Source organism: Indicator indicator, chromosome 1 (assembly GCF_027791375.1).
Source record: "Indicator indicator isolate 239-I01 chromosome 1, UM_Iind_1.1, whole genome shotgun sequence".
Lineage (NCBI taxonomy): Eukaryota > Metazoa > Chordata > Aves > Piciformes > Indicatoridae > Indicator > Indicator indicator.
In genome coordinates this window covers 18,727,310-18,871,488 of record NC_072010.1, presented here as the reverse complement: position 1 = coordinate 18,871,488, position 144,179 = coordinate 18,727,310, and the positions used below count along the sequence as shown (strand labels likewise).

Genomic DNA, 144,179 nt, shown 5'->3' with positions numbered 1-144,179 from the left:
TCAATAGCTGGGATCAACAATTTCATCAGAGGGACTGAAGTTGAAGTGAGCAAATGTAACTGTAGCTGATTTCCCTTCTCAGGAAGGACATGCCTTTGAAGGTTGTTGTAGGTGAAGAAACAGTTTAAATTTTGAATGCTAACAGGCAGCAGATCATTTGGTATGTGTGGGTGGGTGCCTGACTGTCCAAAATTGAACTTTAGAGCACTGAGGCAGAAAGCTGGTACTTACTAGATGTGACTGGGATGATCTGTGGGCACATTTTGGTAATACATGAGCTAAAGAAAAGCAGTGAACCTAAATACTCCAGATAATAAAGAGTCATGACACAAAGCCACCGGGTAGGAGGCTGATCAGATGCTGGACCATTTAGGTTTGAAAAACCTGGTATTTGGTGTTCTGGAGAGAAGAGTTGGTCCGAAAAAATTAAGAAACCCTGTGAAGAAGTGATCTCAGAAAGGAGAATATTGGAGGGAAGATCCTGAGAGTGGGGAAAGGACCCAGGGATCAAAGAGATATGGGGTGCCTGGGGGCCTTGGCTGCTGACACCCCAGGGCAGCAGTGGGAAGAAGCAGCACAGCAGGACCTGATCCAGCTTTCTGCCCAGGCTTTCCAGGGCAGCCATGACCTGCCAGTGGGTGGGATGTGGAGGCCTAGGGGAAGCAGAAAAATGAATGCAGGAGATAATGAGAGAGGGCAAGAGCTTGAATCATGCCCACTGTTAAATAAACCCTGGTGCCCAGATCCACTATATGTTGTTATTTACTGCATCTCACTCCTGACAAAGCTGTAATTAAATCTTTAGCAGAGCGGAGAGGGCTCCACAGATGGGTAATGCAAGGAGGTTTTATTTAAACAAGCATCTGTGGAGCAGAAAGGGGAGAATGTCTGACTGGACATTTTCTTTTACAAATAAATTTTGGGGTGTTTTGAAATAGTTGTCCCAACAGCTGGCACTTATTTGACTGCATAAGATTTGCAAAGTGGGATGAGCATATTTGGAATACATTTTTTCTGCATTATTAAAAATATGTTGGCAGGGCAAGAGACACTTAAAACTATTTTTTCAAAGTGTACAGATTTTGTTTTCTAGATCTAAAAACATTCTTATCCCAAAAGAGTTCTGTCTGAATCTGAAGCAAGTGGTATGGCAAGCAAATAAAGAAAATGCAAAGAATGATAATTCTGTGTCAGAGAAAATGTAGGTGTGTGAAGTACAGTTTTCTTCTGACAGGTCAGAGAAAACAAGCTGCTCCAACAAAGAAAAGCACTCCTCTTTTTTTCTGACTAGCTTTACAGTCAAAGTGTATCTAGAGTTTGGAAAGTATTATTGCTCATTATTTTTGCATTGAGAAAACTTAAGAATACCATATAAAAGATACATAAACCACTTAAGAAGATACTCCATGCCTCAGAAAACTCACAGAAGTGGAGAAGGAGGCAACAGCAAAAAGGATGGATGCTGGCAGTGACATGAATGTGACTGCCATGATCAGTGGCACTTGCATCTCCTGACTAAGCACATTTCTTAAATAAGTGCTCCAGAACATCATTCCCAAGGTGGATTGATAGTGCCTAAAACTGTAAATAAACTATGAAAATGAAGAGGCCAGGGAAAAGGGCTGAGCAATAGTCTGTATTTAGTGTGCACCCTGGCATGGTACTAATCTATGACACTAGAGCACCTGGAACATGCTTATCCTGAGCTCCACATCTCAGCTACAAGCTGTGAGGTTGAGGAGATGGTGGATTGTGCAAATGTAAACCTCAAGCAACACAAAGTGGAAGCCCAGCAAGCCACCCATCACACACCAGCACTGCTGCCTGGAGCTGGCTGCAGACACAGGGAAAGTTTTCACTGCAGTTTATAATAAATAAACATAAAGAGGTTCTCTGATTTTGTGCCAATATTTGCCTGGTGCTGGATTACAGCATCTGTTTGCATGCACTCCTGACACCTTAGCAGCAGTGAGCACAGCATTACTAAGTTTTGAAGGGTGTCTGCAGAGGGATACACTTGTGCACTGCTGTGCCATGCAACCTACACTGTTTGTCCTTGAGGGGTACTGAGGCGTCTCAGAGGGAGTCTTTGGGACAAGTGTGGAGGCAGGTTTGTACAGCCTGGGTCAGAGTGTGAGTAATGCACAGCTCCTGTTTATGGCATCTGGTTCAAGCCCTCCTTTTGGTGTAGTTGAGAAGACAGTAGAATAGTTGCTTTAAAGTTATTATCACTCTGTTTAACCATCTGCTTGTTGTTGTTGAGGGGTTTTTGTTTGTTTTTTTCTATTCTTGTACGTGAAGCAAACTAGATCTAAGCACTGGAAATCTCTGTTAAACTTAGCCAGGTTTTGAGTTGGCTCAAGCATGTTTCATTAGTGACCCCAGAAATCCACAGATTTCCCTTTTTACTGTTGATCAGAGGGAGCTGTACGTGTAACTTAGTCTTGTCGTTCTTGGTTTTCAGAAGGTGAAGCTCATCCACTCTCCACATGCTGGAAGCCCAAAGACACCTCAGCAGTGATGAGCTTAGGAATTTTTCCATTTTGGTCAATAATCTTTCCTTTCTCCTCTTCTGTCACTTGCTGTGGTAAGGCTTACGCCAGACACAAACAGCACTGCTTCTCAAATAACTCAACTTCATAGAAGGAAGTGGGCTGTCATTTATTTTTTATCCTGCTCAAATAACTCATAATCTGAATGACTAATTTACCCTGCGCTTGGATAAGGACAGGAAATATCAGAGGAATGCAAATAAGCAGATTTTGCAAAGCTAACCTTCAGGCAGGCTAGTTCTCTCCATTTAAATTAATTCCTTATCCTCACTTCTCTCATTCCCACCATCCAATGTACCCAGAATTTCTTTCCAGCCTCACAATGCTTTTGCACATCTGTATGCCAGAACAAGCCTTGTACACTATGCCTCTCCTTAAAATGTTTAAATGCTGCCAAAATGGTGCACAGGCTTTATGCTGGCCCTCTGGTTTCCCTTGCCCTAGTGCAGGGGAGCCCTGGAGAGTCTGCCAAGTGTGTGCTCTCAGGGCCTTGGGAAATGCACACTGCTAACACCCAGGCAACCTGTAAATCTGCTGCTACTCACAGATGCTTTAATAAGGTGGATGAATGACTGATTAAAGTCTTGCCCAGTCCTGTTGGAAGCTGTTTGCTACTCATTCTGGTAGCATCTTGGCTGAGGGAAAGTGCCTCCTGCAGCTCCATGGGAAGCTCCAAGGTGATCTGCCCTACAAAGGTGTCATGTCCTGAAATGTCAGCAGGGAAATAAGCAATGATTTTTCTGGCACCTCAAAGATGGTTCTACATGTACGGCTTCATATCACAGCAAGACTGGGCAGATGATAGGCAGGACTGGTGATAAAAGCTATTTTCTCTTGGATCTCACAAGTCCAGAGAAAGCTCATGTCACTCCAGCAAGTCAGCTTTGTACCAGCTCCTCAGATAAAGATCACCTCCTTGACTGTGGGCTTTAAATAGCCCTTAAAAGGCATCACAACATCTAAGAAGATTAAGGTGTTTCATAGCTTTCACTTGCCTGGAAAGCTCTTGGAGCAGGGAATTTTCTCTCTCCCATAAATTGTCCAGTATCCACAGTGGTTTAACACCTTCCCAGCAAGCAAATCCACGGAGTATCTCAGAATCATTCCTTCTAGCAAACCTCACTGCATGCCTTCACAGACAGATTCAGCACCAGTATCTGCCGTGAAGGCAGGATCTTGTTCTCCTTCATACTTTGAACTAAAAATTAACTCCTTGCTCCTAACTCCTGGTAAGCAATACTGGCTTTTTCTTTATGAAGATTGACAGTAGAGCAACTTAGTGATTCAACCTGAATTTAGTTCCACTTTAGTGAGACAAAAGCTGCCCCTTCATTTTTGAAAATGCAGCATCTGCTTCTTGGTTTGCCACTGCATGTGGTAACTAATATTACCAGCCATTTCCCCCTCCATACAACTGTCTGTAGGTGTGCACAGATACATATCCATAGCTAGGTGAGATGCATTTAGCCCCGTTCTTTTACTCACATACTCGTGTGTTAGTAAAGCCCTCTCAACAAACTCCCCTCCTCACTGCTCTACCTCAGCATGTGGGGAAGATAATTTCCCAGACCCTTTGGCCATGCCACAGGGTAATCATAGAGTCAAAGAATGTTTTGAAGTGGAAGAGACCTATGAAAGTCTTCTAGTCCACTCTCATCTACAATGAGGAGGGACAACTAGAACAGGTTGCTCAGAGTGCTATCCAATCTGACCTTGAATGTTTCTGGGGATGGGATTTCTACCACCTCTCTGGGCAACCTATTCCAGTGTTCTACCATCTTCACTGTGAAAAGTTCATTCCTTATATCTGATCTAAATCTACCCTCTTTTAGTTTAAAACCATTACCTGTTGTCCTACCACCACACATTCTGCTAAAAAGTTTGTCCCATTCTTCCTTATAAGCCCCCTTTAAGTACTGAAAGGATGCAAAAAGGTCTCCCTGGAGCCTTTTCTTTCCCAGGCTAAACAATCCCAGCTGTTTCAGCCTTTCTTCATTGGACAGGTGTTCCAGCCCTCTAATCTTTTTTGTGGCCTTCCTCTGGACCAACTTGAGTAAGTCCATGTCTTTTCTGCATTGTGGACTCCAGAGCTGGATGCAGTACTCCAGGTGGGGTCTTACCAGAGCAGAGTAGAGAGGTGGAATCACCTCCCTTGACCTGCTGGCCACACTTTTTTGATGCAGCCCAATATATGACTGGCTTTCTGGGCTGCAAGTGCACATTGCCCATCTTATGTCCAGCTTTTCACCCACTAGTACTCCCAAGTCCTTCTCCACAGGGCATCTCACAATCCCTTCATCCCCTAGCGTGTATTGATATCAGGGGTTGCCCTGATTGTTGAAACTCAGGAGGCCTGCTTCTCAAGCTTGTCCAGTGAGTCTGGAAGGGCTTACCAAGCTGGTGGGTGATTGCAGCACATGGCTATTAGGAGATGCTGAGGGAGCTGGGCTTGTTCAGCCATGACAAGAGAAGTCTGTGGATGACCTAACTGCATTGTTAGCTACATAAGGAGGGCTACAGAGAAGATGGAGCTGGACTTTTCTTGAAAGTAAAAGGAGAAAAACAAGAGGCGGGGGAGACAAGTTGCAACACAGGTAATTTCTCCTGCAAAAGGATAAAATCTTCTGAGAAGGATGAAGATGAGAACAGGGGCTCAGAGAGGCAGTGTCATCTCCATCCTAGGGGTGTTTCAAAACTCACATGGGGAACCTGCTGTAACATTCAAGTGTACCTTGCTTTGAGTGGGTAATGGTGAGCAAAGGTGGGAGGATTTCCAGTAAAGGGGATAAAAAAGTTTCAAAGTTTTACTGGGAAGATACTATAGCAAATATTTCCTGTAGTTCATCAACTGGTGTAATAAGGATTTCACTATCTGTCTTCCATATTCTCAGTAATGCAGAAATTTTTAGGGATTTGTTATGATTCACTTGGCAAATGCTGCCAACAGAAAAGAGTATAACGCTGTCATTATGTTACATGGAGCTTCCTGGTTAGCTGTCAATCCTGCTTTTTGTCAAGGAAAATCTCATTTCTTGAAAAAATGTATTCCTTCATTTACTTTTCCCACCTGAGTTGGGGTGACCCAGGATCCTATGGAATTTTATATGGTATCTGTTGTCACTAATGGACAAAATTAAAATAACATAAGAAGGGTCATTTCTGCTTGATATTTGATCTCTGGTTTCCTCAGCAGTAAGGATAACCAGTGTATGAAGGAGGAATACATGCACCTAGTCTCATGACTTTACACATCTCTGACACAACCAGGTCACTGGATTTGCCCTTGCATTCAGAGAGCAACTAGAAAGCAGAGTTTGAAATATGGATCTAGCTCTGGTACAGCTTGAAAAGTCCCATATTTCAGGGACACCTTGTACTGATGTCAAGCCTGCTCAACATTTGCGTGGGGGGTGTGAATACAACTGTGAAGCTTGTCCTTGTGAGCCAGGGGTACATACCCTGAGAGTGACAAAAAGCTGGGGAGTGAGCCATCCTTCTGCTGCTGCTGCAGCAACATTTTTGCACTGCTGGGCTTGCCACCAGCATGCTCTCACCTGTCATCTCTCTGTCTACTGCCCTCACCTCCAAAATAAAACTGATAAATCACACAAACTAATCACATGCATCCTGACTTGCTTGTATGCAAATAATTAAGCATTTGGATGGAGTGCATTAGCTCTCAGATGTACAGGGGTATCTGTAAGTCCATCTCCTGCAGATGAGAATTTCCTGAGGACCTTTGGACTGAGTGAAGAGGTGCTGGGCTCTTGCCCACAGAACTGAACAGGAGCTTGAGCTGGGCTGGACTCTGTGCCACCAGTTAATTCAATACCTGCTTTTATTTGAGTAACAGCTGAACACTGTCTCCATTTCTTATCACATCCTGGCTAAAGCAGAAGGAATAAGCAGCTTTCAAAAAGGGCCAGCTTCCCAAAGCAGAAAATATTTATGATAAAAACTGACTGTAAAAAAAACTGACCCAGACAAATGTGAGAAATGTTTGGAAGTTAAGGCCATGTGACTATGTGTCTTAAAACTATAATCCCACAAACACATTAGACACTTAGAAAGGTAGGTTAAGAAAGCAATGTGATGTAGGTAAATAACTGCAACGCTTCCCTTGGGAAACCCTTGAATCAGCCTATTTCTCACTGCTGACTTGATGAGCCACTTAGGCATCTTCCCCAGGAAGCTTTTTTTGCCTTCACTGCCAGCTACAGACTACAGTCAGGCTCTTACCACTAGAAAAACAGTAAATAGTTTAAGAGGGAGGTTATAGCAGTGAAAACATAAGCAGCAGGGAGAATGCGGAGAGAATCAAAAGGAACCAGTGAAGAATTGGTGTCCAGAAAGGATAACATGGAGGATGCCCTCCTGAGGTCCCTTCCCACATGAGTGGTCTTGTCATTCTATCATCTTAAAAACACTCTGGGGAGGACCTCAGTGCAGTGCTAGACAACTGGAACACATAATCAGTAACAGCACAGACAGGATGCACATGCCTAACAAATGCTTCTGTGCTTCTTTTAGATGATATTTAGCACCATGTAGTGATAAGGAGTTATTTTTTATCCAGCAGTAACTTGAAAGGGATGTTAAACAGTAACTGCCACCAAATGAAACTCCACTGATCAGTATAGCTTATATCCAAAAGATTGTCTGAAGTGCAGCTGTCACAGGGAGAGCAGATGTTGCCCTTGGACACTAAGGCAGGTTCCAGCGCGTGTTCCAAAGGATGAGGCTATAGCAATATTTAAAAGGGGGAAATAAACAGTTGACGTAAGACAGGTTTGCTGACACCACATAGCCCTTGCACACGATGATGGAATGGCTCCCTCCTCCTTGCAGTCTCCAAGCACTCAGTAAGGAGTACAGAAATACCAGGGAAATTCATGTAGAGAAAATAATTTATGTCCAACATCATTAGCCTTGCCATTCACCCAGGAGCTGTCCCCTTACTTAGAAAAGCAGGAGTTTAAGAAATGATTGCAGTTTTCTTTTGGGGATTTGTAATGGATCCAAGGGAAGTTGTAACTATTTCAGTCCTCTTCTTATAGAATACCACTGTAAGAAAAGGCTATCACACAATATGTCCTTAAAATAATCACGATTTCACTTGTGTTTCTCAATGTGCATTGTATACTGCAACATCAGCTAAAGAGGCTGAAGCTCAGTATTTTGAGGAGTGTTCTTTCCTGGATGTCCCTGGTACTAATTCTTTCCAGACACTCATTGCACTGGTTGATTCTTAACTGCTTTTGTGTACATGTGTGTTTTCCATGTATTTGTATATTTGGATCCTATTTTGTACTTTGCAGCCATTTTTAGAAAGCAAATATACTGTTTAATCCAAACATTTTCCTATTCTCAGCAGAAATATTTTAATAGTGATTTGAACAATTTTCTCAAGAGAAAGAACAGTCTTGAGGCTGGTTTATGTTAAGGCTTTCAAACACAGTTGTTTAACTTCTTTTAAGTGTCAGAAAATTATTCTTTAAATGAAGGAGAGCTACAAAACCCTAATGGGGACTAGACAAGTACTTAAGTGTACTGTTTAAATTTCACCTGTTTCCATTACGTATATGGTAAGGAATCCACACAGCCTCTCCCGTAGCTATGGTTTATGTCTTGTGGTGCCACGTACCAGTATCACACTGGCACAAAGGGTCCAGATAGCAGAGGAGTTACCATGATGTTTTCTAGAGAGAAGGAAGAGAAGGACAACATGGTGTAAATGACAACAGGTACTTAAAGAGTGCAACTGTGCAGTTCAGGTATCCTCAGCAGGAGGCTGATAACAGAAAGAAAAGCAGATAGTGCCTTTAAAGAAAATGCATTTTGGTCTGGCTGGCCTCTGTGGAGCAGCTGTCATTCCCTGCTGTGTGTTCTCTCCCAGGGCTGCAGTAGGATGCTGCAGTCTTCTTACAGGTATGGGTAGCTCCTAAGGGTTGTTCAATGTCCTCCAGTTTGGAATGGGCCCTCAGAGGTTTCTTCATGATCTGAAGCAGGCAAAACCACAACTTAAAATGGGGACAGATTTTTCCAGACCTTGTCCACACACTACATAGCCTCATGGATGTGAGCAATTCATACAATCACTCTATGTAGTGTGCTAAAAGCTATAAGACATGGAAATGCTTTGGGGAGGCAGAGTTACAAGATGGACCTTCCTGAAAACCTGAAAAAGCAGGTGTTCAGGGACCTGCTGGCGCACCATCGGGAATGGTTCCCAATCCTACTGCCCCACCAAGAACAAAGAGGAGTAGGGAGGACAGAGCAAAGCTGAAGTGAATAAATACCTAATTTCAGGTGTCCAAATTAAGTAAGATGACTCTGAGCAAGGATATCCTTATTGCAAAATGCAGGGAGCTATCTATATTTTGTTAGCAGGCAAAAAGTGCATTTTGACAATAAATTCCCATAGGAAACTAATCTTTCCCATACTGCATCTGAGGTCCTTCCTGGTCAGGTCTCCAGACTGAAAAGCTCTTTTGCAAGCCAGATGACTTCCAGCTCATTTTGCATGGCATGTAAACTTAAAAGGAGGTTCTTGTGCTTTTGTTCTTGTGGAGAACATCACCTTTCACATGCAGCCTCATGGAGTTACCTGAAGTAAATTTTTGTTGACACCAGCCTCAGTAGGTATGCTATTTCCCTGTGTGGAAACGGCAATGAAATTAAAGGATGTTTATATCTTCTGGCTCCACAGGCACCCCTCTGAGACATGCATCAGCCTTGGAAGCTCTATGTACCATTTGATTTTGCATTTCCATCTTACTAGCTAGCTTTCTTTGGCTTTTGAAAACAAGATACTGATTCCTGCAACCAACCTGGCATCGCTGAGGCTGTGGGCTGGAGGCACACAGATCCCTGGAGAAAGGGGCTGCTGGCTGCATGTTCACCATAACATCATCTGCTTGATACAAACCAAAACTCAAGTACTGTAGCAAATTACAAATCCATTCTTCCTAGGTCCTGCCCCTTGGGAAGTCAGAAATGGGGTGCAATGAGAGACCCTGATTATTCTGGTGGGTTTGGTTTTGTTTTTTTTTTTTCTTTCAATCTGTCCAGTCTCACCCATGATAGGTTATTTTAAAACGACAGTTCTGGCAAACTAAATTTGCCAGAAAACATATCCCTATGTCATCCTGTAATTAAGCATAAGGTCAAACTGAATTCACTAGAGGGTTTCATTTGGAAAAATATTTTTCTGGTTGGGACTTCTGTAATCAGAGGGCAAGATGCCACCATGCCTCCTGCATCCCAGGGCTTACTGCATTCCTCCAAAATACGTGAAGTCTATACTTAGTGATCCCCTGCTGTCCAAAGGCAGCTGTCTGCAAAGTGGAAGGTAGAGAGCTTTCAAGGGCCACCTGAGGTGATGTGTTCACCTTTGGTGTGGACCATACCTGAATAGTGCTAGAGGTAGAAGACCAAAAGCCCATCAATCTCCTTTGAGCATGCTGCTTTGTCATGGGGGTACACAGGAGCTCCAAGGCTGGAGAGTGGGATGGAGCATTCCACTCACTTGAATATTCTGTGGCCATAAGTCCTTGTGAGGGGTGTAAGCCCTTCAAATCAAGCTGTAGCCTCAGCTCCCAAGAGAGGGGCTGTCATGCTTGGCAAGACATTTGTCTCTCTGAACACATTATTTGCAGAGCCTTACCTTGTCTCATCCAGCTGGCTGCATGGTAGAGGAATTTGAGTTACCTCACTGCAGCCAGAGTGTAACTCTTGAGCATTCATTCACCAGCCAAGCAGGAGAGGCAGAAACTGAAGAAGACACAGCTCTATCCAGGGCAGGAAGGTCTGTAAAAACATAAGCAGAGAGGAGTTGAGGAACCTTTTGTGTGTGACAAGTGATGAACAGGTGAGACCTTGCTACTGGATCTTGGCTTTAAAGAAGTTTTCTTCTACTTACATGTGTTAGGGCTGCTCTGTTTAATTCCTGACAACAGCTCAGGGACAGGCAGCAGCTCTGGCTCAGGGTGGGATCCTGGCAGCTTGTTTGGTACCTCCCATACCCTATTTCTCTGCTCTCTTACCACTGCCAAACACAACTGAGCTGTGTGCAGAAGCTGCACTGGGGGCACAGGGCAGCCTTTGAGCAGCCATGTCATGATGCTCTTTTCACCTGGGATGCATGGGGAAAGTCAGATGAGCCACACTTCACTAGTACCCTTCTCTGGGAAAACCTGCTCTCCATTCAGCCAGCAAGGTCTAACGGTCACAGCGATGGCACCTGCGTGAAAAGGAGTTGCTGGGATTACAGTGAAGTAAGCATGGCTGGCTGCAGGGAGTCACTTCTTACACTTATGTGCTGACTTTAATGGAGAGCTCTGAGTTATAAACCCATGCTGGTGGAACACGAATTAGAGCTAGTATGTCTTTATTTCTTTCCCTTGTTCAGCTTTGTGTGTAATCAGCACTAGCCGCTAAAGTCAGTGCAGCAAAACCTGGGGCTGAGGTGAACCAAAACTCAGCACTGGTGATGACCAGTAATATCAGTTGATAGGACTGTTTCCATGGAAATTGATTTGAACCCCTCAGCTCCCTACCCTGCTCCAGAAATACTCAAGACAAGTAGAATACTCAAGACAAGTAAAATCTAAGGTGGAAAAACCTACAGGTCAAAAAAAGAGAAATGAACACCGGCTTTTCCAAGATCTTTGGCTTACCCACTGCTATCACCACTGAAAGAGAGGGGTTTATACCAAACACCTTCAGCAAAACTCTCACAGAGAAATGGCCTAAACAAGTGGCATAAACCTCTAAGGAACACACCTAAAAGAGTCAAAGCTGCAGCTCTCATAACCACATAAATTTTTCACAAGCAATTTAAAAAATGTTCCCTTTCCTTGTTTTGCAAAGATGATGAGCTATAAAGCTGGCTTCTACAATAATTATTGAAAGGTGGTCTGATATAAAATGACACACAGAAACAGGGTAGAGGTGATGAAGTCACCAACAGCTGCCCACAAACATATCCCATGTTGAACAAAGGGAGACTTGGGGATCCAGCAGCATCCTTTGCCTGGAGTCCACAGGGACTGGTGGTTGTCAAAACACCAGACAGTGTAAGAGCTCATTTCTCCCATGCTATAACATAAACAGGACCACAAGGGGCTCTAGGAGTAGAGAAATTGTCCCAGAACACACATTTTCTGTGTGCTGGATGACCCATAAGCTGCTTCAAATGAAAACAGACATCAAGGTAAATGTATTCTCACCAGAAAACAGCCAAGGAAGCACAGAATAGCAAGGTATGGCCCCATTTTGGTTATGATTTTTAGGTGTATTAAATCAAACAGGGTCCCACTACAGGCTCACTTCATTCCTCCAGCACCCTTGTCGTGTGCATGCCATATAAACTGACCAAGCAGAGATAAAGCCTGATGCCAAGGAGCCCGTTTAGCATGTGTTTCATGTAACCATATCCCTAGAAATGCCTTTCTGTTTAGATCAAAGTCCTGTCTTGACCTGTCTGAGGTGAATAATGAGGGGCAGGGGAGTATTTTTAACTCTGCAGCTGGAACTGTAGGCACATCCCAAAAGGGAGATGTAGGGTACTAGTGGCACCAGTCTATAAAAGGGATGGTCAAACAGCCTAGCCTTGAGCTTGTGGGGCTGGGGGCAGTGACCTGGCTCTACAGGACCTCCCTCAGCCTACTCCCAAGAAAGGGACACCACTGCAGGGAGTGGGAAGAGGATGTTAATTTTTTAATGAGGGGTTGATGCCAAAGTCAGAGGGCATGAGGGAGGTGATACCTTTTGTATCCTGGCAATGGTGTCACAGGGTACCAGCTCCATCACTGGGTGGGAATCAACCACCCTTGAAGCTGGTAGCTAGCAGTGACCAGCTCCTGGCCCAGAAAAAAAAGGGGGGACCTAAAGCCAAACTTCCACTTTCATTTTTAAACATCTGAAAATGTGACCTGGAAAAGCTTCTTTGAAGCAGCCAGCTACTCAGCATCCCAGAAAACCAGATTTAAGTGCTGTTAATACGAATTATGAAATTAGTGTGAATTTAACTAGAATTCTTGCCACTCATATTATAGAAATCTAAATTTTCTGATCTAACCATTGTGGAGAATTCTCAGCCTTTGCAGGTTTCTTTTCCAATGTGTCTACATCTGAGAAATGATATATGTTATATTTTAATTTGTGAGAAGATTAGGGAGGGGGCTAAAGATTACTTGCTATTAATATAGAACTGAAATGCTAGGAGCATTTTAGAAACAGATATTATGGGTAGGAAAAGAGAAAACAGCTAGTGAAAGAGTGGAGACATGGCATCTTTAACAAAGGAAAAATGAAAACAGTGGAGTATATATAGTTTATACTGTACTTATTATTAATTGGACAAGTCAAATGAAAAGCAGACCAGCTGCGTGAATCTAAGAGCACTTACATGCACATGCATTTCTCATCTCCTGACATCCTGGAGATTTGGGGATCATTTGATATACAGTCACTGACTTGAGCTAGTTCTCTTTATGGGCTTTATTTCAGTAATATGGGTAGTACTAAACTCAGTCTGGTCATAAATCCTCAGCTGGTAATTCAGTCATAAGTGATGATGCTTTGTCAGTGCTGTCTGCTCACCCTCCCTCATGGGGCCATGCATGCCTGTACCTCCATCCCTGGCTGCTCTCTCCACCCTTGTTTCTATGTATAAGTAAGGGTCCTGGGGAGGGACCCTGGTCTGCTGGAGCAGGGAAAACATCACTGTGTTCACAAATGAGCTATGTTTTTGAGGAGAAATGTTTAATCACAGTATCATTCCTTCTTAGCACAAGAAATTGCTCCTTTCATGGGAGCAACTGATGGGGAAAGAGGAGCAGGATGACCTTTTTCATTGTGCTCCCCTGTTGCACAGGGCTTAACGAAGGAGCTGTGGTGGGTGAGACAGAGCAGTGACACCACTGCTGGCAACAAGCAGTGCTGGCTGCATGGCTTTTTAGGGGCTGGCATGGAGAGAAACAGCATGCTGCTGGCGTGATACCAAAATCTGCACCTCTGTTTGCTCTCAGGCAGGGCAGTGCCTGGGAATGCCATGACTACTTTGCATGGAATAAGCTTCTCATGCTGAAAGGGTATCCACGTCCACAGGGGAAAGGACAAGAAGTCCTGATGCCTTGAAAGGAATCAGGGGCAGTGTGGGCACAAGGCCAGTTTGTAATGGCACAGGCAGTGAGTAGCGGAGGCACTGGCTTGTCCATTGGTGGAAATTTTTAATTAAACTGGCCAAAGGAGTATACTGGGAGCAGCAGCTGCTTTCCTAGAGGGCAGTGGGATAGACTAGCAGGGAGCAGAACCCACAGATACCCAGAAAATGTATCTCTATAAAATATGCTGTGTGGTTCTTCTCTGCTGTGGCCATTTCAGTTGTGTGTAATAAATATATATACCTCAGTAAATTAGTACATTTGATTTTACTAAAAATTGTAGATTTTGGAGGACAAGGTGAGATGTAAGGGGCCGTAGTGTCTTCAGTTTAAATCTTCCCTTAAACTGCATCCAAACATGTTTATGCTGTTAACATAAAAGAAAAGGCCAAATCACTTATTGCTCTTTGAGTCTTTCTGTCAACAGTGATACGATGTTTCTTTTCCACATTTTGGAGTGATACTCTCTTCTTGCTCTGAAGTTTTACTGGTCACAACTATTTTTCTGTATTGTGCAGGATTCACAGATGTCTATATACAGGTCACATGCATTTCAGTGACTCAAGGCTTGTCTTCCAAGAAATAGCTGATGGAGACTTTTGTTTTAAAGTAACAGAAGGCTGAAATTCTGCAAAATATATTAGGACCTCGAGCAAGTACTGCTATAAATGGATTCTTCCCATCAGTGAGAAAACAAAGCAGGCTGTTTGTTGAAATTTCCAGTCTAAGTTTTTAACAGCAATTTTATCTGCAAAACACCTTTTGCTTGCAGATCATTAACATAAAGGTGCACGCGCTGTGCGTTGGTTGTGTCCTGACCACCCTCTAGTGGACTTGACATATCCATAGTTGGATGCTGGAGGTCTTGCACTTCTCTGTTTTGAGAAATGCTTTCTGACAGGGAAATCTGAAGTTAATGTGTCAGAAATGCATTCCCAGCTCTCTTCTAAGAAACAGTGGCAGAGTGGAGAGTCCAAAGTATTTCTAAGTGATTGCTGCCTGCTGAAATTTATTCAGAGCACTCTGATCTGGAAAAGAGGTTAGTCATGTCATGAGAACAAGTTGTTCCGTTCTTACCAAGCTTTTGGACAGGTCAGTAATAATAAAAAAACTCTGTCAGACTGTATATAACCTTATCTAGACAACCTGCCAAGGCATGTGTGCTGTGCTTATTAGAGTGCTGATACCCTGCTGATACCCTGCTTTGGCTGAGAAAATAATTGTGGTGGCGTCACCAGGAGAGCCTCAAAGTGCAGGGTAGGATGTATTGGAAGAGATAATACCTTTTATTAGACCAATGGACAGAACTCGTGAAAAGAAATGTGGACAGATCACCTTTTTCTGGAAGCTGACAAGAAGCTAAGGTCACCCCATCTCTTCTACTGTTGACATCCTGTGTTCTCCCAGGTACATTTTGTGACCAAAATTAGAGATTAATCTGTCAGACTAAACCCAGAACGGTTGTTCCAGTCCTGCATTTTCTCCTTTTGCCATGTTAGTCCTAAAGAAAGCTCTGGTTTCCTTGAGACTTGTTTTCTCCAACCATATCCATCTGTCTAAAGATGACATTAGCTCTCTCTTCATTAGCCTCAGTGACCTTTCAAACCAAAGGGAAAACCGGGCATAGAGAGGAATGGGATATTAAAATCACAATAAACAGCAATGTTCTACCCAGTGGCTTCACCTGGTACTCTGTGATTTCATCCTCTGCCTCTGCTTGCAGAGCTCTTGACCTTGCAGATAGCAGCAGGCAGCTCTTTACAACCTGGCAGAAGCTAACCACACTGGGGAGTAAATTCCAGGTTTAATGGAGCACTTACAGCCCAGGCTGGGTCTCACTGGGTTCATTAGCTCATGCTGCAGAAGTGGTTCCAGAACATGCATGGGTCTACGGTCAAACCCTACCATGCACCCACATGGTCATGGGTGGGGAGCAGCCCCCTGTGGGCTCTGGGATGTGCCACCTGCCTGGTGACTTCTCAGAGGGATGGGAAGAGCACAGATGTCCTGTTCTTCTTGTTCCTGGGGGAGCTGGCTCCTGTCTGCTGGCAGTGGTGACAGCTGAGTGTCTTCATGAATCATCCCACCAAGCACCCAGACCTGTGGGAGCTTGCACTGGGAGTAATAGATGGGTTTATTTCAGCAACCACGTTGTGCAAATAATTCCTCAAGAATTTATCTTCTTGCCAGTTTTTAGGGTTTTTATTTTTTCCTCAGCATTTCTTTAGACTTCATCTGCACAGTTTTTCTTACTGACTCAGACATGGATGCTAGGACAAGCTATTAGGAGATCAGCAGGAGCTTTGATTTTGGTACAGCTGTATTCATGTAAACACAATAATAAAACACAGCAGTGTAGCACAGCACAGTGTAGTGCAGTTACTCTATCATGCAAAGTAGATGCCATCTAACCCTTCAGCCACAGCTAGTCTCTGTCAGCACAGCTATATAAGAAAGCCTTACCCCAGACTGATGGAGCTGGGATTTTAATGACAATTCATATACAGTCCGCACAGGCAGGGTGATGCTTTCACAAGAAGTTATTTTATCTGGTCAGAACAGATAGCAAGGCAAGAGAGAGTCTAGACCTACCTGCTGTAGGCCCAGCAGTGCACTAGCAGGGCACTTTTTATACTGGCCTGGCAAGAAAGAGATCCCCCTTTGCATGAAGTTGCTTGCAGCGAAATGAAGTTGCAGTCTTTCCATAAATACTGTTCTGAGTTCACACATCCCAGGTGCCATGGTAGAGAAATGTGTGTGGGGCCATGTTTGCATCTATTGCCTAGGGAATGGCTCTCAGCACAGCACAGACACCTCTGTGAGCAGCAGATATTACTGGATGGACAATGATTCCTATGAACATGAAACTTCATACATGTGTGTATCTGATGGCAGTACCTTTATTTGCTGCAGTGGGTATTGTCTGCCTCGCTGGTTCCTGTTATTCTCTTAGACATCTAAGTTTTGTTCATTAGTGTTTTAGGCCAGGAAAATATTTGTTTTCCATTTCTTTATGCAGTTTGTCTCTTTCTTTAAGCATTTGTTTTCCAAATGTACCCCTCTCATTCTGCATTGGCAATTAGATCAAAACTAAGTAGGCTGTATGACAGATAGAGTGCAACCAGGACTCTAATTTCATTTAAAAAGTGAAATAGAGTCTTGAAGATGTGAGCTGCCTCTAATCAAAACAGTGTTTGGAGGAGATACTGCCACATTTTGATGGTGCCCATATCTTGGAGAAGAAAAATGTTTCCAGTGAGGCTGTGCAAATGTACAAGATGGGTTCACTTCTCTCTTGCACAAGGGTTTTGTAACCTTAGGAGGATGCTTTGCCTCAATTTCCCCGTCTTTATATCAGATGTTGCTGGGTGGGTCTTGGCATCACTCATTGCCCAGATACTGCAAGACTTTGTTCATCATTGGTGCCAAAGTACTTGGAGTAGAAAGTGCTCCAGGCAAGCATATTCACATGTTGATGTTGGTGGAGGCAAGGAACGTAACCTGCACCACTCTTACTACAATTCCTAGGGTGCATTGAGTCCTCCTGCTTCCCTTTCCACGTTGTTGCAGCCCAGCATGCCAAGATTCAGTGCAATTCTTTATGGACTGCCAAAGAAACAAATTATTATGCACTACAAAATGAAACTGGCATTTTAAATCTAAAACACATGACATCAGCATTACATGTGGAACCAGATACCATCAAATCACATGTCACCTCATAAATATTCAGGCTGGTGGGTCAAAAGAAATGAGAGGTGGATTTCTGGCCAGTAATGTTCCCCAGGGCCTAATGCTTCGTAAAAGTCTTTTAAGCAGTACGAGGAGTGTACATACAGTCCATTTCAAATAGCCCATGAGAAGCTGACTCCAGTGCTTGCAGATTTGCTTGGGAGGCTGTAAGAGGGAAACTTTTTGCATCAGAGCTCTGAGGTAGGTGTGCATCCAGAACAATGGCCACAGGAGGGCACAAAGGCCAAGAAGCCAGTAGCAGGAGGAAGAGTAATAACAAGAGCAAAGTCAATTGGCTTGACCCTATGAGGAGAGGTGTGCAGCTGGGTCTTGTGCTGACAAAGAAGGTTGGAGGCAGCCTTAGATGCAGTGACCATGAGATAGTGCAGTTCAGGATCATGTGAGGAAGCAGCAGGGTAGTAAGTAGTGTGAGATGTCCCTGCCCATGGCAGGGGTTTGGAACTGGATGATCCCTTCCAACCCTAACAATTCTATGATTCTGTATTCAAGCACCACCTCCTCCACTCCTGGGCACTCTCCACCATCTTTGAAAGGTCCTGTAAAACAGCAGACTTGTGTGAAGACTGAAGGAAAACCAATGTCACTCCAGTCTTCAAAAAGGGCAAAAAGGAAGACCTAAGAAACTGCAGGCCAGTCAGCCTTACCTCTATCTGTGGAAAGGTGATAGAACAGCTCATTCTGGGCTTCATCTCAAAGCATGTGGAAGAAAATATCAGAAGTAGCTGACATGGATCCACCAAGGGGAAGTAATGTCTGACTAATCTGATAGCCTTCTGCAAAGGCATGTCTAGATAGATAGATGAGGAGAGGGCAGTGGGTGTTGTCTACCTTGACTTCAGCAAGGCTTTTGACACAGTCTCCTATAGCATCCTCATAGGCAAGCTTAGGAATCATAGGTTAGATGAATGGACAGTGGAGTGGATTGAAAGCTGGCTGAAAGATAGAGCTCAGAGGGTTGTGGTTGGTGACAGATCTAGTTGGAGGCTGTAACAAGTGGTACCCACAGGGAGTCATTACTTGGTCCAGGCCTGTTCAATATATTCATCAACATCCAAGCACAAATCCAGGCTGGGCAGTGACTGGCTAGAAAGCAGCCCTGAGGAGAGGGACTTGGGGGTGCTGGTGGATGAGAAGCTCAACATGAGCTGTCAGTGTGCACTTGCAGCCCAGAAAGCCAACCAGATCCTGGGCTGCATCAAGAGAAGTGTGGCCAGCAGGTCAAGGGAGGTGATTCTCCCCCTCTACTCAGCTCTGGTGAGACCCCACCTTGAGTACTGCATCCAGTTCTGGAGCCCCTGTTCCAAGAGGGATATGGACATGCTGGAATGTGTCCAGAGAAGGGCCACCAGGATGATCAGAGGGCTGGAGCACCTCTCCTATGAGCACAGACTGAAAGAGTTGGGGCTGTTCAGTCTGGAGAAGAGAAGGCTCCGAGGTGACCTTCTTGTGGCCTTCCAGTATCTGAAGGGAGCCTACAAGAAATCTGGGGAGGGACTTTTTAGGCTATCAGGTAGTGACAGGACTAGGGGGAATGGAATAAAGCTGGAAGTGGGGAGATTCAGACTGGATGTGAGGAAGAAGTTTTCCCCATGAGAGAGGTGAGAGCCTGGAATGGGTTGTCCAGGGAGGTGGTTGAGGCCCCATCCCTGGAGGTGTTTAAGGCCAGGCTGGATGAGGCTCTGGCCAGCCTGATGTAGTGTGAGGTGTCCCTGCCCATGGCAGGGGGGTTGGAACTAGATGATCCTTGTGGTCCCTTCCAACCCTGACTGATTCTATGATTCTATGATTAACCTGGATGAATAGACAGTGTACCCTCAGCATGTTTGCTGATGACACAAAACTGGGAGGGGTGGCTGACACACCTAAAGGCTGTGCTGCCATCCGGCGTGACATAAACAGGCTGAAGATCTGGGCAGAGAATAACCTCATAAAGTTCAACAAGGTCAAGCGCAGGGTACTGCACCTATGGAAAAATAACCTCTTGCATCAGCACAGGGCAGGGACTGACCCAATGGAATGCAGCTCTGTGGAAAAAGACCTGAGAGTCCTGGTGGACAAAAGGATGACCATGAGCCAGCAAAGTGCCCTGTGGCCAAGGAGGCTCACAGCACCCTGGGGTGCATTAAGAGGAGTGTGGTCAGCAGGTTGAGGGAGATTCTCATCACCCTCTACTCTGTCCTGGTGAAGCCCCATCTGGAGTACAGTTCAAGGACAGGGAACTGCTTGAGAGGGTACAGCAAAGGGCTAAAAAGATGGCTAGGGAACTAGAACATCTGTCTTATGAAGAAAGGTTGAGGGACTTGATTTTTTTTAGCCTGGAGAAGGAAAGACTGAGTGGGGATCTTATCAATGCTTATAAATAGTTAAAGGGTGGGTGTCAGGAGGATGAGGGCAGTCTTTTTCCAGTGGCACCCAGCAACAGGACAAGAGGTAATAATCTTGAACACAAGTTCTAAACACAAGGATGAACTTCTTTATTTTGAGGAACACTGGAACAGGTGGCTGCCTAGAGAGGTGGTGGTGTCTGCATCTCTGGAGTCATTCAAAACCCACCCGGATGCTGTTCAGCGCAAGTTGCTCTAGGTGAACCTGCTCTGGCAGGGGGTTTGGACTAGATGATCTCCAGATGTCCTTTCTAATCCCTACGATTCTGTGAAATCCTACAGGAGAATGTTGCTGTTCAGCACTACACTGCTGACCTGCTGGTACATGTGGAAATGTGTAAAAGCACCTGCTTGTTGCCTCTTCCCTAGAGCATTCTGCAGAGCATGGAGGGGCAGCTCAGCTTGTCCCAGAGTGCAACACTTGTGGTACCTTCTGGAGAAGGACTGAGGCTTCACATTTACTTCACCAAGAGCCCAGGAAACTAATGCAGAAGTTGGAAGTTGTGGCTTGATTCCTGCCCCTTGTGCAACCTCTCTCCGAAGCAATTTCCAGATATTTGAAAACTAACACAGCATTTGATTAAAATGATCATCACAAATTTCCCTTTCTTTCTTTCTTTCTTTTTCTCTTTCTTTCTTTCTTTCTTTCTTTCTTTCTTTCTTTCTTTCTTTCTTTCTTTCTTTCTTTCTTTCTTTCTTTCTTTCTTTCTTTCTTTCTTTCTTTCTTTCTTTCTTTCTTTCTTTCTTTCTTTCTTTCTTTCTTTCTTTCTTTCTTTCTTTCTTTCTTTCTTTCTTTCTTTTTCTTTCTTCCTTCCTTCCTTCCTCCCTTCCTCCCTTCCTCCCTTCCTTCCTTCCTTCCTTCCTTCCTTCCTTCCTTCCTTCCTTCCTTCCTTCCTTCCTTCCTTCCTTCCTTCCTTCCTTCCTTCCTTCCTTCCTTCCTTCCTTCCTTCCTTCCTTCCTTCCTTCCTTCCTTCCTTCCTTCCTTCCTTCCTTCCTTCCTTCCTTCCTTCCTTCCTTCCTTTCTTCCTTCCTTCCTTCTTTCCTTCCTTTTTATTTTTTCTTCTTTTGGTGGCATTGGAAAAACAATAATTAATTTTCAAAAACCAGGACTCATCCAGACTCCAAAATACTTTGGTAGATTAGAAACGTGACCCTCCCATTATCTCTCTGCACAAGCTCTGTGAGATACTCTATTTAAATCCCATTTACATAATTCTAAGAATAGTCTTGGTACCCACCCATCCTTCATTTATTACGGGTTCACCAAATATTTGCCCTTTTTTTCTGAACATGAAAAGGATATGAATTCAGACAAGTCTGAATATAACTGGATGTTAAGCTTATGGAAGATTTGGAGAGCACACATTATAATGCAGTTAAGAACTCCTCCAACATTTCTGCAGTAACTATGCCATAGTAATAAATATTTCCTGATTTTTATGCTTTACTTGTGAAGGGCCATTCCCCAAATTCAGGGATGATAAATAGAAATAACAGAGATGCTCAGGAGAGGATGAATTAAGACTCCAGCAAAAGAAGGAAATGACTCCTCTGTGGTGCTCCTAGTCACCACAAAGAGGTACAGACAAGGTGTGTGCACCTACTGGGAGATGGTGGGAGGGGCTGCTGGGGGCACCTCACTGCAGAGATCTGGCAAAGCTGTCACAGCTATGGCACTTCAATGTCAGTTTTGGCTCCAGAGGGGAGTGCAGGAAAACTTTCAGGGAACTCTCTAATGAACTCTGCTGTGTAGCCTCTGCAGCCCAGCATCCCCATGCTGCGTAGATGATGCGTACTTGAATGTTGGATGGTGAGCAGAGATGGGCAAAAGTTTGGTTCGAGCTAAGATTTAATAAAAATAAAATTAAAAAAAAAGATGAAGTTTGATTTCCTGTTGAATGACCTTGCTAGGAGTTTGTAGATGCTTCTGCTCTCTTGTGTGTGTCTGGAGAACAGGGAATACCTGGTTCTGTAGTGGTGGGCAGGAAACACATATATGAAGCTAGGCTCTGCTTGGTTAGGGTCTTTATGTGGGTGTGAGGGGCATGCTTGTCTATAGAGTTATAGAGTGTATGCAGCTGTATTGTGGGACTACAAGGGAAGCCAAGGTGGAGATAATCCTCCTGGCATTGCCTACAAAACAAATTCCCTAGGGGCTAACCACCAGAGACCAGTATAGCATACAGCAGAAGCCTCATCTGGAAACACCGGAAGGACAAACGTGGCTGTGGTGGTCCAGGGAGAACTGCTGCTGGCCCTGGGCTGGGTGTGCCATGTGTTTGCTGTCTCCCGCACAGCTGCAGTCAGAAGGGTGATTTTCATTCCACTTCTTGCAAACTGCACATTTCAAACTGTAATGATTATCTGGAAAACGTGACCCATGAAGGGTCAGACACCAGAAGGTGGGAAACAAGAACCCGTTATTCATAACTTTTATGATATTTAGAGGCAGCCCATGGCTGGGCAGCAGCCCCACAGTGTTTGGACAGCTGGGGCTGGGGGCAGGGCAGCTGCACCTCCAAGGCTGCTCAGCCTGGCCTCAGGAGGCTTCTGCCCCACCACAATAGCTGCCTCTCCCTCTCCCTTTCTAGAAATGAATGCACACTCATTCTTCATTAGTAAAAATAAAGTGATTAAGGTGCACAGCAACAAATGACAGAAGAGCAAGCAACAAGCTCACTATTAGAAATCATAGCAAGGTGAAAAATTAAGCCCTTTTCATTTATATTTTACATTTACATTTAGTTGGCTTACAAGTGTGGGAAGAGTCTCTGTCTTCTTCCCAGCTCCTGATACCATTTCTGCAATAAAAATACTTTTCCCTCTGCTGCAGCCTTACAACGAGCCTCTGAAGAGGGAGAGTGATTGTAAATACAAAGAGGCAATAGAGGGCTGCCAAGAGATAGAGGGCTGTGTGAATGCACAAACTGGGGGGAAAAAAGCAAAAAGCAAAGAATAACAGAGACTTGCTTTTGCCTTGTTTTCATTGGTACTGAGCTATGGTTTTATTTGTAGTGAGGGACAGTAATTTCTAGGTGGTGATGCAGTAGGTTTTAAATTGACAGTGCCCTTGCTTGGTTTTATTTCTAATAAACACATTTAGTACAAATCAAGAGAATTGAGGTGACTCTTTTATAAATATGGCTTTTTGCTGTTCCCACAAACCTCTGGCTTTTATCCTCTTGCCTGCAGAGTGAGGGAGTTTGTGTCATGTTTTCCCCTCTCTGCTGGTAAAACAGACAGAAACTGAAAATGAAATTTTACGTGAAGAAAAATACTAAGTGAAATGGAATAATGAGTAGAAAAATGCCATCACCTTTAACAAGCACAGGGGATTACAGAGCTTAATAAGGACATATTTTAGAGTGCCTGCTTATCATGAACTCCACACACAGTTAGCCAGTGCAACTGTTGATTAATTCAAGTGGCCTGTTATGATTGCCCATGATGAGAAGAAGCAGTTGGAGAATTGTAAGAAACAAGATATGTGCTGTGCCTCAATGGTTCTGTTTACCCTGCTTTTTATTATTCACTCTCACCATCACCTTCCAGTGTTTATTTTTTAGGCCATATCTATAGACAAACTTGCTTAACTGCAGTTTAGACCATGTCTCTCTTCTTTTCTGTGCCTGTGGGCACTTGGAAGATTCTCTGTTCAGGTAGGATGTGAATGTATGATTTCTGGTGGCTTCCCAAGGTGTTGCCTGCTGGTTCTGGTACCAAAGCTGATGAACAACAGCTAGCCAACCCTGGCCAAACCAGTGTTAAATCGCTGCAACCAAACGCTGAGCACATCTCTGCCTAAGGGAATGACCCATACTCCAGAAGTGTTGTTCCTACAAGGGCAGCTTTGAGTGAAGTCTCCTAAAACATCCATACAGTGGCATATAGTTTTCTGGGGAAGGGAAATGTGTGCATGAGTGTGGGTGATATCCATAGTATCATGATGCTGACAAGACCCTTGGCAGCAAGCCAAGACCTGCTTAATCCAGCCCTTGGCTGGTCCAAGAGTGGTGTGAGGAAAGGGATAACAGCCTGGAAAATAATCCCACTTGCCACAAGGGCAGTGAAGCTTGCACAGCACTTGGGAAATATCTCTACATTGTTGATGATGCCAAGTGAGCATACAACTGAAAACTGGTGCCTGCACACTGTCACTGGGGAAGCTGGTAATTCATTATCCTGAGTATAAACACCGTTATGTAAAGGGACACCATCAATTTATCCCTCCACACACATGTACACAGTCTCTGTTCAGGGAGGCTGTTTATTTGTAGTGACTTCTGAATACAGAGAGTCTGTCTGTGAAGCTCTGGTGCAGAGTGAGGCTGTGGCTCATGCTATGGCTGAGTCAGTGCAACCTGGTGATGGGAAGGACAGTGTGCTTTTTTTCCCTGAATGATTGCTTTGCACATTGGTCCTTGGACTGCCTGACCAATCAATAACAGTGGGAAAAGACCACAAGTTTCACTCAGAACCTCCTCACTTTTTTTAAGCTATTGCTAGGTTCTTAATAAAAAAACCCCAAACACTCAAGTTTCTAGAAGTACACCTGATGTTGAATTGTCACTTCTCCAAGGGACCCACCTACTTCTATGGAAGACTTAAATTATTCATACCTCCTTCAAGACTTGTTTTTAATTATAGAATCACAGAATGGTTGGGTTGGAAGGGACCTTTAAAGGTCATCTTGTTCAACCCTGGCAATAAGCGGGGGCCTTTTCAACTAAATCAGGTTGCTCAGAGGCCTGTCCAACCTGACTTCAAATGTTTCCAGTGATGGAGCATCTAAAACCTCTCTGGTCTGATTTTCATGTAAAGCTTTCTTGCAGAGGATGACACAAGCACAAGGTGAGTCCTTCTTTGAACATTCCTGACTGAAGTACAGGGACTTGACTTTTTGTTGTCAGATAGGGATCCTGATAGGCATGGATCCCAGCTCCAGGAACTTGCCTCTCCTGTTCCTGGAGATTAATATACTAAGAGGCACAATTCTTCTAAATTACAGAGAGTTTATTAGTTGATTTTTGCCTGTTTTGTTTTAATAAAAAGCATTTAAAAGTATAAGATATCAGTCTAGTGGTGCATCACCACTAACTCCAGAGCATTTGGAGTTTGGCAACTTCAACAGTTGTTTTACAGGTGGAAAGGCTTTTCAGAAGTGATGATGCCAACTACCCAACTTAGAAGGTTTTCACCCTTTCTTCATCAAATTATGTGGCTGCTTGTCACCTCCATGTCTTAGCATACGAAACACCATCACATTTTTTTCTCAGTACAATTTGGTGTTTCATGTTGGGATGCATACAAGACAAATCTCAAAATGAACTCTAGCAATGCATGATTCATCCCAAAACATCTCATCAGTGAAATGAATGATGAGGAACCTCTGCTATGGAAGAGCTTTCTTAGTGGTGGCAAGTTGCCTAGAAAGACCACAATTTCCAAAACAGTTGTGAACTTTAAAACCCCCTGAGTGCTGATGTTCTTCAGAGATGCTAAATTAAATACAAATATGTTAGTCCTTGCTTCTTCTTTTGATTTAGCTTCAGCACTGACCTTCACTTAAGAACAGGAGACCAGATGTACTAAGGGGTGAACATTTCGATTCAGAACGGACTATTCAGGAAAAAGCCATTTTGAAAGCCCATCACTTGCTTAATATGCAATAAATTATGAACTAATATCCTTTGTTAAAGACCAATTCATCTCCAAGAAAAATGATTCAAAAGGAATTTAAACTTTTATGCTAATTTTCAAATCCCAGTTGGGTTGTGCTGTTCCAAAATCAGCATGTTGCTTAGCTCCAGGGCTGGATGAAGATATTTAAGAAATGGCATGAGCTTTTTGGAGCTGCCTGCTCTGAGTACTTTTAAAACTTGCAGATTCAATTCTCTGTAATTTTGGTAGCCAAGAAGTAGTTGCATTTCAATTTGTGATTATTTGTCTGAGTCTGAAAGCACAAGAATCCTCAGTATAATTGTTACAGGGTGCAATAATACACTGATTCCCCCAAAGCATCACATTTTTTGTCGGAAAAGCCTTAGCAATGAGCATACTTGCTACTGAGCCACAAATCACAGCTCCAGAAATGAGTTCAAAGCATCATTATTTAGCCTTGTTCTGATAAGAGCACTTCAAATTTTTGTAGTGGAACATTGTACCTTGTTAGCCCAATCATCCAGACACTGATGGTGGCTGAAATTGTAGCAATCTGTGACAGAAGAGTTTCCCTCCTTGCAGCTTCAAACTTCCATCTATTCTTTTTTTTTGCATCCCCTCATATTTCTGTCCATTCCATGTCTCATCTTGGCTACCAGAATTTTCCTCAGATTCTGTGCCTTCTGTTTTCTTGAATAGCATTTCAGCACCCACATCAAGGTTCATGATGTCACTCCTCTAGGTTACAGAAGAGGCATGCAAATATGTTCTGTGACTGCTGCAATATTACTAACTACCTATGAAAGGCAGAGATGTGGCCTGACATCCTATGGGGACAAATTAGACTGTTGAGTTCTAGGATTATTTTAACAAGCTACCAAAATGTCAAAGTATGTATTTTATAGATTTGCTGATATGCAAAGCCATTATTTCCTTAGTGAACTAGGCCATCTCCAAAACCCACAATAGAGATGAACCTGTCAAAAAAACTTTTGACCTAAAATACATTGAGGGAGACTGGCATATTTAGTCAATAGGTAGGGATATGTCAGAGCAAAAAGACTGTAGAATCATAGAATGGTTTGGATTAGAATGGACCTTAAAAATCATTCAGTTCCACCCTCCATGCCTTGGGCAGGGACACCTTCCACTAAAACAGGTTGCTCAAGGCCCTGTCTCCAACCTGAACTTGGACACCTCCAGGGATGGGACATCCACAACCTCCCTGGGCAACCTATTCCGGTGACTCACCCTGACTGTAAAGAATTTCTTTCTAATATCCTGTCTAAATCTTACCTCCTCAAGCTTAAATTCATTCCCTCTGATCCCATCACAACAAACCCTTGTAAAAAGTCCCTTCCTGGCTTGCAGACCTGCTTCAGGTACTGGAAGGCCACTATAAGATCTGCCCAGAGTCTTCTTTTCTCCATACTGAACATCCCCAGCTGTCACGGGTGGTTCCCACAGGGGAGGTGCTCCAGCCCTCTGATCATCTTCGTGGCCCTCATCTGGACCCACTCCAGCAATTCCATGTCCTTTTTATGGTGAGGGCCCTGGACGCAGTACTCCAGGTGGGATCTCACGAGAGCAGAGTCAAGGGGGGAATCACCTTTCCCATCATGCTGGTCACACTTCTTTTGATGCAGCCCAGGACATGGTTGGTCTTTTGGGCTGCGAGTGCACATTGCTGGCTCATGCAAGTTTTTCATCAACTGACACCCCCCCAAGTCCTTCTCCTGAAGACTTCTCTCAATCTACTCCTTGTCCAGCCTACATTTATGCTTGGGATTGCTCCAACCCACGAGTAGGACCTTGCACTTGGTTTTGTTGAACCTCATAAGATTGGCATGGGCCTACCTCTGAAGCCAGTCCAAATCCCTCTGGATGGCATCCCTTCCCTCCAGCATGTCAACCAGACTACACAGCTTGGTGTCACCCACATATTTACTGAGTATGGACTCAATTCCACCGCCCATATCATGACAAAGATGTTAAGTAGATCCTGGAACTAGTCAAAATCAGGTAGCTACTCAGTAAATTATAGCCCTTTCCCCCCAAAATGCGTTTGGCTACTATTTTTTAGTAAGTGGCATCGCCCATGGCTGACTAACCTGCACTTTGAGTGGTGTGGGAAAGAGCAGGACCACAAGGCCAGGATGGAACCATTGGAAAAGAGACCAATGTTTCTTTCTTGATCGATTTCGACTCTCTGAAGGAATCCAAAGGCTGCCTTTGCCTTAGGCTAGTACAGCACTGTAGGGCTGCTCAGGGCTGCAGAGCTGTGGTCATACCAGTGCAGGAGTGGTTTTGATATGCCATTCTTATTATGCTTGATTTGGCTGATAAGTATTTGTGTCTGGAATGGAAGAGAAGTGTTAAAATCCATTTTTGCCTGGAGTGGTTTGCAATCTCTTTGCTTATCTCATTGGCTGGCACACTGCAAATCAGTTGACTATTCAGAATTGAGCGGTCTTGGTTCAGGCCAGCGGTTGCTTTACCCATCCATGGTTGGAGGTCAACCAGGTAGGGTAGTTTTCCTTTGATATCTATGACATTCTTATCTCCTATGGAATTTATGACATTTTCTTCTGTCTTGTGTGTGATTCTTACTTCTTTTGCTTCTGCATGGGGCTGCTTAGCCCTCTTGGTCTGTGCTTTCCTCTGAATCACCTGGGTACATGCAAGCTGCCTGGCTATCAGAGAAGGCAGATCGCTGCAAAGTTGATGAACGTGAAATGTGAGTCAGACCAATTGATTTTGTTCAGCCTGCTTATCACAGTGGCTGCTACTTTGGGGTCGACTTTAGATGTGACTCATGTTGTACTAGTACTTGCAAAAAAAAAATGCCTTGAAAATATTTTGATAGGACATCTCAAGTAATTGGCAGCATTTCTGTTAATGCTGTATCCTTTGAGTGCCAGCTAACCTTTGCAAACACAATTTAGAGCAGGTAGACCAGAAAAAGAGAATGTAGATTAATTTTGCTAAAGCTAAAGTACGTGAGAGAAGCTGACACAAAACTGCTATTCTTCCTGACCAGCTCCTTGTTGTGTTTCTCCTTGTGAGGATGCCTTGCACTACAGAAAAATAATCTTTCATGAGGTGGGCATTTCAGCAGTTAACAAATTGCTGATTAACATGAGCTACCTACATAATTTATCATGTGCCTCAAATTAAATGACTGAGGAACTGGTTCAGGTCAGAATAAATTAAGGTTATTGGGGTTATGGGCTCTGATATACAGAGGAAGCTGTTCAGCTCTGCAGGCTGGAAATCAGCTTGATGAGTGAGATCCAAACACAACAATTCTTCAGTCAGAACAGTTTCCAGGAAGACGTAACTGAAACTTCAAAATGTGATGATGAAAGTGATCTGCAAGCAGTTATCACTGGTGTCCAGTGAATTGAGCTGCTGCACTGGTGTTACTGGAGAAATGCTAATGGGGGCTGCATCAAGATCTGACACCTTGACCTTCAGAAATTGTCATCATCCTATTTTACAATCTCAGCTGGTGTTCTGCAGCTTCTTGAACCCAATGAAATAACCGTAAGCTGTGAACGGCTGACTGCCGGTAGGACATCCGAGGGGCACTGTGTTGTGGCGTGGTGCAGGGCATAGCCCGCTGGTCACCCACTCATACTCTCTCAGGGCAGCTTCTTCTTTCACTAGTGTCTGAATTTAGCAAGGGAAAACGGGACAGTAAAATATCTGCTCTGATATCTCTTGGACATCCAGAAAATGACGACAAGTTGAAAGCATTTCAATAAGTGGATCTTACCAGAGTGTGCCTGCATAGCTGCAAAATTATTTCTGTTTTCCCTAATCATTTCCCTCAAGTGTCCCCAGCTTTCCAACATCTCAGCTGTTTATGAATCATAACATGTGAGTTGCTTGGGTAACCAAAGTCTGCCTGACCCCCTGCATCCAGATGCCTGGGAGACTCGATGTCCCATGGCTTGGATCAGTCCTGGAAAGAAACCTTGGCCAGGCATGACCTGGCTTCCCTGTCACAAGCACCAGCAAGGTGCTCACAGTGAGCTGTGAGTCATGTATGCAGAGGGATCTTGACAGGCTGGCTGGGTGGGCAGAGGCCAATGGGATGAAATTTAACAAGGCTAAGTGCAGGATTCTACACTTTGGCCACAACATCCCCATGCAGTGCTACAGGCTGGGGACAGAGTGGCTGGAGAGCAGCCAGGCAGAAAGGGACCTGGGGGTGCTGGTTGATAGCAGGCTGAACATGAGCCAGCAGTGTGCCCAGGTGGCCAGGAGAGCCAATGGCATCCTGGCCTGTATCAGGAATAGTGTAGCCAGCAGGACAAGGGAGGTTATTCTTCCCCTGTACTCAGCACTGGTCAGGCCATACCTTGAGTACTGTGTCCAGTTCTGGGCTCCTCAGTTCGAGAGATGTTGAGGTACTGGAACGTGTCCAGAGAAGGGCAATGAAGCTGGTGAGGGGCCTGGAACACAAGCCCTATGAGGAGAGGCTGAGGGAGCTGGGCTTGTTTAGCCTGGAGAAGAGGAGGCTCAGGGGTGACCTCATTGCTGTCTACAACTACCTGAAGGGAGGTTGTAGCCAGGTGGGGGTTGGTCTCTTCTCCCAGGCAACCAGCAGCAGAACAAGAGGACACAGTCTCAAGTTGTGCCAGGGGAGGTATAGGCTGGATGTTAGGAGGAAGTTCTTCACAGAGAGGGTGACTGCCCATTGGAAAGGGCTGCCCAGGGAGGTGGTGGAGTCGCCATCACTGGAGACGCTCAAGAGAAGACTGGATGAGGCACTTAGTGCCATGGTCTAGTTGATGGATTAGGGCTGGGTGATCGGTTGGACTGGATGATCTTGGAGGTCTCTTCCAACCTGGTTGATTCTATGATTCTATGCAGATCGCTCATGTCACTATGTGAGGAGGAATCTCAAGTTGTGGTTTCTGTCCAGACTCTGTCTGTGGGACAGCAAGATTGAACATTTGCACTGCTGCAGAAGACAAAAAAAGCAAGCTAGCTGTTTCCAAATGTCGCAAACAGCATGAAGGTCTTGTTCTTCTGTCATATTGTCTTTTGTTTAGGTTGATGACTAGGAAGCACATTCTCTGCAGAGAAGAATAAGTGGGACCTGTCTGCCTTTCTGAAAAGACTTCTGGGGAACAGCTGATACGTGTATCCCATCAGCTCAATCCACTGTAATTTCCACAGGGTGCTGGCTTTAGTCAGTTTGTTTTTATGCAGGCTTTTGAATTTGGTCAAGTTTTTGAAGCCACAACTGTAATTTTCAGTCTGGTCTCTGGATGCTATGCTCAGAACTCATGCTCACTGTTGAACTGAACTGTTGCCTCACACATTGATTGGAGGGATTGATACTCCTGTCAAAATTTTGTATCACTTCACTGTTTAAAATTACATAAGTCTCTGCTACAGGCATTAGGAGATGTGTCCTTGGAGATGCTGAACACTAAGTACGGACACTAACAAGCTCTGTGTTACAGAAGTAATCATGCTCTGGAAGAAGAAAGGAGACAAACTAGATTTCCTCCCACAAAAAAATCACTGTGACCTCCCACTGGAAATTTCACTATATCTCAGATGAAGTTGCAAGAAAGGATTATGCTGCTGCCCACCCTATTTGCTTGTGGTGGTCCCAGTGGATGTGGGGATTTGTCAGTCCTCTTTGAGAGCTCTTCTGGACTCAGCCTGGATCTACAGTTCCTTGCTCTGCCTCCATTGTGGATTTTGCTCTCTATAGTGTCCTTCACATATTTACCTTCTTTTGGTGAGGAAGTGTTAGCCTCTTTCTAGAGATGGGAACACAGATCCTGTATCATTTACACAGGACACTGAAAAATCTCTCATGAGTGCAGGGAAACTAAGTGCTGGGAAATCCTAAAGTATGACCTAAGTCATTGGTCACTCAGCTTCTGCTCAGTGCTTGCAAATGTGAATTCTGCAAACTCAGTGGGAAAAGGCATTAGATATTAACTTCACTGAAGGTTCTAGAAGCTATGTTGGAACCATGGACTTACCCAGTAAGATCAGTTATTACCAATATTTCTGCATGTAATGGATCCTAAAGCATAGTTAGATGTATCACCTACAGTCATTGAATAATTTTAATAATTTATGTTGGATTTTTAAAGCACAGCTGGATTTGTGGAAAGAAAATAAATAAATCTGACACAGTCCCTACATAGGACAGTACAATGCCAGGTGGCACTGCTGACCCTGCAGCACATTCAAGAAATGTAGTTAATCTTACGTACATTCCAAGATACATCACACACCATGTCAGACTCATAGTGTTATTATTCTGCCTCTAAGTTGTTGTTGTTTCATTGCTTGTAAGTTGAATGCTCAAATAAAATTTGGCAGACAGTGGGCAGCCTTTTTGCCTAACAGATGCAAAACTAATTGTCCATGTCCTCACCCCATAAAGCATGGGCAGTCTTACAAATACAAAAGCAAGTAGATTAATTTTATTCCAGGAACAATCCTTTTTTAAATTAAAAAAAAAAAAGAGAGAGAAACATAACACAGAAAACATAACAAAACCCAAACCAAACCAAATCAAGCAACAAAAACCCCCAACAAAACAAACATATAAACAACAAAAAAATTACTGCAATCTTTTCCACCATGAACTGCTAAACTACAAGATACAATGAATAGAAAGCTTGATTTTGCGAGCAGAGGGCATAGACTGGACCTTGATGTTTTTAGGACCCCTTTCCTGGTTGTTCTTTTATGCATATTTCAAGTTGTAAGTTCTAATTTTGTGACTGTATGCTGGAAAGTTTCATCCTGTCCCCTGAAGATACTGCACCAAAACCCTTCTCTCTATGATTTTCAGACTTGATGTCATGCTCTTCCCTCCCAATTAATCTGTTCACTTGTACTGTGCTACTGCTTTTGCAGTTATGCATATAACTATTAGAAATGTGATGAGTCATTTGTCTTTTCCTGGAAATGTACTTGAATCTTCTGCAGAATTGTCTCCACTCCATCTTATCCCTTCCTGTCCAAAATTTTGCATATGGCTCTACTGTGCTCCTCAGCTGGAGTGTTACTGAGTTCAGGACTGAGCTGGTTTGAATAACATTTCTCAGAGCTGTTATAACAAGATGTTCTTTTGAAAAATAATTATTTACTCCACTCTCTCCAAAAAAGACATGCAGTGATAACAGGAAAAATGTCCTTTCTCTGGGTGTTTGTCCTGCAGAAGCATTTTAGCAAGGCAGGCTGAGGGCCCACTGTATTAGCAGGTAAAGTATAAGCATGGCACAGATGGTCCTAATCCAAAGCACTTACAAGCTAATTGCCATGTACTCATTAGTACACTTTTCCCAGTCCATGGTGCAGGGCAGTATGCATGCCTGGCCAGCTGATCTGGTACTGGTACAGGTACTGGTACTGGTATTGGTATTGGTACTGGTACCGGTACTGGTACTGGTACCGGTACTTCTCAGCTCTGCTTTCTCATCTCAACCACTAGCATTGCTCTCCTCAAACCACCAACCTCCAGAGCTGGGTTAACAGCTCCTCCACTGCACCAGTGTCTCATCCTGTGCAGGAACCTGTGCAGAGGCTGTGCAGAGCTTCTCCATCCCTGATCTGTGCTGTGATGCTTGCCAGGCAGGTCCTCCTAGGACTGAGGAGCCAAGTGGTCAGGAGGATGGACCCTGCTGCACTTGTTTGACCCTGCTATAAACATCAAGAGACATTTGAGGACTTACCTAATAGTGTGTAGCCTAACCAGGGAAATGTTTTCTTCTATTACTGCCCCTGAAAACGAGCATGTTACTGCAAGCAGTGGTAGAGGAGATAATCGGTGAATATGTGTTTATCTAAAAAGCCAGCTCTTTGCCCATCTGAAGCAAATTGTTTCCAAAGACTCACTTTCCCTCCTTTTGTGTTGTGTTCCTGCTATGAGGGCTGCCCTATTTATCTCTTGGGTTTTTTCATATTTCCAAGTTACTTTCTCTGAAAAATACCTGTGAGTAGTTAAACGGTGCTAATATATATTCACCAAGGGATGTTGTAAAGTTTTTAAATGGTGATTGGGTGTTTGGCAAGCAGAAGGCAAATTGCTCTGTCTTTCCATGATCTCACACATCACATAAGAGCGAACAAGGGATTTTCTAAACTGCAAAGTCCCAGTGCTGCTGTCATTTGGCAAATGCTGAAGCCATACATTGAACAGCCCCTATTTTTATTGGAAATATTTCACTACAGTAAAAAGGGGTTGAAAACCAGAATACCATCCAGTTTCTCAGCCCCAGAAGTGGTGTTCTCCGGGCCATGGTTGAGTGGCTCTGGAGGATGCTACAGTCGGGGAAGTTTGCACTGCTGTGCAGGGGGGCTGAAATTCACCTCTAAATAGAGGCTTTAATTAGGATATGATTAGCACCAAGGTCTTATATTTTCCCTTTTGCTGAGCTGTGTTCCACGCTTCAGGGACAGAAGCTATCATTCTTCAGTGCCTTAATTCTGACACTTAAAGAAAAACAGTCACATTAATAATAGATAGAAATAAATAACTTCGCTGTGTTGCATAAACCAGAAAGACACTGCCACACAGACTTGTGTTCTTGCTGTCACCTGTGCTACCAAGCATCACACACACTGAAGCATCCCCAGGGCTAATAAACAGGAAAATGCATGGCAATCTTTCATATGCTTTCTGGTTTTACCTGCTTCCATGCCCAGCGATTTTCTTTTCAACTTGTACTGAAATATACTAGCAAGGTGTTGGGGCAGAGTGTCTGTATACTCAGTGGTTGTGGCTGGAACAGCTTTTTGTTGATGCTGAGCATATGCTTATGTTAACAATAATGACACATAAGACTCATTCCTACAAAGAATCATATCCAAATGATATGGATTCCAAAGCCAATGGAATTATTCATCATGCATGGGGTTAAACATGCACATATCTGTGCAGAAGCAGGACCTTGGCTGGCAGACTGCAGGGTGTTTTGCATGCTGTATGTTGATTCTGAACCAGTATATCCCATCCTGTCCTTGTGAGGACCTCACCAGAGCTCCTCAGATGTGGTTTTGATGCACAGAAACCAGCCTGCTCCAAGAGCCTCGGCATAGGTTTCACATCAAGCATCATGTGAGTGACAACCCAGCCCAGATGGTCTCCCTCTGGAGAAGGGTGCATCCCAGAAAGTGCAGCTCCTCCACCTCCAAGGCCCAAATAGATCTTTCTGCTGCTTCCAAAAAGCCCTTTCTCGGGAGCACACTCAGTAGCCATTTTGCTACGCCTTTACTATCTTTCTGGAGTTACACCTGCTTTACCAATTTCTGATTTGTGGCTGTACAAGGCAGCATCCTGGGCTGGAGAAGCTTGCTGAAAAAACTTTGCTTGCTGCAATGGGGAAAGGATGAGAAGGGGGAGTGCCAGATCAGATGCTTGTATAAAATGATTTCTCAGAAGAAGGGGGAAAGAATTTGGTTTGTCTTTTTTCCCCCTCCTTCTTTTCTTTTTTTTTTTTTTACCAATGTAATCCGGTACATAATGTTCCAAGTTACCATCATCTCATATTGTGTGTTGCTTCATCCACTCTAAATATCATCTCTTTGTGCAGTCTGGCCTGACATATTCCTCTTTGATTATCTCATGTTGCTGTGTACAAATGTGTCTGTGGCTTTACCCGAAAGTACAAAGGAAGCCAGGGAAATAAGAAATTAAAGTTCTCCCTTAGTATCTCAACATAAATTTCCTCATAAGCACCTTTGGTACTAGAAAGACAGTTTAGTCAAGTTAAATATTAAACATGGGTCACAATTCATCAGAAGACATTCTCAGCTTTCAGTGCACAGCTGCTTCTAAAGATGTGTAGTGCAATATATCAGGTTGTGCCAAAACCCTATTGAAAATACTCAGAATTTGGAGCTAAACGTCTTTTGTGCCCTTGTTACTGGAGCCTGAAATAAAGGAAACACAGATCACAGCTTTAAGCTTTGAAAATTGGTCAATGCATAGACTCTTTTGGCAGGCAGGGTATAGAGAGCCTTGACAGACTGGATGCACAGTTGCAGTGGACAGCAGCTATAGTAGTCCCCACTACAAAATCTGTAATATCACCAGCACATACTGCCAAACTCCACTCTGCAATGTTTCCAAGGAGATATTACATCACTTTAGTGTCTTGTAGGAGTTTGAAACCTGCTGCATCTGACAGGTTATTTGATAATTCCATTAATAGAGCTTTGTGAAACACTAATTTGTGATCTGAATTCTCTCAGGTCAGAGACAAATAACTACCCTTGCACATGGATGGGAGTTTTGGTGTTTGCATGGTAAAGGATGTCAAAAGACCTGCGAGAAAGCAGAAAAAAAGGTTTCAAAATGTTTTGAGGTTAGAGAGGCAACTTGTAGTGAGAATCAAGGTCAGGCTTGATGGGCCTCTGAATAACCTGATCTAGTTAGAGATCTCCCTGTTTACTGAGGGGGACAAACAGATGACCTTTTAAAGTCCCTTCCAACCCAAAGCATATCTGAGCCAAATCCTTGGTTTGTGTGGGGCAGGAATAAGAGCAGAGATGGCCAGAAAAATCAGGGAAAAAAATCTGTTCTCCAAAAACTTGTGTCCATCAAAAATGGAAATATTTGATCAAAGCAGCACTTTGCTCATCATCTGTTCTGAGGGAAAACACTGACTTTTGCTGTGTGAAGTTCACAGTTTTTTCTTTCTCAACAGTGATATCACACTGAATAGCAGTGAGCACAGAATACACGAGGGAGATGCCCAGGGCAGGTTAGAGAAGCACGCTCCTGAGCACATGGGAGAGAGACAAAGGGAGCAGCAGCACTCTGTTTCATGCTCTGACATGCTCATTTATTTTCTCATCTTTCCTCATCCTCCAAAAGACCTGTCTCTGTTTGTAACAGTTTCACTAATAAGGCAGCAATGAAATCCTTACTTTGGCCTGGATTTTGACCCCAAACCCCTATAAAATACCAGTGAACACTCAGAGCTCCACTTATTCCTCTTATCTGTTGTTACATTACTTCCCTGGGGACCAGTTTGGCACACAAGAGGTGATCAACTAAATTTGCAGCCAGAGACGTTTCTAATTATAAGGATAATTAAAGATTTTTTCAAGACAAGGTTAGAGAAATATCCATCAGGGACAATCTAGAAGTCTTGTAGCCTGTCTCAGCTCAGGATTTGGACAGCTTGATTTCCCAAGGCACTTCCCAGCCCTCTGCATTCACACCTTCTGGTCTGGTCAGATGGCTGCAGTCAGCTCAGCTCTGGAGGAGGCACCCTGCTGTGTGAGCCTTTTTTCTGATAAGGAAGATGGGAGGTTCCCCAGGTGTGAGAAGATTAAAAGCAAGTGTAATCTCATATCTTAAATGACAGAAATTAATCTTTTCCCATCCATGCCAGAATGACTTGCATGTCACCCTACTAGTTTTAATTTTACTCTCACATCATGCTGGAGAGCAGGACCATGTCATGGACAATGACTGTAGAATTTGGCTGCTTTTAGTAAAGGTTTTGGGCTGCAGACTTCTGCCTTCCATCCTTGTGAGAGGCTCTCATGTGAATGACCACCACTGTCCAATGAGCCATGTAAGTCATACCCGAAAAATTTGCTTACTGGGTTAATGGACAAGGGGGAAACAGTAGGCATAGTTCATCCAGCTGTCACGAGGGCATTTAATACTGCACTGCACAACAGATTGATTTGTAAGATCAGAAAGCATGGCATAGAATGGGCAGAAAAATGTTGCAGAGGATTTTAAAAAAGGCTGCAGGACAGATAAAAGGCAATGTCATTAATGGGAAATGTGAGTTCTCTTAATGTTCGGACCTCTTTCTTTTTGCTGCCAGTCTCCTTGAGGAAGGCACTGGAAAAATAGGGAAGGGGAAGAGTGGTCTAGCCTGGGAGAATGGCAAAGGATGCAAACACAGAGCTGAGATGCCTTCCAGCATGCTCCTCTCTGTCCTAAGGAACTAGGCATCAATTTACATCAGACATTGATTTGATACAGAAAGTGGAAATTGATGAACAGAGGAGTCTGCTTCTACAGGAACTCCAGGTCCTTCTTTTGGACAGGAAGCCACAGAAGAGCTGAGGTTTCCCTCTTTGCTCTCACATCTCCCAAGGCTTCCCCACTGTTTCAAAAAGATATTTAATCCCTTGGTTTCAATTAATCCAATAAATCACAGAATTATAGAATCATAGAATCAGTCAGGGTTGGAAAGGACCACAAGGATCATCTAGTTCCAACCCCCCTGCCATGGGCAGGGACACCTCACATTACATCAGGCTGGCCAGAGCCTCATCCAGCCTGGCCTTAAACACCTCCAGGGATGGGGCCTCAACCACCTCCCTGGACAACCCATTCCAGGGCCTGTGTCAGTGTGAGCTGAAATTCCCCCCACACCAACAATAACCAGGCTAGCTCAGTCTGGAAGCAAATGAAAGCTGTATTTACAAGCAGATCTACAATCTATGATGAAATGCAATGAATATGTACAAATATACAAAATTCACCACATTTACAAATATATACAATCAACAGAAAAGCACAACCAAGCTCCCTTTGCTTTCCCCCAAAGGGGACCTTTCCCAAGGGACCTCTCTCCCAGGGGCCTCCCCTCCCAGACACCCCTAGCAGAAAGCAGTTAGTTAAAAGCAAAGAGGCTGTTAACTTAGCTTGCCAAGGTCAGTGTGTTATCCCCAGCCAGAAGAGAAGAAGAAACAGCAGCCAGACAGCCCAGCAAGTAAGCAAACTCCCCACTCCTACTGCAGACTGCCCCAGCTGTGTTTTGAGAAGTGGTTCTTAAACATTTCTATCTATCCAATGGAAGTGTTTAGAACAATCATTATTTTGCTTTCTTACACCCAACAGTGATTTATTTGCACTTTTTCACTTTCTCTTCTTGAAGTCTGAGATGAAAAATTAAAGAGACAGTTTCAAACCATCACAGGCTCTCACCACTCTCATGATGAAGAACTTCTTCCTCATGTCCAGCCTGAATCTCCCCATTCCCAGCTTTATTCCATTCCCCCTAGTCCTATCACTACCTGATAGCCTAAAAAGTCCCTCCCCAGCTTTCTTGTAGGCTCCATTCAGATACCGGAAAGCCACAAGAAGATCACCTCGGAGCCTTCTCTTCTCCAGACTGAACAGCCCCAACTCTTTCAGTCTGTCCCCATAGGAGAGGTGCTCCAGCCCTCTGATCATCCTGGTGGCCCTTCTCTGGACATGTTCCAGCATGTTCATATGCCTCTTGGAATAGGGGCTCCAGAACTGGATGCAGTACTCCAGGTGGGGTCTCACCAGAGCTGAGTAGAGGGGGAGAATCACCTCCCTTGACCTGCTGGCCACACTTCTCTTGATGCAGCCCAGGATCTGGTTGGCTTTCTGGGCTGCAAGTGCACATTGACAGCTCATGTTGAGCTTCTCATCCACCAGCACCCCCAAGTCCCTCTCCTCAGGGCTGCTTTCCAGTCAGTCACTGCCCAGCCTGTCCAAGGGTTTGTATCTGCCACTCATGTGGCCAAGCAGTCTTGAACTGCAAAACAGCTTGGGAAGCTGTACAGAAGAAACCTACACAGCTCCAATTCTTCTGCTTTGTAACAGTCTGAAAAATTTGTTATAATGCACCACATTGAACATACCTAGGCTACAGCCCTCTTTGAGGGCTAAAAGTCTCTCTGAGACCTTCCTGACTTGTGAAAAACAAGCCAAAAAGGTAAAAAATGTAGGTTTCCTGCAGTGCCACCTTGCCTCGTTATCACCTTTCCTGACACCACTTTCAGATCAACTTCCCCATCAAAGGATTTGAGGGCCTAACATGGCTGAGACAGCATTGCTTTTGGAAACTTTAGGCTTTTTTATTTCTGCTTCTTCCTGATTTTTAGACTTAACACATTTTCTTTTTTCAGCTATATGATAAGTAACATTGAACTGTAATGAGAGAGAATGATTTAAAAAATAATTTAAACCAGCCAAGAGTTATAAAAATAACAAATCCTGTGGGTAGCATCCAAAAGACTTTCTATCATACTGACTGATTAGAAGGCTCATTTAATTGTCTGTATGCAAATTTTGTGTCACCAATTCCTGATGTTCAGAAGTCTTGAGATTTTAAAATTAATAGGTTCACATCACTTTCATTTGCCTTTTGGCAAATAAAAAGAGACCTCCACACTGCAGGCTCCATTGTTTCAATGTAAAGATTTTTCTCTTGGAAAGCTGAGAAAAAGAAAGGTTTCTTTAATTCTTAAAAGCAAAGTGACATTTGCTGATGTTCACTGAATTTCAAGTACCATGGTCTTAAAATATTGCAAGTGCTGGGCATGCCACAAGTGCTGTAAAGAACTTTAGAAGTGGACAAGCCTAGTAGGACAAACAGGCCACACAACAGTATTTTTTAAGAACTGCATCTTACAGAATTTAAAATCCTGATCTCACAGTCTCCTGAAATGCCTGGAAAGGGTCTCATTGCCCTTGCCTGATTCAGGTATGCCTGTCACTGCTTGTCATGCACACTAGGAAGGTGCCCCATTTCTTTAAAATAGACTTTTAATTACTTGAAGGACATTGCCACCTCCATCCCTGTCCGTGTGTCTCCATTGAGCACTTCCTGAAAGCCTGGCACAGACTATCTCAGCTGCTATCCAGCCCTGGGGTGGGCTGGGCTCCTTGGGGAAGATGATCCAAGACACATGGAGCCAGCAGAACTGCACTGCAGAAGCTAGACCCCCATCACAGCACTGGTTCCTGGGGCAGGGTACTAAAGCCCTGCATTGCAGTTGCCTTTGGGGGAAAGGCATAACAGGAATGCTGGTGCTGGAGAATACATTTCTGGAGGCTAGATCCTGCCAACAGCAACAGATATCTGGGGTATTAAGCTGAACTGGTAGCCAAACAGTTTAGCTCTGATTTTTCCTTGTAGCTGAAAACACGTCCATTAGCCTATGTTGAAGAGTGGTTTACAGAAGCAGATCTGGTGGCAGTTAAATTGAACATAGCCAAACTTTCTTCAAAAGTTTCTCATCCTCATTTCAGAGGGTTTGCTTAAGGCAAGGTCCTGCTTGACCAGCCAGGCTGTATCAGAAAGCTCAAGAGCCATGTAAAAGTGATGCAAGAGGGACAGAGCTGCATTATCAGCACTGGTAGGAAACACAACTGTGGCCATAACTGAGTTGTGCAGATACTTGCATTGTTTAAAATTTGTGCTCAGGCCAGGTTCTCCTTGATTAAGAGCAGCCAGATGGACACCATAAATCAGCTGGAAACCCCTGGGCCAAACTCTGCTCAGACTGATTCAAACAGCTCCATTTAATGTCACAAATGGGATTTCTGCAAAAGGAGCTCAGAGCAGAATTTGGCCTTTCATGTTTGTTTAGATTAAGAAATTTGGAGAGTAAAAGCCCACTTATATTCTGGCTAGCAGACTGGGTATTACAGCACTCGGATAGTGGGAAGCCCAGACAGATGGTTACATGAATCACAGAGAGACAGGTCTGATTATCTTGATACTTTCCATGTGATAGGGGGATGTGGTGCCGTATGGTGGATATGGCTGAAGGACCCTTGTCAGCTGGGCAGGATGTGAACTCTTTCCAAGGCAAATGGCAGAGTGCAACAGCTCTGGCAGTGAGGAGGACAGACCAGGAAGGGGCAGCTTTCTGGGAGAGATGGAGATGCTAAGCTGTTACCAGCATCCTGATGCGGGGATAGGAAGAGTAAAACAGGACAGGCTGGTCATGTCCCCTAGTGCAAAGCCACTTTGGGATGCACAAAAATAGAGAGGGTGAAGGTAAATGTGTGATGGTGGAAGGAAGAAGGAGGAAAGAGGTTTTACACTGAGGAGGAAGGAAGTCAACAGCTTCTGTGGGGATGAGTGTCTACAGGAAGGGCAAAGAGAACAGTAGAGAAGCACTGCCAATGGGGAACAAGTCTGCTCTCTGTTTCCACAGGCTGCTGTTGTTTTGATGGACCTTACAGTTATTTCTTACAAACTACCTTAGAATAGAAACAGCCTATAGTTTGCTGCTCTGTCTTGTCCTGAGGGCTGCAGAAGAAAGGAAATTGCATAAAAGGACTGGATTTCCACAGTCCTCTAAGAGCTGTTTTTTAACAGTGAACTTGTGCATGGAGGTTATTTAGAGTCACTTCACTTTCATAATCTGTTGGCTGGGATTGATAGTCCAAGGCTTTCCATTTTGCATATGACAAATCTATTTGCAGAATATCACATTAAAAAACCAAAAACCAACACCACAACAACAACCCCCACACACAATTTGCTATTTCAAAGTAATCAAAGCATATAGTGGGTTTATTCTTTTGGACTCAAACAACAGGAGCTCTCCAACAGATGGTGCCCATGGTTAGTGGTGCCCCAGAACAGTGGGTGCTGACTGTGTGGAGAGCATTGAAAAGATGGGGCCCACCAGAAATAGCTCTGCCCTCACATTGGCAGTGAATCCAAACCACAGTGCTAAAGAACACATTCAGAAGTTAACAAAGATTTTAGCAGCAACTCCTTGGTTAACCAAGGACCTGGGCACCCCAAATGGGGTGGGGGTGGGGCATCTGGTGCAGAGAGATGTGCAGTGTGTATGACAGCTTGACCAGCACTTGCCAGAGAGGATGGTTTGGGTTTTTTTGCAACATCTGACAGGAAAATATCACATGTTTAAATTGGGGAAGTATTGTAGATGTCATTTGGGTCTGGTCAGGGAAATGAGGAATGAGTTTTCTTTTGTTTGGGTTCTGTGGTTTGCTTGCTGATGCTTATGGCTGTCTGTATATTTAGCAGACTTCAAAACTAAGGTTAGAGACATCAGAGGGCAAGTGGAAAAGTACTGAGGAGAAAGCATGAGAGAGCTGTCTGGGAGATACCATGCAAGCTGCTGGACCACAGAGCAGGTGCACTAAAGCTCATGCTCTGTTGTGCTGAATCTGGCTGGGGACATGAACCTCACAGGACAGAGCATATGAGCCGTTGTGATGATTCACTGGTGGCCTTCCACCTTCAGAGCCTCCACTGATGGAAGGTATCCCAGTTTGGCAGGACAAACTGGAAAGGCAGCATTGGAAACCACTTCAGGGGCAAACATATCTATAACACAAGCTGCAAGGAAACAGCAGAGCAGGTGACTCTACCTGGAAGTAAATGGGACAAACAGTTTCAAACCAGGTGCCTAACTTTACACACTCAAGTGTAATATAGCATGCAGGTAGCTGCTCAGATTTATTATAATTAAGTGATGTCCAGCAGCACAGTTCTAGAGTGAAGCCATTTTTTCCACCTGTTTGCACAGAATCACAGAATATTAGAGCTTGGAAGGGACCTCAAAAGATCATCTAGTCCAATCCCCTGTTCCAGAGCAGGATCACCTATACCAGATCACACAGGAACACATCCAGGCAGATCTTGAATATCTCCAGAGAGGGAGATTCCTCAACCCCCCTGGGCAGCCTCTTCCAGTGATCCATCACCCTCACAGTGAAATAATTTTTCCTCATGTTTCCATGGAACTTCCTATGCTTCAGTTTCTGCCCATTGCCCCTTGTCCTGTCATTGGGCATCACCAAAAAGAGCCTGACTCCATCCTCTTGGCACTCACCCTTACATATTTATAAACATTAATGAGGTCACCCCTCAGTCTCCTCTTCTCCAAGCTAAAGAGACCCAGCTCGCTCAGTCTCTCCCTGTAAGGAAGATGTTCCACTCCCTTAATCATTTTTGTGGCTCTTTTATGAGTGTAGACATCTCTAGAGGCTGCTGGGAGTACATGGGCAGGCAGTGCAGTGACAACTTTTGATATTTTCAGAGTGGAGTTACATGCTGTTTTTTGATTCTTAGAATAGGAGAGGACAGTACCTTATTGTTTTAAAGTTATTGCCCCACAAATGAGCTGATTGCCTCCTGTGTGCTGAGGAAGTAGAAAATGTCCCTGTTTTGCTGTAGGAAGATCAAACGGTCAGATTGCACAACAGAGGAACTGGGCCCTTTGCAAGGAGAAGTAGCTTCCTGCAGTAGGTGATGCCTTTTGAGTCAGCAGAGGGCTTTGTCAAGAAATATGGGGTACATTTGTAGGCATGTTAGCTTGGCTAACCTCTTACCAGAGGCAGTGAAGAGAAGAGGCCAAAGAGAATGGAAGCAGTGAGGAGCAACCTCGTTATGCTCCTGAGGTAAGGCTCATGTCACACAGTGTGATTAATTGTGCTTGCCAAAAAAGCAGGATTTAGGGTGAGAAAAAGCAACTGATATCAGATTTAGCATCTGAGGCACCTAATGGAATGTCTCTGAAAATTTGTTAGCCAGATTAACATATGATTTCTTACTTAGAGAGGAAATGCTCATCTCTGCTCAACACGCCAAAGCAGGGATAGCTGTTAGTAGAGACTACTAAGAAAAAAGTACCAGTTTACCACATCTGGTCTCTTTTGTAAATGTCTTCACTTCTGGTAGTTTATAGCTTGCATCTTTGCCATGTAATTCAGAAACATCTCCAAGTAAACCCTAAATTCAGAGGCCAAGCTACAAAATTATGTGCCAGCAGTGAGCCAGTACATGGCAGAGCTGGGAATCAGTTGCTGGTCCTCTGCTGCTTCCACAGTCAGCAAAGGAGCAGTGAGAGGTGGTTCAGGGGCAGGTGTGTAAGGGATTTTGACACACTCCCAGCCAGCGGGGTCTTCATACAAACCATCTGCCTGGATGGGCTGTGCAAAGCCAAGCTCTGGGCATCAGGACTGAAATTCTTGGAAAGCAATGCAGACTTGATGCTTTGCTGGAGTTGCTACGACTGCAGTACAACACCATGCGTGCTGTGAGCAAATGGCAACTAACCAGTTTCAAAGCAGAGGTCACTGTCATTGCTGCCAGGGAGCATTTCTGAAATGCAGAATGATGCAGTAAATAATAACATCCATCCAGCCTGTGAGTCCACCTTACAAAGCACAGGTTCTGAGGTTTGATTTTTAAGATGCTCAGCCTTACCAAAGGACTGTAGTAGCTGTACCCTGATCAGACTCCTCTCCTGATGATGCCAGCTCATGTGTTGGTCTCATCTCAAACCTGTGGAGAGAAAGTTGTGTGGGTTTGTGAAGCTCACACCGTTTGGTTTTTATGACTGCAGAAATCTCCTGTCTCTGCAGGCTGCAGGAGGGTGGGATGCATCCTCTTTTTCCAGCTGGAAGCAGAGATCACCTGTTTGATTCCTGCTGCAGCTGCCTGTGGTCCAGTTGAGTGGGAGGAACATGCAAGGGCTTGCTGAAAGAGTGGGTCAGGAACTTGTATACCAGGGCTGTGCTGCCTCATGAGCAGCCAAAGCCCTGAGGTGAAAACTGTAGGCAGTGGGCAGGAAAACAATGAAACTGTCTAGGCAGGTGTCTGCGCACACAAATGTGTGTACGTGAGAGGTACTGAGGGTGATGCAGAGCCAGAAATGCAGGCAGGCAAACCTTCCAGGACACATACAAGAGATTCTAATGCTTTTGATTTACCCTAAAGGAGATTTTCCTGTTATGTCACGGGGAAAATGAACATGTACTTACTGTTTTATGGCAATCCAGGTAAAAATTTGTGGATCTGCCACTGTAATGATACAGAAAGCCTGGGCCGTTATAGTGTGATACTGAGTTTTTACAGACACAGAGAGGTAAGATGAGAAATGCTAAGGAGCAGTCATACCTAGAAAGGACAAGGGAAGCATTCCCATTGTTTCTTACTTTTGGAAGTGGGAAACTCACTATGGACAAGCACATGCAGAGACATCATTTGCAATCATCTTGCCTGTGAATAAAAGCAACCATTAACAACTGGAAAATCTGGAGTTCTTTTTAGCCTTCTAGGTGTGTGGATTTTTGCAACTTCTACCTATGCAGTTGAATTTTATTAATTAAACTGAACTTTAGTAAGTTTCTTAAGTAAATTTCAGAATACAAAACATTTTAAACCTTCACCTACTTGGACAATATTTTTTTGTTTTTAATAATGGGTTTAGTGAGACATATTTCCCTTAGACTTGAGTCTGATTCTCCCTACTTAATTTCCTTCCCAAGGATACTACCGTTTCAGTTGGGTACCACTGTTTCCCACTCTTCTCCCTTCAACTCTACCACTGCGAGCGGAACTAATTTTTTTCTGAGTGTTACAATTTCAAAACAGAAAACAGCTTTGAGATAATCTAGTGGCTGACTCAGCAGTTTTCCAGAAGACAATTTATAGACAGGTTCTAAATTCCCCGTCTCTGAGGTATTGAAAATCACATCCCCCTCACAGATGACTCACTGCACATCTCAGTGAAGCTCAATGTCTGCCCATCTGGGCACGTGGGATGGTGATCAGTGCGACGTTCAGTCTCTCTTCAAGTGCAGAAGAAGACTGTTGAAAATATTTCTGGGCAGATGCTCAACTGCAGATCCCAGGCAAGCTGCTGTCCTTGCCTGCATGACAATTTATGTGAAAACTGGCTTATCACAGACTTTTTTTGTATTGAAAATCCCACAATGAGGAAAAGAAAGAAATGGTCCCTGTCCCGACGTTTGGTGTGATTATTGCTGCAGTGCTTTGCAGCATGGCTTTCACCTCTCCTTGTCAAGTGGATGCCATGAACTCTAAATCAAGTAATGTTATCTCTGACACCTTGGCTGTTACAGTACCAGATCAAAAGATTTATATCTTGCTCAACATAAAGTAGTTACAGCTTGTCTCTGCTGAGGAAGAAGTCAAAAGTGGAATTTGACGTCATTAGAAAAAATATTTCTCCTTAAATCAAACTCTGTTTATTACAGTGATTTAATTCAACCTATCCCTGTCCTTACCACCGGCTGCTCAGAGATGCCTACTCAGCTTTCAGCTTGTGAAATAAGTCTCCCTAGCAAGTCCCACCAGTATTTTCATGTTATCAAGGCAAGAAATAGAGACTTTATTTTAAGAAATTCAGCTTTAGACAAATCAGAAATACGAGCCACCCCCTTCCAAAAACCCAGGTCATCTTTACGTTATATACCAAATATACATCTTTCATTGCCTCAATCAAACATCATTGTAAGATTCCCATGGGCAAAACATGTAAACATGTATACACACCCCCAGGCTCACAGATATATGAAACAATATTTACTTGTCCCTGTCAGGCCTCTATTATGTATATATGAGTTTATTTTCGAGCTTGCTCTCCTTGCAGTGAGTAGTAAACTATATAGAAGTCACTGACTATACCCAAAGTGACCAAAAGTTCTGTAGAAGGAAAATTCTTGTGTGGAAATAATATATTTAAACCACAGATCAGAAGGGTTTAAAGGTTAAGACTGAAAAGACAACTGACAAATATGAACTAATATTTCCCAATTCATCAACACCCAAACGTTTCCTGATTGTCACTTTTTCTTCTCGCTGGGGATCTGTGATAATACTTTCTTAAAGGGAAGTAAATAGAAAAGTGGAAAGAAACCAGTCCCAAATCTTCCCCCCTTCACCCCAAGCACTGTGTTTACAAATTGGCCAAGACTGGGTTTACTGATTAAAAGCTATGGCTCTCTGCTAAATTGCGGTAAGCCATGGTGTAGTGGTAAACCACTGCTCTGCATACAGAAAGCTCTTGAAAACATTACTGAGTTGGCATTGCTCATGCATTTTACAAGTATTAGATCTGCGATGCAAGTTATGAGAGAAATCTTCTTTGGTTTGTGAAAGTAATAAACATCTGGGGGAAAGGATGACCTTCTCACTGAGAAGTAATGATAAAATAAACAAACATCCTAAACCACATGGAAAAGTAACAGAGTTCCTTTGAATATGTGTTATGCATTATAGGACATGTGTAAAAACATAAAAAATTATTGGTCAGGTATGAAAAAAATGCATGTGTGTGTGTATCCCTTCCCTCCACATTAATATAACATCAGGATTGAAAATATAATCATGAAGCATCATGAGGGCAGCAGAATTAAGTTCAATAAGCCACATATGCTTCTAAATAAAAGATCTTGCCAAACAGTCTTGATTACATTTTATGATGGAGTTTTACCATTACTGGACAAAGGCAGTGACGTAAAGGAAACATTCTGGGATTTTAGTGAAGCAAATGATAGGGTAGCCCACACCAAAGAATAATAATCAAAACTGGCCTGGAAACGAACACTGTCACAGGGACTGAAACCTGGCTGGAGAGCTACGAACAAAGTGCTGTGAAGGATAACAAAACATCTAGCAGAGAAACTTTATGAGGGACCAGAGTGCCTGGTCTTTGATTCAGTCTTATAGAAAAACTGTGCCTAACATCCAAGACTTGGGGTAGCCAACCTGCAGGCTGGGGCAATGTACTCCCCAGAACAAAGGACTTGGCCTACAGCCTGCTTTCTGCTGCCAGCTGTCCTCAAAGTCCTCCAGGCGCAGGCAGGACATGAGCACCACTGAGAACAAATGACTAATGCTAGCAGCTATTCAGAAAGATGAACAAAAAACACGTTGGTGCGAAACAAGGAAAAAGAGATTTTTCTTTGTTTGTTTGTTTGTTATGCCTGGGAAAATATTCCTTGCTGTAGGTAACTATAGAAAGCAAAGAGGAAGAAGTGATTATGAGGAAAGAAAACTTTAAATAGAAGCAAAAGCAAAGTTCTCAGAGATTTTTGAATACCACCATCCCTGCCACCCCTCATGCAGTGCAGCTCAGATATCAGTGACATTGTATCAGACACAATTATTCTACTGAGCTGCACTTCATTTTTTATATTTACTGCTGTCCTATGACCAGCATGATGAGGGAGGTGACTCTTCCCTTGGACTCTGCACTCATGAGACCCCACCTGGAGTACTGCATTCAGTTCTGGGGCCCCCACTATAAGGAGGATATTGAACGCTTGGAGTGGGCCAAGAGGAAGGCCACAAAGATGATCAGAGGGCTGGGGCACCTTCCCTTTGGAGACACGCTGTGAGACATGGGGGTGTTCAGCATGGAGAAAAGAAGGCTCCAGGGAAACCTTACAGTGGCCTTCCAGTACCTGAAGGGGGTCTATGAGAAAGCCAGAAAGGGACATTTTACAAGGGCTTGTTGTGCTAGGACCAGAGGGAATGAATTTAAGCTTGAGGAGGGAAGATTTAGACAGGATAATAGAAATAAATTCTTTACAGTAAGGGTGGTGAAACACTAGAACAGGTTGCCCAGGGAGGTCATGGATGCCCCCTCCCTGGAGGTGTTTAATGCTAGGCAGGCCAGAGCCTTGAGCAACCGGTCTAGTAGAAGGTGTCCCTGCCCATGGTGTGGAAGTTGAAATTAGATGATTATGGTAGTTTTAGGCTGTACCTTTAAAGTTTTCCACAGATCTTGAACAGAAAGTGGTAGAATGTAAATAAATCACCATTGGGTGTAAAAAGGAAAATAATGATAAGCAACTCCCCTGGTTTTTGGAGTTCTTGTGCTGTTTATAAATTGTAAATACCTGTAAATATATGTAAATATTGTATATTTTTTTATATATTCATTGCATTTCATTGTAGATTGTACCTGTGCTTGTAAATACAGCTTCATTTGCTTCCAACTAGGCTGGTCTGTCAATTTAATGTTGGGGGGAATTTTCAACCCACCACAATAATTTTTAAGGTCCCTCTAATCCAAACCATTCTATGATTCTATGAGATTTCTTAGAGTATTGTGAGAATAGGAGCTTTTACTCCAATAACTCTTTGGTACCACTCAGAAACAAATATCGCAACTTTACTAAACAATAGGAAAATGTGCACTGTACCTGATATAATGCCTGGGACCTGTAAATTTACAGTGCTTTACACAGGAAGATGAATGGCATCTGGGCCAAGAAAGATCCTGGTCCCGCTTGACAACAGCAACAACTGGTAGACAAAACGATGCTCATTCCACATAGATCAATATATAGGCCAGAAACAAAGTCAGCTTCGTAATGAAAACGCTTCAATGATGTCATTTAGGTATTAATTTAGCAGAAGGATACTATCATTCCCTAACATGGTATTTATTCTGCTGCCATACATTAGAGTGTTCAAAGCCGTGAGTAAAAGAAGGAGCTTTCAGTAATCAGCCTGCTCTGATGGCTAGCCTTTCGGTGCAACTCTCTGGAAGAGCAAATCATTGTTATCTCCATTACCATGCACATAATTAATTAGCAAACGCTCATATGCCAATTACACATCAATACGTATACACCAATTAAGCAATGAAGCAACCAAAGCCACAGGCTGGTACGTTGAGCTCAGCTTCATCCTGCAGTCTCTACAGCACAGAGGTTAAGGAAATACTTTCTCTGTCGGGTTAGGCAGCAGATGAAGGCATAGCAGAAAATACTTCTCCCCCTGCTGAGAGCTGTTTGTCTATAGTGAGCAGCCACTGCTCCAAAACGCAGGGTGGCCATCCCAAATTAGAGGGGGTGGACACAAGGGCAGATGGGGTGTGCTGGTGTCATGGGATAGTCAGGGGTGGCTGGGGTGGGTGAGACACCACCAGCATCTTTCTGTTTTCAGACTTTGAAATGAGGGAGAGACAGGCAGGGGCTGCAATATTCTGGCATATCTTGGCTATTCAGCAGGTTAATGAGACTGCAGGTGACCTTGATCTGCTGGGTGGTGTGAGGAGCCAGGATTTAAGAGCTAAGCTTTTGTGTTACAACTTGCAGAACGGAGACATTAATTCTTCAGGTCAACAGGAGCAGCTCCTATGCCCTGCAAACTGGCACATCACCTAGCAAAGTACCCACTAAATTTCCCCTTAAAGGCCTGCAAGGCTGTGACACAGCTTTACACCTGTTCTCCAGCCTCCTCCCACTCATACAGCACTAGAAAGAGACATGTTTGATGTGAGGTAAGGAGCCCTTCACACTGCTGGAGTGGTCTAAAGGGCCTGGCAGCAGGCAGGAAGCAGCACAGCTGCTGTTGTTTTGGGACCCAGGCAGTGAAGCAGCCAGGGCCCTGGAATTTGCAGCATAAACTATTCATGAGATGCTATGATGGATTTTTATCATCCTGCCAACAGTAACTTTTGAACTGAAGAAAATGGGAAAGGTCCTGCACTGATGTAATTCCGAAGGTTTCCACTGATAACACTGGAGGTATGTAACCATATATCAACTTGCTTTCTGGTCATGGCTCCTTCTCAAACACAGTGTTACTCTAGAGTCTTCATTAGCATCACATCATAAAACTCTGTTAAAGAAATGCAATTTGCAAGCATCTTGCATGTGAATGCAGAGGTTGAGACTTCCTGAGTCACTTTTAACAGGTTTACATTCAGGTGGAGAAAAAGGAAAGACGGGCTGCTGCTGACTTTGTGTGTTAAATAACCTTCCTCTGGCAGCTTTTTACTTTTCCTCATCTATTCAGTGAAGTAACTGTAAAATTATGACATCTAAATAACATTGCAAAGAATTAAATAAAGTGAAAGGCCACAGTATGTTGCAGAATAAATGCGACATCAGTGTCAGCTCAACCTTTTGAAGCCAGCGGAATAGTTCTGACAAAAACATGTGCCATTATGTCATACTGCAGTGTATTAAAAATCCTGCAGAACCCAGACTGTACATTTATATACATTTTAATTTCAGCTCATAGAAATGGATTGTTTTGCTGCCTTGGTTATAAAATTGGCCTGATAATCCCATGATTTGGCCAAAACCCATAATTCATCTGTTTTTCTTGACAGGCCTCTTACAATCAACATTTTCCAGTGACCAGTAAAGTCTTTGAGCCAACAGCAAACCTCTTTAATACAGAACTAAGCCATGAACCTTGAAGAGCAGCAGAATCAATATGATAGTCCTGTGGCTACTATTTCAGGTTTCTTTTTAATAAATGCACAGTGCTCTTCCTGTTACCAATTTCAGTCTGTTTTGGTTTTTTTAATTATTTTTGTGGCCAAGTACGCATCTTCACAGCCAACTATGTTTTGACAACTGCAAGTACATGTGAAGTTGGTAGGCTTGCGTGCTGTCCTGAGAAGGTAGTGCCTGGGCATCTAATTGTGATTATCTCTGCTATGTGTTTGCTTTCTCCTCAGGCCTGCCATTGGCTTATATCTCAATTACATTTAAATAGTAGTAAGGTGATCTTGTATTCAAGTTGTGTGCAAAATATTGTAATATATGGTAATGCTATCTTACTGATGGTATTATTATTTACCCCATGCCTAAGGGTCTTCCAGAAGAAAAGCCTCCCTGAGAAGCAGATATCTAAGTGCCATATTTAGAAGCATCTGAGGAAAAAAAAGAAATAAGAAAAAAAGAAGAGTCATGTTCCTTTAACAAAAAGACATAGTTTTCAGCAAAGTCACTTGAATATGCCTCACATTAATTAGGGTTTTTTCCACACTCTAGCCTTGTAACAGTTATAATGAATGCATACACAATATTTATGTTGTTATTTTTAGGCTGAGGGAAGATCCAATTGTTCCTTTGCCAAGCTGACGCTGCTCCCTGCTCACAGAGGGAGCCAGGCAAAATGGTCCAAAGGTATCCTGTCCTCCTCATCCAAGTCACTGACCTGAGGTTTGCCCACAATGATCTCCATGATAGCAACCCTGCAAAGCCCATGCTGCTGCTGAGCAGACTCTCAGGACTGTGCATGTGATGCCCTTGCCACCTCCTTGTCCCCTCTGCTGCACATGGCATTTCTTGACTCAGCAACACCCTGGCTGCCACCTCTGTGCCTTCTCTGACCCTTCATTTCCTTCCCACCCCTTCAGGTCCTCTCCTGCTGCTCCTCTGCCCAAAATCATGTGCATTCACAGCAATTAATTTCTTCACTTTTCAAGCATCCTGGAAGAATTTTTTTCCCAAAACATATTAATTTTTTATAAATATTATTTTTACCCTACTTTCCTTACCAAAAAAAAATAGTTTTATTTTTAACAAAGTTTACAAAACAGTTTTTGTTTTGAAGAGTCTGGGAGTTATTACAGTAACAAATCTTTCTTTTTCTCTCCTAGAATAATTTAAGCCCACAATTATCCTACAGCTTAGGTTTTGATTCACATATATGCACCTCAGTAACCATCATCTTTCTGTTAATTTAAAAGTAATAACCATTTAGCTTTGCTTGACAGCCAGGGCTCATATGCTGCTGATTCAGGAGAAATCCTGGGTCACAGCTTTTGTATTTAGAAATAAGTGTGATAAGAATATTTGCTGGAATCTCATCTAAACATACACTATCCAAGTATTTTAAAAGCCTTTCCTGGCTTCAACAGATATAATGACACTTAAGAAATATGAAACTAATACATTTCACCTTGCTAAATGGCTTTGCACATCATAAGGAATTACAAAAGTTCTGGTAAAATATTAAGGATGATCTACCAAACTCCCCACAACCCTCCACATGGCTACACCTTTCTTTGGTTAATAAAAAAGGAGAGAAACATTTGTTTTGGAGGTGGGGTGTGAAAGGAAGAAAAACATGTGTGTGTTGCCCTTACAAACAAAATGTATCCTGCTTTGGAAATGATGATTTAAAAAGGAAATGTACCAAATGGAAAGAATTCAGAGAACAAGACTGGTCAGAGGACCAGGAGCCTTCAACTGCAAGGAAAAGCTGAAGGATTTGGTATTGTTTAGTCTAGAAAAGATGATTGTGGGGGCATAGCATCCAAATATGTAGAAAGTAGCTCTAAAGAGGAAGGAATAAACTTTTTACATCCCTTGGGCTTAGGACAAGTTGTCACAGGCTTAACTGAGGTGCTTCTCAGGCATCAGGGAAAATTGTTCCCAGTTGTGGGGACAATGCAGAGACAGACTCACAAGGGAAGCACATCCCCATCAGCATCCATTTCTAAAAATAAGTTACCCAGGAGGTCTTCAGGAAAAACTTATGTAAAGCTACTTGATGCAAGGTTAGGTGATCTTCTGAGGTCTGCTTCCTATGATTATTGTGTTGGAGTCATGAACAGTTTGGATAAACTCCAAATCCATTGTTTTTTCCCATAAAATTGGAACTAGGACTTGAAAGGCAGAGTCGCTGTGGTGGGAGCCTTGCTCTCTACTGTCTTGGGCACAACTCTACCCCACTCTCGCTGGCTATCCTTTTCTGGCAATCAATCCTTCTTGCATTGCAACAAAAGCCAAACACCCTTTGGAGGCTGACAGCCCTCATTGTCCACATCAGCCAGAAAATCAAGGTGTTTCAGCTCTCACTGCATTGTGTTTCCATGTCAAGGTTTTGGTAGTTGGGAGGCTACAGGGGTGTCTTCTGTGAGAAGCTGCTAGAAGCTTCCCCAGTGCCTGACAGAGCCCCATGATTCCAGAAGATATCCACCTGCAGCCCATGGAGGACTCCATGTCTGAGCAGGTGAATTAAACCAAAGGAGACTGACTCCATAGGAAACTCATGCTGGAGCAGGCTCCTGGCAGGACCTGTGGCCCTGTGGAGAGATAAGGCCACTCTGGAACAGTTTTGCTGGCAGGACTTGTGACCCTGTGGGGACCCACACGGGAGCAGTCTGTTCCTGATGAACTGCACCCCATGGAAAAGTTCTATCCTGGAGGAATGCCTCCCATGGGAGAGACCCCACACTGGAACAGGAGGAGAATGTGAGGAATCCTCCCCTTGAAGTGGAAGGAGTAGCAGAGACAAAGAGTGAAGAGTGGCTGCAAATCCCATTTCCTGTCACTTGTGTTGTTGGTGGGGAGGAGGTGGAGAAATTTGGGAGTAGTTAACCTTGAGAAGAAGGGAAAGGTGGAGAGATGTTTTAAGATCTGATTTTATTTCTCATTATCCTACTCTGATTTGATTGGCAGAAAACTAAACTAATTTTGTCAAGTCTGGTTTGCCCACAATGGCAATTGCTGAGTGATCTCTCCCTGCCCATGAGCCTTTCATTGTTTCCTCTTTCCCATCAACCTGAGGAGCGGAGTGATAGAGCAGCTCTGGTGGGCATCTGGCATCCTGCCAAGGTCAACCCACCACGCTCATATAACCCACCATTTAATCTGTAAATTGCTAGTGGTGTGGTTAGAGGATGAGACATGCAGGAGAGCCAAGTCCTCGCTCAATGGAGTGCAGTGAAGTTTGGGCTCCCACCTTGGCTTACAGAAACTGAAGACATGTACACCAGGTTATAGTGAGTAATTCAACACTGTGTACAAGAAAAGTAGAGCCATTTCCTCCTGGATCCCTAGTGAGCAGGAGGATGTCTAGCTCATTTTTTATTCATCTGAGTCAGTTTTGAAAGCATCCCACTTTTGCAGTGAAGGATTTTGCAGCATGCTATGAAAGCACAACTAAAAGTCTTGCCCATCATTTTTTTAATGTCTGTCATTCACAGCTTGACAGTTCCACAAGCTATTAGGAAAAGGGAGTTCTCTGTGGTGAATGGAAAACGGTAAATCCAGGCAGGAATCAGAAGTACAACACAATCCACCAGTATGTTAAGAACACAAGCTGACAAAAAATATGACCCTCTGGGTTCTTAAATACACTCACAGTAAAAACTGTCTCCATTGTGAATTAGAGACAAAGTGATGCCTGAAATGAATTCAGAGCAAAGATGATAACATGATGACTTTTATGGATGAGTGCATGATACACTTGAAAGCGTCCCCTCTTCATGGGAGTTTCCTTCATGTTTCCTAAAAAGCCAATGTCAACAGTCCACTTTCTGCTTGCAATAAATTTAAGTCCCATCAGCCATAAAACAAAGATGCTCTATTCTTAATTCAGCTCCAGTAACTTCCCCTTAAAGTTACTACAAACGTTCCTGTTACGAATGTATAATTCTCACTGGGCACATATATGCCAACCTGGCTCATGTTACCTCATTTATCACCCTCTGCCTCAACCCACTGAAATGGAGTTTGGCTGTCTACATGGCCGACGCTTTGTAGAGCTCCAGGGAGTCCATCAGCAACACCTGGCTATAACATAAAAAATAACATAGGTTATTTATGATCTGTGTGCTGATAACCATGCTTCTCAACCTTAATTTGGGGACAAGCATCTGAAAACACCCCCTTCCCAAATTTTAGGTGATAGGATGTCTTTTCTCAAGAATACATTGATGAATAGAAACCAACTCCAGTGCTGATCATCACTTCAAGGGCTGTGGACTGTGGGTTTTCCAGGAGTCAAGTTGCATGATGGGTACAGTGAGATCCAAAAAAGCTCAAGATTGTACTGAAGAGATGTGTATGCTGCACATATCTGAACACTTGGTGGATGTTTCCTAAAGTCACCCTCACTTCTCTTAGTGACATTTGCTTCCTATACTTAGGATTATGCTGCAGATTCATTTCAGAGTATTTCCAGCACTACCCATCTAGCTGAGAGCAAAGTTAAATGGCTCCAGGCACAAGTGCTCAGATTTAGTTCAGAAATGTTAATCGCAAAGGGAAGAGATTAGGCCTTATCTTAAATAAAACGCTATCTTTTCATGTCTAATACTTAGCTCCTATGGTAGGTCCCTCATGGATGAATATCCAGTTATTGACTTAACATTGCCTTGCAGTATGCAAGTGAAAGATTGGACTCTGTACAGTGGCTGCAAGAAAATCTTCAGTGCAGGGAAACAAAAAATAAACAATCAAGATAATGCATAAGAATCAGAAATAAGGTCCAGAAGAGCCAGGGAAAATGTGAATAGCAGGAAAATTTGAACATCACTTGCTTATGGGTGGTGTTAATATCAGGCCATACACACACCGAGATGCTTACATCAGTCACAAGCACCATACTGGTTTAACTACACTGATTATAAAATCAAGCTTCATTAAATCAGAGCAATGCTTGCATGCAGGAAACATACAGTCCTTCAAAGGCAAGATTCCCTTTGATGCACTGGCCTTAATTTCACATGGCATATGTAATAAGGCTGAAAGGGATATTAAGAATTGCTAGGATCACTGGTAGGTTCCTCTGTAAGGCTAGGTTGTAAAAGTCTTCTCTCACATCTGAGCAGCAGGTGTGGCTGTGGGATGATGGCTCTAGCTGACCATAACAGTGATACCACATGGAGCACCCAAAGCTCAGACTGTCCCAGTACTTGTACTGTCCTCATTTCTACAGCAGAGCTGTCAGCTGGGGTTCACATTCAATGTGCACACTTTGTCCCTGCTGTTGGAAACATGCCACGTGCTGCAAACTCAGGCTCCACATTCACGCATGGCCACCCTGTATTCCTGGGACAGAGAGAGCAAGTAGATTTTTGTTTATGTGACAATATTGGCAGAACTACCTAAGTGAGGCAGGAAAGTCTCTGAGACAGAGAATCTAAGGCCTTGCAAACCTTAGAGCATGGGAAGGGACAGAATGGAATATTTCCTCTTAAGGTGAACCTGTCTGAACAAAGCATCAATAACTGCTGTAACCTGAAATCCAGGACATTCATGAATTCTGCCTAGCAACTACTCACACGGCATTTAGTAATTCTTTTAGCAAGCTGCTATCAAAACAGAAGGGCAGGGCTTGGTACCTGGGCTTTCTTCTGGCCAGGCCCTCCAGGATGACAGAGGATGCTCTCAGCTTAACACAACTTCTTTGTCAAGGAGCAGCATCAAATACTGTAAACATGAGCAGCAAAGGATTCATACTCTAGGGTAAATACTTGCTGCTAGAGCTCCTATGCTGAATTCCATCATCCATTCCATCCATCCCTTTCTCCTTCTCCAATCTTTCATCTCAGCTTTTCTGCACTAGAGTATCCCCAAACTGTTGAGGAGATGGCCCTATTTTAAGCTGCTCATAAAGCATGAGCAGCATAAGATTCTAGGTGTCCAGATATTAAAACAGTAAGTTGTTGCATCAGATCTCATTGAAATACAACTGCCTCTGGAGTTTCAAATTCAGCCCTACTGCATGGCTTTAATTGCATGACACATTTGAGAGGGTCATAAAATTAGTGCTCAGGCAAATGTACCCTTTTGGGGCAGATTTGATACAATCACAATTGTTCAGTGAAAGTTAAGTACAGCTCATTCATTTCTGGCCTCACATAGTTCTTTGGATATCATGATTTTCTTGGAAGGGAATGTCTGCTAGTGCTAACGTGTTTGGAAAGCTCATAAAACCTGGAGGTAGCTGCAGCCTGTGTATCTAGCATTCGCTAACAGTTCACTGTGGGTTTCCCTAATGTGGCAGATTTACAGGGGTCATATTTCCATCTGGATGGGTTTGCCCATGAATAATTCTCCTCTGTCTTGTGCACAAATGTGATTTTCCTACAACACCCATATATTTCTCTGTTCCAGTCCCTGTTCTGTCTCCCTAGTATTTTTCTTCACACAACACTGTGGCCAAGGCAACAAGAAAGAAAATCTTTCTATGAACATGCATGTTATTTTGTGAGTCTTGTGTGCCTTCTCTTAGCGCAAGGTTCAAGCACGATTTTAGCTGGTGGTGATGATAGTCTGTGCAGTTTAAGGATGATTTGGTGCAAATATGTACTTGGATTTTCAGACCAAGTATGGGTGAGAAACACCCGATCTAATGTCAAAACTCAAGCAGCATTGAGAGTATGAGAGGAAATGCCCAGCAGACACTTCATGACCTGGATGACTTCAGAGCATGCCTGCTCTGTGCTGCAGGGTGGCAAGGACTTGAGGTGCTTTGGGCAGTGGCAGCCCTGTCCCTGTGGCTGCCTCTACACCAGCACATGTGGGAGTTCCTGCACTCCTGGTCATGCACCAAAGAAGAGAGTGATTTTCCCATTGGGAATCTCTGCACAGAGGCAGATATGGGTCAGGCAGAGGCAGCACTGAGGATGCTGCACATGATGCAATTGCACCCTGTCCACAGCCTCCATCACACCACCAATCCTCTAAGGTCTCTCAAAACCCAATCTAAAGTCAATTAATAAAATTCTGATCTGCCAGAAAGAAACTGCCACTTAACCTAAGAACAGTCCTTTGGGAGAATCTATTTTTCTTGTTTCCTGGTTTTGACATTTCTTAGGGGATTGGTTTGTTTGTTTTTACCCTTTGAGGTCAATCACTGTAAGGCATGGGACCTGCTCACTGCCAGCATCACACCAGAGGTCTTTTTACAACTGGGGGGCTCCAGGCTGCCTATACATCACTGCTGTACCCTATGTGCTCCCTCCATGCCTCTATCATTCATACTGCAGCGAGGGAAAATGAGGCTTGTAGAACCTTGTCCCTGCCAAGTCACTCCTGAAAATTCACATCCTGGGTGCTAAACTTCCCATCCACTTTTCAGGCAAAGAAGAGTTATGTTATGGGAGAGTTAGTACCAGAGAAGTACTGCAGCTAACAAAAAGTTGATGGCTTTGCGTTTGCATATACAAACATATTTGTGCTGTGCCGAAAAGAAAGCTCCTCTGATTTTTATCTGATTTTTCTCACCAATGGCAAGATGTTCATCTATTCATCTTCAATGAAGAGCGTAGGAAACATGCTCATGGTAGTAGATAAAAGAACCTCTAAGCACATACAAGCATTTTGTAAAGCTTATGTAATGTTTCCATTGCAAAACAAACATATACTTACAGCCCCACTTCCAAAATGTCACCAAGAATATCTTTGCTTGCACATGTTTCTGGGGAGAAAGTTGCCAAATTGCTAAGTATATACTGGGCTTCAAATAGACATTTTGGACTGTTTCCTTTCTACCCTGACAAATCTTTTCTTAGTCCTCTTGCAGAAGCTTGGAGACCTGCCTGGGGAGGGCATACCACTGGGTTGGGTGCTGTGCAGCAGTAATCAAAAACTCACCTCCCAGTTTTAAAGCCATGGGCATTGTGCCAGGGGAAGCCTATGACTCTGCTTTTTCTCCACTTGCCACCAACTCCCCACAGGACTGGCATCGCGGTGGAAGGAGGTGAATCAGGGACACAACCAAGGGGATAGGAGCAGAGGGATGGAAGAACTAGCGAGAGCATTAGGACAAGGCGTTGTCACCACCCAGCCAAGGCCTAAAGATGCAAAAATCAGCTGATGTAACGATTTTTAGAGACACAGGCTTTAAAATTTTAAGTCTTTTTTATATGTTGGTTTGTCTTAGTGATGTATGGGTATCTGTCTGTAAATTGGTGCAGATACCAAAAATGCATCATTTCAAAGTTTTTACACTTCAATTGAAAGACCTCACAAATACAGCGAAGACAAAATGGTGCAACTCATGTTAACATACAGAATACATACAAACCTCTGCCCTCACCACCCATTTCTCTTTCCAAAGGATATTACGGACAGCCTGCTGAGCTTTCTCAGATCGGACACACAGGCATGATGTTATCCAAGAACTATCCCCTAGTGGTTATAGATGTCTGTGGTGCCTTTATTTTATTATTATTTTTTTTATTGGTTAGGCACAGGGTAGGGAGGAAAAGTTAACGGTCAGATCCGGAATATCCCAGTGCAGGCAGAAGCATTCATATTGCATCAAAGGCTTTAATATTTCACTTCTTCTTTACTCACACAATTCCAGTGACTTGTAGAAATGAGTGCAATGAGAGGGCAGGTGTCTACATCAATCTCAACAAAGAGACTGCTGAAGCGCTAACACGTGGACATGCTGGGCTACATAACATGGAACCAAATCCATCATTTACTGCTATTTCAGTTGTATATGGCAAGAGCAGTCATCACCAAGTTAAGGAAGCAGGACATACATTTCTGCTTCCAGGAGGAGAATCAGCCTGAGTTCTCCAGATGAAAAATAACCTTGTTAAAGCTGGATCAGTTCCCAATCCAGTTCATCACAGGAATGTAAAAACTCTTCTTGCAGAAGAAAAGCTGTAGATACGAAAAGCTGCATGAGATGGCAGATCTCTCTTTTTCTGCCTTTTCAATGATCATCATGGAAGAAAATGCATGTAAAGCCCGTGACAGCTGGAAAAGCTGGAGATAAAAATATCCCTCCAAAAGTGTATAAAGACAGGATTATAAAGAACCTCTTGGGCAATCAGAAGCAGCCCTTTGCTAATGAAGACAACATATTTAATGAGAGTATACAATAATGTATAAATATGATAGTCATATCAGACTGGCACTGTTCATGGATCTATGCCTTCTGCTTCTGGATGGCGGGGCTGCCCCACAACCTCCTCTTATGATCACTCCTAATCGGCATACTTTCTCCCATTCTCCACCCCAGATTTATTTATAGCCTATTTACATTCATTTGTTCGTGAGCCAATGCCATCCACTAGCTGAAATACTGGGTCCTCCTCCTTATTATCCACGGCTTTCTGGAGCACAATAGCACCACCTCAGCCTTCTCCAGATTGCCCCAGCACACTTGGAGCCTGTGCTGTCATGGCCACTTTTACCTTGTGCCAGAACCTATACCTGCACTCAACCCGCTGCTTGCTCCTCAAATGGGGATCACCCCGGGAGGGGTCTGGATAGGACCATGAGTTGCGCTGACCCGCCTTCTGCAGGGAGGTGGTAGGGGAGGATAATCCTGGCGCAGCGCAACACCCGCCTCAGTCCTGGGATCACGCAACACTCTGGCAAAATCTGAGACCCGGCAACGCCCACCCCAGCCCCGGGACCCCACAACACGCACGCAGCGCCCCGGGGCCCCGCTGCTCCCCGCCAGTACACAGCCCGTGCCCATGCCTGTGTCCGCGCCCCCGCCCCGCCGGTCCCGCTGCGCGCGGCTCCCCACCCCCCGTACCGCTGCAGCGCGCGCAAGCGCGGGACGAGGCCGCGCGCCCCTTCCCCAGCACTACCGCACTCTCTCCAACCCCCGACTCGCGGCGGCGGCGCACGCGCGTGGCATGCCTTCCCCGCCCGCTCCCACGGAGCGGTGCGCGGACCTGCGAGGAGGGGCGTAGCTTCGCAAGCGGAGCTCCTGTCCTGGGCGTGTCCCCGGTCGGAGGCGTGGCCGCAGGGGGAGTGGCGCGGCGCGGCGCGCCCTGTCCATGGTGCGGGCGGCGGCGCGGGCGTCCCCGCGGCGGCAGGGCGGCGGCGTGGGGCTGCATGGACGTGATGTCCCCGCAACAGGAGCACCTCGGGCCGAGCCGCTCGTCCTCGGTGAGCGGCGAGGGCAGGGGCTTCGCCGCCGCCGACAGCAAGAAGGTGAGGCTTCCCTCCCTGGAGACACCGCGGGAAGAAGCACCCCAAGCCCCGGAGCCCCCCGCGGCAGCCGTTCCCCACCGGACACCTCACAGTTCCATCATCCTTCGTCCTGCGCCGCCGCCTTCAGGGCAGCTGGCCGGGGAGGAGCTGCCGGGGGAGCTGGGGCTGGGGATGTCCGCGGGAAGGGGTTGCCCCGGGGAGTCGGGGCTGCGGCGATGCCCGGTGGAGCTCACGGGGCTCTGCCGAGTGGATAACCCGGGGATCTCAAGGGAGTTCTTGCACGGATATCCCGGGAGCAAAGGGAGGCTGCTGCCTGGATGTCCGGGGTAGGTAACGAGCGCTGCAGGGTAGGTGTCCCGGGAAGCTAGGGAAGGATTTGCTGGGTGGTGGTCGGTGGAGCCAAGGGGCTCTGCTGCTTGGATTTCCCGGCAAGATTGGGAGGTTTGCTGCATGAATCTGTTGCGGAGATAAGGGGGTTTGCTGCATAGATGTCCTGGGGAGACCTAAAGGGGCGCTTTGCTGGATGGATGTCTGAAGGTTTTGCTGGGTGGGTATCAGAGAGAGATGGGGGGAGGTTTGCAGAACGATTATCCGGGGGCGCTGAGAGGGATCTGCTGCATGTGTGTCTGTGGGGAGCAAGGGAAGGGTTTGCTAGATCTGAGAGGCTTTGCTGGTTTCTCTGGCACGTGCTTTCAACAAGAGCAATGTAAGAGCAGCTTCCCGAAGAAGCGCCTTGCACTCTCTAGGTATATCACAATCAAAGAGCGTTATTCCATCTTCAAAATTGGTTGTAAAATCTGTTTCATGTGTCAAATTGCTTTTTCAGCATCTGACACGATCAAGTGCAAGGTACTCACTTCTGTGTATAGCCAAGTACGTTTTTCTGCCTCATACTTAGCTGTAACAAATGAGCTGCAATAACCACATTCTTCCCACTGTGTAAAACGGGAACTCTTTTTTTTTTTTTTTTTTTTTCTTTTCCCCTTTGGCTTTTCAAGTGCTGTCGTGCTTTTCTACCCAAAGCAATGCTTCCTACCTTGTTAATTTTGCCTCACAATGACATTCAAATCTATACATTGCCTTGTCTTTAGAGGTTCACAGTGCTACTGACTGCCAAATAGACTGGCAGGATTAAAATGACCAGCCAGGTTATGGTGTGCTTTACTTAAGTCTGTCTGCTGGTGACATGAATTTAGGATGTGTGATGCTGGTGGCTGAGTTTGTGTCCAGTCCTGCTGCTGGTTAGGGCTTTGCTGACCATGGCACAGCAGTGTGGAAAGGAGCCCTGGTGCCTCTCTTCTTTCCGAAGTGTCTCTTTAGACTGGGGAGCAATGCTTTTCATTTCTATAGGATGTGTCTGTGTGTACTGTGTCCCCACTAAGGCATGCAGTGCCCTAGCCTGACTGCAGTCCTGGGGACCTCATCTCATGGCAGCTGCTGCCAATGGTGAAATGGTTGCCTGGAGAGTGTTTGGCCAAGATTTCTATCACACTTTGGTGCCTGATCAGTTTCTGAAGAGACAGTGGATACACCTACATGAAGTGGTGGAGTACCTCTTGCTGCCTAGCTGGACAAAGCGAAGGAGTAGGTACTCACCCTAAGTACTGCAATCTAACTTGAGATGGCTGAAAGTATGGCTTAGGTTTTTCTTTTATCATTTCTTTCATTTTTGCTGAAGACAGAGTACCACCTACCTTCCAACCTGCCAGAGCCATGATGCTCAAGTACTATGAAGATGAACATTATTTTCTTCCAAGTTCTAATTAATGATTCAGCATTCTGAAGACAAATATTAATGGTAGCACTTGCATTTCCTATTCCTGCTCCAAAGAGCCCACAGCAGGGATATTACATATTACAGATCTTGGTAGTCCTGTTGGAATTCCTCAATGTGGAGGCACATGCAGCAGGGGTACAGATAGAAATCCTCCTGCAGAGAAGCAGCTTGAGACCCTGGCTTGGCCATGCAGCATATGGCAGCTTTTCACACCACCCACAGTCAACATAGGCAGCAACCAACATCCAGCCAACCACACAACTGCTTGTCCACAGTCGTCGTGCTCCCTTGAGATATGCCATCTCTTTATGCCTGTCTGGAGAAGAAGATTCCTACATTTATGCATGTACAGCAATACTCCAGTTGTAATTTTGCCTGAAGCCGGATCTCAGTGACAGTTCAGATATTTTTTTTTTTTTACTACTTGGGTCCTACAGACTCTATATACACCTCTGTTTTGTCTTCCAGTCCTTGCCAAAGCATTGTATTATTTTCACAATACAGACATTCCTCTTTACTACTGGGGAGATTACACTGCTTGTATTGGTTAAATGGAAAAATATGTTGGCAAGAAGTCAGTTTTGATACTGGTGACACAACATGTCAAGTTGAACAATTTTGTTTCAAATATGTATTTAACATAAATTATTTTACTTTCTGGCACAAATACCCCCAGATATGGGATGCTGACCACTGAACCTTTCTTCCTTTTTATTATTGTGACTGTACCTTTCTCAGACTAAATGTATTTAGCTGAGATTTACTACATTGTTCTGTGGTTGTCTGAACTCCTACTTCATCTTCTGCTTGGCTAAAGGATCACATGCTTGATCATATCACAGGACCAAGAGACAGAAATTGTGTAGAACTTTAAGTATTTTGTGTGACCATTTAAGCTAATTTCCTGGAAACTAATTTCCTTTCATTTTCGTGGCGTGCAGAGTAATTTGAACTGCTAACCTACCTCACAGACACTGGGAGGTTCTCTCTGTTAAATGCTTACAAGGCATTCAAGACACCCTGCTAAAAGATTACATTGAAATGCAGTGTTTCAGTTAATGCTTTTTGAAAAATCTGGACCAGATTCCCTCCATGGCTGGACTTATTGGAGTCACTGGACTATGTGCAGTTGACCTACAGAGAAATTTTGTACTGACTGCTTAGTTTAGTGACCAATACCAGTAAATTGACGCAACTCTGAAGTGGATTGAAGTAACATGAGTAAGAGTGATTATACTGACAGAGCTTATTTCTACAAATGTATCAAAACAAACAATGCAGCAGAAACATCTTTTATGCCAGTGTAACTGTGTCAGCAGTAGCAGCTGTGGTCATTTATAAGTTCCTTGTGTTTTACCTCACTCTTCTTAGTGGGCTGGATTCCAACCCTGAATATTTTACACAAGGCAATGTTTGGTAACACAAGGAGTAACTCTTAGGATTTTTTTGCTACCTCCTTGAAGATTTCAAGTAACTACTTATAATGCTTCAGAGGGTTAGCAATTTTTAATATCTACTCATACAATGTGTGCAAAAAATTAACCATTTTTGCACAGTAAGCGAAATAGTGTTTATGCTTTGAGACTTGAAATATGGTATCCCATCACTATAAAAATGTATTTCTTTGTGATTCTGATGACAAATACAGCAACTGTTTATTGGCAGGGAAAGAAGACTTAAAGTGTTCCCCAGCAGTGTACTAAATGGATAAAATTCAAACAAATTAACGCCATCTGAAGAGTAGAGGTAGTCATACATAATCTTCATCCCTTTGCTGGTTGTCTTACTCTACAAAGATTAATTGTGTATTTGCCCTTATGTATATGTTTTTTAACATAAAGTTCCTTAAGCAAAGATTTCTTCTTCCTTGTCAGGCTGTGCTGGCTTATGATAACTTACTGTTATGATGTACCTCCTAGTACTGCTTTAACTATGAGCTAGCATTAGCAATGCTTCCTCTGTCTGTCCCCAAGAGAAATTGAAAATTATACATCTAGCAATGTGTTCTAGTTCTTGAGTTTCCTAATCTTGGTTTGTTGTGGGGTTCTTTTTTTGTCCCTCATGGTGGCAACAGGAAAGAGAGGGACTTGGCAGATTGTGTGAGATCTAATACCCAAGAACTGCATATATCAGGTTGTCACCTGTTTACTTAATGCTGCTTGAAGTATCCATGTGGAGTGGGGAGAATCTCCTCTCTCTGTCACCTGTAAGCTGCTTCTGAGAAAGCCTTGCTGTGCAGACACTGGGGCAGAATTGTGTCCATGTGTTAATCATCCTGCTTTATGTCAGGTTCCATCAAAACCACCACAGAGTCGCTAGTCTGAGCACTGTGGGTGCAGTGCAGCTGACAGTAGGATTCAGGTAAAATATTCAATGCTCCCTTCTTCCACAGATTTAGTAATCTTCCACGTCTCCATCTTTTGCTCTCAGTTTCAATCATCCATTTTTCTGTCTACTCTGAGATGGCCTCTGAATCTCTGTCTTTGCTGTGCTGCTCTTCCATGGTAATGTGCTTTTGCATCCACTGTATTGATAGCTTTTTCCTCTTGTGCCCCTGCAATTGTCTTCTCCTTGATTATCTATCCAAAAATGGCTTTCTTTTTAGGAAAGTCCTTATAAGTAAAAGTATTCTGCCAGCATAAACAAAAGCACATAGTTTTGTCACCTGCTCAGCCTTATAGTAAATGGGCTCTGCATGGGACCTAGACAACTCTGCTGCCTGAGCCAGCAGTTCAAAAGCAGTCACCTTCTCACCCTGTTTATAAGGGCTCAGGAATGTTACAGGTCAGTATAGGGCCATTTCTTGCTTTACCAAAGTATGAGATTCTTGTTATTGCTGGTATTTTTAGACAACCATATCTTGCAAGCCTAACAAACACTGGGTTATAGCATGTAGGAAAAAAATATTTTGTGCCTCTCCTAAGTAGCCCAGTGATACAGGGAAAAGAGAAATGCCCAGTGGTCCTGGAAAATAAACTGCTAGGTGCTGAGATTTTTTTTGATTGTTAGGCAGTTAGTTGAACTTTACCTTACAGTTTTTGCTAAGCGATTCTGTTCTCTGCTTTGGTTCATGTCTGGCTAAACCAGAAATGTGTGCCACAGATAGGTTTTGTTGCTCAGAAAAGAGAGTTTGCATGGGTAAAATGCCCCACTAGGGTTACTGTTAACTTAAATGCTTTCAGGCAGTAGACTTTGTTAAAACCAGACTTCCTTTCATTAGAAAAATAAGGCAGTGAGAGGGAGCGCTTTGCCACCTGAGTGCAATCCTCAGCTCAAGGTATCAGCACATCTGAGTGTTGTCCCTGTCACCCAGTTAAAGGCCCCGGGCAGATGTCCCAGCCTTGACCCACTTCTGGAGCCAGGAGCCTGAAATCCTTTCATCTCTAGGGAGGCTTTTACAGGGGTGTCTGCACATTGCTAAGGAGGCATTTGTCCTGTGTTCACCTGTCAGTCAGGAAATTAATATATTTTTCTACTGTTCCTTATACAATTCTCTTAAATAGACATCAAATAATTTCATCTTTTCATCCTGAGCTCAAACCACTTTGTGAGAAGACAATTGTTCCCCATGTTACTAAGCTCACAAATTTGTCTTTTCCCTGTCCTTTGTAAGACAGCAGGGAGAGGGTTGATCTCTTTAATTCCATTTTCTTGGTTGCCTTAGGTTTTTTTTTTTAGCAGTCAGTAGAGGGAAACAGCACTTCTAGGACAAGATGAACTGCATTCTAAATGTATCCTTTTCTCTCTGTTGACTACAAAAGGAACAGAGAGAATAGCTCAGGTGTGCAGGTCTGAGGTTGGGTGAGAGAAATCCTGCATGTCTCTGACCATCTTATCACTCAAGCACCATGAGCAGTGTGCTCCTAGGGAATGACAGCACACAGCCCCTGCATTAGGCTGCCTGCTCCAACCTCCTATACCCTTTCTGTGGGATATCAACTTACTGTGTGGATCTTCACTTCTGTAGATACTTGTAAAATATTATAAATGTTGTATATCTGCTAATTACTTGACAACACAAAAGAAATAGTAAATACCACATTTTTTTTCACATACTCTTTATTTAATTCATGCTCTACCATTTTCTTTCTAAGCTTGATCTAGAGAAGTGATATACACAAAATACAAGAGAGTGCTTTATCTTCAGTTCCAGTTATTTTGGAGGACATCATGCAGGTGCTGTTCTATGTTATCTTTTCCACAGAATGGGGATTATTATAATAATTTGGCAATATGTTAATTTCCATAAATTCCATAATTCCATGCCATTTCAGCTGTGAGAAAAAATTATTTGAATACTGGCAAATAGCAATAGATATTTCCTCCAGCCAATTACTTGCGAGATACTTGTGAAAGTTTTACTGTAATCCATAGGGATTCTGATTCCTGAGGAGAGACAGCATATTTTCAAAGATGGTTTACAAGGTTACTGTCCTCAGCATGGTGGGCTGATCTGCTCATAAACCACCTACAATCACAGTTTACAAAACAGTGATTCAGAGTGTAGGTCTGATCATTATCTGCTGTAAATTCATTCTTTTGAAACCTATAGCCTTATGTCTATGTCTAACAGATGAGAAATTAGCCAAATACTAAAGTGTACCACCAGTCCAACAACTGAAAAGGCAAAGGTTTTTGTTTCTGTTAAAAGAGAAGTCAAGACAACCACCCCCAAAAATGCAGAAAGTATGAAGTTAAACCTGAATCAGAGGTGAGGTGGGCAAGAACTGAAGCTTTTGAATGTGAGGAAGGCAAAAATAACTACAGTTGGTCCTGACTGATACAAGATTATAATCTTTGCATCTGGCACACTGTAAACATTCATTATGGATACTGATTTTATGATACATTTCGCATGGGTGTGATTCAGAAAGCGAATAAGAGGATTTCTCTTTGTTGACCTCTCTAATATTTACATGAAAAAAATGGGAGGTTATGATGTGGGACACATATTGAGAAACTCTTCTCTGTGTCCCAAGCTTAGATAATTGGTCACTGCATCTCCTTTTGCTCCCAAACATCTGCTCTCACTACAGCTGTCCAGGACGTATCCTCTTTTCTCTCCATTTCTGCACATGTAAATGCAGAGTGAAACTGAGAAGGCCAAGCATCTGGGTCTAGCTTAGCCAAAAATTGTTTTGTCCTCTTCGTTCTCAAAGTAAATCAATTCCAGTTATCATGATGGTCATTTATTTTCTCTTCCTGAACTTTATGCATAGAAAAAAAAAAACAAACATCAACAAACACATTTATATTTGTAGTTAATGTCTTTGTGTAATGTTTGCATACAGCTGACCTGACTCTTTCCACTTCTACTCTGAAAAAATTTCCTTTTCCAAATCTCATCAGTGATCTTTTTATGCTTTAAGGCTCTTTTTTATAAGCTTTTCTTAATAGCTTAGGTCTGTATTAAGGAGCTGCCTGTAAAGGCTGTGGAATCTCATCCTTCGAGGTAATACAGACCTGGACTGAAGGCAGTCTGGAGCATCCTACTTGAATGGATCCTGTTTTCAGCATGTCCACAGAGGCTGAACCTGAAACCTCCTGGTGTCCCCTCCAATTTGAATTTTTCCATGACTCTCTGCCAGTCATTTGAACTCTAGTTAAAGTTGTCATGGTCCTGATCTTTACCTTGGTCCTCAGGTATTTAAGCTGACGGGAATCTCACTGCCACAGACACTATTCAATATTGTTAAACCAAGCATGAAAAAATTTGCCATAGATGAGATTATTAAGTGCTGTGGTTTTTTAGTCGCTTCCTTATCAGACTTGAGAAAACAAAGTATGAAAACATAATCAAACCTCCACTGTGTTCACAGGAGCTGAGATGCTCTACTTCTAGCCACCCCCTAAAGCCACCTGCCTAATAATTAGACTTGCAGTAAATTTCCAATTGGTAGTGGATGCCTTATATAAACTACAAAAAATCTGGAAGAAATCTGTGACTTGTCTTCTGTAGGATGTTAGACTGCATTGTTACACAAGGCTATTTTTGCTTTCATGTTTGTAGATATGGTGCTTTTTAAAATGCTAAAAAAACTTCACAGATTTGCTAGAAGTGAGACAAACTGATTTCTTTTACTAGAAAAATTTAGTGAAGCTTTTTTTCCCCCTCAAAACTAGCAAAAGCAGGCATCTATGTTGTTAGTAATCTTTTAGATTATTATCCATTTATTTCTGATCAGGTAGAAGACAGCTAAATGGTCCCAGGTTTAATTTATCAGTCTTGAGAAGCTTATTGTTTTAAGAAAGAAAGAGGGAGGAAGGGATAATTTTTAAAGGTGAATTGACAGTTGAATTTATAACAGTTGCTGTGCAATGGCTGTAACTGAGTATCTGACAAAATTAACAAGCATGCTCTCCCTAGATAAGAGGGGAATCAAACAAATGACACAACAAATGCACTGCGATGAGTAAAAGAAATGCACTTGTCTAAAGCACATAGTACTGTAGAATGTCCTTTCCCTGAGGGGAGCACACTGCCCAAACAAAATGTGTGCCATATCCAGCACATACATTGGCAGAAGAATCAGATGTTCCCTAACATATCCACCCCTGGTAGTCTGTGGATATTTTTTGTATAAAGGAAAAAAGCGTTGCTTTGCCATTCTCTGAGAACAGAGACTTTGTGACTGTCAAAGGTTCACCTGTGTGACTGCTCTCAATAGTTACCTGGCTGCTTCAAGGGACTGCTCCAGCACTGGATACTTTCCTGTCAGGGTTTCAGGAGGAGTTCATCTGCAGTGCTTTTGTTCACCAGTTTATTCTGAAAAAATATTTGAGCTAAATAGGGTAACAACCACCCTGGTGGAGGGTCAGAGAGAGGAGAGGTCATGCACCTTGGCAACAGGCTGCACAACTGGTTCTAGAGAACAGCTCCAAAGTTAGGGCCAGGACTCCTTAGTCCTGCTTCTGGCTGTAGGTGGGAGAGGTTACAGTGATGATTACACTTGTGTTCAGGGAAATATTTGAAAATGTCTACCTCCAGGGAAAACAGTCTTGTTTATTTGCTCAGTATTTTTATGGTAGCATTCAACTTCAGTCAGTGGGAATCCATGCTCCCTTGCTGTCATTTTCATCTCTTCCCTATGCTTTGTCTTTTTTTTGGTTGTTGTTCGTTTTTTGTTTCCTGCTGCATTCTCTGTCTTTGAGTGTCTCTTTTTGCCTGTTCACTTCCTAGTTCTGTGCTTAGAAATGTCTTTCCTCTCATTTTCATGTTTTGTCCCATACGCAGTCAGGAATGAAAAAAATGTCATTTTTGACTACTGAGGGACAAGATGTAATGCTCCAACTAGATTAGCAGGGAAGGAAAATGCCTTCATTTCTGAAGATCTGTAAAAAAACAGGTAGCCCAATGTAGCATGTACAGTTAGGTGGGCAAAATCCAAAGCTTAATTTATGTTAAACATCAGACCTGACACAGAAGTATATGAAGCATTTGAAATTTGAACCACTGTCTGAATATTTGATAAATTTAAAGTACAATAGATTACTAGGGGGCAAAAAGTGGTTGAGAACAAGCTCTAGGTATTTATTTCATATGTGCCGTATACGTCAGGTATCTGTGTATAGATCTTAATTACCAACTTTTCTTTATCACTGGCTTTCTGATTGTGCTCCTATTTTTCTCAGTATGTCATACTTTACAACCATTTTCCTCCTCCAGGCTTTCTGATGGCCACAACTCAGCCTTTTTTGTTCTGGTCTGAAATCGGAGTCCGGCTGTGACGGGTCTGTATCATGCAGTTACTGTTCAGAATTTCCCTTATTATTTCATTTTGTTTCTCTTTTCAATTAGAAAATGAAGAGTTTGGCCCAAAGACGGCAGTCTGCACCATCTTTGATCTTTGTCAAAGCACTGAATAGATCTAGATCAGTCTCAAGGTGAGTCAATGTATTTTTTTGTCTATACTGTTCTGTTGTTTCTTATCCTCAAACTTGAAATATTGTTGAGCTATTGTCCACACCAGGTTGTAAAACACAACTGAGGCTGCTTTGTAGCTGCACAGCTATAAAGGCTGCTGAAAGATGTGATAGACCCAGCCCAGATGCTGTCTGATCTGCTAGAGGGGGTTTCCCCAGTGGTAACACACTAATCTGTCTACATCCAATTGGGCCAACAGAGCTGCTCTGCAGGTTTCACTTGAACTTAAGAAAAAGCTTCTTTACTTTGAGGGTAATGGAGCACTGGCACAGGCTGCCCAGAGTGGCCCAGAGAGACAGAGGTTGTGTAGTCTCTCCTTCTCTGGAGTCTTTCAAAACCCACCTGAATGTGTTCCTGTGCAACCTGGTCTAGGCATATCTGCATTAGCAGGGTGGCTGGACTAGCTGATCTCCAGAGGTCCCTTCCAACCTCTACCATTCTGTGATTCTATGCAGCATTTGGGTTGCTCAGTTCTACTTAATTTGTGGCTAGTTGTGATTGCCTGATGCAAAGATGGCATGGGCAGAAGAAGATGAATGTTACCTGCTTTTTGCCTTCTACACTTACGTGTACATGCATAACTTAGGACTGGTTGGTGTGGAACTGTAGAGTTTAATTTGAGCTAAGTTGCTGTCATGAACTGTTGCATGGTACAAACTCTGTGGCTCTGTAAGCACCTTCTGGTTTAGGACAATGCTGTGGGCCAGGCTCTGATGGTCATAGCTTTCTCCCACCCAGCACTAGCAGCTTGTGAGGCTGCGTATGTGGGTGTGTGTTGGTGTGAAACATTCAGCACTTTCTCTCTTCTTTTGCCATGATCAGCTGTTCCCTCCCTACTCCAACCTAAAGCTACCATAGAGATGGGAGTTTCTACGGAGCTAGTCTTCTGGCAGCCCCAGCCCTGACCTGCCATTTGAACCACTCCACATACATAACTTTTGTCTTCCTGCCCTACAGTTCATTAGACTTTAAACTCACACAACTTAAGTGTTTATTGAGAAGTGAACCATCTGGAAGGTTGTTGATGCTTCCAGCTGAGATGAGCTCTTTACAAAGAAATGTTATTGAGGGAAATTAAAATATGGCTTTGTAAGGAATACTTTTTCTGGCTCTGTGGTGTGTTAAAAAATCAGTATGCGAATTTTGGAATTTTCTGTGTGTTTATTCTAACCAATACCTGATTTTGTGTTTGTCATCATGCAGAATCCCACAGTGTTTCAGAAACCTGTGAAAGTGTTCTGTGAAAACATCAGAGTTTCAAAATAGGAAAGGAAAATAAGTTGAAACTACTTGAAGGTCTTTTTGCTGGCTACGACATAAAAGAGGAAACTTAGAAATTAATTCCTAAAGGCATTTGCACCTTTTTGTGTAGTCTAGTGGCATGAGCCTAGGACTGAGAGCCAGCAACATGTAAGATTTCTTCTGTGGCCTCCCTTTGACTTTGTTTCCAGAGTAAGCTGAATGGGTATTTTGTAACCACTTCATGAGAATACTGAAATAGTTTAGATTGTCTGTACTACTGTATTTATTCTTCATTTACTATTATTTCTTCATTGTATTTGTAGCTATGTTCATAATTGTGGTAACACCTTTTAGGCATAGATGACGCATTCGTAACTGAGATTGTGAAATGAGAGATGAACTATGACTATGGGGGAGTAGCAGTAAGTGCAGAGTACAGAGGATTTAGAGATGTGATCTCTCAGCCCTTGGACTTCAGGGTTTCCTGCAGTTTATACACATATGTGTAGTTTCCAGTAGTTTCCTGCAGTTTATACACATATGTGCAGTTTATACACATACATATATACACATACATATGTGTATAAACTGTGTATACACCATAATATCTTCCCTTCAAGCTGTTTTAACCATTGCTGCTAGATATTAAGAGAATGAACTATATTTGATGCTTATCTTTTAGTCTTCTGTCATTTGCCTGCTAGAGTTCAGACATGAACATTTTTCTTCAGTTCTACTTTTGTTTGTTGGTTTGTTTGTTGTTTTTTTTGTTATGTTGCCTGCTCTATAAGCATCAGAAATTTGCCATAGCTGGAGAGCCCCTGAGTGGGAGGAGACATACTCAGAGCATATATTTTCACCTCTGAATTTCTTAAGTGTAAATAACTCTTGCTTGTATAACCCAGATCAGAATTATTTCCAGATCTGGTTTGTGGAAGGTTTTTGGTTTTGTAAAGCCAGTTGGCAGAAACTTTGTGGTGGAGAGGACTGAAGGAATACGATACCTTGTTCTGCAGTAAAAGCAATGTTTTACCTACCCAAAGGATCCTGCTACTTTCACTTGCTGATGGATACTGCCTCAGTCACCTCTGACCTTTCCCTGTGGCATGCAACAATTTATTTGTCCCTGTTGTTTAGAACTGAAGTCTCAGGCCTTGGTGAAAGGTATTGGATGAAGTCTGAGGACCCTGGAGCCAGAGCAGGTGGCACTGTAGATTCGGTGTCTATCAGTTGGAAGGTAACACTTCGGATGGTGTTAATTATTGTTCACAGGAGCAGTAATTCTCACCTGTGCCTGACTTCCTTGTTTGTCTGTTTAAAATGCATTCCTCCTCATCACCAAACTGATGGATGAGTCTGAACTTTCTACTTGGCTTCTCATGTGAATGCTTAACTCTTGTGCTTTCTCTTAAGACAAGCTGAAGAGCCACAAAATGGCTTCTCATGTATTTTAATCTTCTCCAAATGTTTTATCTCAGACCTGTCTCAGCTCTTAGTTCCTCCTCTCGTAGACACAGCCAGCCTGTAAAATCCATTATTCTCCTCTGGCAATAAACCTTAATACTGGGACTCCATAACACTTACTTGTTAATGGTTGATTAATGACTTGTAGATAATAAAGCTCCTATCTGAAGTTAGCAAACATCTGTGAGGGATTTATATGAATCCTCTCACCTCAGCAGCTGGCTCACCTCAATATTGCTTGAAATTAATGAACAAGTGCAAAGTTTAAAAGGGCAGGAAATACTTAGAAGCACAAGTCAGCTTGTATTATTATACTGCTTTATATGTCAGGTGACTGGTTTATATACAGGGCACTTTCATAAGATGTGGTGGCACCACGTTGGACAAACTTACTGTAGGGCATTTTAAAGTTTATTAATTATATTTATTCAAAGAAACCATTGTGATATCTGGAGATGACTATTTAGCATTCAGAGGGTTAAGGGTTTTTAATGGTAGCATATTTGTAGCTGTGATGGCACAAGAATGTGAGGTTAGATGATCAAGCTGGAAAAAGGAGATGCTTGTTTGTGCCATTGTCCTCTTCTTAAGTCCTAAAAGAGAAGCACATATGAAAGTCTTGTCAGCTTACAAACTTGTCTTTTTTTTCTCCATATATATAATTTGGTTTAATGAAAATCAAACCTTCATTATAAATCTTGCCTTGCCATGTCAGTTGTATAAAGGGAGTTAAAAGATATTTAGCCTATGGAAGAATATTGGGATGGCTGTGTGGCACAGTGGTGCACAGATGTAGTCCCTGCCTCACTTGACTATGATTGCAGAGGAATATAGTAAATAGTACAGATATTATAGTGGAATTTGGGCCCTTACTTCCAAAGACATGAAAATATGCAGACTATTCATTGCATCCTTCTTGCTTCTCTGCCATTTTTTTTGTACAGCTTCTCTTTCCTCACAAAGTAGTGATAAATAGGCATGTAGTGACTCTCACATCATCAAATGTCCTCTTTGGAAACACTTTGAGCAATGTTATTCTAGACATACATTGTAAAAGTAAGCTTTTGATATTTTTCTTGGCTGATACTAAAATGCAGAGAAATACATTTGATTGTTAATTTCATTAATGTGTATGAAATCAGCAAAGGATTCAAGTTAGTTATATTTGGCCCTGGACCTGTTCCACAGTTGTAATTTTGCTCTTACGTTTTCCTGATGTCCTTTAATGAAAACTGCACAACTTACTTAATGATATACTTCAATGCAACACAAATTATAGGCTTGAGACAGAAATATCTGTCTTGTAATCTCAAAATAATTGATACAGAATAATAAAGGCTTGTTTGAAGCCAGATTTTCAGCCTTTGTTCTGCTGTCCTACAAAACAATTTTCACATGTGACAAAGCCCAAGCTACCAAGTTTCTGCTCTGCATTGCTGGACTTCTGCTCACATCTTGGATTTTCACAGACAGCCAAATTTTGTGCTGCATCTCTGGCAGCTGCCATTTCCCTAATGCATATCTCATCAGATTTTTGAAAGTGATATTTTTACATGCTGAAACTTATTAATATAATTTCACAGTTTCTGACTCTCCATGACCATTTATAGATATGTGTGTCAGCACACTAAAGGTTTTAAAATATTGGGAATGAAGCTCCTCTTTATTACAGTGTGGGGCATGTTTATGATGTTATTTTGGTGAAGGCTAGAGCAAGGGCTGTTAAAAAAAAAAAAAGAATTAAGCATAAGTTTTAAAAGGTTTTATAAACAAATCTTTAAAGAACCTGAAAAGAAAATACCTAAAAAGTCACCCCCACCCAATTTTATTATGTGACTTTTATGGTTAAAGAAATTCAAGGTAAAAACTGAGGATTTAACGAGTTTTCAAGGTGGATTTTTTTCCTCTTTTCTGTATGTGAAACACTGTTATGCCATTCCCAGGCTACTCTTCCTTCTCCTAGCACACATACAGTAAGTGATTCTGGCATGTTATCTTCCAAGGGTCCCATGCCAAATGCTAAATATCCCAGATAATGAAGATCATATGTGTAATCTAGTAATACATTCCACTTGGCACTAGTCAAATACAGAGTGTTCCCAAAGTCTTGGACATTGTGTTTTCAGGGTTTTAATCAGAAGATATGTGGATGATCCAAGCTATGTGACTAGATGAAGACTAAAATAGAGACTTTTAATAAATGTAAATCGCCAGAAGGCCTTAACTGTCTGTTTTTCATAGGGAAGATGAGTATTTGGTGTTTCAGGCAAATCCAGTTGTGGAGAGGAGGAGAATAAAAGTTCATTGTGAATAACTAACTTGTTAAGTAGGTATCTTGGTTGTAATCATTTTACTCATTCTTCAGTGGTTTCCATGGTAGCAAATAATTTTGCTTAGCAAAATAATCTCTACAAGGCACATTTGGTTGGTGAGGCTCAGTAGCTCAGCACAGTACTGGGGCATCAACAGGGGGTGCTGGTCACCCTGTCATGCCCCACAACCATTTACCGATTGGCAGCATGAGGTCTTTATGGACAGATATGCCCTGAACCATTACAGTGGAGGCAAATATTGTCCTCAGGCAGCCTCTATGGCACCATTTGTGACAACACTGGATGGAGGGTGTCATGGGGATGGCAACCACTCAGCTGAGGCTACTCTGCTGCCTGGGTACCTGTCCCCTTAGTCAATACAGAAAAACCTGTCTGTCAGAAGAATGAAACCCTGGGCCAAGGCTGCCACAGCCTGGCTGATCAGTAGTACCGATGGTGGCATGTGGGGCATGGCCTAGGGCCACTCTGGGAGGGATGGTGTGAGACATGTGACAGCTTGTGGCTAAATCTGAAGGCCTTTGAGGGCCAAAGGCGACCATTTCTTTGTATGTGTGCCTTACACATATGATCAGCGTGGGGTTTTTGCACACCACCGGCTGTGGTGGTAGCAGGGGCAGATTGGCTCAAGACCAGGATAGGAGGTGGCATGGCCAGATGCTGCCCCAGTGTACTGCCATTTCCAATGCAAGTGTTGTAGTTTGGGTGGGAGATGGTTCCCTTACAGGCTGAGGTAGCGGGATTGGAGAATGGGGTAACAAGTCACTTTGATTCTGGTGCCATGTGCTGTAGGAGAATATTTACAGTGTCTGAGGCAGGAGTGGCTGTCAGGCGAGCCAAGGCCTTGGGTAAGGGTTACTCCCTGGTGTGTCCCTCACTCGACATCCCATGGCTTGTGAGAGGCCTGCTCAGGTGGCGAGGGGACAGGTAGCTAATGCTAGGCATGCACATGCACAACTCAAGGAACATTTCTAAAGCCTTCCCCTGTGCCCTTAGCCCCCACATGGCATGGTCGCAAGAGATGAAGGCTCTTAAATGCCTTCATGCACCCTTAGGAAGAGACATGCCATGGAAGGAAGTCCTTGCAAGGCAGTCTTTCTGAAGCCACAGCACTTGTGGGTTTTTGGGAAGCACAAGGACTGTCACTGTTGTCAGAGTGGTTCCCCAAGGTGAAAATCAAAATGACAGCACCTTGGGAACAACGCTGTGTCCTCTACTCCTCATCTCAACCATCCTTTATTTGAGACTCTAATACGCTCAAGAGTACAGAAGACTTATTTTGTGAAAGAAAGGAAGAATACAGGCAAAATTCCACAAAACAGAATTCCTCAATGTGAGGGATTAACTGCAGGCATCGCTCACTTTGTTTTATTTCATAGCTTTTTCCGTGAAGCTTCAGCTGCAGGAATCATGTGGTTATAAAAATCACATTTCTAATCATCAAGATGGAGGGAAAATCCTGTTCCTAAGGACTCAGTCAGCAAAGCAAGTCAAAAGTTGTTTAATTTTTAAATTTAATTCAGCTTTGAATGTTATGATCGGGATTTTTTTCAGAGATTTTGCATTTCATTACAAGTTTTGACGATTTAACAGTTTATGCTTGATCTGAATGAACAGAAATCTCTATATGAGAAATTTCCCATATTTCTTCCTTCAGTATGTCATGTTTCCCTGTACATGAATGTGTAGAAAAATAGTGATTTTTTTTAAAGACACTGTATTGTATCAAATTGCTCTTCCTTTTTAATGGAACTGCATGTAATTAAAACAACTTGTGACGATATTGTACAAGCTCCATCCCAAACCATTCTATGATTACGTGATTCTGTGAAGTTGTTATTTTTATAGTATTTCTAATTCATGCTTGATTTAAGCTAATTATGGCACTGGAGTATTGTTTCCTTAAACCGTGTGCTTAAGCGCAAAAGTTATTTTTATGTAGTAATAGCTAGGGATAAAATTTTATTAACTGTTAACAAGGACCAAAGTGAACTTTCTGAGGCCTCAAATGTCCTTTTTACTCAGAGATTTGCATTCCTGTCCCCCTGCTGTGTTTTCTCTGTTTTGTTTTTTGTGTGAGCATGTGTGTGCATGTGTGCATATGTTTGTTTTTGATAAAACCCATCAGTTCTTCATTTCTGACATACAAACTGGCTTACAGTGATGTTTGTACATCTGGAGAATGAAATGAGCTGCAGCTCTCAGAGATATGCTGCCCTTTTTATTAAAAGGACTAGAGGTAACAAGAAGAAAAGCTTGGAACCAGGGCTTTGGAGGGATTGGAGTTTAAATGGGGGATTAATTTTACAATAAATGTCTAATAGTTTAACACTGGTGCTTTAAGCTGATTCCCCTTAGGACAGATTTGTGACAGTTCTAAGATGAAGGCAGCAAGGGGTACTGCTCATTGGGATGAGTGCGGGGCTCTGCTTGTTCAGATTTCTCACTGTCCACATGTGTTTTTGGCTGCAGCTCATTTTGGGGGCTTTTTGGATTAGGATTTGAGGAATGGCAGAATGCAGCTGTTGTCCAGTCATTGTGTATCCCCGAGTTTTAGATAATAAAATCTCTGCCAAATGACAGTCTGGCCAAGCGGTTTGGGCAGCAGCATACCTGAGGAAATCACAGACCAACTCGATCAGACTGCTATGTGATCATTTATCTTGTATAAACAAGCAGAAAGCCTCTAATGATGTGCAGGCTGATGTGCAGCCTCTGGTGCTCTCACTTCTGACAACAGCCAGCACAAAATACACATTGAAGTCTCCTCCTAACTCATACGGCACTGGTTATCCTAGTCCAGTTGTTTCTTCATGGTGTGCAAAACTGCTGGTGAAGGAGTTTTTAATCACATCATAGGACTAGCAGTCTGTCTTTAGATTTCTTCTGTGCCCATGTCTTAAGGGGCTATATCAAATAAAGGACAATAGGCATCAAGGGCAAGACATGGGAATAATTTCAGTACCTGCATCTAAACCCACAACTTTATAAACATCATTTCAGTGGTTTCTTGACTTCCTGAGTCCCTTTGTTCTTTAGTGATTCTCCTACTGAACAGATTGCTCCCCAAACATCTAGAGTTGTCCTTGTGCACATCCCAGTAAAGCATGACTGTTGGCAGCACTGAACAGGTTTATGTCTGTCCTAGTTTCTGCTTCCTGGTAGCTGGTATAGTACTGTGCTTTAAGATGAGAATAAACACTGCTTTGTGAAAAGCTCCTGAATAACTCTATCCACTAGTCCACAAACCCTATTTAACTTACCTGGGCAAGAGCAACACCCTCACAAAAACAGTTGTAAATGTTGCTCTCTTTTAAACTTCTGGCTGACTCCAGTTTTCTGGAGTATTTTTAGTAATTATTTAGAGCAGTGGTTTCCAAACATGCAATATCAGGGCTGAAGTGGGAAGGAGTCTGTCTCACTGGGTATTTTGTCAGGGAGAGACCCTGTTATTCTGTGTTGTAACCAAGGTTTGTGCCATCTAGGAAGCTTGGTGTAAGCTATGGTAGGTGTTTCTAGCCTGCTTCTCAGGAAGGCCTCCACAGACCACCACTGCTCTTTGACCTTGCAATCAGTGCACTTTCAATAGAATTTAATAATGAGGTTCAACTTTTTGCCTACTTATGTAATCCATCTTCTGCTTCCTGGAAGAGTGGTGTAACGACTAAAGCAGAGGGTGTTTGGAGTGAGTGAAGACTTTCCTTCTCTCTCCTGCAGTTGAAACTGGGCCATTGTGCAGAAGGACATGCAATATTCCTGGGACCAAACCCCTTATATTCACAGTAGTGATCTTGGCTCTGTAGATGAATAGTAAAAGTAGTTGAGAGGGAAAAGACCAACATCTGTTCCCAGAATTATTTTTGCATATCACTCTCTGACACATCCAGGTTCAGCATGTCCTATCCTCTACCTGAAAGTGGCTATAAGTACTGAGATGAGTGTGCTGGTTCAGATCCTTGTGCACTCTATTGAGAGACTGTGCACTGAACACTGACTGCATTCAGTAGGAGTAGGTATCTAAGTACACTTAGGTGCGTCCTAGGTCTTCATGGCAGGATTGTTCAGAAAATGCAAAGAATGTTAAAGACCTTTACCTGAATGAATAAACAGAGCTGAAGTGTTTTTCATCCATCTTCCTTTCCATCTGCATGTTCTCACAATAAAAACATCCAATATTTTGTCAGAGCTCCTCTTGAAACATTTGGTTTCTGAGCCCCTTGGACTAAGCAACCTCACACTCATTCTCCTCAACTTTATTGTCCAAGAGCAGGACAGGTTTTCCAGCAGGTCATGTGTCAAGTTTCAGCAAGGAGGACACTAATTGGACATGGGCAAGCTCTTCTGGTATATGAAAAATGTCATTGTGTGAAAGGCTCTTGTGCTTCCTCTTCTCCAGGCTGCAGGTAAATGGTCTGTGCCTGATTCTCCATCACCATCAGTTGCAGAGATATGAGGAATCCTTTAACAGCTTTTGCCCTCATCTCAGATCACCGGTGGAATAGAAACCCCTGACTAACTTGCCTGAGTAGCTATGTGAAAATCTCATTGACTATGTAGGCAGTTAGTTGTAGTAGAGCAAACAGGTGCATGTGGCTGCAGCTACTTTATCTGCTGGCTGTTCATAAGGAATCTGGGTCGTCATTACTCTTGCAGTAGCTGACAGTGGCAGGCATATCAAGTAATCTCTTCTCTGTAATAGGATAATTCCCGTGCTGTAGTACTAGTATCAAAATATGGTTTAAAGCCCTTGAGGCGAGCCAAAGCCAGCTTTGTTTCTGTTACAGCTGGGACAGGTACAGTGAAGTCAAAATCCCTTCTTCCCTGCGGCATCCATATCAGTTGTCTCTCACAGAGAAGGGATCCTTAAAAACTTAAACCAATACAAGGTCTGGCCAGATCTTCCCTTCATGTCTGCAGTGGAGCATTGTGGAGTTCACTCCATAGTCTCCCATAGTTGTGGGGATAGAAGCAAGGACAAACAGCAGTGGCTGCAATGAGAGCTGCAGCTTGTGGGAGGATAAAGTGTGGTGAAGGGGCTTATCTTTTAAAGGCAGTACTTGCAGCTATTTATAGGCCTCCTTCTCTGTGATTACTTTGTTTATAATCAGCAAGTTTTCTCCTGCAAAAGGGCAATCAGGGAATAGCAGCTGGTGGATTCCAGGTTTGCTTTACCTGGCTACATATTTGAAGTCTTGTACTGTGTTGAATGCATTTGTTTTCCTGAAAACCTGTTGTTGCCCAGCTGCAGACTCTACCCAGGTGACATGAGCTGCAGAAGGGAAGAGCCTAACTGAATTACTTCTTGAACAATGGAAAAATTGGAGGCTAAAGTGGAATGACTGTTGAGCAATGAGATGTTGAGAGACTGTGAGCAGGCCCCTTGGTATTATCTGATAATTGAGTGATGGGACTGACAGTCAATAAAGCTAGGCAGCCACCTAGAAAATGCTGTTTCTGTGTTAAAAGGACACACAAGTGCCTTATTCTTGCCCATGTAGTATGTAGCTGCAGACCATAGGATAGGCAGATGCATGGAGGCTCACTAACAGCCATATATGACCTGTTTCTGCAAAGGTCTGCAACATGTCCTGGCTATTTTTGGTAGTCCAGAATTCCTGGCTATTACATGACCTGCCCTGAACTCTTGCAATACAGTTTGCAAGAAGATACCTGAAACCTCCTTTTGAAGGAAAAGTTAGTTTTGTCCATGAGGTAAGTCAAAATTAGTGGAATTGAGCTAGGCTTTAAAATTACCTAGCTGTGATTAAGTGGGATTAAATGTCCCAATAGTGATTACTGCTTCCCGCTTCCCAAAAAAAATTAAGGAAGGACAGAAACCTTATCCCTCCAGACTACTAAAATAATACTGCATCCTCCTAGAGGGACATGGGTGAAACTGAGATCCTAGAGTGCTCCCCTGTATGCTTCTGTGGAATGGGTAAGAAGGAACTAGGGTGGAATTGACAAAGGTAGGCTGAGCCTCCAGACTTTTTACAGGCCACAGGAAGCTCCAAAAAGCCCAGAATCATGCTGCAGGACTGCAGTGCTGGGGCTTTTTTTCTGGGCTTTTTTCCTCTCTCTCTCTTGGTTTTTTTTTTTTTTCTTCTTCTTGATTTTTTTTTCTGATTTTTTAAAAAGGTTTTTTCCTTCTGAACAACAAAATCCTTGTTTGGGTAGATAATGCCTGTAATGGCGTTTCTCTGGTGCAACTCAAGTTGATGCTGCTTTGTCACTCAGTAAAAACGAGTGGGAACAGTGGATCAATTCTTCCAAAGTTCAAAAAGGTTTTCTTGATTTCTACAGGTGAACATGTCCTCCCTCAAACCTCTCCTCTGTTAAGGGACACTTGGACCAAAACCCCTTGAGTTTGTTGATAGAAGAACTGTATAGCAGGACTGGAGGACACCCACACTGCAAGAGCTTTTCAATACGGTTTAAGTAACATGCACTAAATTCTTTACTGGTGGAAACAGGCAAAATATCACCAAAATGTGTGGTGCTAATTTATACCAATAAAGAATTTTGCCCTTGTGCTAAATTTTCAGAGTAAACACCTTGCAGCTGTTTGTTAAAATAAAACAAAAAACCTTGGAAGCAAACCAAACCACAAGCGTGTTTCCTGTCTCCAGCCACCATACTGTAGTACATATTTGCTCTGCAGAGAATATTATCCTTTTGGCTATGTAGAAATTACTTAAGTGCAGCTTGTTTTTAGTTATGCTGCCAAGCTTCCATCCTGAAATGTGTGAGGATTTTTTTTTGATGATGCATTTTTACCCTACAGCCATGTGATATTTTACTGCAAGTCTTAATAGTTTACTGATTTTTGGAAGACTGCAGAAAAATAATACAGTTACATGCCTCAACACCTGGAAGGTTTACTGTAAGCCATGTTATTCAACATAATAATTTTTATTACTTTTAATAACATTTTGACATCATGCGAAGATTATTTCAGATACTTACAAATCAATTTTTAGGATCCTAGGATAATTTTCTCAATATGTTCTGAAATAAAATGTGTGCCTTGGATTTTAGAAGCAGAGGAATGGTACCTGACTTCCTAAATGTAAGTGGTAGCCCTGATTGCTGCCCCAAAATGTAAATTTATCTGTTTACCTGAGCAAAATTTGCTCCCAGTCTCTATTAATTTTCATCTTCCTTCCATCTCCTGTGCTGGAGAGGGAGTTGCAGTGCATTTTGATCCAAAAGATCTGTGGTGCTGTTGAGACACACTGCTTTATCTTGGGTGCTGTGATTTCTGCTGCAGCTTGCTAAGGGCCAGTCACTTGCACAGGTAGAATGAGGATAGCCCTGTGCTAGAGGCTGTGAACCTAGAGGCTGTAAACCTAGAGGCTGTAAACCTAGAGGCTGATGCATGCTCCAGAGCATAAGGCTTTCCATGAGATTCACAGGCACAGTCCTTAGCAGAAAATGCAGGGGTAGAAGGTGACTGCCTTGGATTTGTTCAAATACAGTACTCATAAAAAAGAAGTTGCAATCATTAAAGTACACTTATAAAGTGGGAGCCTGCATTTTAATACTTGGTAGCTAATGTTCTTTGAAAAACTGAGCAGACCTTGGTTGTTTAATTGTACGAAAGCTACCGTACACGTTGGTGATGGCCTAGGGGACTTTAACAGAATGCCGCAGAAAATAGATGTGCTATTTCTGGAATGCTCTGCTGCTTTCACAAAGTGCTGCTTCAACTATGTAAGATTTACCATAGATAACAGCAAGAAAACATGCCCAGCATCCTCCTTAGCATAGCAGGGAGTTGACAGTAGATTTTCAGACATGGGTTGGCAGCATATGCGATTAAAAGAGTTCTGTGCTTGTCTATCCAGGTCCCTTCTATAAATAGTCAGTGTAAGATTACAACAGCATACTAACTTTATAACAGCCCATATCTTACCTATCACCTTCCTGAAAAACACTCCTACACTCCTGGCTGATACTTTTTGTGCCTACTTTCACCCTTCAGCTATAATTACTTATTAGAATAAAGTGCAGTATAAAATTAGATTAAATGCATATTCCGGATCATGAGGAGTTGATGTGGGAAGATCCTGAGCACATCAGGGTGACTTGCCTGGACACTGGTCATGGCTGGAAGGTAGTGACAGTAGGAGTAGCTAGCACCTTTAAAAATGGAGAGGATTTTTTAATATATATATACAATATGCCTGTCTAAATAATGCTATGAGCTGCAGATTACTTTGTGTGGGTGAGCCTTGTCTGCATGGATCCTTGTTTGTGACAAAAGTGAACTGCGAGTGCTGGGTCCTGAAGCCAGCAGGTCTTTATGTGGCCATTCCAAAGAGGTAGTGAAGAGGGGGCAGGCTGGTCTGAGCAAGTCATAGGAACTGGGCATGGTGATTGTCTTCCTCTGTAAACAGCGAACGGGTGCCAAGCCAGAAGTTATGTCACAATGACAGCTCTAGCTAGATAGCATTAGTGTTCAGAATCATGTAGTGTCTCCTAGTTTCTGTCCCATTGCATCTACAGCTGGTTTGAGTAAATGATCAAGTACCTGCACTGGGCTTTTCTTTTTTTATTCTTCAAAGACAAAGTCCCTTGTTGATGAATTTTGGAAGCATATCAGCTATGTGTAAAGCAATTGTAGCCTCCTTACTCTCCCCAGACTATTTAGCATGGGGTGTGACTCTTAGGGGCTTTAACGAGCTGTCAGCATGACAGACACTAAGTTCATCAGGAGCATGAACAGGGCTTTGGTGTTTCAGTGTACAAGAAAGGCTCTTCTTTCACTTCACTTTTGCATACAGAATGTGATGAACTGGTGTCATGATTTTGTCAAGCTGGTAGGATACAATACAAGCCACATCCAAACTGTCAGTTATGATGAGATTAGATATGTGTGGATGTCCTGAAATGTTAATATTGCACTCATATGTGCTCTAGCAGCCCTGCGACGCAGATCAGTACTCACTGCTGTGTTGCAGGTTTGTGAGTATTTTTCTAACTTATCTCAGAGGACACACACCAAATTTGAGCTCCTTTCTTTTGGTTGGTTAGAGAATTGTTCTCAATGCTTATTAAGATAATTATCTTGAATGCAAAATACCCTCTGCCCACGTGATATGGGTAATATGTCTTACGTTTTAAAAGATTTCCATCAGCAAACCACCTTGGCTTCAATGCTCTAATTAGCAGGGTCTGGCTCATTAGCAAAAATATGAAACAAGCATCTATTAAGCTGCTATTAGGTTTCTTCTCACAGATATTTTTGGAAGCTTAAGGATCTGAGTAGGAGGTACAGGGGAAAAAAAGTGCAAATAGTGTTACCTGTTCTATTAAGAAAATCAAAGATCTTGGCTTCTAGATCAGGCTTTCTTTTGGGAGCATCTCTGCTGGTCGCAAATCACATGTTGTCCCTGACTGATAAATCCATTTTGGCAAAAATCTGTAATGTGGGCTGGGCGGTAGATGTTTCCTACTGTGCAGATAGCTGCTGTTTTTACTAGCCTTGAACGGATATGAACAGCTCCTGCTTCTCTCAGTGGGTTGCTCTACCCCTATGCTGTGACTCAGTGTAAACGCTTTACTGAGAGACACTGAAATTCGCAATTCATTTGCTTTACTTTTCCTAAAAGATAAATTGTTTGTTACTTAAAGCCATCCAAAACTAGCCTTTGAGATACAGAAAATAAGTCTATTGGCACTGAACACTGTGAGGAGGGTTGACAGGTTCTCTGTTTGGTGGTCCCTCTAGCCTGTAGCCAAAACAAGGTTAAGTTTATACCACAAGCTGCAAGCTCTGTATATGTAGGAACAAACCTGAGCTTCTGGTCCTTCTGGGCTTCAGCACTGTCACAAGCATGCAGTATTTTTGCCTGTGGTTCCTACATGTGAAATGAGTACAACTGAAGGCGAGAGGCATTTTGAAAGGTATTACTGTGTATGTGTATTTGACAGATCAAGCTCAGTCTCTCACATGGCTGGGCCAACTCACATTTCAGACTTTTGAATAGCTGCCATTTCACTGCTCTGCTAAGGAAAAGGTTCATTTCTTATCCACCTCTTGTGAAGGACTTCAGAGGTTAAAGAGCAAAGTGGTATTTTATGTCAATAGATGTCAGTTGTGTGGAGTGCATTAGTGCTGCATCATAAGAGGAAATCACCTTCATCTTCTGTGGCTGCAGAGATGCCATCAACGGAGAGAAGTTCCGGCAGAGAACAATAACAAAACCAATGGAGTAAGATTTAGGATGGAGCGTGAGCAGTTTGTGAGAGGGATGTTGTATAGCTGAGACACCTGCAGTAGCTCATTCCAGCTTGGGTACCTTGGAACAAACGGAGTGTTCCCCTGAGGCATCTTATAGCTTAATCCAAATCACAGATAGGCTGAAGTCATCATCAACTGAAGACAAGGGAAAGCTTCCCATTGGCATAAATGACATTTGGATTATGGATTTAGTAACCACTCAACATGGGCTGTTAAACTCTCCTTTGGAAAATATAATTTATTTAATTGTTTTCAATGCAAATAGGGAATAAAGCTGGCATCTCCATTACACCAAGAATAAACACATTGGGGGTCATTCCATTACTTCTTCCCCAAGGAAGCTTTGCAGGGGAAGAAGAAGTATTTTTTGTGCTTTTGTGGTTTCTGGTAAATACAGGATTGGCAAAGTGAGCAGTGATGTGTTTGCTTTCACACAGAATACAGCAGGGGTGTATTTTTTGGTGTTTGGCTACTTTGGATTTCAACTTCATGTATCACACCTACATAATTGAAGAGTTCTTTTAAATCATTGTGTCTGTTGTATAAGTACAAAATGCCTAGTTTGATTAATTTGAAAAATAATAGGTATGAAAAAGTAGGTTCTGAGAATGCCAGGAGAAAAATCATTATCTTTCCACTAATTTCAGCCAGTAGATATCTTCAAATTACATAGTTTACTCCTTGGTTAAAACCACACATGGAACTTTTAGATGCACAAAATATTACTTTTAGTAAGTAATGTCCACTTAAGACTAGAGTGGTACAATGGCAATGCCGTCTAAACATCAGTATCATCTTTGCTTCAACCTGGAGCTGCTTTCTGACTCTGCAAAGGTATTCCCATATTTTGGCAATCAGTTCACAGTTCCTTCTTGACAAAGCTGGGTGGTGCCTTTTTTTCCTGGTAACTGGAAAGATGTTACTTTGTTGGGGTGTTACATGTGTTAATCATAGAACAGCTTTTATGGCAACTCAGTGAAGACAGAAAATGCAGACATGGCTCTAATACCACTGACTTTTACTTTTTAAATTATGTCAGAAATTGCATTGACTTTAACACTGAGTTTTGCATAATTCTATTAAAAGGAATTTTCAAAGAATGAGTATTTGAATGCTTAGCACTTCTTCAAAATTAAAGCCATTTAATGGCCAGAAAAGTCAATGAGCCATTAAAAGTGAACTCCAAAAATATCTCTCTTACATAAATCCCTACTCCTGAGGGTACAGCTGATCTGCACTTTTTTTTCAACATAACAAAGCTTGTGTTTCATTCATATCTTGTAACAATGGAATATTAATTGAGAAGATCAAAAATATGCTTTCCAAAAGAGATTTTTGTTACTGCTGGTGAAATTGCTCCATGTTCCTTCATCCTATGGCTTTAGAAGGCTCTGGTTGAATTAATGGCTTTGGTTTTTTTCCACTTTGCTTCAAAGGAAGTAATATTTTAACTTTTTTTTTTTTTTTTTAATAAGACTTAACAGGTAAACTATCAAAGTAAGTGGAAGGTCTTATCAGAGTTGATAGATACACTTGAAAGGCACTGGGTCAAATGCAGATTTATTAAAATAATTTTTTTAGTGGACCGCCTCCCCTATGGAGACTGGCTGCAAGAGCCGGGGCTGTTCCGCATGAAGAGAAGGTTCTGGGGAGACCTTATAGTGGCCTTTCAGTACCTCAAGGGGGCCTGCAAGAAGGCCAGGGAGGGACTTTTACAGGGGCTTGTAGAGATAAGATGAGAGGGAATGGATTGAAGCTTAAGGAGGGAAGATTTAGAGTAGATATTAGGAAGAAATTCTTTATAGTAAAGGTGGTGAGACTCTGGAATAGGTTGCCGAGGTTGTTCCCTGAGGTGTTCAAGGCCAGGTTGGATGAGATCTTGAGCAACCTGGTCTAGTGGAAGTTGTCCCTGCCAGTGCCAGGAGGGTTGGAACTGGATGACTTTAGGTTCCCTTCCAACCCAAACCATTCTATGAATCTGTGAATCTCTGTAGAAAATGACAGCAATGGAGATGTAAGACTCTGACCCTATAGGAACTTCAGTAGGGCCTGAATTGAATTCCTGCAACCTATCAGTCACTGATGAACTGATGAATTCCCAGTCCCATGGAAGTGGCGGGGTAGGGGATATGCTTGCTGTTCCCCTGACTCCTGTTGCTGGCCACACACTATATGTCATTGTTGTAATGGACCAGAACTCCTCCCTCTGCTTTAACCTTCATACTCCTGGACACCATTTCTTCTCAGGAATAATCAGCTTAGATTTGGATCATTCATTCTGAAAGTCATTCCTCTTCTTTCTCTCTTCTATGAAGAGGCAGGTAATGTAAGACATAATTAAGACACGGTTTAAGACAAATTAAGTTGAGGAATTATTTCAAAGACTTAAGACGCCCAGCCAGAAAGGGGAATTCAAGGCTAAACAAGGCTCTCTCCAGAAGGTAGAGATCCTCACTGACTCCTTACAGATCAGTGAAAGTGTGTCCTGCTAATGCAGGCCAATCTCAGATCTTATCCTTTCTCTCCCAGCTGTCAGGATTTCCTAAATATTTTCTTGAGTAATGCAGCTACAGGCATCAAGAAAAGTAGAACTGGGAACAGTGCAGGCTCAAAGAGAAGTACAAGAAGGTTTGTGACCTTCTTTGAAGGTTTTCTCTGCTCACTCTGGTTTTCTTTCCTATCTCCCATTTGTTTTGTGACTTTCACTACTGTGCCTTTCCTTGCCAAGCTACTCCTTTTTTCTTTTTTTTTTTAACAAGAAAAAATAAGTAAACACATTTGAATAAAAATTGAACTGATTCAGAAATGGTTCATTTGGAGGTACCTTTAGGGAAAGCAAATAATTGAAAAGTTGCATTTAAGAATTATGAGTGAAGATGCTGATGGGTCCTAGTTTTAATCCAGAAATTCATGGTTTACAGTGCAGGAGACCTAATTTCAGTTCTGTCACCCGCCTATGAGAATTTGAAGCCGTATCTCTAGGTTTCTAAGGGCGATCCTGACCTGCAACCAGCTTCTAGAGAGCCCTAAAGGAGGAGGGAGTGTTCTCCTCTAACACCAGTTTAGTGTTGTATGAACAGATGTCTGCTATCAAGGCTCAGAAACTAGAGAGAACTTCAGTGATATACTGAGTGAGCTATCACTATACTGGAGAAACTCTCATTTCTGCCTCAATAGCTATTAAACTACTTTAGATAGAACAGTTAGATCAGAGGGGTTGAGGGAATCATGTCTTCACCATCAGTAAACTTTGACTTCAACCTCTGTAGCAAAGATCAGCATCTTCCAGGAGAGACCCTGATCTTTTCCCCACAGGCTTGGGTTTGAATTATCCAGCAGCATCCACATATGACAGCCACAGAAAAACATTCTGTACACACAAAGAAACCCTACAACAGGAGCTTACTTCAATGGGTTATGTGCTGGAAGAGAGAGAGGCTGAGCAACCTCTTTCTGTGTTGCATCTAGTATGTAGTCTGTGTCTGGTGAGGTTCAGTTGCACCTGGTGTTTGTCCTTGGTTCTGAATGTTTTCTATTAATTGCTTTTAACCCCAAATATGAGTCCTTCCCAAGATGGGTGTGCAGTTAGCTATTCATTATGTTTATGTCTCTTCTCTCTTTATGGAGAGCCTACAGAAACTTCAATATCTTCTCTAAGACAAATACAGACAAAACAGAGTGATCTATATTTGAACTTATGTCCTTTGCTAAATGCTGACCATGTGCTTGGGCTACAAGAGACTCAGAGTGGACAGTCTTTAAGAGATTTTCTGTCAGAATTTGACTGCTGAATTATATTCATTGTGCCTCTCACCTGTCACTGAATTGTGGTCAAATAAATTGCCTTTTGGCAGTGGTAGTGGGAAGTTGCTGCCTGATTCTCACTCACAGGTAATCAGATGATTTGCTTTCCTTTGTTCCCTTTATTTCCTTCTGCAGGGAAGGCTGCTTCTCTCCCATCAGCCCAGAGGCATGTCCCCTTGTGCAGTCTTTCATGTGCCACAACCGAACATTCATCCTGGATGGCCATGTGCAGCTGAAGACAGGTCTGCAAACCCAGGAGCGACACCTTTTCCTCTTCACAGACCTTCTGGTTGTTGCTAAGTCCAAGTGAGTATGGCCCCTCAGGCACATCCCCTACAAAGCAGCCCTTTTTCTTGGTGGAGCATAGCACGGATTTCCATAATGATTTTTTAGTATCAAATCTTCCCTAAATCATAAGCAAGCTTTTTATTTAATCAACAGAACTTAGGTACCTGACTTCTCCAGGTACCTTGAAAAACCCCACTGCCATAGAGGAATTCCATAGAGGAATTCCAGGACACAACATCAGAAGTTATCAGATGTTCTTGGCTGTATTGGTTGCATTTGTCATCTTCCCTGCTTTGGGAGCACAGCGTCATAGAAAAGACTCATGGTGCTCAACTGTGTCTGTCACTCTGCCTCCAACTGATTGTTGTGTTTTAGAAAGGTCATCTTCAGTCCTGTGGGGTGTAGCACCAGTGGCTGTGTGGCAGAGGAGTCAGGGATCTTAATGCTTACCTGGAAGCTGCTTTGATTCACACCAGTGACAAGCAGCTGTATAAAAATGGAGATTGCAGTGATCATTGGCAGTGTCAATCCCTGTAGGTTGTACTGTGCCAAGAGGGGCATGGGGAAGGAGAAGCTGACAAGGAAGGGGAAGGGAAAGGGGAAGAGGAAGGGAAGCAAGCTGAGCAGTCTGAATAGTGTTCATGTGTAATCAGGCTTGCTGCTGAGCTCTGATTATTCACTCTACCATTCACAATTAAATCAGATTTACAAGCTGTGTCTAGCATGCCAGCTTCATGCAGCATTTGTGGTTTAAGGCAATTTCAGAGGGTGCTTTCACTTGTTGTTATGGGTTATGGGAAATAATAATAAAAAATCTTGATGCAGCTTCATTCTCTGTTAGGCACTGTTTGTGGTTTCAGAGGGTGGGTAATATTGAAGTGATTCCTGGGCTTTTGCAATGTGTCTTTTCGCTTAAGCAATTGTTTCAGAGGCTTCTGGGAAAAGCCAGACTAAATCTGTGTTTTCTGTAGAAATTTGAGCTGTGTCCATTTGAATCACACACAGTAAACATAATCCCCCTTCCCCCCAGCTGAACTCCCTTACTTGATTTGGTGTGACAACACAGAGGATATTTTACCCAAAATGTATTCCACTATGGGTGGGTGGTGAAGATAAGAATATTTAGGGGAAATGTTGCTTTTCTACCAGCAGTGCCACTAATAGCATTGTTACTGTATTTATTTATGTGTCTTCATCTCACCTAATTTAAGCTTTAAAATGTTAAGTATTTGCAATTTACCTAGGTTTGTTGTGTCCTCTTAAAGCCTCTGAGGAAAAACTAACACCATCCTGCAGCAGACTCACCTGACCTTGAAAGAGTGTCAAACGTGGTTAAGGCAAATTGTGCTCTTTGGGATCTTTCCTCCCATGGTCAGCATACTGAGCAGAGGCAATGTTAGAACCTGAAGCTGAGCTGCATATTACTGCAGGTTTGGCTGAGTCCCAGTGGGTCTATTTGGATAGGAAAGCACTACACAGTGTAACCACTCCAAAATCTGGTCCCCAGGTAGTAATAACGGTTCTTACAGCATTTGATTTAATGGAGTGAAGAGCCTGCAATGTTTGAAGAAGGTGGAAGAGAACAAATTGTGCTTCTGCATGTGAAAGAAGAGGGAAGGGGGAGGAAGTCTCTGCTAGAAATGGTAAAAATAGTATTTTGAGTGATATTACTTCATGTATTTCAAACAACTAATTGGAATGTTCTCTCTACGGCTGCCTTGTCAGCAATTAAAGCATCAGAGCTGTCACTAATGAATGCTACTTAAAAATCAGCATTTTTAAAGCTATCTCACATTAAAATGCCATTGCTGATTCCCAGAGGGAAAACCTGAGTGAGGTGTGTTCTGTGTGGCTGTGACTGTTGATCGTTGTTGACGTTTTAATAGCTGATGCAGAGTCAAAGCAGCAGGTCACCAGAACAGAATTAATAATACAGTTGAATCTGACTTAACTTTAGAATTATTCCTCATAAAGATGCTAAAATTTTGTAGTACATTTTGTGTTGAATAGTTTTTCAGCTTGGGGCATATGAACACATAAGATATCTTAGGTAGTGCTCAACACTACTGGTGTCAACTCAGCTGCAGGTAGTCAGTCACTATGAAGAGAGCTGAGGTGCAGACTTCCTAGGAGAAGCAAATGGGTACAAAGTTTTGTTAAGGAGAGCAACAAGTATTATGTATCCTCTGAGCTTGCTAGGTAAACTCTGGTACAACACTGAGCTCCTGCTTAAAGGTGGTGAATTAGCATTGCTCCTGTGGAAGTTTGTGAGGGATAAGTTCTCTCTACAACTGCTTGGCAAGGTGCCTGTAGGTTTCTTTTCTGATATTTTCTAATGATTTTTGAAATGTAGACTGTTATCATTTCAGGTCATACATCAGACCAGCTTACAAAAAATAATCCTGTGTTTCTCTGCTACCCTGTCCATTACTACCTTCATGTGAGGACTAAGTCATAAATTAATTGATTGAAAGAGGTTGTCTCCCTCAACCAATGCTAAATATTTAAAATGTTTTACTGTTTTCTATGTATTGGTTAGATTTCTTACAGAAAGTATGTGCTTTTATTTGACAGAGTAAATATTTCAAGGGTCGAGGTTTTTCATGTAAGTTTTTGTGTGGGAAGCACAGAGAAATAGCTTCCTCTTCCTCCTTTGTAACATGTACATGCATATATACACATGAGTTTTAAGATTACTGTCCCAACCTAGCTGGACATAGAAATTAATGGTTGGGTGCATACCTGGAATTATGGTAGCAATCTCAGAATAGATCCATTAATGCTTTTGTCAGAGGGTCCTGTTAAGGAGATTAGCAGAACTAGTGAGAAGTTCATCTTCCATCTGTCGATGGCTGCAAGCTATCCAATTGCCACTTACAAAAAGCAAAAGGAACTGAGTTTATTTGCAGAGGTGGCACAGTCTGAGGTGCATCAATACCCACACCATTGATGGCCCCAATTTTTCTCTTGATTTCAGTGGAATCTGGATTTACTTGATATTTAAAATGTAACACTTGCAAGGAGGCTTGCTTCCTTAAAAAAAAAAAAACTTGATTATTTTGTTATTCTTCCCATTTTTCAAATGTTCAGTCATGCTGCTTCCTTAGTCAGCAGTGGTATATTAATTTCTAGAGGTAATGCTTTGGCACTTAAATAGAAGATTTATATTTCACAAATGCTGGGAACCCATGGATTGAATAAAGGATATCACAGATAGAGATAAAATTATATTTCTTTGGATGTTAATAGAGGCTACTGTTTCTGTACCTCTGGAAACCAGGCCACTTGAATACTGATAATAGCTGAGAGTTGTGACTAGGCAAGGCAAACAGGGCTTACAAGAATGTACATCAAGCATGACTGGAGAACATCTTTGTGCTTCTGCCAACACCCTGCTGACACCTGCTACTGGCACTGTACATGTCTGGCTTTATGAACTGTAAATGTTAAAAAAGTGAAACAGAATGTAGAGAGTTCACTGTACTGGCTAACAGGAAAAAGAAATTGAGGAGAAAGGGAAGGTCAACAGATTGATTTGGTGGAGTCAGACCAGGTATACGTCTATTGACATCTGTATTAGAATCCAGAGCTTTATTTTTTGGTAAATCCACATTTTCACAGTTCATTCTGTGGTCAGTCAGTTACAGATATTTATGTATTTTTGGCAGATCTTATTTGTTGCATTATAAACTCGTTTGTTGATGAGCATGTTTAAACATTCTACTATACTTCAAGTTTCTCTTTGATGAGTAAAAAAAAGTCTTGCTTTTAGTTTAAAAAATACATGAACTTGAGATGGTATTTTCAGTATTTTATGTCAATCTAATTGAAGTACCAGATGCAATATGGTCTGATTGCCACCACTGTGAAGGCTGCTGGGTAGTAGTGCACTACCCCACTACACCTGTTAGCACAATGTCACCTGGAAACTTCACACTGGTCAGAGTACTGCAAGTTCATCTGTGTCCTCTTGAAAGCTGTAAGGTTCAAGTACTTTCATGTTTCAGACTGTATTGGTTCAGTCTGTCCTACACTGAATACCTTGTAAATGAGACTAATCTCAGAGAAGGTGTTCCATGTGTATCAAAGCTCTAAGAAACTGCTTGCCTGGTGTATTTATTTACTTATGGAGCACTAATCACCTGGCACTGTCCCTATCCACAGTTGCAAAACAGTGATGAACTGACACACCTCATGTGCAAACCCACCTTGAATTCAGTGGCTGTTGCATAGCTGAGGAGCTGGACTAACTTTGCCAGTAGTGGTTGTCACTGCTTATACTCACTATAATTGTTCACCCTGGAGCTCAGCAATCCAAATACACTGTAAACTCACCAATACCATTAAAGTCACTGAAAGGAGGGTCCAGCACAACTGCCAATCTTTGTCTCATGGCAAAATTTGAGGGGAATTCTAGACATGGGCGGTTTTCTCCCAAGAAGGGGTATGTCTAGGGATGTTACAAACAGCCCAAGTTGATCCCGTTTAAATGAGAAATTGATATATTTTTATGTGCAACCCAAATAAATAATGGTTTTCTTTAGTTAAAGCAGAAGTGCTTCTTCCATCAGCTCCAATGTAAGTGACTGAAGAAAATGAGTTGTTTAACCTGCCTTGCTGTGTTTTCATCAGTGTGACATACCTCTGAATTTCTGCCAGCAGGTCGCACTCTCATTTCAAACTTAAGTGCCAGGCACGTCTCTGTGAGATGTGGACAGCATTTTGCACAGAAGAAGTCTGTGAAGGCAGCACAGACCCAGAGAGGTCCTTTGTTTTGGGCTGGCCTACTACAAACTGTGTGGCAAACTTCAGGTAAGAATTGAGATATGTTTTACTTTCCAAGTTACTTAAATGTTTTAGGCTGACAGGTGATGAGACTATCAAGGGTTCATTTCAGCACCAGTGAACACAGGAAGCAGGAGTGTACTGGGTTTTAAACTAGTTTCTCCTACTGCTATGAGCAAGTCACTTACACTCCATGCCCCATCTTCTGTCTCTCTGCAAATATGGCAGTGACACTCACTTATCACTTAAAAATTAGAGAAAATATGTGGTTTGACAAAGCACTGCCAGTGCTGCAGCCTTGCTCAGTTTAAACTTTTTCTTTCTCTTTCTTTCTCTCTCTCTTTCTCTCTCTCTCTTTCTCTCTCTCTCTTTCTCTCTCTCTCTTTCTCTCTCTCTTTCTCTCTCTCTTTCTTTCTCTCTCTTTCTTTCTCTCTCTCTCTTTCTCTCTCTCTCTTTCTCTCTCTCTCTTTCTCTCTCTCTTCCTCTCTCTTCCTCTCTCTTCCTCTCTCTTCCATGGGATGCTTTTAGACAAAAGAGCTTGTACTGGAAGTAGCAGGAAACATACAGTGAAATACTGACCTTGTCCTGTTTCTCTTTTTAATTTAATTATGCCAGAGAAAATGTTCAGAGTTCCTCTTAAACCAGAATCTCTGAATTTTAACAAAGAGAAAGATTTTTGGTCTGTATTTGCAGCATTGACTGTAGGACAAAAGGGCTGTAGAGGTAATTTCAGTGATTAGGCTAATTTTAGTCTCAGCAGGAGGGCTCTGTCGTCACTTCGGATAAGGGAGGGCACCGTCCCCCTGAATCCCAGCTGCTTAGTCACAATAAATTGTCTGGGTCTTGGAAAATGCATGTTCCTCTTTACCAACGGGGAGCAAAAGCTGATGCATAATTTGTATGTCACACTGGCCGTATCCAAAGAGAATGCTGTGCACAAACTACTCTCTGTTGAGCTGGTTGTGCTGTTTATGTCTTTTTTCCGCTTAATAGTCCTGAAACAAAGCTGAAATTTTATATTGATTTTCAGTTGAACTGTTGCAAAGAAACAAGATCTTTGATCTAGAGACAGTGCATGATCCTTTATAGCTATCAGAAAGTAGTTGGGTAGGAAAGCAATAGCTTCAATCGAAACAAAGTCCAGGATTTTGTAGAAGTTAAATTATGTCTGCACAGAAAAACTAGCTGCACAGAAAAATATAAAACACCGTGCATAAGTCCATAGGGGCAGAGCTGACATAATTGAAGCAGCCAAAGTAGAGTCACATTCTAAATGTTTATAAAATGCATTCTCTTCACATCATCATTCAGTAGATTTGTTGTTCCTTAAATGCCTGCTCTTAAAATTTGAAGAATTTGATTTGTAGGAGCAACAGTGGGAATAATAGTTGCTCCATCTGGGGCAGGATTTAAACCAAAAGAAAGCTGAAGCAAAACTAGGTTAGATTCCTTGCACTATCCTGTTATTAGCTGCATTTAACTGGGCAGTTTTGTATCCTGTGAAGTGTATAAATGAGATAAAGATAAATGAGATAAGCCTTAAAATGTTCAAAGTTAACTTCTACCAAGTACAATGAGACCAGTTTTCATTGTCTTATGTGTATGTTGTGATGTGGTTATAAACCAAGTATTGAATAAGAACAGTGAAAGTGGAAAGAAGACTATATATCTGAGGAAATACCTTTAAATATCTGAATTAAGTTTGTATTTTAAAGTGACCTCCTCTTCTACTTGAACACTTGTTCAAGAATTCAACCAATTTCCTACTGCAAAGCTCACTGGTAAAGCTCATTCAGTGGTAAAGCTCTAACTTCTGTGACAAAAAATAGCAACTGGGACTTTTGATCTCAGTGGCAGGCTTTTCAGTTGATTTTGGAGGGAAATAGGTGGTTTGATTTTTTTTTTCAAATCTAGAAAAAACTTTTGGTTTTTGTAGGTATTTACGGAAATTGCAACTAAGAAGCAATTCATTCTACCATGGTTTGTACAAAAGCTATTTTGGTGTTAGAATGATGGCTGATCTGTCTCTGTTTTGTTGTAATTCTTGCAGGTCTGCAGAACAAAAGGAAACATGGCTGTCTTTTTTGCAAAGGTACTTTACTATACAGTCTTTGAAGACCATGAAGAGAGTTCCAGTCATGTAGACCAGTAATTCCCAAGCTGTGGTGCTTATGTCATCATGATAGATAAGCTCTTTGAAAGGGGTATTAAGAAAAAAATCCATCTCATATCTTCTCCCTGCAGAACATATGGCACTGCATGTGCCTTTCATGCAATGATCACTATTCAAGGAAGGAAACCCTTCCCTGTGCCTGAACTTGGCTCAGCACAAAACTGGAGTGATTACTGTCACACATGGTCCCTTCCCTATCCAGCTGTAGGAGCCTCTGTCACCATCACTCTTGTTGAGTGTGGAGCTCTTTCCATGGTGATGGCATCTAAGCAAGCCCAGCTTATGAACCTCTGCTCTAATCTGCTGCACATGTCTGGCTGTATTTTTGTCCTTCAAAATCTACCCCAAGCCAAAGAGTATGGTGAGAGAGCTTGTGTAAACAGAGCTGTTTTATTTCAGTCTGTGTTTGGACAGAAAACTACTAGGAGTGGATTTGTTTTCCGGTCACCTAATTCTATTGGTTAAAGTTTGTGTCTTTATCGAGTTCTTCAGAGTTCCTGGGGTTGTTTAAATCTTCCTTGCTGGGGATGATTTCTAACTCCTTCCTGCCCAGTCCTTTGAACTGGTCTGTACATGTAATTCTTTCCAGTTACATCCATCCAGTAACATCCAGTTACATCCCCAGCTAAAGCAGTCTGCCTGTAGCGCAGATTGAGGCATTGCAGTAAGGGGTAGTTTTAGCTTGATTCAAAAAAACGCATTTTCTCTGCTGCTCACTCTGATTTCTACAATGAGCTTTTAACACAACAGGGCATTACTGGGGGCCACAGTCAGCATCCCTTCCTCATAATGCTGAACGCTTTCCTGTCATGGGAGATCTTTCTACTGCAGTACATCTGCAAACTGCTTCTTATATATTTGCTCAATTGCTATTTAAATCTCTGTCTTGCTATTTATGTTTATTATATTAAAAATGTACTTGTTTTGTACTTGTTATGTTAGTCGAATAAGAGAAGAGAAAGAAAAAGACTACCCGAAAAGCATTCCTCTGAAGATAATTGCAAAGGACGTGGGAACCTGTGCATATGTAAGTGCTCTTGGGCTGAACAGGGGTCTAAAGCCATATCATCTGTGAATGCTAGTCACCTGTAAACCCACTGGATATTGGGAGGGTTCCTTTGGTTTGTAACCTCCTTAAGGATCCAGCCCCTTTAAGACTTGGCCTATGCAGCTCTGAAGTGTTTATTTCCTGTGTTTAACACGAGTTCCATTTTAAAGACAGTGTCCTTGGTAAGAAATGCTGGTTCTGGCACGCAAACTGAAGACTCTACAGTGTGAGATCTCCAGAAACACCTCTAGCGGAACTTATGCACAAGCATCTTCAGAAATGCCAGTACAATGTACTCTTTTTTGGCTTGTAAAACTGATCTAAACCCACAGCTGCCCTGATTCAATTCTGCAAAGTCACAGTGTGTTTTATTGTTTACAATGACTGCAAGTAGCAAAGCTGCATATATGAATACCCTGAAATTGCCTTAAGCGTGTTTTTCATCAACTAACTGATTCTGGTAAATTTATAGGCATAAGGTAAATTAGTAAAAAAACGTCATCCACAGAGTGATTTGCATCTTTTTTACGCAGTTATTTCAAAACAATTTACCCTCAACTCTTGAATGTGGCCAGTTCCCTAGGGATGCCCTAACATTCAGTGATAAGCCATCCATTCTTCCTTTGCTTCTTACACATTTGTCTTTTCAACTGTGCTTGTAAGATCAGTATTTCATGGACAGAAACCTAAAGACCACTTGCAAGGACAGGAGAAATTTTCACTGAATTTAGACTTTACTGGAAGTCATTGCCAAGCAGTGAATCTCCACTTGGAATTTTGTATTTGCATAGACTTAAGCATATAAAGAAGTCTCCCTTTTTTCAGAAAGTCATTATTAAGGTAAACTATAATAGTTGGAATTGCAGGGTTGCTAAGACAAATGTTAATAAACAATAGCAATGACTGTGATTGTTCAAATGCAGAACTACAGATCTAGGCATGTTCAGGTGTCCATAGATCATACGTGCATTCAGATGTTGCACTCTTGTACCAAGGGTTTTTGGGATTTTTTAAATGTCTTCTTAGCTATAGTTAGCTTATGTGCCAAGTATGGTTTCCTAATCCTGACAGTCCTAGAAACTACACATTGGCGTCTAGCTGTTATCAGTTATAAAACAGAGGAGGAACAGTTGGAAACTTTGTGATGCAAATAGTTCTTATGACAGCATGGTCCCTGTGCTACAGCAGCTGGAGATGCCCAAGAATTATTTCATTTTTTGAGGGTAGGGAAGGCTGAACACAAGGCACAAGCGATTTTATTATATTCTAGCCAAGAGCAAAACTTATGCAAATGTGCTGACCTACTCCTGAGAGCCAGATGTCATTGCTTCAGGCTAATGTTAAATTTTTTATGGTATGAGTGTCCTGAAGCAAGTTATACGGTATTCTCACTACTTTCCTTTGATTACCATGGCAGCTTATTACCGTCAGGGACTTTCACAAATGTACAACTCAGATCTCTTCCAAACACAGAATATCAGGAGGCTGTTTCACTGGAACATCCTATGGCTGGTGTAAAATTGATATGCTACAGGGTAGCAGGGTATAGTAAACTCTTTTGGGACTGACAGTGAACATTTACATCTTGGCTCTGCCACCTTCCCTTCTTTGGATTATTGGACATTTTGCTGCAGTGTGCATGCATTTGTTCTGCCAGAGCTTTAGGCTGGCTATGAACGTCATGCAGTCCAAAAGCTATGTGGTCTTGTTAGCCAAGCCAAACTAACATGTCTCTAAAGATGGCTTAGTAACTATTTCTTGACATATGAGAGTTGCTTGTCAGCTTGGAAGTGAGGACAGAATGGCTGTGATGATTAAAGCAAAAACCACTTTGGTCACAATGTCTCCACTTGATTTTGCCTCTGCAAGGTGATGGCAGCAGGTGCTGCCACATTCTGGCAGGGCTGAGGATGGAGCCATTAATCCTGATGTGTTTGAAATGCGTTGCCCTGCAGAAGAGCAACCTGTGGTGCTGAATTACAGAGCCCAGCTGTACAGGAGTAACACTGGTGCCAGGCAGCAGGTGCTGAAATCTCACTCTGGAAAGACTTCCTTGTGGAAAATGGCACTTCCACCAACACAAAGCTTGGCATTTGATAGTGGTTGCTGTAGCAATTTAGAAAGTGGTGTTTCTGCTGATCCATGCTTTTCCATACTGCTGATCAGTAGATTCTGGAAGATGCTAGACAGATAGCATTTTAATTGGATGAAAGATTACCAAGAGGAAGTGCTTTTGGCACTAAGTTAAATCTAGCTTTGAGAAATCTATGTAGAATGTGGCAGAGGATATAAAGATGAACAGCCTGTATATAATATTTTCTGACCAGGGACATTTTCAGTAGAAAAGGACAGAAATGATTAATAATTGATATGAGGAGCAATTAATTCCCTGAAAAAACCCTCACTGGAATGTTTCTTTTTTCTTTTTTTTTTTTTTTTTCCAAAGGAAACTTGCATGCTTTTAAATTAATCAAACTATTACATTTCCCTTCTCCAGTGTCTAAAGTGCAATTAGTGGCTGTGTCTTTTTTGCATATTTTAATGTGGCGGTCTTGTCTCCAGAAATCATGGCACTCTCCCTTCTGATGGAACTGTTAGGGAAGCAGGGAGCCAATACAGAAAGTGTGTGATCAAACTCTTGGTCTCAGACAGCTGAATCTTTATCTGTATAATATAACTTACTTATCAAGTAAAATTTTAACTCTCAAATTTTCCAGCAGTTAATTATGCTTAATTAAACTTCAGATACTCTTTGCAAACACACAGTTTTAATGCCTGTTTCCCCTTCTCTTTTTCTTTTCTATTCACAGTCAAAAACCCTAAGTGTAACCAATGTTGATACAGCAAATGATGTAATTCTGATGGCTCTGCAGCAGCTGGGAATTAATGTAAGTCTTTGCATCAGTTTTAATGACTCTTCTTGTAGTGATTTTTAATAAGCAAATAGTTTATTGCACTTTTCCTAAGTTTTAGGATAAAAACCTTAATTAAATCCTTTGTCATAGAAGTTCAGTGTTGTTGAAATGAAGCAAAAATGCCTTGTTAATATGTAGACCTCCAGAGATCATCAAGTGCCTCAAAAGTTTGAATAAGTCTTTTATCCTTGTAAGGAATCCTTCACATTTGAAGTTGCTTTTAAATCTGTTTCACTGATGCCTAAGAGGAGATAGCTTGACACAAGAAATGAGAGTTTGATTCAGCTCCTTTTGCATATTTAAGTGTGAAGAGGAAACCTACTGACCTGCTTGTTAGTTGGTTTCAAAACGTGCAAACCTGGCATGATCAGCTCTGTCCCTAGATTACAAGTACAAGCACTGCTCTCAAGTGTCCAAATCAGACACTCTAAATATTCATGGGCCTTTAGTGTAATGTGAGATATGAATGTAACTGGGTGATTGCACAGAATCTAAATGCACTCAATGTAACTGAGTGATTGCACAGAATCTAAATGCACTCAATGTAACTGAGTGATTGCACAGAATCTAAATGCACTCTATTTAAGCAATTTAAGCAACTGTTTTGGAAAAAGGCTTGTATGGGACTTCATGGAATCGTTGAATACCCAGTTGGAGGGAGCCTTGAGAATCATCTGGTCCAACCTTCCTTTGCAAAAGCATTTTCTAGGCTGGATGTCCCAGCACCCTGTCCAGCTGAATCTCAAAAAGTGTCCAATGCTGGGGAATCCCACTTCACTGGAAAGATTATTCTAATGGTTGATTGATCTCATTATGAAAATGTTTCCTCTTCCATTAGGAATCTCCCCAGGAGTGAGTTGTACCATCTGACTCCTTGTAAAAAGGGTATCTCCATCTTCTTTGTAACCACCCTTTAAATGCTGGAATGTGATGATAAGGTCTCCCCTAAGCCTTCTTTTCTCAAGGCTACACAAACAGAATTCTCTCAGCTTCTTCTCATATGACAGGTTTTCCAGATCATCTTTGTGGCCCTTCTCTGGACCCCCTCCAGCCCATCCTTATCTTTTTTGTTTAGCAGGGACCAAATCTGAAGACAGTATTCCAGGTGTGGGCTGACAAATGCTGAGTAGAGTGGGATAATGATTTCTTTAATTCTGCTGCTGTTGCCCTTGTTGATGCAACCCAGAATCCTGTTGGTTTTCTTTGCTGCAGTAGCACACTGTTTACTTATGTTGAGCTTGTTGTCCACCATGACCCCCAAATCTCTTTCCGCAGAGCTGCTCTCCAGCCAGGCAGATCTCAGTCTGTGCTGCACTTCTGGATTATGTTTTCCCGGTTACCTTACGCTTGTGCTTTTTGAACTTCTTCAGGTTCTTGTTAGCCCACACTTCCAGCCTGTCCAGGTCTTCCTGCTGGGTGACTCTCCCTTCCAAAATGTCCTCTTCCCCACTCAGTTTGGTATCATCAGCAAACATGGGTAAACTTGATCCCATCATTGAGATCACATATGAAGATACTAAACAGTATTTGGCCTAGTATTGATCCCTGGGGAACCTCACTTTTGACAGGTTGACAGTTTGAAAATTATTTACCTCCACCTTCTGCGTGCAACCTGTCTGCCAGTTCCCCACCCACCACATGGACCACTTGTCTAGGAGGTGGCGGTGGGGAACTGTATCAAAAGCCTTAGAGAAATCCAGATAGACAACGTCCATCCTGTGCCCCAGGTTGCTAGGTTACTTTGTCACAGAAGGGGATCAGGTTTGCCAAGCACTCTTTGCCCACGGTGAATCTGTGCTAGCTTTTCCCAGTCATTTGACTTCATTGGACTTGTGGTAGCTCACAGGAGGTTTCGTTCCATAGCTTTCTAAGCGACTGAAGTAAGACTGATGGACCTGTAATTTCTTGGATCCTCCTTTAAGCACTTCTTGTAACAAGGGTGACATTAGTTTTCCTTTGGTCTGCAAACTCCCCAGATCTCCATGACTTCTAAAAGATTGTGGAGAGCAGTCTCACAATGTCAGCCAGCTCTCTTGAACACTCTCAGGTGGGTAATGTCTGTGCCCATCGATTTGTAGGGATCAAGCTCACATAGCAGTTCACATGCCCACTCCTTCTTCACTGGCAGGGGGTCTGCGTCTGCATCAACCTGTGTTTTTTGTTCCCAAGGCCTGGAGCCCAACAGTGCTGGTAAAGGGCTTTGAAAGTGTGAAAACGTTTTAAAGCTTAAAAAAAGTTTGAAAAAGCCTTATTTACCACCACCCTCTGGGTGTGGCCTGTCAGCCAGGTCACCACCCACTGCACAGGCCGCTTGTCTAGACTGCAGTGCATCAGCTGTGATGCAATAGTGGCAGGCAGTGCACCAAGGAGATGTAGCGATTGCTAGCAGACCAAGTACTGCCTCAGCTGGCTCCCTTTGCTCTAACCCAGGCAAGGTATGTCTGGTATGCCTCAGGTGTAGTAATTAATCAGTGTTATGCACAAGAATTCTGGCTCCCTTACTCTGTTTCTCTCACTATTTCACAGAATGGTTCCAACTGTCACTAGTGGTCATAGAAGCTTCTGGGTGATAGCTTTTTAACTGGACTGTCAGGCTGATGTTTGGGTCACAAGATTTTTTTAAAACATCCTACTATTGATGCATATGTTGATCTCTTTGCATGGAACCTGACAACTCTTTCCTTACTATAGCAGTGAGGGTGAAGGGTCAAGTATGACCAAAATGCCATGCAAGTGCTTCCTGAGGCTTCTAGAGAGCCCCAGCAAAAGTTGGATTTACCTCAGAATTTGCCTTCCCTAGCACTTATTATCCCTAATTTTCAGAGGCTTTAAATGCATCCAGGGGCCTGTTCTGCTAGCTTGGTATTTCTCAGGCACAAAAAATTTCTGTTTAGCCATTTTCATGTAGCTCAGACATCCCATTTACACCAGGACTGGGGCTGTGGCCTGAGCTTAGGATCCAGCACTCTGTCCAACTTAAGTAGCTCTTGGAGCTGATGGAGGGACTGCAAAGTGAAAGGGATAAGATGCAAGTTAAAATAGGATTTTAATTGCACATTGCCTTCCCTAGTTTGTACCAAACAGCAAGAGACTGTACTATATTGCAACTGCAAGTCTTTATTATGCTGTATTATAACTGCAAGTCTTTATTATGATGTGCTTCATTTTTACCCGTTTTATGGCTGTCATTTGCATTTCTTCATTTTGTGTACAGAAAAAAATAACAGGAAATGGTAGTATTGCAAGAGAGCATTTTGTTTGAGACGAGCAGGAGGAGGAGCTGCTTAGGTTTCGGCTTTGTGTTCTTTTGTATGTATCACAGTCGACCCTTTCCCCTTCTTTACATTTTAATTTCGAGTGCAAAAAGATTGAAAGCTATCTGAAAGATTTAAAATCTTGCCTGCAGAATTATTTGCCCAAGTAATATTCAGTTTTTTCACTGCCTCTTCATAGCATAAAACCTTTTCCAACAGAGGGATGTTGTAAGATTAGCATTAAAATCAAGCAAGCTAAATAAATTAAGCTGTAGCCTGTGTATCAGTCAGACACCCAACCCCCTCAAAGGATTGTTCTGATTGTGAGGAAGCTTTTCCTTATTTGACATCTTGAGGGTTTTTATTTATGCCCAGAGAGAACCACTTGAAAGGAGCTCTATGACTTTTCAATGGCAATTATAAAAACTACATTTCACACATTGTGTGATTAATGGGGCTATTACTTTGGCTGAGTTCACTCTGGTTCAACACATCAGGGTTTTTCCCTCTGTGGTTTCTCTGGTAAAATGACAACTAGTTCATGCAAAATGGCATTGATCATCTGTTCCAAATTATCAGAAAGGCAGAAAGAAGAGCCTTGGGTTTCCTAGCTTCGTAAGTACACCTGCTGATTTTTCTGGGACAGTCACATTTATACTGACAAATGGCCTCATAAAGCCAGTAAAGTACAACATTTGAAATCAAGAGATGAGCAGCCTGCCTCCTGAAACTGTGCTTATTAGCTCTTCCCCTGATTCTCCTTCCCAGTAACAAACCCTTTCATATATATGTTTAAAAGGAAAAGTAAATACTCCTTCTTGTGCTCCTCAGCTGTATTTATTTGTGCCTGGCTGCTTGCCCTGAGGCATCAGAGATGCCTCCAAAGCCTATTTATTTTCCTTCTGCCCCCTGCTAGCTAACTTAACAGCAGTGGTAATATGGCCCAGAAAGCTCTGTCAGTCAGAGAGCAAACTGCAAAGGCTTTTTTGGGTATATCAGCATTACACCGGGTGTGTACAGCAAGTAGAAAGAATTACAGATGGTAGAGGTTGAAAAGGACCTCTGGAGATCATCTAGTCCAAGACTCTCAAGAGATTTAGGGGCACTAGATGAAGGTCCAGAAAACGCAAGATAAGTAAACATATTTAAAGGTAGATAGGATTGAATTCTAGAGCTAAATAAATACTGTTATGTGGTATTTATCATCTTTTATAGCTGAAAACTTCTGGGTTTTAATTATCCTAGTTTAGCAGTGTCACTGAAAAGGGATTTAAGGTGTAATAGATCACTTTTCATGCAGTGTTATGTATCCACTTGCTATTACCTTTTGTCCTGAGAGTGGTTTATATTAAAGGTCATTCTTACTTCTATTGTCTCACCATCGTATCTGCAATAGTGTACTATTCTCCTTCTTCAGTTAAACTGAAACATTGTATATTTACACTAAATGTAGTGTTTAGACTCTGCTTTCAAATCAGCAGCTTTTCCCAAAGATGTTCACATTTTCCAGTCCTCTGGAAATTCTCTGATGTAGATTTATCTTCTCCACTGTAAATTTTAAAAGAGGACTCATCAGTCTTAAAGCACCGTCCAGCACTCCCAGGCCCTGCCACACAAAAGGGCTCATGGCAGGCCCAAGAGGAGATTTTGGGGCAGTGTTTAGTGCCAGGAGCCCCTTGGGTGTCATCCTTGCCTTGGCATCATTAACACAGTCTCAGGTCTCAGGCAAAGGTGCACCTGGGGGACACAGTGGGGAGATGGCGGAGCAGAGGTCTTATGTGAGAGTAAGGGTGTCTGTGTGCCAGAGCACATCCCAAAGGTTGCAATTGCCCTGGTACTCAGGACAGAGCTGAAGGGTCACCTTAGCTCACATGAGCTGTCTGCTGTCTGCCACAGGCTCCACAGCGGCCCCTGCTTTGTGCTACTTATCTGTAATCGCTCTGGGGGATCAGACCTGTCTCTCCTGGATGCTGGCATTGAGAAGGGGGACACAGACTTGCTGGGGGTCTGGAGCAGCACCTGGGGCCAGAGGTCCTCTCCATGCTGTGTGCTGTCTCATTTCCAGCCTTCTGGGAGTGGGGAGGCACATGGGCTGAGGACTGACAGCCACATGGCATGGAGGGCTGGCATAGCTATCATCTTGATTTGTCCTGAAAAGCAATCCTAAGCCCCAGCAGGCTGTTACTTCTGTCCCTCTGCTTCCAGGAGCAGTGAAAGAACTGGGGCAAATTTCCTCTTTTTCCTTCAGAAATGACAGGCTCCAGCCCCTCTCATTGCTCAGAGCTGGACCCTGGTCACACAGACTACATTGAACATGACAGACACAGTTCAGAAGCTTTACTGGTGGCAAATTTGGGCACTGCAAAAGTAAAGGGAGTTCCTCTGGCCCTGCTGACAAGGTGCAGATTATCTTTATATTGTGAGAAACCTAATACAAACCTATTCTTAGTGGCTGGCAAACTTAATGTTGTTTTTTAGGGCTCTGAAAAAGACTACAAGCTGTGGGTGATTTCAGGAAGAGAAGATGCTCCTTATCCTCTCATTGGTAAGTTCCTGACATGATTTCATTTTTCAACATTCCCTCAGTTTTAAGTGCTGAAGGAAGCAAGAAATACAGAGAAGACTGAACTGCAGTTTCCTCTTTTCTTTGTTTTGTTTTTCCCATTTTTTCTCTTACTTCCCTGTCACACAAGTTTGTCTATTTGGGGAGCTAGTCAGATGCTGATCCTTTTTTTTGACGAGCAATTGTCTGCTTGTGTCATTAAGAGGTTGAAAAAGTTCATTTATCTCTGCCCCAGTTTTGCTGCAAGAGCCTCAGTCTTCCTACAGTCAGCCTCTCCACTCACTCCTCTCCTCTCCTGGAGTTAGTCCAGCTTTACCATATTTCTTCCTACACTTCCATAGCTTTGTTTACTCCCCTCCTCAGCAAAACTCAGCAGAGTTTTGAGAAATGTTCTGTTCTTCCACAACTCAAGTTAACAGATTCAAGAGGCCCTTTCCAATCCTTTGTCTAACTGGCTTGACAGCACCCCTCTGATTAGGAGCAAATTATCACTTACTCACTATCTAAAATGCTTTTTAAAACATTTCCTCTCCAGGAATCAACCCAAAGCACAGAAGTGATTGGATGGAGTGATTTGATTTTGGCCCATGATTCACTGAGGCAAAAATCCTGTCTTGTTCTTAAGAACCTTTGCCTGTAGAAGCCCAGTATTGCTTGTGCTATGTAAGAGCTCACAGATGACTAGAACAAGAAAAATGAGTGGATTTTCTGTTTTCCTCTTGCAAATCTAACCCCAGTAAATCTTAACATTCCTTCTTAAAGCAGCCTTAGCTACAAATGCCTTTCTGGAGTTAGACAACATTAATATTTATAACATGTCCAACTTCTACACCTTAAACACAGTTCAAACTGTTTTGTCATTGAAACATGCCAGACTTTGTCTTTCCGATCATGCGTAGCTTCTTCAGGTAAAATCAGAGCCATGGTTTTAAATGCAGAACCAGAGAATTCAGAAATGGGAAAGGCCTTTCTAATTGACTGACTCTCACTGGAGGCTGGATGTGGCTCTAGGCCACCTGATCTAGTGTGAGGTGTCCTTGCCATGGCAGAGGGGTTGGAACTAGATGATCCTTGAAGTCCCTTCCAACCCTAACAATTCTATGATTCTATGAAATTCAGGTTGCAATCATTTGAAAAGAAGAATCTGATAGTAAACTGATGCTGCCTTGATATTTATGCAGACGTTTATTAGATAAGACCAGCTTTTATCATCAGAAACAAGGTCTGACCGTGCTCCAGCTTTTATCATCAGAAACAAGGTCTGACCGTGCTCCACGGAGTAAGACTGTGCTTCAGCTTCATGCTGCTGGTAGTCTCAAATAACATCTCTTCCACTGTCAGTGTTCAAGTCTAAGTGCAAAGTAACAAAGACCTCTTAAGACTGCACCCATATTTAATGTATTTCAACTGCCAGGTCTTTAAACAAGGCCAAAAACTATCTTGCTGGTGGCATTTTTAAAAGCTCCTCCAGAAATAAATTGCCTCTATGTAGTCCTCAGAGATGGTGTTTAGTGCCAAGCACGGCTTACTTACATTAGCCCTGTGATTAACATTTCCTTCCTGTTTCAGCCCCAGACGGGAACCATAATTGTGTCTCATTTGACTGAGCTGATGGTGGTTGCATGAAGAGGGAGGGAAGATCACTTTCACAATGTTTTTTTTTTTGTTTTGCTTGCTTAGCAAAAGTCTCATTTCTTGCCAGAACCATATGGGCAACCAGTACCTAAACTTTCTGTGTTACAAGTAACGAAAGAATAAACACTGAATTCAGAAGTAGTTCTGTTTTTTTTGTTCTGATGAATTTTTATGTGATATGTCTATAGTAGGTCTGACTTTACCTTTATGTCACTTTAACTATACTGAACACAGTAACTCCATATCTGCTAGTTTTAGATTTTATGCCAGTGCAAGTATGCAGAAATGCATCAATTCTGAGATTACTGAGAGAGAAAGTGATGCAGGCCAGCATGCAAAATCTGCTTTTCCTCCAAGGCAGATGGAGTTTTGCAAGTCTCCAGTCAATCCAACACAGATTATTCTGATTTTTCTTTGAACAGGGCATGAATTTCCCTTTGGAATTAAAATGAGCCACATTCGCGATGCTATGCCCCATGGATCAAAGCACTGTGCCTGCCCTAGGCAGCTTCAGGGGTCCTTCTTGACGGAGCAGCTGCCCCAGGAGCTGCAGTGCCAGTTTGTGCTGAAGCCAAGCCGCCTGGCTGTGTGCCAGCAACTGAACGGTACGTCACCCCTCTCACCCCTGCATCATTCACCCACAGCCAGACTACATCCCTGGCTGTGCTGTAGAAAGCAGACGTGCTGGTGTTGGAGGTGGGGGCTGTGAAAAGCAAAGAGAAGCATGCAGAAGTACCTTCCAGCTGCACGGGGGATTGTGCAGTGGAGCTCTCCCTGATTTGAGTGTGCTGTTGTGTATGTGTCATCTTTGTAAGTTACATTTTGACAAGCTGCCTGTCAAGTTTTTGTTCTAAATGCAGCAAAAGAAGTACAAGATCCCTGCCCTGCAATTTTTTTGTAAGTCTGTTAGACGACCTTTTCTCTGCAGCCCTTGCTCTGCTCTGTAGCAAGGCAGAGTGGTTTTATGGTTGAGGAGTCAAGGCTTGAATTCAGCACAGAACTCCCATACAACATTTAGCAACATTATTTATCTCAACAAGGTACTTAGAGCTACGCACCTGCCTCACTGGGACCCTCACATGGCAAAGCAGCCTAGGCGTGTGCTTGAGTACCTAGATGAAGTGAGCAAATATAGCTTCTTTATTTCAGTTCTCTTTGAGTGAAATGAAGACAGTAACATTTGCTTCTGCCTTTGGCTTTGATGCTAAAAAAATGGTTACCTGCTCTCTGTTTTGCACTCTGTTGTCAGTGACACAATGACTGCTTACTGCTCATGAGTAACACAAATGAGGTGATCTTTGCAGGATTGGGGCATTATACTAAAAACTTCGCAGGGCAAGGATGTATCCCATGTGTTTTTGTTGTACTTAACACACTGGCATGCTCATCTCAATTAGGAACTCATCCCTACTTCACCATTAATGACCTCATAATAATAAAAATAACATGCATGCTGTTATCCTGTGCACTCCTCAGTAGCTAAGATCTCCTACAACATATGAATACAATCCATTTGTAATAATTTTAGAAATTAAATATAGTGAGACTATACCTGTGCCTATTATGAATTATTCCGGAAATTGATTGCATTTTGTATAAATTAATTTCCTTTCCACATGCCTTTACCCACCCCCCCACTTCCCAACCCCCCTTTCCAGTAATTTGGATCATATATTACTTCATGGCATAATTTAAGAATGAGGCAATCTAGCAAAAGGGTGTAATTAGGTTTACAGGCCCCACTTGGCAGCTGACGTTGACTGGCAAGAGAAAATAGAAATGCAAATCAGGCCTGTAAAGTTCTAATGCAGATGTGTTGTCAGCAGTGCTGTGCAAGCTGCAGGAGGGAAAGCAAGGCTGGCCTTGGGGCAGCAGAAGCCTGGGGCATCCTGCAAGTCATGCACAGGGACTGCGCTAAGTGGGAGAAAGAGACCTTCAGTCCTTTCAGCTTTCCTACTTTCATCAGACAAAACCTTTCAAAGTGATGCATAGGTCTGGCTGCTTGCAAAGGAGATTATCTTGCATACAGCACTGGTTGTTGAGCTCTTCCTAACTCCTCACCTACTGAGGTTTTGGAAAATGTTAAAGGATACCTTACCTGCAAGCAAGCCAAGCTCATCTTTAAGGCTGAGAGGGGACCTTATCAATGTCTAAAAGCGAAGGGTGGCTGTCAGAAGGATAAAGCCAGTATCTTTTAAGTGATATCCAGTGATAGGATGAGGGGCAATGGACACAAACTCAGTCCAGGAAATTCCATCTCAATGTGAGAAAAAACTTTTTTACTCTGAAGGTGATGGAGCACCAGAACAGGCTGCCCAGAGAGGTTATGGAGTCTCCTTCTGCAGAGATCTTCAAAACCCACCCAGATGCATTCCTGTGTGACCTGCTCTTAAGTGGTCCTGCTTTGCAGGGGGGTTGGACTCAATGATCCCTTCCAAACCCCAGCATTCTATGATTCTATGGTTCAGATCAGCAAGCAAGAGTCTGTGCTGTTATTAGGTAACCACTAGGCTTACCTCCATATACAGAGCAAATTCACAAGGAGTGAAGTCTGTAACCCCATGTTTCACTGTCACACATGCCTGTGCTATCCTCCTTGCCATTGCTTCCCTGCACAGGTATGGCTGTGCTGGACATGCTGCCTCTTCTAGAGGCAGCAAGGAGTATCTGCCCAGTTGTACAAGCATGCACCAACTGTGCTTAGGCAGTGTTGTAGGTGTTGACAGGCAGACATAATTGACAACCGGTCATCACATCAAAGAAGTAGCTGTGTGGACGCTGACTATGGTGGTGTAGTCGCATCAGCTGTCCTGGCAGGGTGGTTAAAACAAGTACAGAAGAATTTACTGTGTGGAGGAGCTGGACTGGTCCTGTTGTTTCAACACATAACAGGAATGGACACCTATCAGTTAAACATAGCTATTAAATAGTGGTTATGTCTGAAAAGTGTTGTAATTGCCAATTGCTTGAAGTTTAGCTTGCAGGAATTGACTGCTGTCAGTGACAAGTCTGTAATCCAAATGATTATTTTATCATCTGTTAAAAGAGAAAGCAAAATTTCAACAAGTTAGTCTCAATACAGACTATTGTTTGACAGTTAGAGGTTCGATCAGAAAGGATCCTGTGTTGTTCAGTAGATCTGAGGTTTTATTTAGAAGTTTCTCATTAGTTTGCAAGAGGAGAAAATGCCACTTGCATGGCTGGCACACTACCTATGAATAGAAATTCCTTGAGAGCAGAATAGACAGCTGCTGAGATCTCTGAGAACTGCCACCAAAGAAATACTGCCTTTTTTTCTGATTCTGGCCTAGAATAATCCACCAGAGGAAGAGCCTGATGTTTTTAATGGAAGCACTTCTATAAAGCAATAATTGGCATCTGTAGTGCCTGAGAGGAGGCTGGGCTTCTCCTAGTGTTGAACTTTACACAGGTTCAAGAAAAGAATGTCTGCATCCTCCTCATCTTCCTGTCCCAGGAGAGAGCTGCATGCTTTTCCATGTTGTCAGTTTAAGGCACATCTTTAAGAGTGTAGCAAACAGTGAAAGACTAAGAAAAGTTCCTAATTTTAAGACACCTTCTTTTTTTCCACACTTCTGCTATTCATTTTTCTCCAAAATAGCATCTTTTCTTCATTTTCACTTCCACTGAGATCTAGGTGGTTGCCAGAAAAACGGCACCAATATGTATTTGCCATTATGTGACTAGAACTCCAGGTGAAGCAAACCATATTGGTATGCTAATATCCAGCTCAGCTGAAAGAAAAACTGTCATTTTGAAAGTTATAGGTTAGTTATGTTCTCCCAAAACATGATGTATCAACTAACACCTTAGATGCTGCCAAGTTTATATTTCTTGAAGCTTTGGACTGCTTAAAATGTATATCCTCCATATTAATTTTTATGAAAAGAATTTTTCATCAGGCGTTCACCTTTTGAGTTAAACTGTAACTTTTCATCCTGTAAGCCTCTAAAGAAATGACTTCCACCCATTCCCAAAGGGAGCATGATTCCCAAGAATGGAGTGACGTATAACGAAAATCACTATTTCGGCTAAAAAACAAGTGCTATAAAGCATAGGAGAGAAAAATCTGGTATTATGCCATAATCCTTACTTCTGCAAGCCTTGCTTCTACCCTCCATAACAGCAGAAAGCAAAATGTTTGTCAAGGTGGAAGAAGTAGCTAATAGAAAGGTGCATAGGGTAGGCAAGCAACTAACTTCAAGCTGACTGGCTTTGAAAACCTTTAGAAAAGGAAAAATGTAGCAGAATAGGTTTTTCCCAGATAGCACTTTCATCACAAACATTCTCAACCCACCCTTAGCAGTGTGCTGTTAAGAAGATTTATACTAGCTAATGTTGAGAAAGGTCGTATGAAAAAATCCTTTTTCTATCCCAATTCAAGTCTTTCCTTCTCCATACACTACAAATAAGAGCTTCAATTAGTGGTGCTAATGTGCTAGCGAGTTATTTAGCACAGTTCAGCTTTGTGTGAAGTCAGCAGGCTGAGGTTTGCCATCCCACGCTTCACAGTGAGCACTGATGCTCTGGTCCAGCAGTGCAGTCCAGCACCTGGTGATCCTCTTAAGAGTGTGGGTAAGACAGCACATTCTGCACACACACACACAGGTATGTGCTTGGTGCATTATGCTGAGCAGGATGCCAAGAGCTGGTTGAGTCTGTGACATTTTTTCCTTTGAAACCATAGCTACCACCACAAAACAAATACTGGAATTAGGATTGAAATGCATTTCTTCTAATAAACACCTTTCTCTTTTCCCAGACCTAAGCCAAAAGTCATTTAAAAGGAAAAGATCTATCATAAATTGGGCTTTTTGGCGTGGCCCAGGCACTCACTTGGACAATGCACCCCTCTCTTCAACATCTGCTGCTCCTGGGAAGCTCTTTGGCCTCTTGCTAACAGCCATCTGTGAGGATGACAACCTGCCCAAACCCCTCTTGGTGAGTCCCAGGCTCAGGGATATCTATTTACAGTGTTGGAATTTCTTTGTGTAGTGAATGAGAACATGGGGACACTTTGTAAATGGGACACTGAAATTATCCAAGCAAAGAAACCAGAAGGAAACCTCATTTGTGGTTCTCAGCAAGAACGTTGTTCTTTAATGTATGCTGTGGTCATGCCTGATTAATAACAAACAGCTTGAGAAATATATGTGATCAGTCAGCTGCTCTGGGCTATTTCTTCTTTATAGTCCACGCTACAAGGCTGGTTCCATAGTCCTCACTTACACAGTGTAAATAAATACCTCGTTCAAACACAGTTTTTAAGCCACTCCCAAGATCTCTGTAAAATTCCCAGTTCCATAAAGGTGGCATCTACTGTTCTTCATAGACAGTCCACACATGCATGCAAACACTACCTGTGCTTCAGTAAACTGTTTCAGAGCCCTTTCTGGAAGTCGTCCCAGGGTAGGCATGCACTCTGGGTCCTCATTTCTGATCTGACAGCATCACTGCAAAAATAGGTGGGAAGGCAGAGGCTCCAGGAGCATCTTTCGGTCCTGTCCCAGGGAGCACTAGTGCTATGGGTGCCCTCAAAACTGGTCCAGAAACATAAAAAAGGTTTTCCTAGAGCCCATTCCTAAGCATAATTAAGGGAGATGTGTGTCATTTTTGGTCAGAACAGAGGGCTGCCCTGTTGTCAATGCAGTAATTGGAATGTTTAGAGAGTGGGAGTGAGCCACCCAGGGCTGGGGGCCTTATCCTGACAGCCCAACTTTCAGCTGTAACAACTTGCCAGAACCCCACTGAAATCAACGGAGTTGCATCAGTTTATAGGAAGAGATGACTTGTCTCCTAAGCTTGTGCTTGATGTGCTGCTTTATCACTGCCTGAATAGTGAATCATACCAGGACTTTTCAGGTCTTTTAATACTGTGGGTTTGTTATTTTCTTTTGAGGGTGAAGCGTGCATTTTGAACATTTATGTTGTTAAGTCCTCTGGAGATGGAATCTGTAAACCTTCTTTCTGAGAGATAAGCCAATGCTGCATTTCAGAAATTACTCCAAAGCATAAATATTAGTAAACATCTACCTGGAAAAACCCCAAGGTACTAAGCATAGAATCACAGCTTGGTAGACTTTGTGCTTTGAATCTTAAACACTGTTTATGCCATAAAATATAGCTTCTGATTTCATGAAGCATCTCTGGTGAGCCAGTAGTATGCTCTTGTGGCCAGGAGGACCAATGCCATTCTGGGGTGTATTAGAAGGAGTGTGGTTAGTAGATTGAGAGAGGTTCTCCTCCCCCTTTACTCTGCCCTGGTGAGGCTGCATCTGGAACACTGTGTCCAGTTCTGGGCCCCTCAGTTCAGGAAGGACAGGGAACTGCTTGAAACCCACCTGCATGCATTCCTGTGTGATCTGGTGTAGGTGATCCTGCTCTGGCAGGGGGGTTGGACTAGATGATCTTTCGAGGTCCCTTTCAGTCCCTAACATTCTGTGTGATTCTGTGTGTGGAATACTGTATCTGAGGGACTGTGTGGGATTTACCTGCAAGCGAAGGGAAATACCAGAGAAGAATGCTGCAGGCACATTTGTTGTCTGTGCTTCAGAGCTTCAAGCTTGCTTTCACAGCTGAAGGGTTCTCTTTTGGCCATTGCTACAGTGAATTGTCTTACACCATTAGCTTCATTGTATAATTTTACCTGGTTTTTCCAATCTGAGAGGGGCTTCTCAGTTTTATCTTGTGGGTATTTTATCAAAAATATATTTTCAAAGCATTCATTGTTGTGCTAAGATCCTGCGCTGGGAGACTCAGCCCCTTTTGAATGTAGAACTCAATCTCTGCAAAGAAAAGGGAAATGCTGACACAAGTCCTGATTCCATGAATGTGCCCTTTCAAAGTGACTGCACTTACATGAGTGCTTGACTTTCAACTGTTGCAAAAGCAAGAAAGAAACATTAAAGAACAGAAGTAAAAATAATAGTTTCCACTAGACCTATCTGCAGTGCTTTGTGTCAGGGACCTACTTTACAGCCCAGACTAGCAAAGTCACCAAATCCCACTTAGACATTACTCTTAGAGTAATGTTGATAGACTCTTCCCCAATGTTCTTGCCATCTCTTTGGATGACGTGGCCCTCACACCACTGTGTCTATGTGCATAATGCCAGAGACCATCTGCACCCATTTCTCCCTCGGGTCAGAGAGACAACCCACAGGACACAGCAGACAATTAAGCAACTGGAAAATACCATGTACATGTTATCTCAAGAGAGGTCTCTGATTTCAGCATTTCCTTTTCTGCTTGCTTTCTTCCCTCATCTAGAAGAAAGCAGGCCCTCCTGGATTTTTAAAAGCTAGTCAGGAATTTGTTTGTTTTCCCTTTCCTTTTAAATATCTCATGTAGTAAGCTGCCTACCTGTTTGCTCCTTTGCAGCCTGATTGGCTTCAGAGAAGCCATAAGACAAGCTTTAGCCCCTTCTGGCTAATCTCCCAAGTGGGAGTACCTTGCTCCAGAGGAGGCCCTGCTGACAGCCCTGAGCTGCTTGCAGAGTACAATAACACTCACAAGAAACAAAGGGGGCAAAAATCTGACCCAAATCTGCTGTAGAAGTGTAGATACTAACAAATAAAGAACTTCCCAACTTAGATAAAACCTCATTTTTTCCAGACATCAGGCATGGAACAGAAGTCTTTGTCTCTGGTCAGTGATGACATTGAACACTCTAGTGAGGAGTAAGAGTCTTACTTCTTCCTGCAAAGTGATGTCTGGCTGAGGCTACTGTTAGATACAGATTTTTGGATTAGGTTGACCTCTTTCCATAGTGTGGCGTTTATATATTTAAATGACTTGGCTAAAACTTGCACAGATACTGGAAGATCATGCAAAAGGTTAGTGCTCAGTAGTGGCAGCACAGTATGTCTGTGGATGGTCTCCAAAATCAGTGCCCCAGATGACAGCTTTGCTCTGCAATGTGGCATGGCTTGAAGGGTGAGCCTTAACTTGTGTTTGATTTGTGATCTTTATCAAGACTCGGAGGTTTCCTCCTGTGGCACAAGTGACAAAGCTACATTTTAATGGCACTAGGCAATAAAATATACTACTGAGAAAACCCCTCTCTTCATTTTGTTTAGGACATGCTTTCCCTCCTTTACCAAGAAGGCCCTTCCACAGAGGGTATTTTCAGACGCTCTGGAAGTGCAAAAACCTGCAAAGAGCTTAAGGAGAAGCTTGATTCAGGTGCTGAAGTGGACCTAGCCTGCGAATCCATATTTGTGACAGCATCCTTGTTTAAGGTTTGTGAAGAATGTTCCTTTCCTCCTTTTTAGGTGAGAGCAGTGAAGATCTTGGGCACAAAGAAGTAGGACTTTTCTCCAGGGACAGGTCCAAAGGCAACTTTGTGGGCTGAATTAAGCAGCTGGCACATTAACTTTATGAGTATCTCCAAAGGAGGCTAGCACTGAATTAGGATGGAGAAGAGGACTAGCCAGCTAGCTTTCCTGAAGTCTCAGCTATAACCTGGTTCTGTTACTCTCTTAATCTCTGCTTAAAGTCAACTAAATACTAGAAAGGCAGGTTTGCAGACCTGTTTACCTACACTACAGTTCCTAGTGAGTGTATAGTATTACCCAAAATACTTGGATTCATTTTACCTTGCATTATCTTTTCTTACAGATTTGTACATTAAAAACAATGTTCCTTGTGCAAAAAAGCATTGCAAGCCTCCAGTAAAACTTCAGCTACAAGGAGGATCATCATATTTCTTTTCACATTTCAGTGCAGTGTATTTTTTTTCTTAAAAGAAGTAGCAATCTCCATTCTCAAGCAAGCAGTGCTGGGGTGGGATATTTTTATTGCAGAAAGCCATTCCTCTTGCTACCATGTACATGATAGATTTTCATGGGTGAGACACCATCACTTCAGGTGGATTTAGAATGTGCATTTAGGGCAGGATAGCTACACCCTGCAAAGTGCTGGTTTATAGTAGCCATCTCATGGTAACAGTTTCAGGGAGGGGCAATTGCTTGGCATTTATAACAGTGAAGAGTTGCTACAAAAGAGCAAATGTTTTACATACATCATAGATTCCCTTACTCTAGCTTGTTTGGGAAGCTAGAGTTTGGGGTTCTCCCCAAGCTGCAATAGTCTCTCTGCCAACGGTTGAGATACTAGGAAATGGGAGCAGCAAGGCTATCAATGACTAGCCTAAGTACTTTGTTAGCAAAATGGATTGATTAGGGGAAGGAAGGTAGGGCTGGCTTGGAATGCTTATAGTCTGGAAGTATTTGAGCTTGACAGCTAAGGAGAAGTGGAAGAAGTGGGGTCTACCGATGAAGTTAAGTGATATGTAAAGACAGGTATTATGCAGCATCAAAATAACTGCTACCACTGCAGATTTTTTAGTTCAGCAATAGCTGAGGAAGCATCCAAATACCTCTAATTTGACAGGAAAGGGTGAGGAAAGGGCAGAAAATGTTCCTTTCAGTACAATTCAAAGTATTTTGTCTCAGATGATTTTATGCTGGTTTTGGTTGCTATATGGAACAAGATGCTTGTCAGCTAGTGCTGTCCCACCTGTATTTGTATATCTTATTCCTACTCCCTCCTGGGCTCCAGAACAGCTGTTCACATGTTTTCTGTTCTTTTCTCTTGATAAGGATTTTCTTCGCAACATCCCAGGCAGCATTTTGTCATCTCAGCTCTGTGACAAGTGGGTCTCTGTGATGGATCAAGGAAATAATGAAGAGAAGATAAAAAGCATCCAAAGGTAGAGTAATTTATATTCTCTGTATTCTTTTCCTGTAATTTTATATCCCAGGATGCAGAATCCAAAATATTCAATGTACAACTCACAATTAAGTTTTGGGTTTGTTGTTTTTTGTTTGTTTGTTTGTTTTTAGAGAGATGCTAGACATATGCTACAGAGCATTCAAACTTAGACATATACTTACATGTTGTTGTGGGGTTGGATTTGTCCCCCCAGGAATCAGAGATTCACTCCCAGAATGGAGAGTTACCTCCAGAGTAAATCACCAGACTAGCTTAAAAAGAGTGGAAGCAAAATGATGTTATATCTACAAAATGAACTTAATATGAAATTATATAAGGTGATAAGACATGTACAAAATATATATACATGTATTTACAACTTATCAACAATACAAGGACCCCCTTGTACAGATCTACACCTTTCTGGGCAGCCCAGAGGGGCTGCTAGCAGCCTCCTACCCCCTCCCTTCCCTGGTACCTTCACAGGCACAATTAACAGTCAGTTGAGCCCACAGAAGGTCATAAGGCAGAAAACCATGCAAGCAAAGCCTCAGAGAGAGAAGAAGGAAAAAAGGGAAGAGAACGTCTGTGCAACCAAGTATAAGCTATCCAGCAAACAAATGAGATGATAGAAACCTATCAATTATTACTATTCTGTGTCCAACCCCTAAATTTATTTACCTTTTACTCCAAGTCTCTGGGCTAAAGTACCAGCTCCAAACCATAACACACTTGCCTCAGAGGGACAGTTTTCTGACTCTCTTTTGTCCTGCTTTTCTGCCTTTTGTGGATACCAGTAAATAAATGAAATCTCCTTTCATTTTCTATCTATCTATCTATCTATCTATCTATCTATCTATCTATCTATCTATCTATCTATCTATCTATCTATCTCTATATATATGATGTTCAAGACTTGGATTTCTGCTTGATACCAAAGCAGGGCAACTCCAAGGCCCTAGGTGAAAATGTATCTGAAAAAAAATCCTCATATATTCCCCTTCATCCATCTCAAATTTTAGTGACTGTTTTGAAGCCAGGATGGAATTGTGAATCAAATACTGGAGCATAGTGACAAGGGAAGCATCCACCCTTGCAGGTGATATAAAAGAGAGAGGGGGCAAAGTTTATGTCATGGCAAATAGAGCTTTGGTCACTAGCTGACCTCACATGCACTTAATATACATGTATACTCATGGCAATTTGGTGGCATGGAGAGACAGCTGAACTATTTGGTTAAGCTAATAGTGAATTATCAGGAAATGAGCTGAAATGTAGTATCATGTCATCCATTGTACATGGTTAATTAGTTTGACAGAGTGTAATTTTAATTATATGTTAGTGTTTTCTATCCTCCCAGAAAACTGTTTATGGGTGTACCACAGTAAGGGAAAGCAACTGAACAGGGACACCTCTTTGACTCATTCCCTGGTTTAGTTAGTGGCCTATGTTGCACTGTTTCTGTATTTTCATTATCTTGACTTGTGTGTATCAATGAAAAATGGTTTTATTTTGTCCAGTACCTAATTTGAGGAATGTGTTTATGTTTTCAGGTTAATAGAACAGCTCCCCAGAGCTAACGTTGTTCTCTTGCGTTACCTCTTTGGAGTGCTGCATGGAATAGAAATGCGGTCTGAAGAGAACCAGATGAATGCATTTAACCTGGCTATCTGCATTGCACCTAGCCTCCTCTGGCCCCCTGTTTCCTCTACTCCTGATGTAGAAAGTGAATTTACAAAAAAGGTAAGAGGCACTGCAATGTAGTAAAAAAAAAACAAACCCACCCTTCGTCTTGGTCAACCAGGATGTTGGGTACAAATGTGAAAACAGTCAATACCTCTTTAGATCAGCACCTGTCCTCTGATCATGACTCCAGAAGCATTCATCAATCTATTCTCATAATCTGCCTGGAAGAAGCGAAGGGAGTCATAAAGCAAGACCCAGTGTATTAGCAAAGTGTTTCTGTCATTTGAAAGATCTCTGGTTGTGGTGACCTTGGAACAGGGCAGAGTAGAAACAGAGAAGGATGTATACAGTGACATTTTTGGTGAGCCTGACTATTTTTCTGAGGCTCAGGGGATCAGAAGAGGAGTTCTTGATGGTCAGGGGACACATCATTCCTGTTCCTTATCAGTGTGGTGAGCTAGCCCTGAGCAGAATAATGGAATATCTAACAAGACATCTCTGTTGCTTTGTTGCAGATTTCTAGTCTGGTGCAGTTCCTCACTGAGAATTGCTGCAGGATTTTTGGAGAGGAAATCACCTCCCTCTTCGGAGAAATACTGATGACATGCAAGAGAGAGAACAGCTCAGGTAGTACAGATAAGGTTTTGATCCTGTTAGATGACTAAAACTTAGTCAGGCAAAAGATCAGTATATTCCATGGAAGAATGCTGTTCCCTCTTCATGTGGTGTTCTCAGATACTGCTGTTCTCTGTCCTTTGCCCAAAGTATTGGTGGTAATCAATGATTCAACTTAACAGACCTGGACCATGTCACAAAATGCTCTCCCAAAGAATCCCCTTGCTCCTGTTTCAGGCATCTGAACCACTATGTTAAGAACTAAAAAAAAGGGAAGAAGGGTAAACAAAGAAAAATAAAGAAAATAGTCTGGAGAAGATTTCTTGTCAAGTGCAGAATTTTTACCCCTGCCTATGTTTTCTCTAAATATCAGGAAATCAGTGATCAACAGTGATTGTAATACAGTGGTCACACCATTATATTAGGGTTGAAAGTGTCTATTCTTCATTGTCAGAACAAAGACATCTCCACAGTTTCAGTAGAGCATCCAGATTTTCCTACTAGCACTGAAAAATCATGGAACTGGTAACTGAAGATGCCTGACAATCTAGTTGGCATAGCATTCATGAATGTCATTAATGCGCTTTTTCTCTCCAACTCTGTGATACTGTCGATTTTGACTGGGGTTTTGAGTCTCTCCTTAAAATATTTCCAAAGCTGCATTTCTGTAAAATAGATTTTGGCACAGCTGACATATTAAAAGTGGTAATGGCACTTGCTCTGGCATGCCAGACTGACAAAAGGTGGTCATCCCAAATTCCTCATGCTCTGTCTCCGTGAAATTTGGGGAAATCTAGTGAAATTGGCCTGCCTCTTCCCCAGGAGTGGAAGCATACGGTATCTGCTGTGCTGGGACAGAGAGCTCAGACCCACAATAGGTTATGGCAGCTGAACAAGTTTTCAGTCATGCATTGAGGCATGGTGGCCACCCATGCGTGAACTCTGTCTGCTGCAAATGTGAGATAAGTCAGCTTAGGGTAGCCCAGAGCAAGAGAGATTTAATGTCACTCCAGTTGCTGCATATAGGGAGTAAGGCCCAGGTGTGCACTGCTCAGTGGAAATGAGGTGACTGTTTAAACTGAGACTAGAACTTTCTTCCTAACATTGCTCTTAAAAATATTATGTTTTCTGGAAGACCATAAAAGCATGAGTAACCCCTGTTAACTTGTCTAAAAGAAGGAAAGAAAGGCTAAATGTTGCTTTCAACATTCAATAACAAAAAGGAAAATTCAGTAAATTACTGATTCAATATCCTGTATATAAATCATTGTTTATGGCTGGATTACCTACTACTAAACTTTCAGATTTAAGGAAAAAAACCCAAACAACAACAACAAAAAACATAACCCTTACTTGTTTGTGCCATTATCCTATTGTTGACTGAGCTGCAACTTAGCACTCATGTATTTTTTTTCCATTTCAAAATCAGACAGTATTCTTTTCTGAAATCATTGCCATTTCTGCTTGAAGAATCTTTAAAGGGCAAATGCTCCTGAAGGTAAAGGAGACTTGCCAAAAAAAAAAAAAAAAAATCCAAGCAGCTGCTTCTCCACAGGGTGGTTCAGTCACTGATGTGTTAACACTTGGTTTGTCCTTGCAGATGCTGCTTCTCTCCATCTGAATGACTCTTCCTACGACAGCCTGGAAAATGAGGCAAATGACGAAGCCGATTCTTCTTCTAGCGACTGGATTAAGAACCGAGATCAGGATAACAGGAGCAGGGAGTCTGTCTTCACTCTGAGTGACGGCGATTCGGAGCAGACGGAGGTGGATGAAATCCAAAGTAAAACCAAATCCAAGCAGTTGACAATTTCTGCTGACGTACACCGAAAGTTTTCATCGCAAGAAAACTCAGCGGAGGCTCTCCGCTCCGGCGCACGGGGCTTCTCTTCAGCAGCTACCTCAGGTACTCTCAAAACCTCGAGGAGACACAGGCGCTCCTCAGAGCCCACGATTGGCCTCCTTGCACCCAGCTTTGCCCACACTGGTGATGGTCATGAGAAGGCAGCACGGAAAGCCAGCTGTGACGTTGTCCTGTCTCATGAAGATGAAGATTATCTCCATCAGCTTCGGTCATTGCAGATGGAAGGGCAAAAGCTTATCAATCAGAGCTTGATTATAGGGATTAATATTGGTAAAAGTGACAACACAAATCAAAACATTGAAAAGAAAGACTTGTCCCGTTGCCTCCTGCCTCCAGCTCTAGAGGGATTAAATATTTGCTCAGGATTTAGTTCTTCTAGCCTCTCTTCTCCTGGGACATCTCCATCTGTGTCATCGATGAGCTCTCTGGACAGTGCTTTTTCTCAGTTTTCAGACCAGTCTGTGTTTACCCCAACTGAAACCTCCTCCCCTTTTGATAGCACTTTTCAGTCGCTAAAGAAGCGTGATGACTCTGCTCCTGAAGCAGCTGATGACTATTTGGTTACACCCATTAAGGTGCCACCATCTCCACAACCTACCAATGCTTTGGCTGAGGGGGGCTTGGTGGAGCCCAGCAGCAGGCCAGCACCCCTGAAGGCTAGTGATGGCGTCAGCTGCTATTTGTTTAAGCCAGATACTCAGTCATTACCTTTGAAAGGCACAGAAAGAGACAGACTTCATGATCCCAGATCAAAGAGGAGGTCTAGAAGAGCATTACAGCTATCCAAAGTTTGAAGAGACTGACCAGAGCTTTTTGGCAGAGGAATCTTAACACTTCAAGTAAACACCAAGAAGGAAATGCCTTTGGTGTTGATGTGTGTTCATTGTAAGTTTACTATCTGGGTTGTTCAAATTTAATTGAGCAGTCCTCAGATTCACGAGTTTTCTTTTTTTAGGAAACTGAGTAATGTTCCCACATAAAAGCTTTGCAAGAACATTGTAAAAATCATAAAAATTGCTCAAAAGCAAGCAAACAGAAATCTCCAGAAAATCTGGAAAGGTCCCAGGAAGTACCTGAAAGCAGCACCCTGTTCTCTGAGCCTGTCAGGGCAGTGGGGTGCCTGCTGGGCCTCTACCCTTGACCACTTGTGTGTTGAGCCTAGCGGATGTGAGTCCCAGTCCTTTGTGGTTCTGATGTAGCGTGCAAAGTCAGCATAGATTCCATAACTGTGGTATGATACTACTGTTCTGAAACTGATGGGTATTACCTTCATCGTCCTCCGAGGGGTAAGTGTGTTGTTTTCTGTATGTTTATGAGGTATGTTCAATAGGTGTAGTTATTTCTTTCACACTGCAAAAGACAGAAAAAAATAAGCCCAAAAATATGTAAAGAGAAATGCTGAAGCTTGTGACTAACACCTTGCAACCCTGTGTGTTTCATTTACTGTGCTTCCTTGGCTGTTCCATTCGTGTTTTAAGTTGTGAATAGTTTCTTAACATTGCTGTAAATGGCATTATGTATTACTGCAAGCAGAACACATGTAATTTTATTATGCAGCATCTAAAACATCATATAATATATTAAAAGTGATGCATTATCTAAATGCTTTGAGTTTGTATAATATATCCTGATAAATTTTGCTATTATATATGTTCTGGAAAAAAAAAAGTGTATTTTTGTACTTGCAAGAAACTGCTGCTAATTTTACGAGTTCTGTTTTGTTGTTACAGCACTGGTATTGATGTGTATGCATTCAATGCTATATATTAAATATTATTTGTTATGTCATGAATTTATATTCTGTGCAGTTTTATTTTTAGGTGTCAGTTCTGCAAGCTATTGCTGAAGCAAAAGTTCCAATGATGCCACTGCAAATCTTGCATGAGGAAGGACTGCAGCGGTTTTCCTCCACTTTGGGTGGCATCATTCATAGTGTATGTCATAATCCTGTTGGCTTTTGTAAATTTTAGTAAGATTCAAACAAGAATTAATACCTTTTTGCTCTTTATCTAGAGAGATGAGGATGTTTTCAGCTAATGAGATGCAGTTAACAATATGGAGGTGCAAAGAGATAACAGAGTCACAGAATGTTGGGTGCTGAAAAGGGACCTTGAAAGATCATCGAGTACAACCCCCTGCCAGAGCAGGATCACCTAGAGCAGGAAACACAGGTGGATTTTGAATGTCTACAGAGAAGACAACTCCACAACCTCTCTGGGTAGCCCATTCCAGTGTTTTGTCACCATCACAGCAAAAAAGTTTTTCCTTTTCCAGTAACAGATACTAAGGTTGAGAGGAAGGAAAGGAGGGGAGCAAGACACTGGATGCAAGTAATTTTTGGGTTATAGGAAAAGCAAGAAGGATAGGGACAGGGCTAAATTAAACTCATCTGGGTGTGTGTGCATGCATATAGTGCTTCTGAAATTGCATTCATTAGCTTTTTGTTTTCAAAAGTCCTAAAGTCCTTTTACACTGCAGTTAATACTGGCTAGTTTCAGATCCTGTTCTGCTCAGCTTTGCTCTTGTAAGGTGCTTATGCTCCTAAATTACTGCACAGTTCCAAAAAAATGTCAACACTATCTACTGCACTAAGCCCTTTCCAGGTATTATCAGCATAAAAGGTTTTTAGCTCTGTGTCAGACAGGATGGATACCCTCCAGCAGATTTGGAGGGGTGGGTGGGGAGGGGATGTCTGATAAAAAAAGTTAGAAATATCCTTACTTGAAAATATAGAGTCAGAGGTTATTATTTTGGGCTCTTATCCTGCCAATGTTGTATCTGTAAGCAAAGGTGCATTTGTGGAGACTGACATAATGCAATAAACGATCATGCACTTAGAACTAGACCAGCATGTCTAATTGTGTGCAGGCTCAAAGACTTCACTGCAATTCCTTCTTTTTCATCTCTTCCATATTCAGCTATTTTAATAAAAATGGTAATATGCAGAGTCTGATCTGTAATAATCACCTTCTAAAGGCAAAATCCTTTGTATGTGTTATGAGACCTGTCAGCTATAGCCCTGTTTATGCACCTCCTCTAAAACAAAACCAGAGATGCTATTTCGAAATAAAACAGCTACTCTGCATTTCATTTTGAGCCAGTAAAAAGCACATTGCCATGCTGCCAAGATTACATCAAGTAGCAAATGCTGATTCATTGCAACAATAATAAAGAGTTTAGAAAAATCTCTGCTCTCTGCAATATAAATGTTCTGTCCTACAAATGATGTCTTCCAGCAAGTCGTTTATCTTTGCTAGTCTGAAGTAAAAGTATATCCAAGAGTGCTTCAATGTGAAACAAATTATGTGTCTGCATTTGCGCTAGAGTGCTTTCAGCTTTAAACATATGGTGAGCAAGCTGGATGTAGACCCAGTACAATTTAAAATGCTCTTCTGTCCTACAAGACCTACACCCTGCTGCTGCACGAGGCATGTTCTGTGACAATCACAAAAAAGAGCTCTAATGGAGAAGATCACTGTCTGCAACTCCTCACTGAAGCAATTAAATGCTGTTAAGATGCAACATAGATTATGCTGAACATTTTCAAAGTGTCAGATGTGACCCTGAAGACCACAGTAAGCAGCAGCTTTAGGTATATTACTGTTGGGAAGCCAACATTTAATGTACAGAGGTGCCTGCTGCTCTCTTCCTTTCAGCTGGGACAGGATCTGGGTCCAAGGGAATATTAAAAAGTAAGTTTTGTAACTTTTTTTATGGCTCTGCTGATGACCTGTGAGAAGGTGTTGGGATAACACCAGCCTGAGGGCTGAGTTCCCCCATCTGCCCTGGCTCCAGCTGCATATTCCAAACACTGGGATCTCTAACAAGGTCCTACCCAGGTGCCAGTCACTACAGGACACGAGCCATTAGTCCTACCCCAGCTGCCTCTGCAGTAGAGAGGGGCAGCTTTACAGGATGTGCCCAAGTGTTAGTGACAAATGGTATGTGAGATGTTTGCAAAATGTTCTCTTCTGGAGTACTGAAGCCTTACACAAAAATGATGACCAACTTAAGGAAGAAACTGTGGCAGTAACTCCTTATTCACTGCTTTCAAGCATACAAAATGAAGCAAACTAATAAATTACCTCTGTCTTGGGCTTTCTGTCCCACTGCCATTCATGATCTCATCATTAATGAGTATCCTACCTCTGTTTTAAAAGTACTAGCCATCATTCCTTTCAGGTGATTTCAGAGATTAATATAATGTACACTTAATTTGTTCTCAACCTGCATTGAAAGTTTTTGCCTTTTTTTGGAGCTCTAGTAAAGGGCTTATGTACCTGAAATGTCTTTCATTTTTGTTTTTTTTTGTGGGCTGTTTTTGTGGACTTTTCCATTTTTTTCCATTTGTCTCATAAATACTCTAGCTTCGTCCCTGCAAGCTTTATCTCTGCATCCTAGCCCAATTCAGGAAGCAGGAAGACACATCCCATCTATTCTCTAGTTAAACTGGTTTGTAGAGTTCAAGTAAAATAGATTATAGGGTCTGGGGCTGAAACATGACCTTTAGACTGAAGGTGTCCTTCCATCCATGCCTCCAAATAACTAAATTTCTGTTAATACCTGCTGGTCTAGCTCCTTTCTTGTTCAGGGGTCATATATGGCTCCAGGACATAATTTTCAATGTCTTGTTTCTATCTCTGCTCCAGATCTGCTGTTTTCCTCCTCTGCTCCTTCTTTTTCATCACTGGCATTTTCTCTAAACATCCAAGTTTGCTGGGGCAGGTTGGCAGGTGCTGGTGTTTGCACAGCAACCAGCATAGCACGGTGCTGGCTGCATTCACAGATTGCAATGGGTTGGAATGGACCCCCAATGGTCACCTTGTCCAACCCTGCTGCAGTCAGCAGGGACACCTCCAACAGGGTCCCCAGGGCCACATCGTCTGATCTTGAGTGTCTTCAGGGACAGGGCATCAACCACATACCTGGGCAACCTGTTCCAATATTTTACCACTCTCATTATGAAGTTCTTCCTTATGTCCAACCTAAATCTAAACCTAAACCTGTTTCTGTTTAAAACCATTGCCCCTCGTCCTGTTACTACAAGCCCTTCTAAACATTCCTTCCCCATTATTCTGTTGGTCCCCTTCAGATACTGAAATGTAGTTATAAGTTCTCCCCTGAGCCTTCTCCATGCTGAACAGCCCCAATTCTTTCACCCTGTCTTTATAGGAGAGGTGCTTGAGCCCTCTGATCATCTTTGTGGCCCTCCTCTAGGCCTGCTCCAGCAGGTTTATGTCTCTCTTGAGTTGAGGGCCCAGTACACCAAATGAGGTCTCACCAGAGCAGAGTAGAGTGGCAGCATCACCTCTCTTGATCTGCTGGCCATGCTTCTTTTGAAGCAGCCCAGGATGTGATTTGCCTTCTGGACTGCAAGTATGCATTGTTGGCTCATGTCTAGCTTCTCGTCCACCCCAAAGTCCTTTTCTTCAGGGCTGCTTTCAATTTCGTCATCACAGAATCACAGAATGTTAAGGACTGGAAGGGACCTCGAAAGCTCCTCTAGTCCAACAGCCCTGCCAGAGCAGAATCACCTATACCAGGTCACACAGGAATGCATCCAGGCAGGTTTTGAATATCTCCAGAGAGGGAGACTCCATGACCCCCCTGGGCAGCCTGTTCCAGTGTTCCATCATCCTTACAGTGAAAATTTTTCCTCATGTTTCCATGGAACTTCCTATGCCTCAACTTCCACCCATTGCCCCTTGTCCTGTCATTGGGCATCACTGAGCAGAACCTGACTCCATCCTCTTGGCACTCCCTCTTTATATATTTATAAACACTAACAAGGTCACCCTTCAGTCTCCTCCTCTCCAGGCTAAAGAGACCCAGCTCCCCCAGCATGTATTGATATCGAGGACTGCACTGTACCTTAATTAAATCTCATGAAGTTCACTTCAGCCAACCTCTCCAGCCTGTCCAGGTCACTCTGGATGACATCACATCCTTCAGTCTTATCAACCACACCGCTCAGCTTGGTATCATCTACAAACTTGCTGAGGGTATGAACAGAAGTTTGAGAGAGATTCTCCTCTCCCTCTTCTCTGCTCTAATGAGGTGACATCTCATTTATTGTGTCCAGTTCTGGGCTCCCTAGTTCAAGAAGGACAGGGGGCTACTGGAGGCAGTACAATGGAGGACCATAAAGATGATTAGGGGACTGCAACATCTCTCTTACAAGATGGGACCAAGAGACTTGGTCCTGTTTAGACTGGACAGAAGACTGAGAGGTGATCTTATCAATGTTTATTAGTATTTAAAGGGTGGTGGTCATGGGGATGGGGCCAGGCTCTTCATGGTGGTGCCCAGTAATAGGACAAAGGGCAAAAGACACAAAGTAGAACACAGGAAGTTCCACCTGAACATATGGGAAAACTTCTTTCCTTTGAATATTATGGAGCACTGGAACAGACCACCCAGAGAGGTTGTGGAGTCACCTTCTTTGGTGACTTTCAAAACCTGCCTGGATGTGATCCTGTGCAACATAATGGTGAACCTGCTCTATCAGGGAGATTGGACTAGACAATCCTCAGAGGTCCCTTCCAAACACTACCATTCTGTGATTCTGTGGGTGCTGCACCTGTGGGACCTGTACAGAGGTGCTCCTGCAGCAGGATGAAACCCACCGAGAGCCCTTAGTTTATTACGACTGCAGTGACCTCTGTGTTAGGTGGGGAGCTTATTAACAGGTTTCCTGGTAGCACAGAGCAGTTATTTAACTCTCTGCCACATCCACAATCCCCTCCCATGCCCATGCCTGGAGTAAGGAAGGAGCTGAAGTTTCAGCTTGAGAGTATTTCCTCCCATCCCAAACATAATTATTCACCTGTGCATAACCAGAAATGGGAGATCAGCAGATGACCACAGCTCTTGTGGACCACTCACATGTTGCTCTCATGCATGTGCACACAAGGTGAGGTTGCCATGACCCGTGCAAAGAGACTTGCTTCACATGTCTTGCGGCCTGCTCTGTGCATTTACACCATGTCCAAGACACCCTCCATGACTTGGGCCTATCTCCCTTTATTTTCATCTGTAAAAACACAGGGGCATGGGATAGTTCAGCCTCAGGAGGTTTGTTGTCCAACCTCCCAAAATGGGCTTGCCCATCCACATTGTTCATGTCTGGAGGAAGGATAGCAATACCCTAGCAATTCACTCCTGTTCATTAAGGCCAGGGAAATTTAGCAAAAGGGAGCTGTCTTAAACAGTTAAAGAATATCTTTTGGAAAAGATGATGGTGATTCTTTCAAAGAACCCAGACAATGTCTAATATACAAGCAAAAACTGTAGTCTTGCATCCAATTTTCAGGTTATCCCAATAACCTTTTTTATCAGGAGCAGAGACTATGCGAGATGTTTCCCCCCAGTAATCAATATCTTCCCACATCCTGTGTCCAAAATACCTGCATATGCATAAGGAGATAACCTCGGTGACACCACTGGACAACCTCATGCACTAACAGCATTTCAAGAAGTCCTCTAGAGGAGGACTCAAGGCATTGGTCACACTCAGGAATTTTCCCTCTCAAAGGACTGATGTGGTAAGAGGCTGAGGGATCGGCTGCATTGGACCCTGTCTTTGGCATTTGTGTATGGCCACTTGCCCTCGGAAGTGTGCCTGCCAAGTGTAAGAGGCGGTGGAGCATGATGTCTGCTGGCTAGGCAGAGCCCTACATAAAGATCAGGGGAGGCAAGCCAGCTTGCCCATTCACAGAAGCACTTGCATGATTTCATTTGCTCTCAAGACTACTTACCAACATCTCTGTCTCCATGCCGCTGTCAAGCTGAGCTGACCGACCCACCAGTGTCCAAAGGGGAGGACTCCTTGGTTAAAGGTGTTGAATGTTCTGTTAGGATGTGGTTGCCACACAGGGCCTAAAGGTTTTGGGCATCGTTTGTGTTTTATGCATAAAGTACAATGCACTCTGTAATGATTTTTCCTTGATGCTAGGTTTGCTCCAAGCTTTATTTTGTCTGAGTTTCACAGCAGCTTCACTGTAAATGTCAGCAGTTCCTTGAGGACAAGTACTCCAGTAGTTGCTGCCAGTTGCATTAAGTTAAATATTTCAGAATTTAGCCGTTCTGTGACCCTGCATGGGAGAGGTGTTTCCAATACAGAAATTATTCCTCTGCACTCAATACTCTTGTCACAAACTATTTCTGTCAACCTCCTACAAATCTGCTCTCAGACACAGCTGTAATTCTGATGTGACCATGGAAGGCAAAGTTGCTGCTTCTCTTCCTCCTGGGTATGGAGAGCTTCTGCAGGGTTTCATGCTGCCCTGAGAGCTAGGATGGGCAGGGGGTGGTGCATGGTCTGCCACTTGGGGAGGAAAGGAATAGGACCGTGGTGCCAATGTGCAGAGCTGAGGCTACAGGATCCCAGCAGAGGGTTTAGCCAAAGAGCCCTAACAGAATCACACAGAATCACAGGATGATAGGGCTTGGACCACTGGGAGGTAGGAGTGACATGTGGAGGGCACTTGCTGGTGGTTAAGCCTGGACTCAAGAAGATGTCCTCCAGGAATCAGAAGGCAATGCTGAGCATGGGATCCCAGTCAGCCTACCTGTACCAGGGGAGCCCAGACTTGCTCCCTTGGACTATTGTTGAAAAGCAGTCAGTTCATGGCTCCTGAGCGAGCCCCACTGAGCATCCAGTGGGGGCACCCTCTCCCCAGGCTGGTGGGAGTGAGCATCTGGACGTGTGTTGGACTCACAGGGTGCTGCAGGGAACAACCATTTGAGGGTGTTGTACAGCTTCTTACGAGATGTTTTAAGGGGATTGTGGGAATTTTGCAAAGGCAAATCATGTGCTGGAACCCGTGTGCCTATTTTCTAAATAGATTAGAAATCAAACCACATGTTTCCACCTTGTTGGAAAAAAATTGATTCCTATCAAGTTTCCCTTTGCAATTTTAATTCCTATTACAGGGATCTGTCCGTTATTTTATAAAGTAGAGACTTTCACTATGTAAGAGGTAAGAAAAAGTATTCAGTACTTACGCATCCTGTCAAGACTGAAAAGAAAAAAGAGAAGAAAAGAGAAGAAAAGAGAAGAAAAGAGAAGAAAAGAGAAGAAAAGAGAAGAAAAGAAAAGAAAAGAAAAGAAAAGAAAAGAAAAGAAAAGAAAAGAAAAGAAAAGAAAAGAAAAGAAAAGAAAAGAAAAGAAAAGAAAAGAAAAGAAAAGAAAAGAAAAGAAAAGAAAAGAAAAGAAAAGAGAAAAGAGAAGAAAAGAAAAGAAAGAAAAAGAAAAGAGAAGAAAAGAAAAGAAAAGAAAAGAAAAGAAAAGAAAAGAAAAGAAAAGAAAAGAAAAGAAAAGAAAAGAAAAGAAAAGAAAAGAAAAGAGAAAAGAAAAGAAAAGAAAACAAAACAAAAGAAAAGAAAACAAAAGAAAAGAAAAGAAAAGAAAAGAAAAGAAAACAAAAGAAAAGAAAAGAAAAGAAAAGAAAAGAAAAGAAAAGAAAAAAAAGAGAAAAGAAAAGGAAAAGACCTTGTCCAATAAAATGTTTGGCAATGCTAAACTGAATTTTTTGCCTTTTTTTTACCTTGGGATATGAGTTCTCAATACACTTGTCTGAAGTGTGTAAATTCAGCAGCATAATAATTGGTTTATTACACAGAAACTGTAGGCTCCAACTTTTCTCACCTTCAAAAAAGGACACAAAAGCCTCAATTCTGCAAATGAGTCTCTGTGAACAAAATTCCAGCCCTGCCTCATGGTCAAGAGACCAACACAATGTAGGTGCAGAGCAAGTCTCATTGTAAAATGTGTTGTTAGTCCAGGCCTGTAAGTGTGCTGTTGACACACCTGAGAGATGGGATGCCATCCAGAGGGACCTGGACAAGCTTGAGAAGTGGAGCCATGTGAACCTCATGAGGCTCAGCAAGGCTAAGTGCAAGGTCCTCACTTGGCAACCCCTGGTGTCAGTATAGGATGAGATGTGGAGGGATTGAGAATAGTCCTGTGAAGAAAGACTTGGAGGTACTAGTGGATGAAAAACTGAACATGACCCAGTAATGCGTGCTTGCAGTTCAGAAAGTCAGCTGTATCCTGTGCTGCATCAAAAGAAGATACTTACAGGCATTGGTGAGATCCTCTCTCAGTCTCCTGCAGGATAAAGAGTCTGTACAATGATTCATTAATCTCCCCAAATCACAAACAAAAAATATACCTAATCTGTAGCCCAATGTAGATTATCTGACTCATAGGAGAGTGTGTCCATTACAGCTGGATTAAGTTAATAGTGGTGTAAACCACCAGCCCCTGGTACTTCTCGATTTCCTATGACAAAGTGGCTCCAGGATCACTCCTGTCACCTTCACTGGAAGAACTCAACCACTTTGTGTTGTTGCAAGCACCCTTCTTCTAGTCTCTCATCCATTGATCTCCTACTCAGGTGACACTGAAATAACTCAACTCTGCAATATGGTTGCATGTGCCAGACCCAGCATTCATTCCAGCAGGTGAGTCCATGTGGAGAAACATCGACATTTTACCACAGATTTCCATACATCTGCAAGTCAAAATGAAATTTAATGACTCACATCTTACAGGAATATACTGAAAAGAGACTTCAGGAATGGAGTATGTTTAGAGGCTCATTCCCAGGATGGAGAAACCATCTTGCCATCTCCTGAGCATCACGTCCAGCATCACCTGCTGGATCTGGACATTAGGAAAATTTTTTTCACAGAAAGAGAGGTCAGGCATTGGGAGCTGCCCAGGGAGGTGGTTGGGTTACCAACCCTGGATGTGTTTAAAGGTTGTTTGGATGTGGTGCTTGGGGATATGATTTAGGGGTGAACCTTGCAGAGTAGGGTTAGCCGCTGGACTTGGTGATTCTGAGGGTCTTTTCCAACCTCAATGTTTCTGTGATTCTGTGACCCCAGCCAATGTGTTTGAGTGATTTCCTCACTTTGGTCTTGGAGGGGGTTTGGTTGAACACCCAACATACCCAAGATAATGCATCATGTTTGAGGCAAGAGGCTGCATCACTTTGATTTATTTTCCTCTCAGCAGATGTGACTACAAAATAGGTCAGCCCAACCATTATGGACCCAGCCTGTTCCCTTGCTGATGCTTGATTTCTTTTTTTTTTCTTTCTTTCTTTCTTTTTTTCTTTTTTGTTTTTTTTTTGGCTTGGATGTTATTGATTACAAGGAACTGACAGAAGCATGAACCTAAGATTTCTTTTTCTGTCAGTTTAGCTATTTCCAAAGGGGAAAAAATGCATAGGATGGTCTTTTAGACAGCAAAAGAAACCTTTCTTACAAAGATGACCTTATTCTTTAAAAGAAATAAATGGGGGGGGGGGGAAGTTTTGTGTTAAAAGCTTGGAATCAATGATTTTCAGTCGTGTTCATTTACCATGAGACTTATACTTGAGAGTTAGTGACACATTGCTGTGTGCCCAGCATTTCAGCTCTTGCGTCAGGAATATCCATGTCCAACCCATCTGTAACTTCCCCCATAGGGACCTGTCCTTGACAGGCTCCCTAGTGTCCACCAAATCTGGGTAGTTCGTTGTTCATGAACACACAGGAACACATCAAATACTGATGAAACTTTTGACAGCCTCAGGACTGGAACAGATTCTGGCTCTCTTTTTCTTCTCCCTCCTCAGGGACAGCCAGTGGGGAAGTGGGAGAGGGAGACAGCTGTGGTGGCCTTTTGCCTCCTTGCACAGGTGACAGATGAGCATTTACATTTAGGTGAACTAGGCAAACGGCTTTTTAGCTCCATCTCAGCTTTTTTAGCTCCATCTCAGCTTTTTTAGCTCCATCTCAGCTTTTGGCAACATGAACCTGCTGGCAGCAGCAAGTTCACTGATGAGCTCTGCCCACGCAAGAAAGGCATTCTGGGGCTTTGTTTCAGACCTGCCACTTACAACAAAGTGCTGATGAAGAGCTGGTTATCAAAGTGTCCTGAAGCTCAAGGCATTCAAAAAGCCCTGGGATCCAGATGTAGACAGGTCTGAACCTATGCACTGCAGGACCTTGCCCTCCTGAAGTACCCTGGTCACACACAATCTGCTGCTGATTTTCCTGAAACAGTGGAGTTCATGCTCACTTTGAGCAGTTACATTTCTCTCCTTCACAATACAGAGATTTTTATGGGATAAGGGTATGGTGGAAAGGATTTTATCTGCCTGAGCATCAAGAAGTGGCTGTATTTTGTCAGTAACATTGAGACTTGTATCAAAATCAGTTGGGAAGGATGCTGTTTGAATCCCTTCTTTGTAGACTTACCAGGTGCAACTGGTCTTAGCTGGAGTCTGGGTACTGTAAACTCTGTGTACACGTACACATGGGTGTATTCATCTACGTGCACAGATGAGGAACATGCTCAGCACCGCTTATTGCTTTCTCTTGCATTCAAAGAGACCGTTAGAAAGACCTGGAGGCTGTCGACCTCCCTCCCTCAGCCCCAACACACGCCTGCATGCTCTCGCAATTAGCAAACAGCACAAAGAGCTGTGCACTGTAGGTTATTTGCCCAAATCGTTGTAGAGACACTGCTGACTATGGAAAAAGGCATTAAAGAAAACAAGCTGGGCTCGCAAACAGTAGATAATTTATCTGCAATGAATAATTCAGCTAGCTTTTGCTGTGAAGCTGAATTAAACACAAAGCGTTAAGCACACTGACATCCCCAAATAAAGGACACTATTCACTCATGGCACAAAGGAACATTGTTTACTATCATTAATTAACTTCCATACAAAGCCACAGCCATTTCTTTAGGTTCTGAGAAGGAGTAAGAGGAGAACGTGAGCCCAGAGCTGCTATAATTGCCGTTTGGTTTTCTCCCTCTCCACAGACACGTACTAGCTGCGTGATGAGCTTGAGTCGCGACGGCATCTGTGACACCACCACCCCCCGCGCTGGAGCGCAGGCAGATTGCTCCTTATAAGCCGGTAGGGATACACCGCTGAATCCATCATACCTTTGTGAACGGTGCCTGTCCCTCTGCTGCATCCAGGCTTGGATGGTCACAGCCAAGGGGCAGCACTGAGACCTCCCAGCGCTGCTGCAAAAGGCTGGTAGATAGTAAACTGGCATTCCCTGAGGGTATGCAGCTGAAAGGCTTCAGATAGCTCTGAATAAAGCCTGCGGAGGCAGCACTGCATTTGCCTTTGGGAAATGGGTTAACGGCCTGGATGCTCCATCTACATAGTGAGAGCATTTTTTAGCATTTAATGAGCCTGTGTGCTAATTAGTTCTCTGAAGTCTCTCATTTGAAATACCAAGCTTTAGGATAACTAGAAATGCAAATTCTTGGCAATATTGGCAATTGTTATTACTGCTGCAGTGGTGATTAGAAAGCAGCTCTTTACAAGCAAAAAGGGAGATAAGAGGCTTGTGCCAGATGGTTATGGAGCTTCTCTTCAGCACTTATATTGTACTCTTTGCAGGTGATGTTGTAGATCACCAAAAAAAGCTAAAGAGAGATTTTTGTGCAAAAGAGTTTTCTTTTGGAAGACAAGGATTACATAGAAACATTTCACAAGGATATGTTAATTTTGCTTAATTGTTTCCATTTAAAAACAGCTGAAGGCCTGTTCCCTTTATCCATGAAAGTCCCCATTTTCTTCTGACACTTTACATGAAAAAGGCAAAATTAAATTCTATATCAGATCTTGCTTCAATTTATTTTGTATTTTTAGAAAAGCAAGAAAATGTCAGAATTTCAGTATCCCAGGTTGAATTAAATGTTCCATTTTATCCCGTGTGATTTCCTTCAACTTCTGTTTGTTAGGAAACCTTCATGGTTTTGCAGCCTGAACAATCTCCTGGGAAGAGGATGTGAGGTAGCTAAGTGGGGAACAGAGCTGTCAGCTGTCACACAGTTCTACAGTAGTCAGCTCAGCCTGAAGCTGCAGACACAACTCTAACAAAGGTTAGGATAGAGGGATGTAAAGTGCCATTTTTTTAATTTAAATAACATCCAGCCAAGAAGACATGGCTCTCTGCCCTGAGTCCAAGATAATCTCCTGTGCTGTGATGCAGACAGCTGTCCCAACCTGGATGTCCTACAATCTTACATGGCTGAACATCTTCCTGATGTCTTGTTTTTACTCCAGAGTTATCAGGTCCTTTTGAATATAGAATGTCCTATTGGGAATCACTTAAAGATTTAGCCCCCTAATTGCAAGTGTCCACACATGCACTAGGTGTTTTGGCTCCCACTGCAGTTGGTATGGTCAGCAGAACACAGACAGCAGCTTGGTCTAAATGACATGGAGGTGTGTTTGGCAGGTGAGATACATTGCCCAAACAATAGTTACATGAAATGTCCTAGGATAGTGGATGCATCTGCACTGGGCCAGCAGAAGCCACACAGGATGTCCAGGGCCCCTGATCCCCTCGGCCAATACCTGAGGACCAAGCAGGTGGCACTACATACCTACACTTTGGCAGACAGATCCTTTCCTGGTGCTTGCTTTAGAGGAAAGGAGTCATTCTCTGTACTCCACTGACCATATTGAGTGAATCCCCAGCAGCTACCAGAGGAGCTCAGGACTTAGCTTACATGTGGACACCTGTGTATACATCCCCAAATCTTGGTGGGCATCCAAAGAGCTTGTATCCAGTCTGATATCCCCTTTATCATTGTCTGCAAAAGAATCTTTCCAGTCTTCAAATGATCTTGAAGAGCAGAGGCAAGGGGGGAAGGACAGACCCCAGTGAGGCCTCTTCCAGCGCAGACAGCCATGGAGCCTCTCATCTGATGGTGATGCTCTCCAAATGCAGCTGTTAGTCCATGCCATATTTTCCCTGTTACCTGTAATTGAGTCATGCTGTTTGGAATCAGAACTCAAGTCCCTACTGCCTTTTTTACTTCCTTTTATCCAATGATTCTCAGAAATAAATGAGAAGGCAGAAGAGACAGATAAGAGTATTTTTTATAATAGATTTTCCTTAATCAAATATTTTTATCTTTTTTTTCCCCAAATTTCTGTTTATATTTGAGTTGAGCAAAGTTTGTGCAGGAGCAAGAAAGGCTCCCAGCCAGTGTGTGTGTGTGTGTGTGTGTGTGTGTGTGTAGGGCAAGAAAGTTCAGCTGGACTCATCTAGGGAGAACTTCTCTGCTCCCCAAACCATCATTACTCTCTCTCTCATGGACATTATGGGGAACTTTACACCAGAACAGTGGCTCAGGCTTTATTAATTACTTCTGTCTAGTCAAATGAACTCTTCCTCCTTAATTAAACCATTGAGGAAATGCTTCAACAATGACCATTAGTATTGCCCTCAGCAGTCAGTGATGCACTGAACAGCAACTAATGAGGCAAGAAAGTGAGTATCTCTCTGCACTGGAGAAATTAGCTCAGACAACGAGAGTGAATCAAGCTGATCTTACCATGCTCTAAACACCAAGGTCAGAGCTCTCCACTCAGCAGCTTGATTTAGGAATAATTATTGGAAGAGTCATTCTCATCAACCACGAGGGACAGATAACCACAGCCCAGCTCAGGATGGGGGATAGCTCATCTTGCATTAAGCACACTTGCAGTTATGGTTATCTCTTGGGGGCCTTCAAGATTCTCTGTTGTTTATGGGACCCCACAGGCTTCTAGCAGGTTCCTGCTCCATAGCAAGCAGTGTGAAAAGTGCCAGATGCCAGCTCAAGCCAGCATGCTGGGCTGGGGGCACAGTGCACCCATCCCAGCCACCCCAAACACCCCATAGACCCTCTTGGGAATGATGTCCATGGCTCATGAACTGGCTCAAGGCCTTGCAGCTAAAGGAGCTGCATGACTGCATCCAGCCCACTTTTTTCTCTAACACTGTATTTACTTTCCAGCAGTTTGTTACACAGCATCGGACTCCAGCACGGCCTGAAAAAAAAGGAAAATTGTACCATGTTGTGAGCTTGTGCTCAGATACTGACAAGGGGAAACTGACACTAATGTGGCAGAAATAGGGACACTGCCTTCTAATACTCGTTTTTGAGACGATGCTCTACTCTTCACAGTATCACAGTACCACAGTATATTAAAGGTTGGAAGGGACCTCAAGAGATCACTGGGTCCAACCCCCTGCCAAAGCAGGATCACTTAGGGTACTCCACACAGGTGGGTTTTGAAAGTCTCCAGAGAAGGAGACTCCACAACCCCCCTGGGCAGCCTGTTCCAGTGCTCCGTCACCCTCACTGTAAAGAAGTTTCTCCTCATGTTGAGCTGAAATCTTCTGTGTTCAAGTTTGAACCCTTTGTTCCTTATTACTGTGAACCACCAGAAAGAGCCTGGCCCCACCCACTTGACACCCACCCCTCAGATATTTATACACATTGATGAGATACCCTCTCAGTCTTCTCTTCTCAGGACTAGATAGCCCCAGGGATCTCAATCTCTTTTTATAAGGGAGATGCTCAAGTCCTCTAATCATCCCTGTGGCTCTTCATTGGATTCTCTCCAGCAGTTCTCTGTCTTTCTTGAACTGGGGAGCCCAAAAGTGGACACAGCATTCCAGATGTGGTCTCACCAGGGCAGAGTAGAGAGGTAGAAGAACTTCCCTAGACCTGCTGGACACACCTTTCTTGATACATCTCAGGATCCCATTGGCTTTCTTGGCCACAAGGGCACATTGTTGTTCCATGGAGAACTTGCTGTCCACCAGCACTCCAAGGTCTTTCTCTGTGGAGCTGCTTTTCAGGAGGCAGCCCCTAACCTGTCCTGGTGCCTGTTGTTATTTCTCCCCAGATGCAGGACCTTGCACTCGTCCTTATTAAACTTCAGGAGGTTTGCCTGCACCCAGTTCTCCAGCCTGTCCAGGTCACTTTGAATGGCTGCACAGCCTGATGGGGTGTCAGCCAACTCCTCCTTTGCTTAGGTGTTCTTCAAAGGTGTCAGGAAAGACATTTCTATTGCAAGCTGTACTCAGTGGCTCCCTGATCAGGATTATATTCTGTTTGGGGAAGGGGAGGGGGAAAGGGAAAGAGAAGGGGAAAGGGAAGGGGAAGAGGAAGAGCCATAGTTGACATAGTACATTTGGGTCAGAGGAAACAGCCATCAGTTCAGATACAGCCACTTACTCCTTTGCCTCCCAGTCTTCACAACTTCACAAACTCTTGTTTCCTAAAAGAAGATAACTCTGAGGAAAGCATTGAATGCTCCCATAACGTGCCCTTAACTAACCATATCAATTCAATTGATTTATATTTCTCAGATCCTTCCCTGCAGAAAGCTGGCTGCTGCCTGGAGACTTAACCAAGCAAGTCTCTGGCTTTCTATTTCTCTCCACTGTAGGCTAAGGCAAAACTGAGCTGACATTCTTTCAGCATGTCCCCTTCACTAGGTCAAATGCACATTTCAGCCTCTTAGGGTGGCTGTGGGACTTTTTGTGGCCCAAAACCCTAATGTTTCTGTGCCCCTGTCCCAGCTCTGCTGGGATGCAATGCTAGGCTTTCTTAACCTCTGGTCAGCCCCTATGTGTAGGATAGAGATGATGTTCATCCATCTAGAGAAGAGACCCTTCTGAAGATTGTTATGTGTGAGGACTAGACATTTACAAAAGGGAAAACACACATGTGATGTGTGCAGTAATTGAGAGGATACAAACTATGACACGAGCAAGCCCAAGCTGCTGAAGGTGCCATTCATTGGGGACCTAACAAGACTGGTGGGATAACCTGTGCATCTGTAATTTCCACAGTCTTCAGACAATCCAGTGACAGCCACCTCAGATTTTCTGCAGAGCCATCCTGCACCCTTTTAACTGAAAATCCTGCCTAAGGAAGTGTGGCAAACCAGGGGCTTGCCATCCATGGGAACTTCAGGGACCACAGGACAGAGACAGGGCATTGCTAAGTACTCAGGAACAGGCCTTAGTCCTCAGGCTTTTTCAGTTAGAGGCAATCCTCTGGACTGAAGTAAGCTTAGGTAAGAGAAGACTACCCTCTTCCCCCAAAAGTACTGCATCCCAGCATTCACCCAATTCTGGCTTTAGGAATGAGAAAACTGAAGTTCAGTCAAGGAGACATCTCCTGAAATAGGTGTCATGCCACAAAGGACTAGAAAGGAGGCTAAGTGGTTCTCTAGGATTTAGGGGTAATTTAGGTGCCTTTAATTGGAATTTAGGTTAGATGTCATTTTAAGCAAGACTTAGAAGGACCAGCTCTAGCTATGGTTACCTCTGTTTTACTGTCTGAAGTACACTGAAGGGCAGACACAAACCCTCTAGATATGACCTAGATGTAGTGGGGTGAAGTAAGAAGAGGATTGCCCATTGCACATCCCTAGAGCCAGAGGCAGCTGTAGCCCATCGAGGTGGTTACTGCATGCACAGGTGCCCTTTGGACCCCTCAAGCTGCCTAGGGGTGACCTTCTTTCAGCCTTGTAGAGGTAAGAGCAAGACTGGAGCAGGGGCAGGAGGGGAGGAATGTGGATTTCAGAGGGAGAAACCTGGCATGGAGCACGGGTCAGGTTTTTTCACATTTGTCCTTTCTGGGCATATACAAGAGCTCCATCATCCCACTGAGCTTCTGATACAGGGAACAAGCTGTGATTTTTAAAAGTAATTGCCTAAGGGAGATACTAATTCTATTTTTATCCTTCCCTGTAACAAAACCTTTCCAATAATGTCCTCACCACTCATCAGCATTACACACTAAATGCATTTAAATAACACAATTACTGTACTACTTTCTTTTTTTTTTTTTAACTCCCTGCTTGTTGCTTGATATTTTGCCAAATAAATAGAAAAATGCATGCCATATTCTCTTTACAACTCTGATGTGTTTATATGGTACCAGGACACCTTCCAAAGATCATTTCCTAAGACTGAAGGAGTCTCTTTTGTGAAGGGGACTGTCCTAACCTGGAAAGCATGAAAGCAGCACAGACACACTGACCTCACAAATCAGTTGTGTACAAAACACTGTACAAACCAAGAGATTATAGGTCAGTTTGGATGGCGCTTCAAATTCCATTTGAAAAACAAAGATTAAGCAGTGGATGTATTAAGGCACCTGGTTGCATAGTCCCTGATAAAACTGGGATTAGTAAATATTTTGAGCACAGAGATCCATCAAATATAAGATGTAAAACCACAGCAAACCCCCAGGGAGCAGGAAGATCTGTCATGAAGTATTGAGCTGAACCTATGCTGAGTATCACCCTTCATTAATGTCCTCCTCCCACAAAAAAAAAAAAGAAAAGCCACCAGGGATTACAGGGAAAGAAATTAACCATAATGGCTCCTCAGATCAGCCCTCAGCCCTCATCCTGCATGGCCCTTAGGGACTTTGCGAGACAAAAGGTGTTGTAGGGACTTGTGTACTGTATCTTACATAGGTGCCTTGATGGCTGCAAGAGTGGCAGCATGCCCTTGCATCATCCCTGAGCTCCCATCGCAGGCAGGGCAGTGCAGGCAGGGAGCGGTTACACAGCCCTAGGAGCAGAGATGTTCCTTACCAAACTCTCTGCGTGCAGACAACTAAAACAGCCCAAGATCTATAAATGGAGAAATTAAGAATCAACTTTCAGCAGTGGCAAATGAACCTAACTGCAGTGATCTGGCCACAGCTATGGGGTTTGCACCCTTTCAGCGGGTCAGCAGAAAAGTCCTTTGCCCATGATGAAGAAGAAGCACGGAAAAAATCTTTGGATATAGAGCCAGGTGTGATTAAAAGTTTCTCTAATCCTCCCGCTCTAATTTCTTTAATTTCCTAAGACAAATGATAGCATCTGAGTATTTATGCACTTCATATAGACTGACAGGAAAACAAGAAGCCTCCTCTTCTCACCCAAGATCACAAGTTTTCTCCTCCTTCTGGGTGCTTTTTGAAATGTGTTGAGTAATTACGATCTAGCTGAAATAACCTTTCTCAGAACTACTTCTTTTACTCAGAACCTCTCTATCCCTCCAGGCACCTCCCACCCGCCCTAAATCTCATCCCCAGAAGCAGGGTATTTCTTGTCCAACAAACACCAAACGGAGATAAATCTTGCCAAAGCACATGCAAGCCAGGTTGATACAGCTCTACAACGATAGAAACACCAAAAGCCATGGGTGATAGTCACGTTCAGCCAAGATGCTTTTGTGGAAAGTATCTGGGTAAAAACTAAATGATGATTAGTCACTAAAACTAACTAGAAGAACTGATAAATACCCAGAAGTTATGAGAAACATAAATTCACAACACTCCATTTCTGGCCCTTGTCTTGTATTCTCAAGGGATACAACCACCTTCAAAAGGTGAAACTGAGAAGATAAACTCATAATTACTTCAGACACTAGATACCATAGACTCCATGAGCATGACTGTTTTTCCAGCTGAGGGGTTCCCTTACAGTCATTATTCCTTTTCTCAGACTTGATCTATGAAGAATTTTTAAAAATTTTTTGGTCTTTTCCTGGGACAACAGTTTTGCCTCCTAAAGGAACATGTCTTCTTGGTGGACACTAAGCTCATGTTAGGTAGGACAGACACATTGGGTCCACATGTCACACCAGAAGCTCTACACTAAGCTTGAACTGTCAACTCAATTCTTCATCCTGGGAATTGCATTTATAAAAAACAGTAACAAACCCATTTTCACAGCCCAAGATCCTCCAAGTTAACCAACAGGCTATAGTTTAGGGTAAATATTAGCATATATATTAATATAAATATTAGCATAAATATATAAATATATATTAATATAATAATATTATTAGCATAAATATATAAATATTAGCATAAATATTGGCACTTTGACTCTTCATAAACAAACACAATCAGATCCACATTCAGCTATCACTGGACTTTTTCTCTACAAATTGTCTGTCTGTGGATTGACTTTTTCTAGCTGAATTTTGATAACTTCATTTAAACCTGTTCTTACTGGTTTCAACTCAAATACCTTTTTCCATCTAACTACTCAAGCCACCTTGTATCCAGGCCCTCCCAGTCTGTGAATGCTGTCTTGTATCTAGCCTCTTCCAGTCTGTGAGTACCAACAAATTCCTGGATAGTTAGTACCCTCAAGGGCACTGGAGACACCATCCAACATGTTGGTAAATTTGTTAACCTACAGACAAGTCAAGGTTTGTCTATTGGCTATTTGTCATGGTAGCTATCACATGGTGGCTATCACAGCCACGCTGCCCCTGATCCCCAGCCCCAACAAGCCCTTGACCAGGAAGACAAGATCCATGCCTCAACTTCTTTTTTGTTTTACTTCTTGATTTTTTAATGGAAATAAAATATATCTTTTTCCCTATAGATCAAACTGAGAAAATATCACATATAGACAATAATCCTGGGAATCACACTTGATTAAAAGAAAAATAATGAAAGTTGTTTTATAATGCGTCAGAAATTACTTAACAGATTAAATCAATGAAGTCTGT

General features: G+C 42.7%; 1 protein-coding gene across 1 annotated transcript; it reads left to right on the top strand.

Annotated features, from left to right (window-relative positions):
* Positions 1-61,393: 61,393 nt before the first annotated feature.
* On the top strand, positions 61,394-123,631 carry ARHGAP20 (Rho GTPase activating protein 20). Its single transcript, XM_054386606.1, has 15 exons — positions 61,394-61,492; positions 71,068-71,153; positions 90,415-90,585; positions 95,230-95,379; positions 97,403-97,444; positions 98,468-98,552; positions 101,384-101,461; positions 107,221-107,287; positions 109,363-109,545; positions 113,721-113,899; positions 117,037-117,198; positions 118,561-118,670; positions 120,226-120,415; positions 120,874-120,985; positions 122,574-123,631. Exons 1-15 carry the CDS (start codon positions 61,394-61,396, stop codon positions 123,629-123,631), a joined length of 2,772 nt encoding a protein of 923 aa, XP_054242581.1.
* The last annotated feature ends 20,548 nt before the right edge of the window (positions 123,632-144,179 follow it).

Coding starts and splice junctions, on each gene's coding strand:
- ARHGAP20 (XM_054386606.1), top strand. CDS start 61,394: ATGGACGTGATGTCCCCGCAACAGGAGCACCTCGGGCCGAGCCGCTCG. Junction 95,380..97,402: donor AACTGTGTGGCAAACTTCAG/GTAAGAATTGAG, acceptor TAATTCTTGCAG/GTCTGCAGAACAAAAGGAAA. Junction 113,900..117,036: donor ACCTGCCCAAACCCCTCTTG/GTGAGTCCCAGG, acceptor CATTTTGTTTAG/GACATGCTTTCCCTCCTTTA.